Below are 144,179 nucleotides of genomic sequence, written 5' to 3'. Positions count from 1 at the left end.
TATACACCACAGATGTTGTGGTAATGGTTTGCTGTATATTTGTGGGTGCAGGAGTAGAAAGTATATGATATTAGTTGACTTAGTTTTCCTATTTGTGTGTGTGTGTGTTGCACGTTACACAACCGAAACTGCTTCACCACAAAGTTTCGTGTATTGATAAGCCATTGCACCATGATTTGGTTATGTTCCAGCCTTGGTATCTCTTTATTGCTGTTGCTCAACTTCCAATGTTGACATACTCATTCTATTCATTTCTACAGTGGATCACAAAGCTGCAACATTGCAATTGTGATGCCGCAATATGTAGATACCTAAAAAAAACCAAAAACCCTGTTTCCCCATTACCTAATTATCCCCATTAGATCAGACTTAATCCTGTCTGAGGACTCCTTTGCTTGAGGAAGTCACTTGACATCTGATTCTGTTGCTCTCTACGTGAAACTAGGATAATACCCACTTCATGTAGGTGTGGTGAGGATCAATATTTGTAAAGCATTTTGAAGAGAAGCACTGAGTGCTCAATAATAATAAGGCATGGAGAAGAGTTAAAAAAAAATAATCTTACCAATGAGTGGGTAATAGGCAGGTGGATTTCTGCCTGAGAAGCAGATAATGTTAATGCACTTGCAGGTATTTTAGTACAAGCATCTCTCCAGTATTTATAGCTGGCACACTATATTGTAATAATTCTTGTTAGATACTTAAAATGGAGCACAGCTGATATTTCTTTCTGGCTCTTTTTACTACATTTGCAAAGTGTTGGCAACAAGTGTAAAAATCATTTCCTTCATTTGCATAATCTATATAAACCAGCTGCAGTTATTTACAGACTCTTACTGAATAAAACTCCACTTCTTATGTTAGCTAATTATTTGGTAGAATGAACATGATCTGACACTCATTTTGTGAATGTCTTTAAACTACTACAGGCAGATTGGCAAAGGAAATATTTGCAAAGGGAAGCCTTCTCCCAGCCCCTGGCAATCTTAGATATTTATATACTTTCGCTCCCCCTGCCCCCACCCAATCCCCAGCCCCCCCACAGATCACTGTAGTATCTGAGCACTTCAGTCTTTATTAGCTTAGCATATTTCTCATCACAACATTCTGGAAGGTGGGAACCACTATTATCCCCATTTTACAGATGGGGAATTGAGGTAGAGTGTGATTGAATGACTTGCCACGGTTCTACATAAAGTCTCTGACCAAGCAGGGACTTGAACCCAGGTCTCAAAACACTGTTACCCTTTCCTTCCTCCTCTATTCCTTCTGAGTATTTTTTTAAGACAAGAAAAGTGGGTTTGTCTTAAATCAGTTTGTAAACTCTTGTGGCAGGGACATCTACCTCATAGACTTTAGGGCCACAAGGGATAACTAGGATAATCTACTCTGACCACCTGCATAACAGGGGTAGGCAACCTATGGCATGAGTGCCGAAGGCAGCACGCAAGCTGATTTTCAGTTGCACTCACACTGCCCGGGTCCTGGCCACCAGTCTGGAGGGCTCTGCATTTTAATTTAATTTTAAATGAAGCTTCTTAAACATTTTAGAAACCTTATTTACTTTACATACAACAATAGTTTAATTATATATTATAGACTTATAGAAAGTGACCTTCTAAAAACGTTAAAATGTATTACTGACACACAAAACCTTAAATGAGAGTGAATAAATGAAGACTCGGCACACCGCGTCTGAAAAGTTGCCGACCCCTGACATAGGCCATAGAATGTCACCCAATAGTTCCCAATAATTTATGACTGAAGTAGAGCCTATTTTCAACATACTGAATTGTGTTGGGCTGAGAACAGATTCCAGAGGGAGTGAAAAAAGTTTCTCCCACTCACTGATGCCATATTAAATTGTTTTGAGAGCTATCAGTTAACCAGCTTTCAATCCTTGCAAGATGTGACATTGATTTTGTCTAGACTATATTTTTTAAATAAGGTGTCATACAGTACTAACTCAATAATCTAACAAAAATCAAAATATTAAATCTGTTACATTTGTCAGCCAAACTTGTAATCTCATCAAAAGATGTGCAAGCTTAAGAACACTTGTTTTTCTATATGACCACATTCATTGGAATTAACTCTATTTCCATCTTTAGTTACGAATTTTTTGTAATAGCCATTGCATTATTTTAGCTATGGTTATTCTGCTTACCTTTTACAATATTGGCATAATATTAAATTTCTTCCATTTCCTCTAGAACTTCTCCAGCCTTACAAGTGTGACATACACTGACTGTCTTCCCTTCCTGCTGACCCCCAACCCTACCCCTCTAGTGGGTAGAGCCTAAAGAATAAAGTTTGAGTATGCAGGCAAGAGCTTATGTTTTTAGAGCCATAAACCCCAGGATGGCCTTGCTGATAACCCCAAAAGGAGCACAGTTACATTTTAAAAAAAAATTGGATAACAGTCCAAAGATCTCCTCAACTAATGCTTGAGCTGGAGCTGTTCATTTAAATGGATTTGAATAGCACCTAGTAAATTGGAGACCAAGTCTTGATTGGATACTATATTGGGTTCTACTCAGGGGCAGTTCCAGGCCCCAGCACGCCAAGCACGTGTTTGGGGCGGCAAGCCGCAGGGGGCGCTCTGCCGGCGCCGCGAGGGTGGCAGGCAGGCTGCCCTCGGTGGCTTGCCTGCAGAGGGTCTGCTGGTCCCGCAGCTTCGGAGGACCTCCCGCAGGCAGCGGGAGGTCCACCGAAGCCGTGGGACCAGCGGACCTTCCGCAGGCAAACCGCCGGAGGCAGCCTGCCTGCCGTGCTTGGGGCGGCAAAATCCCTAGAGCTGCCCCGGTTCTACTGCAATATAAAAACAACAATCCTGTACAGTGTAGGGAGTACTTAGGAAAACTATAACTTCTCAGAAGGCTGCCTACTTTCTGCAGCATTTGGGTATGGCATATTGGAAATTTTACTACATTTTGAGGTAACTTTTTAAAAATAAAAATTGTAATGGATTTAGATGGAAGTAATCAGTTTATTATCCCTTGTATTTGTTTGATAGTGTATATTAATATACAATATTATGTTGCCTCCAAATTTTCAGTTGAGTGGCAGAGATTTGTGTACTAAAAATATGGAATAAGTTTGCACTCTTCACTATATACTACGCAGCAAGTATAGGTAAATTAATGTCATGAACAGCATGGTGGGGGGCAAAGCCACACCAGTAATCTGAGTTTACTTTAGTTAAAGTAGATAAGGTATGAGTGGGAGCTCAGTCTTGGAGGTCCTGATGGGTCTTATGTCATGTGTTGACAGGATACACAGTGAAAAAAAGTGGGACTGAGAAAAGAAATGTATTTTAATAGAGGTCATGTCCACAAGGCCCATAGCCAGCCAAACAAGAGTTAGTGTAAGAAAACATGTATGTGACAGCTTCTTGGCATCCCCACCCTATTCTGATAAATGCCAGTGTGTATACAGAGTCTGAACTGATGTAAGATAAGCTTTATAAAGAGGATGGGCTGTGCTGGAAAGTTTTTGAAACCTGATTTTCTGCAAAATTATGATTCTGCCTTTCCTCCCATACGAGAGAGGGACCCATGAGCCTGGGATGGAAGTTGTCTTCTTTTTCCCTATTGTAAAGGAGAGGGAGATAGTGTGTGGCAGGGAGGAGGGAAACAGATCTTCTTAGAGGAGATGAGGATGGGTGATTCCCAGCTCATTCACCTGTCAGGTGTTTTTGCTGTTTCATCTTCTTGTGGAAAGAACAAGAGCCACAGAAACTTTTCAGTTAGGCATGAGTTCCTGCTACTCTCCTTTTAGAATCCTTCTCTTGGTGAATAGAGTCCGTACAGCACTAGCCAAAGGGGAGGGAGAGTTCTAGGCCTTGTCTACACTACAAGACTATTTTGAATCTACTTAAGTCGAATTTGTGGATTCGACCTTATGAAGTCGAATTTGTGTATCCACAGTAAATACACTAATACGAATTTCTGAGTCCACAGTAACGGGGCTGGCATCGACTTTGGAAGCGGTGCACTGTGGGAAGCTATCCCACAGTTCCCGAAGTCCCCGCTGCCCATTGGAATGCTGGGTAGAGCTCCCAATGCCTCCTGGGGGAAAAATGTGTCGAGGGTGCTTTTGGGTAACTGTTGTCATTGAACCGTCAATCACGCCCTCCATCCCTGAAAGCTCCGGCGGGAAATCTGTTCGCGCCCTTCTCTTGTCAGTTACAGCGCGTACGCCACAGCACTGCGAGCATGGAGCCCGCTGCGATCATCGCTGCACTTATGGCCGTTGTCAACTCCTCGCACCTTATCGTCCACCTCTTCCACAGTCAGCTGCTGAGAAATCGGGCGAGGAGGCTCCGGCAGGGCGGTGAGGACAGGAATTCACAGAGTGGCGCAGACCTCTCACAAAGCAGGGTACGCCGCGCCGTGGAGATCATGGTGGCAATGGGTCAAGTTCATGGTGTGGAACGGCGATTCTGGGCCCGGGAAACAAGCACGGACTGGTGGGACCGCATAGTGCTGCAGGTCTGGGATGAATCACAGTGGCTGCGAAACTTCAGGATGCGTAAGGGCACTTTCCTTGAACTCTGTGACTTGCTGTCCCCTGCCCTGAAGCGCCAGGACACCCAGATGCGAGCAGCCCTGAGTGTGCAGAAGCGAGTGGCCATAGCCCTCTGGAAACTTGCAACGCCAGACAGCTACCGGTCAGTAGCGAACCACTTTGGCGTGGGCAAATCTACCGTGGAGGTTGCTGTGATGCAAGTAGCCCACGCAATCGTTGAGCAACTTCTCTCAAAGGTAGTGACTCTCGGAAACGTCCAGGACATCATAGATGGCTTCGCCGCGATGGGATTCCCAAACTGCGGTGGGGCTATAGATGGGACTCACATCCCTATCCTGGCACCAGCCCACCAGGCCAGCGAGTACATTAACCGAAAGGGCTACTTTTCAATGGTGCTGCAAGCACTGGTAGACCATAGAGGACGTTTTACCAACATCTTCGTTGGGTGGGCGGGCAAGGTTCATGACGCGCGTGTGTTCAGGAACTCTGGTCTGTTTAAACACCTCCAGGCAGGTACTTTCTTCCCGGACCACAAAATAACGGTTGGGGATGTGCAGATGCCTACAGTGATCCTCGGGGACCCAGCCTACCCGCTAATGCCCTGGCTCATGAAGCCCTATACAGGCGCCTTGGACAGAGAGAAGGAACTCTTCAACTACCGGCTGAGCAAGTGCAGAATGGTGGTGGAGTGTGCTTTCGGACGTCTCAAGGGGAGATGGCGGAGCTTACTGACTCGCTCAGACATCAGCGAAAAGAATATCCCCGTAGTTATTGCTGCTTGCTGTGTGCTACACAATCTCTGTGAGAGCAAGGGTGAGACCTTTTTGTCCGGATGGGAGGTTGAGGCAAATCGCCTGGCTGCAGTTTACGCTCAGCCAGACACCCGTGCCGAGAGAATATCCCAGCGGGAAGCGCTGTGTATCCGGGAGGCTTTGAAAGCAAGTTTCCTCGGAGGGCAGGGTAACCTATGACTCTCCACTTGCTTTCAAGAGAAACTGACCCTGGGCCTGTGTCTGTATGTGTCGATTTCGATCTGCGGTTACATACCCCGTTCTCCAAGTTTCCCCCACTTCCAAAGCACGTTTTAAAGCAAATTAATTGTAACACTCATTATTAATAAATCTTTGTTTTACTTTGCATTTCTGTTCAGGTGTTGAAACATGGACGCATACTGTGCTGGGCACGGTGTGCACTGATGTACAGACCGCTTGTTCCATAGAGGAATGACATCCTCCTGCTCCTACATAGGTCTCTGGGGTGGGGGACGGTTGCAAGTGGTTGTGCATGAAGGGGAGGGTTTGCAGGAAGGGGTGGGTTTGCAGGAAGGGGCGAGTGGTGCCTTCTTTGGATAGGGGTTTGGATGACGGCAGTGGGCTGCGGGTTTGGGCGTAGGAAGGGGTGAGGGGTGTGGAGGAAGGGTGAGTATCTGTCCGTGGATGAGGGCTCTTGTTGGGGCTCAGGGCAGCGGAGAGGCTCGGTGCTACGGTGGAAGTGCATGGTAAGGGCAGCGTGCCTTAACATTAAGGGGGTGGCAGGCGCTAGGACCCTGGACAAGCATACACATCACAGAATGACCCGGGGCAGCATACACCACACAGAGTGACCCTGGTGCCTACTGACTGCAGTGTGTGTGTGCCCTGCAGTTGATCATGCCCCCAAGTCTGTGCCCTGGTAATGTAGGCTATACTGTGCAATTATAAATCCCCTCCCCCCCATACACAAAAAAATCCTCTGACACGAAAGACGTGACCGAAACAGTGAATAACAGCAAACAGCTTTTAATAATCTAATACACAGTGGGGGGATGAAACTTGGATTTGGGACTGGGTGAGCCTGTAAGGGAAGCACTTCTACAAATGTATAGCGTGAGAGGTGTGTGGTACATTAGCGCTATGCAGTGGTGCAGTGACAGTTCTCACGGCCCCTACCGCCCCTCCGTCTTGTACTTTTGGGTGAGGGGGGGGCAGGACTTCTTGGCGGGGGAGGGCGGTTGCAGATACACTGCAGGGGGGCTCTGTCCTCCTGCCTGCGGTCCTGCAGAACATCAACAAGGCGCTGGAGCGTGTCCGTTTGCTCCCTCATTAGCCCAAGCAGCATTTGAGTCGCCTGCTGGTCTTCCTGCCGCCACCTATCCTCCCGTTCGATGTGTGTGCGATGCTGTTGACATAGGGTCTCCCTCCACTGTCTCTGCTCTGCCGCCTCGGCTCTGGAGCAGGCCATCAGTTCCGCGAACATCTCGTCCCTAGTCTTTTTCTTTCGCCGCCTAATCTGCACCAGCCTCTGCGAGGGGGATGCCGGGGCAGTCCGGGAAAGAGCCGAAGCTGTGTGATGGGAAAAGTAACTGATTTCCTTGAACAGATACATGTTTGCGAACAGTGAACACAGTCTAGTCAGTTTCTCTGAACAAGACCATACAGGGCAACAAGTCTCACGAGATCTCAGGACAAGTTCAAGATTTCGGAATACGCTCTCATTGGCTGCGGCATTGCACAGGAGAGCGGACAAGTGGGGAGAGACAGCTGAATCCGTCTAGCAGACAGTCCTGGTAAGCCTTACAGTACATTCTGCTTATCAGTTAATGGATAGCTGTGCCCTCCCGCTAAAGGCAATCTGGAAATCATATACTCTGACCCTTTTCCAGCCACTTCCGCCAGTGCACGGGAAAGATCAATGTATGCTTTTCCTATGTGGCCTACAACACGTGGCTGTTAAGCGAGGGTCATTGTTATGCAAAGTAAAAGTCAACCATTCACAACAGTAACAATACACTAATTGCCCTAATTAGATGCAGCATTTCATGAACGAGATCACCCTGAGGCGGGTCCCTCGGAGTCACAAAGAGCGGATGCTAAGGGAAGCCCTGCAGAGACCAGGACCATATGCGGCCATGCTTGTGGAGGCGATGATTCCCATGTACATAAGGATGTCCTGGCGCGGAAGAGTGTGCTTCCATGGAGCACCCAACAAGGCACCTCTCCCCAGGAACCTCCTGCGGAGGCTTTTCGAGGACCTCTATGAGACCTTTGTTGAATTGTCCCTGGAGGATTATTGTTCAATCCCTATATGTGTGGACCTACTTTTCATATAGTTTTTCATTGAAAATTTTATATATAGTATTTCTATTTTTTTATACCTGTTTTATAAAAAATAAATGTTTACATGTTTATAGCACTTACCGCCTGATCCTTCCCCTGATTCAGAGTCCGGGTTAACGGCCGGGGAGGGTTGGTAGGGGATCTCTGTGAGGGTGATGAAGAGATCCTGGCTGTCAGGGAAAGCGGTATTGTGTTCGCTGTCGCCTGCGCCGTCCTCCACAGACCCTTCCTCATCTTCCCCATCGGCGAACATCGAGGAGGAACTGTCCAGGTTCACTATGCCATCCACTGAGTCCACGGTCACTGGTGGGGCAGTGGTGGCAGACCCACCTAGAATGGCATGCAGTGCCTCGTAGAAGCGGCATGTCTGGGGCTGGGCTCCGGAGGATCCGTTTGCCGCTCTCACTTTTTGGTAGCCTTGTCTCAGGTCCTTGATTTTCACGCGGCACTGCATTGCATCCCGGCTGTATCCTTTCTCTATCATTGCTTTGGAGACCTTCTCGAAGGTCTTTGCATTCCGCTTGTTGGAGCGCAGCTCCGACAGCACAGACTCCTCGCCCCACACACCGATCAGATCCAGGACTTCCCGGTCTGTCCATGCTGGGGACCTCTTTCTATTCTTGGATTGGCTGGACTCCTCTGCTGGAGAGCTCTGCATCGTTGCAGGTGCTGCGGAGCTCGCCCCGATGTCCAGCCAGGACGTCAGATTCAAAGTGCCCAGACAGGAAAATGAATTCAAATTTTCCCGGGTCATTTCCTGTGTGGCTGGTCAGAGAATCCAAGCTCGGACTGCTGTCCAGAGCGTCAACAGAGTGGTGCACTGTGGGATAGCTCCCGGAGCTACTAAGTTCGATTTGCATCCACACCTAGCCTAATTCGAGCTAGCCATGTCGAATTTAGCGTTACTCCACCTGTCGGGGTGGAGTACCGAATTCGAACTAAAGAGCCCTCTAGTTCGAATTAAATGGCTTCCTGGTGTGGACGGTTGAGCGGTTAGTTCGAATTAACGCTGCTAAATTCGAATTAAAGTCCTAGTGTAGACCAGGCCTAAGAATATTGTGAAGTAATATTATAAAGCACTGTATGTTACCTGGTCAGTGAAGTAAAGTTATCATATATTGGTTATTTCTGCAGGAATGCATTGATCTGACTTAATAGTGGCCTGTGAGGAAGAATAAACAGGGAAACACCACAATAATTGTAGATAAACAATTTCCTAGCAAACATTGGCATGGAGACAGTTACAGGACAATGGCTGTACTTCCAGGCCCAGGCCAAAGTGGCATGGCTGTTTTGTCAGTGCTGGGAATTAACAGATCAGAGGGCTAGTTAAAGAGCCTTGCTCAGGAGGGGAAGAGTGGTGGGAAGTGGTCAACTGCCGGGCACTGTCTACAGGGACAAGCTGATAAAGACAGGCTCTGCAGAAGTAGTCTAAAGGAGCTGGGCCTTTCCAGATCCAGGGAACAGTAAGCCTTAGGGAAAAGCAGGCATTCATATAGAGCAGTTCATTGTTTTAAGATCTGCTTTCTCGTAAATGCTTTCGTTCTATAAATAATACTTCGCTTTAAGTATGCAGTCTGGTCACTGGATACCACTGTCATTGTTCCCAGAGGGAACAGAACTGCAGATGTTGAAGGACAGGTCTGCAGAGGTAATTAGTTGACCACAAGGAAGTGCAGCCCAAGGGCCAATCTAAGAGTGTGGGACTGGAAATCACATGGATTCCACCACAAGAGAGAGGTGATAGTAGGGGTATCCTCTAAGGAACCAAGATAGGTCAGAGGTGCTGCTATCCCCGTAACTGACACTTGTCACTCAATATCTGAGAACTAAATATGGCAACAAGCTATTGAAATGCCCCAACCCATACTATTTACTCTGTAGATGAATTGTCAATTTCCTAAATCACTCAGATTTAAAATTTGATTTACTTCCCTACATGAGTAAATTATACACAAAAAATATTTACGAACACGTTCATTTCAACAACTATGGGTCACACAGGGACCACCACCCTTCCCATCCACCTTACTCAGGTTCTGTTTAATGAGAAATTAGAAAAAGATTAAAACTAAGGGGCATAACTTAGTTCTAGGTTTTTCAGTCCCCCTTTGCACTTAAGTGTGTAAGCTTCCCCTCCCTGCTTTCAGATTCTGTACTCACTCAAATACCTTTAAAAATAATCTTAATGCAGCAAGTGCCCCCTGTCAATTCCACTTGCAAAAAAAATGATTGTTTCTTATGAAACTTTAAAATCCTGAGCAAATAATCAGGGGTACATCTATTTGCATATGAAAAGAGATATGAGCTCAGGTCCTTGTACCTGTAAAGCTTAGAGTTAGAGTATCTGTCATGGGGATGCACTTCACTACTGTGGTGCCACCTGCTGGCTTTCTTAGCAATTAGCTCCGCATGTTAGTGCACCCTCTTTGGGTGGTGCCTCAGCACCATCACGCCTGCTCTAGGACCCACATCTCTTCAAGGACGAGTGTTCTCTTCAGCGACACAGCCCTCCAGCTGTGCCACACTTTGTGTTCCCCACTTCCAGGAGACCTGCAGTCCACTGTTCAGCCACTTCCCCTAGTGGCTACTGCAGTGAATTGTCTGGCCACTTCCTCATGGCCCCAGCATCCTCTTTGCCCTTGCCTCAGGGCCTCTGCTCCTGCAAACCCCAGCAGCCAGCCATTCCCCCAGTTCCTGCTAACAGAGTGCTGACAGTTCTCTCAGTCCTCCAGAGAAAGTTTTTTCCTCCTTGGGCTCCCAGTAGAGAACTGCCCTTCTCTGCCTTGCAGCTCCCTTTTTATATGGGCCTGCTTAGCCCTGACTGGCTGTTCCCTTCAGCCCTTCTCTGATTTGCTGCCACAAGCGCAGCCTCCCTAGGGCTGCTTTTAACCCCTTTGCTGCCAGTGAGGGGCAGACACACCATCACAGTATCTATTTACTTTTATTATTCTTAATTATAAGGATGAAGTTACCCTAGTGAGGCAGAAGTTAATTGCTGCTTAGACATTTACACAATTACTGCTTAATTGTAGCTTTTATAAAAATCAATAACTTCTGCAATTTGATCCTGCAACTCTTACACTAGCAACTGTTAATTAACACACATAGGGGTTCATCTTCTGGATGAGTGGAAGACCTATGTGCATAGCTCATTAATGATTATTGTTTAAGCCTCAGGCAGATCTAGAAGAGTACGTCTTTTTTTTAAACTTGGCACCAAGCTGGGACAAACTTTCTATTTGCAGGAACAGTAAGTTACCAACATTTGTGATTTTAATTGGGAATCTTGCCTTATTTCATGTTTCTTAAAGGTATGTGACATGCTGAGAATTTTGCCCCCTCTTCCCCCCCCCCCCACTTCTAGTCCCCTTGATTGTCGAGAAAAGCTTCAGAATGTGACTAAGGGGGACACTCACCACGGCTATCACCTAGTGGTTGGGCAGGGGGAGGCAGGTTGTTTTCCTCCTGAACATCCCCCTTTTTATTGCTCTGTCCTTCTTATGACTCTGCCCTCTGGCCAGGTCACATCTTCAAGTCTGTCCCTTTCCGGGTATAGAGTCCAACAATGGGGGAGCCTTCAGGATTAAGCAGGAGGCCTCAAGGGATATGTCTTCTCTGCAATTAAAAACCCATGGCTGGCCCGTGCCAGCTGACTCAGATTTGCAGGGCTCAGGCTAAGGAACTGTTTAATTGCACTGTAGATGTTCGGGCTTGGGATAGAGCCTGGGATCTAGGACCCTGAGAGGCGAGAGCATCGCAGAGCAAGGACTGCAGCCCGAGTGACTAGACTGCAATTAAACACCCCTTAACCTGAGCTTTGCGAGCCCAAGTCACCTGGCATAGGCCAACTGTGGGTTTTTAATTGCAGTGTAGACCCACCTCTGGTTCCCCCTGCCATGGGTTGAGATTCATAGCCCCACCCCTTTTATCTTTAGGGTCATCTCCCCCCACCCAAACTAGATTCCCTATCTCAGCGATAGGCCTCTGTAGCTGTCCCTGTATCAGAATTGGTAGGGGAGCCCGGGCCCAATGGTAGGCAGCTAAGTCCTGCACCCTGTGGTATTATGCAGCTGCCAACCTGGATCATTTCCTGCTAGTCCCCTTTCCTTCCCACAGGGTAAAGCAAAGACTAAATCAGCCTCTAACCAGAGAGAGTCACGGGTCCCTTCTTTTAGGCTTAGTCAGATTCCTGTAGCCAGACCTCAGGAAGCAAGCACTGCTTCCCACAAACTCAGAGTGTGGGTCAACTCACCTTGACTGTCTGCCTGCCACTGAGCTCCTCTGTTCCCATCCTCCAGCCTGGAGGTGCAGTGGGGCAGAGCCCCCTGGGTCCAGAGCAACTCTTTTAACTGCTTGCTTTCCATTGTTGGGTTCAAACACCATTATAGTGTCCATCTTGAAAACTCAAGAACCAGAAGCCAAATAAAAAGCAGACTATTTTAGAAACATCTGATGATTTTTAGCTAAAGAGTCTTCAGAGTTTTGTAGGGGCTCACTCATGATTTTCAATCACTTGGGGTGGCATGAATGGTGACTTTAAGCTGAATAATTGAAATACTACAACATTTCATTACATAACGTAAAACATGCTAGTGCATGTAAATACACTTCATTAGTTTCAAATGTATAACTATCTATGGAATGAATAATAGTCTAATTCCATTACAACAGACACAGATTTTTTTTTTATCATTTGGTCTGATTTCTATTGGTTGTGAAAGACTTATTTTGACCTGGGTGATGTTGTCACTTCACCATGGTATGACATCTCCCTCTGGTCAATGACTACTATAAATAAACCAAACATGATTCTAATCTCCACTTCTCTCATTCACTACTATAGTTCACAGAAGAAGATACATCCCATCTGTTCAAAAGCATGTATAAACTGATCGTCTCTCCAGGCAAGCCTTCAGGTGTGCTGTCCTATACTTCTCATGGAGCTCGCTTCCTTATATTGAAGTAATTCATTTGCAGGATGCTACTCAGCCCTACTAGTGCCACTTACTCTCTGGTTAGGAAGAACAATGGGAGGAGGGGAACTGTCACATCACTTTTACAGATGTCGATTACACATGGATGTATAAAGTACTTCATAGTTATTACTATGTCTCCAAGTAGCATATAATATCAGACGTTAAGCTACTGCCTGCTCTGCATGTGAGTAGGAACAGACGAAGGCACTGCATACTGGCAGCAGCTCCAACGGGCACAGATCTGAAGACAGGCCCATGCCTCTGGCAGCATTGGGGGTTACATGTGTACTACCAAGAGCCTCCAGCTATAGTGAGCATGATTTGGTAACTCATTTTTACATTACACTATACAGATTCTATCCTCCAACAATAGATATATCAAAATACTGACTAAAATACTTTGCCTTGTCTAACATATATACTTCAGTAGCATTTCAAGGCCACAGCCAGGTATCAGGTCCTGTGTTAAAGAACAGTGTCTCCCCAAAGAACTTGTGACCTAGAAGACTTAAAAGGTAAATGAGAAAAACAAGCAATAGGGTAACAAATAGGATATGCATAATTCTTAGCCAGACAATATTATCACTATTCTTCACCAGCCTAATCAGCCTTCATCAGGTTGTACTGTACTGTGAACATTTTCGAGCTGTTGAAAAACCGTTTATGGAAAACTGGATTTTTAACAAGATGAAATATTTATTGAAAAAGGTGCCATCATTCTGTGGAAAAAAATACATTATTTGGAGGGGTGGGGGGTTGAAAAACAGAATGCCTGAAAACCAAAATACTTTGATTTGAAAATGCTGCCAAGGTGTGTTGTATTAATTTTGATGGAATAAAAATGTGCCCAAGTGTCAAAGATGTTAACATGATCCTGTCTTTGACCAATATTAAATAGTGTTAAACAAGTTCAGAGTTTGGTATAGAGCCCTCGGCCTGCTTAATCCCATAGCAAGCACAGCATAAAAAAAATCTTATTAAAGGTACAAAAAAAGGAAAGGCAGTTAAATAGTTGTTAGATTTTCTTTTCCTCCCAAGATTAATTTATTTTAAGGATGCCAGATGGTAGTGATGGGTGGAATAGCCCATTTCCTCATTTTGGCCACCAGTTAGGCCTAATTTCTGACAAACCAAAATTGATTAATTAATTTTAGATTCTGCACTTGTCTTGTTCACCAGACATGATCTTAACAGTACTTGAGTTATATCTGTAGGCCTTTTTGTTTAGACTAATTTAGTCTGTCTCCCTTTCATACCTTTTCCTATAAACATTTGTTGACATTTTATGAACTTTTGTGTACTTTTCGTAATTGACCTCACAGTTCTGGCCTACAATTTACCCTACTATTAGAATAGGTGTCCCATGGGAATTGTACTTTTGTTGCCTCTTGTTTTTATAAGGGAAAGGTTCCCTGTCTCCCATGATGCATTATGGCCAAGGATTCCCATTTCTCACCACCTCTCCTCTCCACAAGAAGAGATGTGAAACATCATGGGACATTTAGCCCAGCCAATAGAAGGGAATGGGAACATGAAGCACTTGCATTGCAACTCCCATGAGGTACTTCAGCAGCATTTCCAGATTGAAATCTTTCTTTTTGGCCAAAATTCTTCAGTTTTTAGATTTCTATCAAAATATCAAAGTTTTTCCACAGTTAAAAAAAAAAGTCACTCTTATTTATTTAAACCATATCTGGCATGTTTTTTGCATCCTTCCTTATTGTGTCCTTAGTATTCTGCATTTTCACTTTTTATTTGTAAAAAAAAAAAGGGGAAATTTTCTGTATTATTTTCCAAACATTAAAATTGGGATGAAATTGGGTTAAAAAAATAGGGAAAAATTGGGGGGGAGACGTTTAATATACACATTTTACTACAGTATAATTGAAACTTTATGTAAAAAGGTATTTTTTCTCTCTCGTAATTATTATTTTTTCCATAATCCCAGTTTGTGCATGATCTCATAATTTTCTTCAAAGTATCCTCCCTCATGTTGAGCCTCTTGCTGTTGTGGAAAATTTTAAAAATAAGTGATTTGAATCAATAGATCCAGGGGATACACTCGAAGCTCACCATGCCACTTTGCTGAAGTTGGGAAGTGTGTGTTGACTGTTCCATAAAAGTCAGCAATCCAGTTTCACATGGTCAAAGTTAGGCTTGTTCATTTAAGTAGTAAATTCCCCTTTCAGATTTGAAATTTCATCTTCAGTGGCAAATGATTGAAATACTGTGGGGTAATGATCATAGTCTGCTGTAAAATTCACTTTGAGGAAGGAGTACAACACTTGGAAGACATTCCAAAAACAATCTTCACCATCAAATACCTCTGGGTTCAGATTATGGGCTACAGTCATCTCCCACTTCTCACTGAGCATTGTGTGGAAGGTTTTGAATGCTTTTTTGGTTTTCTCGTGTCAGAAGGATTTCCAGAAACAGCAGAATTTTCTCGCCATATGTTTCTCCTGCAGCTTTTGTGCTCAATTCAGCAGAGATTCTGGTTATCAGAATCCTGTAAATGTCTGTACTAGCAAACATTTTGGTAGTAGTCAGAGGAAATTCCAGTGTTTTCTCTGCATCACACAGTGATTCCAACTTTTTAACAATGAACATTACCATCGTGTTCAGAATCTGGTGGTCATTTTGGTTATTTGGCAGTTTCTTTGGAGTCTCTGCTTTAGAACCAACAAACTCAGGATGCTCTAGGAGATGCATTAGCACAGTCCATGTTATTTACATGTCAGGCAGCAAAGTATAAGCTCATCCACTGATGTGGCATAACAGGGGTAGGTAATTGGCAGTTGGCTCTGCACTAGTCTTGCACTATGTAAAACAAACCCTTCAACTTGTTCACAAGCTTGAAAATGGCCCTGAATCCAATGACTCAAGATTTTAAGTCTTTCATTTCTTCTGTAGCAGTAGCTGCTGACAGTGCAACATTAATCAGGACAGTTAATACATAGCAAGCTCAACATCAAGGGTGCAGGTCCTGCATTCAGTTCTGTATGGGAAGAATCTTTTGCCCTTGTGGAGCCCCACTGATTTCAGCATGGCTCCGCGTAAGCAGTCTATCTGCATAGATCACATTGCAGGATCGGGGGCCTACCTATCAGTCAGGCTGCAACAGATGTATGAAATGGACAAGGAGAGGAGGATGAGGTAACAAAATGAGCAAAACTTAGCGTGAATGCAGAAGCTTCAGCCTGCCACTTACTAAGCAATTTAGAGCCTGATCCTACAAACTTTACTCCTGTTAGCAGTTCCATTAGTTTAAATGGGACGATTTGCATGAGTAATGGCTGCATGATAGATTTATTCAATCTTATACATGATCAGAATGCCATTATTGTTTCTTTGCATCTATCTAACCCCTATAATTTTAATGATTAATAAAATCTTATTGATTTAGTTTATTCTGGTTTATTGTCTGGCTTAAAACAATATCGTCAAAACTGCTGCCTGTGGTTCACCTTTGGTCCTTCAAGAAATAACAAGTCACTCAAATCCTCACCAAAAAGTGAGTGATTATAAATTAAACACTTTTCCTGTGCTGTAAAATGCAAGAATCATTGTCCCTTGGCTACAGGGGGTGAGTGTGGGGGGTTGCTAATGTTATGATATGTTGTTGTCTTCTTACAGGCTTAGGCCATTTCACTTACAATGTCCACTTCCAGACACGATAACTTATGTGTCACATAGGACTAGTGAGCACTTCCAAGTCCTAGATTCATTATCCCATTTTTTTCAGACTGCTGTTTAAAATGAAAAGGCATGATCCATTTTCCTTTTTCAAGTTGCCTGAACAGGAATAAACTGCATCTGACAGATATTATAATCTTTTGGGGTTCTCTGCATTTGATTTCATGCTGGTTTGAAACTCAAAGCTATAGTGTTTCTTAAAATAACATGAAATATATTTGTGATTACTTTCTCATCCAAGAGTTCCTTTACAAAAATGATGCATAAATAAATAAATTACAGTATGGTGTGACCTGATAAATAATTCCACAAAAGTGTATTTTTGGAGGATTAATTTACAGCATCTGTAAATTAATTAATTTATATATATTTATTATAATCTGACTAGAATAGTATTAAATTCAGTAGCAGTGTGATTGACAACTATTCTCTAAGAGATGCCTGATGAAAATCAGTCTTTCATATTACTTTTTCCTCTGACTCTGAAGAAGTGTCAAACTGCAAAATGGGGGGGAAAAAGTCAGATTTGTATTAAAAAAACTAATAATAATTCAGTTGGTTACAATAACAGTGAGGACCTCAAAAATTAATCTATTCCTACGATTAATGTCTGACCTGAGGTGAACTCTTTCAGTCTGTCATGAATCCCTGGGAAGCTCCCTGTGTCTCAGCCATTAGAGTTTAATTACTGGGTTAGGCTTAAGTATATCAGTATAACTGTGTCTCTTACTCCTTTAAGTGAGAGGTTAACGCTTTTGCTCCTATAACTCTATTACAAATGAAACTGTGTTTTGCATATAAATAGTTGGATACAGTGTAAATAGTTGGATACAGCTCTGTCTTCATGGCACAAGAACATTGTGAGGTTTAATGAGTGCAGTTGGCCATGCATGCCCACACTGCAATTGGCTTCTGGGGTGATCTTGCATGAGACAAAGGCAAGGTAGACACCCAGGGCATATAATTTAGGGGAACTACTGTAATAACCTCTTCCCCCACCCCACTGGAATAAACTTGGTGGTTCCCTAATAGACCAGTCCTCCTGAAATGCTCTTCTCTGGCTGCAGAATTTCTTCCCACCTACTTAGCCTTTAAAAGGGGATGTCCCTGTTTTTTTCTGTCTCTTGCACAGCAAGTACTCTCAAGCAGTGGTGCCGGAATGGGAGGGGGGCACAGTGGGCCATGGCACTCCTACTTTTTAGAACATAAGAACATAAGAACAGACATACCGGGTCAGATCAAAGGTCCATCTAGCCCAGTATCCTGTCTACCGACAGTGGCCAATGCCAGGTGCCCCAGAGGGAGTGAACCTAAAAGGTAATGATCAAGTGATCTCTCTCCTGCCATCCATCTCCATCCTCTGACAAACAGAGGCTAGAGACACCATTCCTTACCCGTCCTGGCTAATAGCCATTTATGGATTTAACCACCATGAATTTATCCAGTTCTCTTTTAAATGCTGTTATAGTTCTAGCTTTCACAACCTCCTCAGGTAAGGAGTTCCACAAGTTGACTGTGCGCTGCATGAAGAAGAACTTCCTTTTATTTGTTTTAAACCTGCTGCCTATTAATTTCATTTGGTGACCCCTAGTTCTTGTATTATGGGAATAAGTAAATAACTTTTCTTTATCTACTCTCTCCACATCACTCATGATTTTATATACCTCTATCATATCCCCCCTTAGTCTCCTCTTTTCCAAGCTGAAGAGTCCTAGCCTCTTTAATCTTTCCTCATATGGGACCCTCTTCAAACCCCTAATCATTTTAGTTGCCCTTTTCTGAACCTTTTCTAGTGCCAGTATATCTTTTTTAAGATGAGGAGACCACATCTGTATGCAGTATTTGAGATGTGGGCATACCATGGATTTATATAAGGGCAATAATATATTCTGTCTTATTCTCTATCCCCTTTTTAATGATTCCTAACATCCTGTTTGCTTTTTTGACCGCCTCTGCACACTGCGTGGACGTCTTCAGAGAACTATCCACGATGACTCCAAGATCTTTTTCCTGACTCGTTGTAGCTAAATTATTCCCATCATATTGTATGTATAGTTGGGGTTATTTTTTCCAATGTGCATTCCTTTACATTTATCCACGTTAAATTTCATGAGATCTTTTTGAAGTTCTTCACAGTCTGCTTTGGTCTTAAGTATCTTGAGCAGTTTAGTATCATCTGCAAACTTTGCCACCTCACTGTTTACTGTTTACCCCTTTCCCTTTTGAAAGTGGATGGGCTTGACTCATCCACGACCCTGCCCCTTCCCCTCCTCTTCCCCCCTGCAGTCCCCGGCCAGGCCAGCCTGGAGCCCAATCGGGGACCACAGGCAGTTGTGGGAGCTGTGTGGACCTTCCACCTGCCTGTGATGTGAGGAGCCTGGGAGGAGTCCCCAGGAGGAGTCCCCATCCCGTGTCCCCACACCCCGAGCTCCCTGCCTGGCCCAGGGCAGGTGGAGGTGGAGGGTCCACAATTCCACACTAGCTCCCCACACAGCTCTGTCCCTGATCCGGCTCCAGTGGGGGAGGAGGCAAGGGGGCCTTCGGAGCTGCAGACCAGCATGGTAAGAGTCACGTGGACAGCTGTGGGGAGGCACGGCGTGGACCCTCCACCTGCCCTGGGCAAGCAGTCTGGGGGGCAGGGACATGGGCCGGGGGCTGCTCTCGGGGGCCCCTACCCAGGACAGGTGGAGGGTCTGCACTGCAGCTCCGCGTGGCTCTTATATCTTATCATGGCCAGGCTGCAACTCCAAGGCCCCACCCCCTGGCCAGAGCCAGATCGGGGACAGAGCTGTGTGTGAAGCTGTGGGGAGCCTGGGTCCCTCCACATTCCCTGGGCAGGGGACCAGGGGGGCGGGGACATGGGCAGGGTGCTGCTTTCAGCCCCACCCCACCCTGGGCAAGCAGGGCCGGATTAATCCTCCTATTTTTAGGCCCTACTGTAGGCCCTCCATTCCATATTGAAGTAACAGCTGAGCGATGGTAGCAGGTCCATCAGAAATTTTATGTTTCATTAGATATTGCTTTGTACAAATGAATCCATCAAGACTGTGAATTCAGTTTATGGTGATTGTGATTTTTGTCTTTGTGGGCTAAGTAGGTGTTTGTGTGGCAAGCAATATTGAACTTTGTACACTGTAGGCCTACACTGGACAATAGAAACCACGTAGAAAAAAAGAGGATGGCAGAAATTGAAGGAGTCCAAAGAAAGACAGAAAAGACAAGATGTAGTGCTGAAAGGTACTCCTGCTCTCCTAATGTTTTTCCTTCCTACTAAGTCTGGTGGTGAGGAAGTCCAGGTGAATACCAGCCCAAGTGAACCTCCTGTGACTTCTCTAGTTGCAGTCTCATCCCCAGGGCTTCTGAGAGCGGGTTCGGACCCCGGTGAAAAAAAAATTTTGGGCCCCTCAGCATGGGCGGACCGGCTAAACAGGGCCAACGAAGCCAGGCAAGCCAGGCCCCGGGCCCCCTTCCGGACTTCTGGGCCCCGGTAATTTGTACCGGCTTCCCCCCACCCTCATCGGCCCTGCTCACCCCACTCCTCTGAAGACTTTCCCAGTGATAGTAATACAAAAATATCTTTCTCCAATGATCCAGACGAGTAGGACATGACTTCTGAAGATCTCATTGCATATTGGACTGAATAGGGCCCACAGAAATGCCAGAATCTAGATGCTGACTTTTCATTGACAAAGCAAGAGTACACCAATCAGAATCGTTATCTGACCAATTCAATGTTTGACTAGGTGAAGCATAACAAACAGATTGGCAAGTGAGAATGGTTCATCTATTCACCTTCTAAAAAGAAAGTGTATTGTTTTTATTGCTGCCTGTTTCCTGATACCAAAATGTGGGGAATGTTCTGCAAAGGCTTCAGTGATTGGAAGAATACTGCATACATTACCTATCATGCAATGAGTGAGCAGCATACATGGTCAGTTAGCAGCTACCATTTCTGAAAGAAAGTTAGTGGCAGAATTGATACCCAAATGGAAAACCAGTTTTTGGAAGCTCATACTTATTGCAATAACGTTCTCAGATGAATAGTTGAAACCAAGTTTGGGGGAAAGTGACAAATATTGAGTTATTCAGGTAACAACTTTGATTAATGCAATGCTGCTATCCCCAGAGAATCAGTTCTGTGCATTAACCAAACTGCTGCCATCCCAACTTTGAGGGACTGGCATATTCCAAACACAAATGCAAAACTGTGATAGTTTGTGTTCCAAGACAGTCATTTGCAAGACTATGCATGTTTTTAAATGGAAGCCCAAAATGACCGTAATTATTACCATTGAACAGACATCCATATAATTGTTAAACAGGAAGTCACTTTTACTAAAAGAGACACCCTACAATACGTTTAGTTTAGTTAAGACAGACCAATGCACCTAGTCACACCTGTGTGGGGTCTATACACACCATCAGAGCTCATTTGATTGGCAAACCCTCATCCTTCTTTCTGATATCAATGAATCTAGAGCTACATCATGCTACATAATTAGTCTCTCTTACAGAGCTATGATTATTAAAAGATTTTCCTAGCACACACTTATGCACACAGATTCCCAAGGCAGAAGATGAGCTAGGCAGCCAAAGAAAGACATCACCAGAGTCCCAGTGAGGGGATAGGCAAAGCTTTCAATCCATTCCCCATCTGGTGCAGCCACACTCCTAGAAACCCTCCTACATGAAACCTGCACCTTCTCCTAAGAAAATTAAGACACCTTCTTGAAGAGACAAATCTGTCATTCTTCCTTCTCCCGTTCTGCTACTTCCCTGTTTTAAGAGCTGACATATTCTGTTCACGTATTTACACCATTCTTTTCCCATTTCCCTTTCCTTGTTTAAATGTACTAGCTTATAGCTACCTCTCTGTACCAAAAAGTCTATGTGTAGGAGATTCTAGGAAAAACAGAACCAACAATTAACTTACAGAATGATTTGATAGAGTCCCTATGACTTAGAAGTTTAAAAAGAAAAAGAATCTTATCGTAAGGAATTAGCCTTTGGGAATACGTACCTTAGAATTGACTTTCCAGAATCTCAGGACTCTCTTTCCTTTATCTCTTTGAAATGCAGCTGGGAGGTCCAGGTATCCATCTAGTAGAAGTGGGAATATAAAAGTGAGTCATAGGCTCTTTCTTAACAACAACAACCTGAGAAAATTCTTATAGCAGACAGGTTTCAAAGTAGTAGCTGTGTTAGTCTGTATCAGCAAAAAGAATGAGGAGTACTTGTGGCACCTTAGAGACTAACAAATTTATTTGAGCATAAGCTTTCGTGGGCTAAAACCCACTTCATTGGATGCATGCAGTGGAAAATACAGTAGGAAGAGATATATAAACAGAGAACATGAAAAATGGGTGTTGCCATACCCACTATAATGAGAGTGATCAGTTAAGGTGAGCTATTATCAGCAGGAGGAAAAAAAAACCCTTTTGTAGTGATAATCAGGATGGCCCATTTCCAGCAGTTAACAAGAAGGTGTGAGTAACAGTAGGGGGGAAAATAAGCATGGGGAAATAGCTCACCTTAACTGATCACTCTCGTTATAGTGGGTATTGCAACACCCATTTTTTAATGTTCTCTGTGTATACACCTCTACCCCATTATAATGCGACCCGATATAACACAAATTCGGATATAATGTGGTAAAGCAGCGCTCCGGTAGTTCAAAGCAAGTTCGATATAATGTGGTTTCACATATAACACGGTAAGATTTTTTGGCTCCTGAGGACAGCGTTATATTGGGGTAGAGGTGTATTTATCTCTTCCTACTGTATTTTCCACTGCATGCATCCGATGAAGTGGGTTTTAGCCCACAAAAGCTTATGCTCAAATAAATTTGTCAGTCTCTAAGGTGCCACAAGTATTCCTCGTTCTTTTTGCTTATAGCTGACAGTCTCTCAATACAAAGTGCTCAAGGAGGGAAAGTTCTGTATAGGAAGAGTTCTCAGAGAAGCTCAAGTACACTAAAAACTAAAGTTCAATATTGAAAATGAGCAATTGGAGAAGCTCTGCTCTGAGAAGCTATTAGAGTTGTCAGTAAGTTTTGGAGAAATAAGTATATTTATTTTCTTGTCTCCTCTCACAGTCTGTATTTAGGTTCAGCTCATTTTTAACCCTGTTTATTAAAGCTCTGTTGTGTTTTTAAGCTCTGTGCTGAGCAATTCTTATTACAGGAGCTGCTATTAGAGTTGTCCAAAAGTTTTTCAAACAAGTGTTTCTTGTTTGGAAAACAGCCTTTTTTTAATTCAGAAACTGTTGTGGAAAAGTTATCTTGAAACTTCCCCCCTTTTTTCTAACAAAACTGGAAAATGAAGTTTAGTTGTCTGATTTTTCATAGAATCATAGAAGATTAGGAATGGAAGAGACCTCAGGACGTCATCTAGTCCAACCGCCTGCTCAAAGCAGGACCAACCCCAACTAAATCATCCCATCCAGGGCTTTGTCAAGCAGGACCTTAAAAACCATTAAGGATGGAGCTTCCACCACCTCACTAGGTAAACCATTCCATTGCTTCACCACCCTCCTAGTGAAGTAGTTTTTCCTAATATCCAACCTAGACCTCCCCCACTGCAACTTGAGACCATTGCTCCTTGTTCTGTTGTCTGCCACGACTGAGAACAGTCTAGCTCCATCCTCTTTGGAACTCCCCTTCAGGTAGTTGAAGGCTGCTATCAAATCCCCCCTCACTCTTCTCTTCTGCAGATGAAATAAACCCAGTTCCCTCAGCTTCTCCTCATAAGTTTTAAGTTTCATGTTTTCAGTAGAAAACAAAAGTAGGGATAGGAAAGTAGAAGAGAATTAGAAACAACCATTTTGAATAAGTCAAAAATCATCCATTTTCACAACCTACAGAACAATAATTGCTAACTTTTTTATTCCTCTTAACCCCCCACATCTTAATGAGCTTTAGCTAGTACTAAGACAAGTCACCACAATCAGCCTTAGTTCCACATGGGGTGGTGCTATATAAGTTAGGAGGAGGCACTAGGACTACATACGTACAGCTGAAGCAGTGTCCAATTATTGTTGTTATTTATTATTTGTATTACTGTACCACTTAGAAGCCCTAGTTGCAGACCAGGACCCCATTGGGCTAGGTCAGAGATCGGCAACCTTTGGCACACAGCCCATCAGGGAAATCCGCTGGTGGGCCAGGATGGTTTGTTTACCTGTAGCGTCCAAAGGTTCAGCTGATAGCAGCTCCCACTGGCCATAGTTCGCTGCAGCCAGCACATCCCGCTTCCCGCAGCCACCATTGGCTTGGAACGGCGAACCACTGCGATCAGCCAAGCCTACAGATGCCGCAGGTAAACAAACCGTCCCGGCCTGCCAGTGTATTTCCCTGATGGGCTGCGTGCAAAAGGTTGCCGATCCCTGTGCTAGGTGCTAGTTGCCTTTCAGCCTTGTTTATGATGGGATTTTTCAGGAAATTTCCCACTGGTGTACCACCACCAGATTGTTCTTTATCTCTTTCTGCTTCAAGTGCACATTACTGGTTACCTCTCTGATTCTATTTATACTCTTTTCAGTGTGCATTTTGTTCTTTTGCTACCTTTCTTAGTTTTATTTTCATTTTGCTTCCTGTTTATGCCTAGCCTGAAGCATGTGCTGTTTTTTTTCTCTCTCTCTCTCTCTCTCCTAATCCTCCTGAAGTCATCTTCTTTTTCTCGTCCTCCTTTCCCCTCCCCCTTCTACTTCTCCTTTACTCCCATCCCTTTGACGGTCCCAGATATATTAGTGCACTAAGAGCAGCCATTAATCAGGCTGAGTTGCTCATGCCATACTGAACCTTGACTTTATGCTTCTCAGCTGTGCAAAGAACAGCAGATGTTTCTCCTCTGGCTATCACACAGGAGTAGGTTGGGGAACATGCTGCTAGCATCTGGCTTTGCTGGGTAGTATTTCTTTTTGTTCTTTCCATTCTCTGTAGCATGTGTTGTTGTATTCTTCTAGAACTATTGTTGGTGCATTGTAGGGCTAACCACACCTTTTCAGAAAACTGGTAATAAATCCACAAACATAACAATATAGGGAAACATGAGTGCCTGTGCTGAAGTGAGTAGCTGAAGTAGAAGAAAGTGCCAGGATTTTTTTTTTAATTTTCATAATTACTATTTAGGTACTGGTATAGGCCTCATTACCATAGTATCCAACTGTCCCACAATTTTTAATATGTTTATCATTGCAACACCCCTGTGAGGAAGAACTATTCCTAATCCCATTTTACTGGGGGACTGAGGTGCAGAGAGCCTAAGACCAGGTCTACACTAGAAACTTTTCATAAAATATCAGGGTTGGAAGGTACCTCAGAAGGTCATTTAGTCCAATCCCCCTGCTCAAAGCAGGACCAATCCCAAAACAGATCCCTAAATGGCCCCCTCAAGGATTGTTTAGACAAGCCAATACTCAAACCATTGAACTATTCCCTGACCTCTAGTATAGGAGTGTCGGTTAGGAGTGTGATCTTTTTTTTTAAAGAGACAATTCCATACCAACAAGTCTTCTTAATATAGACACAGTTATACTGGCAGTGGTGCTTTTGTCAGTAAAGCTTATTTCGCTTGAGGAACTAGTATAAGTTATACTAGCAATGGGACTTTGCTGCTGATATAAAACTGCATCTACACTAGGGGCTAGGTCCACAAAGGTGACATAATCTCAGCATTTCAACCTTTAACTTTAGGCTCCCTGCCACCCAATGCAATCAATAGGCCTGAATTGAGTGCTCAAGCTCTCTACACAATGCATGGGGAAAGTAAGGAATCTAAGAATGATGGACTTCACAAAAGCCAGCAAGCTGAGTAAGGAGCCACCCAAACTAGCCAATAGGAAATGCCAAGGTTTAGGTCTCACTCAGAGGAAGTTATGTGTCTTTGTTCAGACAGGAGGAGCTCCTCCCTCCACAATCATGAACCATCCCCTAGAGTTAACTGCCTAAACACTTTCTCACAAAAATTACAGTTATACCAGCATATCTTTTCTAGTATAGCCCTGGCTTAAGTGACTTGCCTACCATCATACAGGAAGTTTGTGGAAGAGCAGGAAACTGAACCTGGGTTTCTGGCACTCTCAACTCTGGACCTTCCTTCCTTCCACAGGAAAGAAAAGACATTTGTATTAATGTGGTTGTTGTTAATTTCTTGTTTTGATGCACTAAGAAGAGGTCAGCAGAGTCTGGAGACAAGTGACAATGAGAAACATAGGAATTAGGAAAGTCTCAAAACATATGTAGCACACTATTTTTAGAATACTGTTGAACTATTTCAGAATTGGTTCCCACGTGTTCAGTAATGAAATCATTGATGTAAAATTCAGACAGTGAAGAGAAGAAACATATCTGTAGAGAAGATAAAATACTAGAGATTTATCTCTAAGATAAGGGAAATTCAGAACTACATGGTTCTTTATTCTGTAAAGGGTCATATATCACTGGCATTTATGGCACCAAATTCTATGCTGAGCTTTGTATACAGAAGTTCTATGCTCCATCAATATAATACATCAAATAGCTTGAAATGATTTTCTCCGGTGTCTCCTGGTTGTGAATTGGAACCAAAAGTATTTCTCCACTAGAGGGAGCCAGAATCTGTTATTACTCATTGCCAAGCATCTAAAGCAGATTAAAATGTTATGTGCGTGTCATTCCCATTTCTCTAGTTCTTTATTAATTAGGGTGACCAGAGAGCAAGTATGAAAAATCAGGATGGGGGTGGGGGGTAATAGGAGCCTATATAAGACAAAGCCCCAAATATCAGGACTGTCCCTATAAAATCGGGATAGCTGGTCACCCTATTATTAATAGTTATTGTGACAAACAGCAATTCAAGTAGTCAGCTGGGGTTTACCCAGTTCCCTTCAATATCTGGTTGTTCCCTCTTGTCAGGGAGAAGAAAGGCAGATGGGAGGGAAAAAGGAACTCGGGCTCCTGGCCTTCTGGTCAGGTCTTACCCACAGTCCAGCCCCTTCTGTATTATAGAATCATAGACTTTAAGGTCAGAAGGGACCATTATGATAATCTAGTCTGACCTCCTGCACAACACAGGCCGCAGAATCTCACCCACCCATTCCTGTATCAAACCTGTGTCTGAGCCACTGAAATCCTCAAATCATGGTTTAAAGACTTTTCAAGATGCAGAGAATCTTCCAGCAAATGACCCATGCCCCACGCTGCAGTGAGAGGGTGAAAAACCCCCAGGGCCTCTGCCAATCTGCCCTGGAGGAAAATTCCTTCCCGACCCCAAATATGGTGATCAGCTAAACCCTGAGCATATGGGCAAGACTCACCAACCAGACACCCAGGAAAGAATTCTCTGTAGTAACTCAGATCCCACCCCATCTAACATCCCATCACAAGCCATTGGGCATATTTACTGCTAATAGTCAAAGACCAATTAATTGCCAAAATTAGGCTATCCAATTATACCATCCCCTCCATAAACTTATAAAGCTCAGTCTTGAAGCCAGATATGTCTTTTGCCCCACTACTCCCCTTGGAAGGCTGTTCCAGAACTTCACTCCTCTGATAGTTAGAAACCTTTGTCAAATTTCAAGTCTAAATTTCCTGCTGGTCAGTTTATATCCATTTGTTCTTGTGTCCACATTGGTACTGAGCTTAAATAATTCCTCTCCCTCCCTGGTATTTATTCCTCTGATATATTTATAGAGGGCAATCATATCTCCCCTCAGCCTTCTTTTGGTTAGGCTAAACAAGCCAAGCTCTTTGAGTTTCCTTTCATAAGACAGGTTTCCATTCCTTGGATCATCCTAGTAGCCCTTCTCTGTACCTGTTCCAGTTTGAATTCATCCTTCTTAAACATGGGAGACCAGAACTGCACACAGTATTCCAGATGAGGTCTCACCAGTGCCTTGTATAATGGTACTAACACCTCCTTATCTCTACTGGAAATACCTCGCCTGATGCATCCCAAGACCACATTAGCTTTTTTCATGTCCATATCACATTGGCGGCTCATAATCATCCTGTGATCAACCAATACTCCGAGGTCCTTCTCCTCCTCTGTTACTTCCAACTGATGCATCCCCAGCTTATAACAATAATTCTTGTTATTAATCCCTAAATGCATGACCTTTCATTTTTCACTATTAAATTTCATCCTATTACTATTAATCCAGTTTACAAGGTCATCCAGATCTTCCTATATGATATCCCGGTCTCGTTACCAGGATTTTACTACAGCAATCACCATTTTCTTTGATGGTTTCCTGGTAACGAGAGAAGGATATCCCAGTCCTTCTCTGTATTGGCAATATTATCTCCATGTGACAGATAATGGGTCTGATTCTCCCCTGACTTTTACTCTAATGACACTCCATTGTCTTCAGTGAAGTAATTCCTGATTTTCACCAGTGTAAGTGAAAGGAGAAAAAGGCCTTAAGTGATTTTCCCAAGGTTACACAGGAGGTCTACAGCAAACCTGGAACCTGAACCCAGATTCCATTAGAAGCTTAACCACAAGACTATGCTTCCTCTCTGATTATGAAGTCAATCACTTATATCTAGAAAGGAGAAGGGATGGTCTTTTCAATTTCTATTTTTAGATGAGAAAAAGTGTTTTTCATAAGAGAGTAGAAGTCTATCTTCAAAATTAGATAATTAAAATAATGTCCCCACTTTTAAATCAGATTTTTTTAAACTAAGTTTCTGGATGCAATATTTTCACAGGCCCGGCCTACACTTAATTTAGATTAACATAGCTATGTCATTCAGGAGTGTGAAAAATTCACATCCCTGAGTGCTGTAGCTATGCCGACTTAGTTCCTGGCATAGACACAGCCAGGTTAATGGAAGAATGCTTCCATCATCCTAGGTACCACCACTCAGGGAGGTGGATTATCTACAGTGTTGGCAACCCCCCTTCTGTCGCTGTAGGAAGCATCTACACTATGGTGCTACAGCACCGTAGCTGTGCCACTATAGTGCCCAAAGTGTAGAAAAGCCCACAGTAACTTCCCAAAAGACTAAAACTGAAAATAACTCCCTTCCACTGCTGCCCACTCAACCCCATGTACAAATTGTGACTTCGGAGAATGATGAGACATTGTTTTGTAACGTGATCAAGGAAGGGAGGAAGCTTACCACAGTGGGTTGCGTAAAGATAAAATGCCTTGTAATTTCTTGTCTCTCTTCCTCCAAACAAGAACTATTAACTCTTATTATTCATGAAAGCTATTTTTCATTCAACACTGACAACATGCTTGATATTTTTAAAAAGCATAGGGCCCACCTATGCTACAAGAATGAGTATGAGAGCACATAGTGCTTTGCCTTGGCTAGAAGAGCTTGTGTTATAAATAATACAGATGTTTATTGCCAGTGTGGATGGAAAAAACACAGTTTTATAACTTTCTTAGGGAAAGTTGAGCTCAGGTCTTTGAACCCTTTGTAAACAAGGGCAGAGGAAAGTTTCTGCAAGAGTTTTCTTACAAAGAATAACATTAATTCTGCTCCCCCTCTTAGCTTTAGAATCTCACCCTCACCAGTTTGGGGTGAGGGGGGAATTTGTTTTTATCCTTTTCAAAGGGGTCAATACTATCATTAGGAACAGGAGTCTGAGGAAGTAGTATGGAAGTACTGTGACTCCTAATAAATACCTTACTTTTCCAGAATAGCTCAAGATCTGATCTGAATGAGTTGAAACTTGCAGTGGTTTTTTGAGTCGTCTGCAGGTCTTTTTGGTGTAGGACATGATCTGATCCATAAAGCTTTGAAGATCCTGTCAGAGGACCTAACAACTCTATTATCCACTTTCTAAAGTGGCTTTGAGGACTGTATTCTTGTGGTGTGGATACCATCTGAGAGGACCAGCATGGACCTGATAGGCCCCTTAGAGAAGAGTGCAGTACATATTAGACTATGCCATACGGTACCCTGAGGCAATTCCGCTCTGCTCCGAAAGGTGGCAGCCCTTTCCCCATAGCTTGTGAAAATTTTCACCTGGGTGAGGATCCCTCACAAGATAATTATGGATCATGGTACCAACTTTATGTCCCACATTATAAGGGTGTTGTGTTGCTTGCTGAAAATAAAATTCTTAAGGATGTTAATGTACCATGCCCAATTGGATGGTTTGGTGAGGAGATTCAATAAGACTCTGAAAAACATGCTGTGAAAGTTTGTACCTCTGAAATTTCACTGGGACCAATTGCTTCCACCTCTTGTGTTTTCCATCTGCAAGTTTCTGCAATTCAAATTACTGTATGGAAGACAGCTAAGGGGAATACTAGACCTCCTTCGGGAGACCTGGGAGGAACAAAGTTCCAAAGCCACTAACTTGGTACAGTATGTGCTGTGCTTGAGGAAGAAATTAAACACCTTAGGTGAGTTCATGAGGGAGAACCTAGTGAAGGTACAATAGAGAAAAGTGTAAGCCTACAGCAAGGGAACCTGCGTCTGGGAGTTCCATTTAGGGAACTAGATATTACTTATGCTCCCCACTTCAGAATCCAAACTGTTTACCATATCACAAGGCCCCTTTTAAGTGATCAGATAGATTGGGCAGTAAACTATGAGAGTTGCCAACCAGGTAAGAGGAAGGACTCTAGGGTATAGCATGTCAACCTGCTAAATGCCTGGAAAGATTGGGGGGCTCCAGGTAACACCGTTTTCCCCAGAACTAGAACCTGGATCACAGGCTCCTGTAACCCCCCAGTTCTGACCAAGCTGCAGTGAGAGGGGACTTGTAGACAGAATAAAAACAGAAGATCTGAAAACTTGCCCAGTTCTTCACTTTGATCTTTTCTACAGTGCCTCGACAGGCTCACCTGCTTTTCACCTGCTGTTTCACCACATAAATACTGAGCCAGGGGGAAAAGTGAGAGAGTTTTAGACCATTGCTGAGACACGTGTGCAAAATAGCGTGGAAGGAGCAGCAGGCTACACTACCTCAGAGCAGTCAAGTAGCCATGCAGCAGCAAAGTCCCATAGCATTGGTACCAGCTTCTGCATAGACTTCCGAAAAGTCAAGGCAGTGTCAAAATTCAACACCTACCCAATGCAAAGTGTGGATGAGTGGTTATAGGCTGCCAGTTATATCACCAGCCTCAGCCTATCAGGGGTTATTGGCAGATCCCCTGGGCCCCAGAATCTGGAGAAAAGACATCTTTCTACATGCCATTAAGATAATGACCTTTGGCTTACATGGCACTGTAGCCACCTTCCAAAGGCTGATAAATAAGGTGCTTCAGCCTGATGACCAAAATGAGGCAGCATATATTGATGACATCACCACCTATAGCAAGTCCTGGAATGAGCATCTAAAGCATGTGGCAGTGGACCCCAGGACTTACAGATAACCCATTCATGTGGGAGGTGACATACCAGGGAAATATGGTAGTGAGGGGAATGCCTACACCCATTGGTGGGAAAGGTTCAAACCCTAGTGGAATGGCCCGAGACCACAACAAAGAGGCAGGAATAACATTTCCAGGGATAGCATTGCCACAATTGTGACCCCACTGATGGACCTACTGACGGTTGGGCCCCCCCCCCCCCCCCCCCGCGCAAGGAAGTCCAGTGGTCTAAACACCATGCCACAGTCTTCAGAAAATTTAAGGATCAGCTGACTTGGGAATCTATCCTGTTCCATCCTGATTTTTCAAAACCCTTCATCTTGCAAATGGACACCTCTGACATCAGCCTGGGGGTCATATTGTCCTAGAATATGGAAGGAGATAACAAGAGTCTCGTTACCAGGAATTTTACTACAGCAATCACCATTTTCTTTGATATTTCAGGATCAATTTTTCTTCTGTCTCAGCTGAGGACTAATATTTCAGATTTGTCGATGTTGAGTTTTATAATCCGATATTTTCACAAATTCTGTCCAAATATAAAATCATAGGGAAAGTGGACAGCAGATGTTCCATATATAAAGTTATATATGTGTATTTGAGATGTGATGGGATTTCTCATTGATTAAGATGCCTTCTATCATGCACATTTTCTGGGTCTGCAGTTCTGTAAATGTGTAACTAGTAAAGTTGAGTCAGTTTGTAATTTTTAATATTAATGTTATAAGTCAGCATTTTACAACTGTAAATATAATGACTCTGTGATGCTTTGCATGGCAGTTAAAGATAGTGGGAGTGCATTAATTGAGTATGCTAATGAATTCATTAAGAAACAGGGAAGATTTTAAAAAGAAATGAAGCTGCAATTAGGGAAGGAGGTCTTGTTATTGTGCTCACTTTCTATGCCTTCCCTACAATAAAGGTGTATGAAAATGGCTATCTTGATGTCAAAACGCACATTTTGCAGAGAAGAACATAGCCTCTGATGAAGAGTAGAATTTGCTAGGCTGCAAAACTCTATTTCTGTGGCCGAATTAGGAAATGGAAAGGCTGTGATTCAGTGTATATTATAACTCCATTTAGGATAGAGCAATATACTAATTACTTACCAAAAACTGCTTTAAAAGAACACTGAGGCTGCAAAGTCAAGCACTCAAAAGTTAGGAAATGCCATAATTAAGGTTGCTTGTTCCAGTTTAATTTGGTCTCCTTATGCGTATGGATTATCATATAGTCTCTAATTTCACGACCACACACTATTTTTGTCACAGGACCCCTGCCTCATTTAGTGGACAGAATGGATGGTGCTCAATGAATAAGCACTTATTCAGAATTCTGTTTTATCCTCGTGGTTCAGTGTGTGCTTTGTGCCTTATTTACTACACACTTTCAAACCCTGCTCTGAATACAGAATTATTAATTTCTCAAGGGGCTCATCTTTATAGCATCTGAGTGCTTCACAAATATTAATTAAGTTATCTGCACAAGATCCCTGTGAGATGCTTATTACTGTAACATCTGAGTCCTTCACAAATATTAATTAAGTTATCTGCACAAGATCCCTGTGAGGTGTGGCATATTATTATCCTTTTACACAGGGGGAACTGTGGCACAGAGAAATTAGGATCAAAAGTATCCACTAATTTTGGGTGCCCAAACTGAGATGCCTATGGTCTGTTTTTTCTTAGCATTTTTATGGTGCTTTATTTGTACAGAATACAACAGCTTTCCCTGTGACTGCAGTTGCAGTTGTGAGTGAGAATTCTGCAAATCAGACCTCAGATGTCTCAAGCTGGAAATCCGAAAGTGCTGCTGGCTTGGGAAGCTCCAGTGTAACTTTCACCAGCAGAATGCAGTGTGCTAAAGTTACAGGGCATGTGGTGACAGAATCCCTTACTGAACTGGATGATCCCCAAAATATTACAATTACAACCATCCTTTCTCTTCCTGCAATCCCCTGCCACATTCACTATTGCCTGTGGCTTTGTGGGCAGGGCTTGCCATTGCTGCTGTGGCTGCTGCTGGAGGAGGAGGCAGCTGCTAGCATTGCTACTGTGCTACCCCATATTCCATCCACTCTTGCTGCTGGTGTTGAAGACCATCTGCTGGCCTACTTCCTTGCCAGCCTCCACTCACCTACCCTGGGACTACTACTGCAACAGGGACTCTTATAACAAGCACATGTGGATGCACATCCCCTCCCTTGGATTTTCCCTCCTCCTCTCTTCCCCCAGTTTGCATTTGGCTGAGGGGCCGCCTTCTCTTCCTTCTGTCCATGCCTGCCCACCAGACCCTCCTTGTGGTTGCAACCCCTCCAATCTTGCACAACTTCCCTCCCCTTTGCAGTTCACTGCCCCCAGCTCAGGTGGTCCCCCTCCTCGAAGCTTGCTGCTTTCCCCCTCCCCCAGTTTGGTATCTGCCTCCACTGCCCTGCTCTAGGCCCCCATTGCTATATATTTGCCTGTTCCTCTTGCCCCACACAGGGCCCCCTTTGCTATTTTGTTACCTGCCCTGCCCAGAGCCCCTCCTTCACTGTTTGATTCCTGCCCCACTCAGGCCTCTTCCCTTTGCTGTCTGGTACCTGCCTTACTCATGCCCCCACCTCATGGTTTTGTACTCACCTTCCAAACCTAGCCCCCTCCCCTTTTGCTATTTTTTTACACCACCCAGGCCCCCCTTGTTGTTTGTTCCCTGCCTCCCCTGTCCCATCAAGCCCTACTTGCCCCATGCAGCTGTGATTGCCCCCCACCATTTTGTTTCATCCACTATCTCTGCACTCCCTCACACTTACAGCTGCCACTAATCCAGTGCAGTCAGTAGTAATTCCCCCCCACCAACACTGCCCATTGTGCCCCACACCCTCCTTGCTTTATTTCATTAACCCCTCCAGTTTGTTTGCACCCTTCTCCCCCACATATAGTCTCCATTTTCCTTACCCTGACCTTTCCCTTTATCATTTCTACCCTCCCTTCCAATGCCTGTACCTGCCACCTGCCCTCAATGGTGGACACTGACTCAACCACGCATGTGACTTCTGCTTTGGTGGCCTCATCCATGGGGAGTCTGAGGGAGGGGAATCCCTGGCCACCCCTTGGTGCATGGCACAGTAGGCTACCTACCTGTGGTGCACCACACTTTATAGCTACTCAAGTGCTGCTGGTGAGTATGCACAGTGCTGACACAAGTAGCCAAGTATTCATATGCCTAAGCAATACAGAAACTTTGATGGCTATATTTCAAAGTAATTTATGTTGACCAAACTTTGTACTGTAGACATGGCCACACTATCAAGATTGCTGAACTCCCTGGAACAAGTAGGACAAGTCAGGGCTGGTCTACACAGAGTTTTTCCACTCATTTAATTTAGTTAAAGTGGACACACTTCAATTAAAGTTGTTTTGTATCAGTGTAACTTGTGTTGGTAAACCAGGATAAGGCCATGTCTACACTATGGCAACTATACCGGCACAAGTATGACATTGTAGCGAGGGCGGCATATATTGTGTTTTTTATTTAGATAAAAATAGTGCCACACCATTCACTCTCTGTGCATGACTGATCATATTTCATATATTTTAATAGATCCCATAGCTATTTTTAGAAGAGGAAAAGGTTCTTCCCTGTCTTTGGCCAAAATGTAATATTCTCCACTCCTCAGTACTGAGCAACGAACAATTAGGCCCTAGATGAGAAGGGGAGTCCAGGGAGAAGAGAAGTGAGAAGAGGCTTGAATGGCAAGAAGGGAAGCAATTGAAAGGACTAGGATAACAAAGTAAATATGAACAATAAAGAGAAAGGTAAGAAAGATGAAATACTTCCATACAATGACAAACACCTAGATAAATTACCATTGTGGAACTCCAATGGCTATATAAAAGAAAAGAGAATGATGCTGGAAACATAGACTGCAAGACTGAATGTAATAGCAACAGGGGAATAGAAGACTGACGAGAAAATAGACAAGGCCTTGTTTAAGGCCATGTAGACCACTGATTTTCAACCTGCGGGTCGCGACCAAGTACTGGGTCGCAGAATGTAAGGCACTGGGTCATGGTGGCTCTGGTCAGCACTGCCAACCGGGCTGTTAAAAGTCCCATTGACAGTGCTGTCTGGCTAAGGCACGCTACTCCCTACCTGTTCTGATACCACACTGAGCCCCAGAAGCGGCCAGCAGCAGGTCCGACTCCTAGGCGGGGGGCACACGGGGCTCCGCGAGCTGCCCCCACCCCAAGCACTGGCTCTGCAGTCCCACTGGCTGGGCTGAGGGAGGCAGTTCCTGCGGGCGAGAGATGCCCGGAGCTGCTTGTGGACCTCCGTCTAGGAGCCAGACCTGCTGCTGGCTGCTTACAGAGTGCAGTGTGGTCTGTGGTGTCAGGACAGGCAGAAGCCTGCCTTAGCACTCCCGCTGCACCGCTGACCGGGAGCTGCCTGAGGTAAGCCCCCACCCCAACCCTGTGCCCCAGCTTTGAGCCCCCCCCCAAATCCAGAGCCCCTTCTTGCACCCCAAACCCCTCATCCCCAGCCTCACCCTGGAGCCTGCACCTCCAGCCCAGAGCCCTGATGCCCTCCTGCACCCCAATCCCCTGCCCCAGGCCAGAGCCCCTCACACATCTTGAACTTCTCATTCCCAGCCCCACCCTGCAGCCCTCACCCCCATACCCCAAGCCTCTGCCCCAGCCCTGAGCCCCTCCCACGCCCCAAACCCCTCATGCCCAGCTCTGTTGGGTTGCGGGCATCAACAATTTTCTTCAACTGGGTTGCCAGAAAAAAAGTTTGAAAACCACTGATGTAGACAAGACTTTTTACTTAAACTGTAAGCTGTTGGTGATAGAGGCCATCTTTTTATGATGCTTGTATTATGTGTAGCACAGATAATTAATAACAAAAGAGATGTAATAAAGAAATGGAGGCACTGCTTTTCAAAGAAAAGGGACAACACTAAACTAATGGTGTTAAAAATCTGGCCCAAGGGCAGGTATACTTATTATTTGTATTAGGTATTTATCTCATCCCATGAAAGACTGCAGCCTTTATGCCTTCATTTTTAAAATAAAAAAGTATTTATGCCTTTATGATTACGAAGAAAAGTTCCCAAATATGAACTGATTTTAAATCAATGCAAAATTATCTTCCTTCATCTGCAGATAGTCTGAAAAGTGTGAACTGGCACCTTTAATATCAAAAGGATATTACATTTAAATGATAACTTCAAGAGCCAGATTTTAAAATAATTTAAGTGTTAAGTGCAAATTTGTGCCCCTAATTTATGCAATACATTGACAATGTGTGTGCAAAACATGCAATAACATGCTAACGATCTAATAAACAAAATAGCCCCTGGTTTTAGGAGCTTTGTATCATTTTTCCTAATGAGTGACGCTGTGAGCAACAGTAACGTCATTAAAGTCCTGATCCTGGAAACACTTAGCATGCAACTGCACTAGGGAAAAGGGGATGTTCTTAGGTCCTGTTAGAACATACATGGTAACACAAGTCAAAATCCCAGCAAAGACCAGGCACTTTGTAGCTTTCACATATTAGCAAGTTAAGGTAAAGACTATGGGGGAGCATTTTTCCCAGTGAAGACAAGGCCTTAAGCATTCAGTTAGCCTACTCACTTGCATGAAGTTATACACTTGCTTAAAGTATTTCCGGGCTAATGCTTTGATCCTTCAAAGAAACCTTTTCAGGTGCAGCTCCATCAGCTATGTACAGATGGTTCTTTTTCCAGGATTGGAATTTATGTGAAGAAATTTAGATCATGTGTGACTAAATCATTATATTTTTACTTTTGTTTGAAACTGTAATTTTTTCCAATTAATGATGGTATGGATTTTTAAACTAATCATTTTATTTGGAAAGATGCCTGATTTCCATCTCCTCTGTATGACTCTGTCATCATTGTAGATATAACTGTAGATTTAAAAAAAAAATTGTTTGGCAATAGGCATTTATCCAGTGTCTTTAACACACACCAGCTTTGAATTTATTTAGTTTTAACTATCTTTTCTATTGATAGCTAATGCTTTTCTATATATACACTTCTGATTTGGAACAAACAGAAATGTGTTTTGTTTTGGATAATTAGGAGCATATAAAAGATTTTAGAACTGAGATGGGAAAGTAGAAGGATTTGTTTGACTAGCATTTGGCAGGGCCGCCCAGAGGATTCAGGGGGCCTGAGGCAATTTTGGGGGCCCTTTCCATAAAAAAAAGTTGCAATACTATAGAATACTATATCTCATGGGGGCCCCTGTGGGGCCCAGGGCCTGGGGCAAATTGCCCCACTTGCCCCCCTCTCTGGGCGGCCCTGGCATTTGGTATCCTTGGTGGCAGTTAGAGTTTGGATGCTTATTAAAAGAGCCAACTGTATCTGTAATTAAGTAATTGAAGTTGTCTTGGTTGTCCACTTTTTGTTGTTGATATTGGTAGGAATTTGTTTTCTTCTTCCTGCCTTGGGCACTTTTGATATATCTTTGGATTAGACACAGGGCCGGCTCCAGACCCCAGCGCGCCAAGCGCGCGCTTGGGGCGGAGTCCTGCGGGAGGGTGGCAGGCGGCTCCGGTGGACCTCCCGCAGGCATGCCTGCGGAGGGTCCACTGGTCCTGCGGCTCCGGTGGACCTCCCGCAGACGTGCCTGCGGGAGGTCCACCGGAGCCGCGGGACGAGCGGACCCTCCACAGGGACGCCTGTGGGAGGTCCACCGGAGCCACGGGACCCGCGACCGCCAGAGCGCCCCCCCCCCCACGGCGTGCCGCCCTGTTTGGGGTGCCGCAAATCCTAGAGCCGCCCCTGATTAGACACAATGTAAGAACTGCTTGATGCCTACAGTCCCTTTCTCTTTAGTGGATACCTTTTATTTCCTTCCTCTGCTTTTATTTAGGGGTGCATGCATTTCTGAAGGTCTGCTTACTTTCTGAAAGTGTTCATAGTTCTGTGGACCATGTTTGTTTGATAGATATGAACTCATTTAAGGCTTGTTATTGCACCATTGATGCTGGAGCAGTTTTGCAACTGACTTCAGGGGGAGCAGAATAAAATCCTTTGCAAACCCATCATCATGACACCTGAGACCTTCACAAATTTATCAACTGTACTTGTACAATTCCATATTCATAGATTTTAAGGGCAAAAGAACCATTATGATCATCTAATTTGACCTCCTGCAAAATACAGGCCATAGAATTTCCCCAGTAATTTCTGCTCTAAACCTATAACTTCTGGTTGAACTAGAGCATATATTTTAAAAAGACATCCAGTCTTGATTTAAAGACTTCAAGTAATGGAGAATCCATTACATCACTAAGTAAGTTCTTCCAATGGCTACTTTTCTTCACTTTTCTTTGATAAGAAGTTCAATCTATTTAGCTTAAGTCTCTTGTAAGGCAGATTTTCAAGGCCTTGAATCATTGTTTTTTGGGGTGGTTTTTTTTCTAAACACTTTAAAAATTTTCAAAAAATTCCTTCTCTCTTCCCTTCAGGGGCTGGGCTTTCTTAATTATGTTTTGTCTTTCAATGCTGTTAGTGTAGTATCACTGTAAGGTTGTGAGGAGTGGAATGGTGGCTGCCCCTTCCCCAGTCTCTATCTCTACTTTGAAACCTCTTTGGTTGAGGTGGCAACTTCATTATAAGCTACAGCCAATCAGACACACCCAGTTCCAAGATCAGCTCTAGAGTTCTAAAGAGGGGCTGTTGGAGATCCCAACTGTCACCTCTGTGGATGGTGGACAGTTTAGTTGTCCAGTCTCTGCAGTGGAGCTGGGCTTTCCAGCCACATCCCTTCACTTCCTGCCCAGCCACCGCCTGCTGCCTACCCTACCCTTCCTATCCAACTGGCTGTCACCCACCCTCCCATCCCCTGCTGTCGCCTGCAGCCTACCTTCCATTTCCCTTCTCTGCTGTTGCCTGCCATCTACCCTCCCCTTCCCTGCCATCACCTCATGCTACCAACCCTATTCTCCCCTGCTAAGGCCGGCCACCTACCCTACCTGTCCTGCCCAGCTGGCTGTCCCTTCACTGCCATCGCCTACCCTCCACTTCCCTGCCATCGCCCGCCACCTACCCACCCTTCTTGCCCAGACATCTGTCATCCACCCTTCCCTCGCCTACTCTCCACTTCCCTTCCTGGCTGTCACCTGCCACCTACCCTATCCCTCCTGCCCAACCAGCTGTCACCCACTCTTCCCTGCCATCTCCTGCCACCTACCCTACTCCTCCTGCCCAGGTGGCTGTCACCCATCCTTCCCTTCCCTGCTGTCGCCCACTGCCTGCCCTTCACTTCCCACCCAGCCAGCTGTCACCCACCTTCTCCTGCCCAGTCACCTGCCACCTATCCTTTTCTTCCCGGCCATTGCCCACCACCTACCCTTCCCGGCCATTGCCCACCGCCTACCCTTCCAGAGAGGTAGCAGCCATAAGGTACGTGACAAATATCTGACTCCATATATTCAGTCTGACAGGTTCTTTTGGCATTAGTTGCTGCTGTCTCAGGCTGTGCTGCGCTTGTGCTTTCCAGACCAATAGAGCCCAAAAAGCAGAGAAATATTGTATAACTTCTTCATTCCAGTTACTCTAATAATCCGGCAACTCTCTTCTAGTACCCACTTCATGATACTTCCCTTTTGCTATCTTCCTGTCGATTAGCAAACAATACATTCTTCTGACCCTGCTCAACCCTTGAAGGGAGAGGATAGAAACTCATACCTCTGGTTACTAAATATCTGGTAACACTATGAATGTTTTCTTTAAGCATTTGTGATAAAGGTTTTAATAGCTGTCACCACAATTGTCCTGTGGCGCTGACCCAGTAAGTAACCACCACCAGGTAAGTGACAACAGGAAGATGGAGTATTACAGAATATAAATCTATATAATTTTTGAGGGTACAAAATGGCAGGTGAATAGAGACAAAGGCCAAGTCTGCACTAGAGTACCGGAATACTATCCCAAGATGTGGGGACTCTATCCTGGCAAGCAGGGACTCTAAAAAAAGATTTGGGGGGCACGGTGGAGAATCTGCTAAACATGAACTTCCGATGTGATGCTGTGACTAAAAGAGCTAATACAATCCTGGGATGCTGAACAGAAGAATCTTGAGTAGGAATAGAGAGGTTAGTTAACCTCTGTATTTGGCAATGGTGCGACGGCTCTTGGAATACTGTGTCCAGTTCTGGTGCCCACAATTCAGGAAGGATATTGATAAATTTGAGATAGTTCAGAGAAGAGTCATGAGAATGATTAAAGGATTAGAAAACATGACTTATAGTGATAGACTCAAGGAACACAATCTATTTAGCTAAAAGAGAAGGTTAAGGGGTGACTTGCTTACAACCTATAAGTACCTACATGGGGAACACATATTTAATAAATGAGCTCTTCCAGCTAGCAGGGAAAGGTAGAGTGGGAAGTGAAGCTAGACAAATTCTGACTGGAAATAAGGCATTAATGGTCAGCGTAATTCACAGTTGGAACAGTTTACCAAGGGTTGTGGTGAGTTGTCCCCCACTGACAATTTTTAAATTAAAATTGGATTTTTTTTTAAAGATTTGCTCTAGGAAATATTTTGGGGGATTTCTCTGGCCTGTGTTACATAGGAAGGCAGATTATATGATCACAGTGGTCCCTGCTGGCCTTAAAATCTATAACTCTCGCCTTGCTATGTAGGAAGCAAGATTTAATGGCAGGGATTGGGGAATTAATTGGAGTTCTGATGTGTTTGGTTTGGGAAAGAAGTGGCTGCCGAATGGAAGATATATAAGATGTACAACAGAACCATTCTACATGTAGTATATTACATAGAAATATGTAGTCTTTAATTAACAATACCGAGAACGTAATAGTTCTTTACAAATATTTAGTCCTTTTGATTTCCCCCCATATTTAATAACATTAAATAAATGGTCCATTTATTCATGAAGATGAGAACAGCTGGACTGAGAGGAAAAAAATCTTCCAGTAATGTACCTAGGCTTCCATGTCCCTGGAGGAGCATGGCATGGTCCTCTATTCTAATGCATATAAATAGGGCCCTACCAAATTCACGGTCCGTTTTGGTCAATTTCATGGTCATAGGATTTAAAAATAATAAATTTCATGATTTCAGCTATTTAAATCTGAAATTTCATGTAATTGTAGGGGTCCTGACCCATAAAGGAGTTGTGGGGAGGTCACAAGGTTATTGTAGGGGGAGTTGCAGTACTGCTACCCTTACTTCTCCGTTGCTGGAGGGGCGCTGCCTTCAGAGCTGGGTGCCCAGCTAACAGCCACTGCTTTCTGGCCACCCAGCTCTAAAGGCAGCGCAGAAGTAAGGGTGGCAATATCGTGACCCCCCAAAAAATAACCTCGTGATCCTCCTGCAATGCCCTTTTGGGTCAGGACCGCCAATTTGAGAAATGCTGGTCTCCCTCATGAAATCTGTGTAGTAGGATAAAAGCACACAGAAAACCAGATTTCATGGTCTGTGACACATTTTTCACGGCTGTGAATTTGGTAGAGCCCACATATAAACCCAGAAATGGTGTGGGAACTAATCACCTTCCTGTTCTACTGAGGTTACTTGCAAACCTGGAAGAAGACAAACGGAGATGAACAATTTTAAGCTTGTTTTTAAGGTTCTTGGTAAGAAGCAAAATTGAGCCATGAATTTTTAAAATAAGCGAGGTTCACAGTCAGAGCAGATTACAATTACTTAAACCTGGTACATTGCAAGAGGCCAAGCTTTAAGGTTCCCTTTCCTGGCAGCAGCATTCGCTGTTTCCCTGGTGCTCTGGAGGTAGCAGGCCCAACAGTGAATACCCCCCTGATTTGCCCCTGTCCTGTGCCCTTCTTTCTGATCCCTGCCGCCCTGCAGAGTCCGCCACCCTCTCCCTTGGGCCCCGTCAGGCCGCCAACTTCCTCCCGTCGCTCGCCCTCCCGGCTGCTGAGTCCTGCCCCCTTGCCTAGCTCCTCCCTCCGCTCACACTGTCCCAGGGCGCCGGGCTGACATCACGCCCGGGGTTTCCATCGGGCCGAGGGAGGGGGAGACTTGACTGTACTGAGCGGCGGTAGCGTGATGGCGGCGGCCGGGAGGACCTAAGCGGTGGCGGCAGCGGCGCAGCGCGCACCCTGCTTCTCTTCCCCTCCCGGTTCGGGCTTCATTGTGCGAAGCGCCGCGGGCCAGCCCGCCGTGTAGGTCAGCGAGGGGCCCAGTGCGGCCGGCGGGGGAGAAGCGGCCCAGGCCCGGCGGCGGCGGCCGGAGTAGCCCCCGAGCCCGGGCTGCAGGCAGCACTTTCCTCTCCACTGGGATAACGCTGTGTCCCGGCAGCGCGGCCCTGGGGAGGCGCGGCCGAGACACGCGCAGGTAGGAAGCGGCCTGCCCGGGCTGGGCTCGTTAGTTTCTCGCAGGTCTGGAGCTGGACTCTCTGCGGCTGCCGGGGCTCGGCGGCCAGGCCGGGGGCTGAGTGGGAAGAAGCCGGGAGCGGGGCCTGTTTACCGCTTCCAGGCGGGGCGGGGGTGATGAGCGCTGGGGAGCGGGGCTCGCTGGCTCCCGGCGGGGGGAGCCGGTTGGGAGGTGGGAGCGCGGCCCTCGCACTGCCTTGGCGATGTGAGGAGCGTGCAGTGCGGGGGCTGAGTCGGCCGGGGAGCCGTGGCCAAGAGCAGCGCCAGTGCAGGCCGCGCCGGGAGCGGGGAAGTGTCCACGGAGGAGGAGGGAGACCGACCATTGCCGGGAGGGGGCGGAGGCCGGGGCGGTTCTGACCCGGGCTCTCCTGGAGGGCGGGTGGTTGGGAAAGGAAGAGGCCGCTGCGTTTCTGGGATTACAGCCAGAGAAGCTCTTTGGCCAGCGGGTCCCCCAGCACAGCATGGTGGGGAGAGAGAGCTGCGCCCACCGGCCTGGGCGGGTAAATTTGGAAGCTGCCGAAGGCCGAATGGCTGGGATGGGGATGCCGGTGAGTGGCTTTGGGATGGCAGGGCCGAGGAGCCCGGCCCGCAGCGGGTGCTAGCCAGGCCTCCTAGCGGGCAGCTTTGTTGAACCACTAGACCCCCCAGGTCTGTAATCGACAGGGGCGCTCCCGCCGCAACAGCGCCTCGAAGTGCTGCAGCGACGGGCCGCCCCGCGGACGCGCTGTCCCCCTTGTCTCTGATTCCCAGTCGGGTTGGGCTTGTGGCTGGGGCAGGATTATCGGGCTCCTTGGTCGCTCATACCCTCCGCCATGTCCTTTGTGTACTGGCCTGGATGAGAAACTGTGACGCCTGAGAGTAGTAGTAGTAGCCTGAGGAAACCCCAGCAGCACAGACTCAGTCGAATCACTGCGGGCAAACGAGGAGGTGGAGGGGCGGACGGGTGAGCTGTGTATTAAACCCTCTTCTCATTCACATCCATTCAGTGCCTTCGGGGCACTCTTCATTCGTTGATTTGTTACGAGGTTTATCCTTGTACTCCTGCTGTAGGACACTTACAGTGACCCCTGATGCTTCGGATACTTGAGTACACACAGCTCTGATTATCGTGGTATGTGAAATATTGCCCATCACAGCTGTGGGATCTTGAGTTAGATTTGTTATTGGATAACTCTTGACGAGCATAACTTTTTAAATGTGTGGCAGTTAGGCTGGTTGATAATTAGAGAAAATGTTATGCTTGAACCTGGAAATGCTTTTACAGTATGTTTATAGTATTTCTTTACTGATTTGATTATTGTTCCATCAGTTGAAATAAAATACTTGCCTTTTTAACCTGTACTTGTTTAAAGTTTATCATGCAGTAGCGCTTAAAAGCCAAGTAGGTCTAGATCACAATGTTCAGCGCTTGATACATACAATAAATGACAGTTCCTGTCCCAAAATGTTGACCAGTAGTATCTTCTCACTTACTATACATTAGAAAAATACTTTTATTTATTTTCAGTTTGTGTACTTTGTGTTTGTCACTGTATTTTCAGTTTAACAGTTCCTTTGTATAGACAGTCATACTCTGTTCTTTGTGTGGGCCTTTCACGGAGCAATGGGAAAGAGAAATGTTCTTTAAACAGGAAAGTGTGATTACAAAAATATCAGCAATTGCAACGGGTAGTGCTAGAAAGTACTTTTCACTTTTTTAATGAAGTAGATTTCACATTTGATCCTTTTAAATGTTAGTTTGTTAGGTCAGTTATCTTTAGCATCCTTAGAGGTTGTATGGAACCATGCAATATTTAAAATCATATTCTTAACACTTTTTTGTGTATCTAACTGTGTTTTAGGTAATTTGGGAAAGGATCTTGAATACCTTCAGTGAACAGTCGAACAAACAAGTCACCTGTAAAACACGTGGAGTACAAGGAAGACTATAAAGGGAACTTTTAATATCCATCTCAAAAACTGAGTGGACTTATATTTTAAACTTCTGAATATTTACAATGAATGGGCACAGTGATGAGGAAAGCATAAGAAACAGTAGTGGAGAATCAAGGTAAGCACTAATCATTTCAAGTCTCTGCTATATGGTCTTATTTGAAGACAGCTTGAGTTTATAACTTTATTGTGGACAGCTGAAACTCTTTGGCATAGATGCAGAACATAGTTTTTAGGTCTTATTCTGTCCTCGTCAGATTCTTATATAATGCCTGTCACCTTGGTATCTTAATGCATGTTATATTATAAGCATACTGTTAGTTTATTTGTATTTAGCCTGCGCTATCTGCATTTGAAAAAAAACCCAGCTCGTTTGGCATTATTTATTATCTGTCAGCATTGTTTTATAAAAACTATAGACCTTAGTAAAGGAAGTTATTTTAGTGTGTTAAAATTAGTATTTAGGTAATATAGTTGGTCCAAGAGAAGAGCTTTACTGTTTATAAAACTAATTTTTGTCCTTCCTAATAAATTTGAAGGTGGAAAAATGTATTCAGAATATCAAAATAAGCCTCGGATATTGGAAATGCAACCTATGCACTCAGGTACCCTGGTGATGGGTGCAGTATAAAAGTCCAACCTAACTTATAAGAGGAGGTTGATCTTTGATTTTGTTATGTAATCTGTAGTTTTCCTTAGTTGCTGAGCTACAAAAGCTTTGGGGGCTTCATCAGTGTGAAATAACCAGGTTGCAAAATTGCCTTCTCAAGTACGGCCATTGATTCATTGCCATTTTGAATTTAACAATCTGTAATCTAGAAGTTACTAGTCTCAAACTTTGTTTTGATGCTTGAGAATGTATACTGCTTTTAGTTGTTTAGAAGACTTTCCTCTTGCTATAGGGAAGTTTATTTAGTATAATACAGAACGTGTCTTTCAAACCAAGCAAAACAGTCCTCATGGAACCTCAAAGGCTATTTTTTTTGGTTTTCATAAATTAGAGTAAGAGATTAAAACTTTGTGTGTATAATTTTTATAACTTATGTAAATTTAGGGACTTTCTGGATTTCTGATAACCTCCATGGCTGTTTTCTGTAGTAGAAAATACAACTTCCATCTGAAAGCTTCTCTGCTTGGTTGCAGAGAATTTGAGACAAATTGTTCCTTTAAAAAAAAAATTTTTTTTTCCATCTTCTGACTGAAATAGTTGTGAAGGAGGTTTGAACTACCTCTTTCTTTCTTTCAGTGGGATTTTTACTAATTCTCATTCAAGCTTCAGTGTGTAAATATTAACTATTTAGCTAAACAGTTTAACAGAACCTCCCCGTTAATGTATTTAAGCACTATGGGCAGGAATTAAAATTTGTTATCCTACAAATGTGCTTGGCATGGTGTGCTTGGGGATTGGTCCTGTTGTGAGCAGGGGGTTGGACTAGATGACCTCCTGAGGTCCCTTCCAACCCTGATATTCTATGATTCACAGCTTTGTATGACTGTAAGAAGTTCAAAGATTTCTATTTAAATTAAAGTAATATAATGCATGCTGCACATGGGAGGGGACAAGACATACAAAAATGTATTTACACAGTAAATGTTATCATGCCTCTGTGTAATGAGAACTTCATTTATACCTAGAATTAATAATGTATATGCATTTTAAAATGACAAGTTTGAAATTTTTGTTTTAGTGCTTGATAATGATAATGATTCCCTCTAATGTTTCTGAAGGCTTACTTGATTGAGTAGACAATTATCTTGCTTTTATTGGAAGCAGCAAGGTTGTGGAATTTCAGCAGCAGCTTAATACCATAATGTTGCACAAGTTCAGAGCTAGGCTTATTTTCACTTTCTCAGAAAAAAGTAGTGTCAACAAAGCTTGTCCTCCTGAATTTCAAAATGTTGTAAATCAAAATTCAAAAACTGTGGCTAACTTGTCTGGAACATCTCAAATGTTTTTGCAAATGTATGGGATTGCATTGCCTACTTAAAAAGAAACACAAGCCAACCTAATTAAAGATAATGTAGGAAGAGAGATGCCTCATATCAAACTGAAACACTGCACCTGCTGCGTAATGTATATAGAATAGCAATGTATGTGTGTTACCTTTTTTTAAAAAAGAAAACACAACATACATTAAAAATATTACTATTAAATAAGCTGTTAAAAGTGAATATCAAGCAGAGATTCTAATATACTTAATCAGCTTGATTATTAACTGTGGAGTCAAATTTCATTCTGCATTTAAACACAGCTTGTTTAAATGTATTATTTATTAACCATATAGCCTAATAATGCATGAACAGAGCTTAAACAATCCACCTGCCTACTTGCAAGTTGCAAGCAGGAAGCTTTCCTTTGTGAATGGTAGATATACATTTTCATTGTAAAAAAGTTTTGAGCCCTAGTTGTGAAGGTAATCTGAACTGAATGTAAATTCCAGCAGTACTGTCTAGCTTAAAATCTAACAAAGGGTTCTTAAATGTATGGTCCACCCATGTAGTTTTGTTATACTGTAATGCTTTTCAGAGTCTCCAGAATCTAAGCTTTTTTAAAAGGGCATCTAATCCTCTTCGTTGCACAGATAAGCTTCCAAATGTAACCAGCGCAGTGATAGCTGCATTCAGCCCATAACCCAGAGATATGAACTCCCATGTTCCCTTTTAATCTGACTAGAAGATCAGCGTTAAAGCTCAGTGATGACACTTGACTGTCAACATTAACTATTTAATCACAGATCATTTTAGTGGATGGAATGGAGTTGGGAATAGGATTGAAGCACACTGGGTAGGTAATTGGGAGTTGCTTCAGGGAAGGAAATGCAGAGAAAAGGACAGAGGAAGCACTCAAAGACGGGGAATGGGGGCGAGAAACCGATAAAAAGAGGTTGGGGAAGGAAGAGAAACAAAGAACAGATATAGTGGTGAATCTAAAAGGGTCTTTTATCTTCTTGGTGACAATGCAACAAATAAGGCATATTCTTCCCTTGAGCCCTGTACAAACTTTGTGATATTGTTGTGTGTTGCAGGGAATATGTAGACCTCAGTGTATATCCTGGTCCATGGATCATAATTAAACATAAAAATGAGTCCTCTCCAAGTGAGTTTGTCACTCTTGATCTAGAGTGCTGTTACTGGTTGAATGCCACAAGACTCTTTGCTGCTGTTACTGGTTGAGAAAGTTGAGCAGTGACTGAGTACACCTGGACCTAAAATGGAGCTTGTAAAGTAGCAGCCAGGAGGCTGGGTAAAACTAGATCATCAGATAACCTCTTTTGCTGTCTATCACAATAATTAGAAAGCTCTGGAGTGGGAGGAGCAGAGAGAGAATTCAGCTTCTTCCAAGAAGAGAAGAGGACTGGGGGAAACATTAGTTACGGACTTCAAATTTCACACACTAGCAAGAAGTTGTTGCATAGGTGACACTCTCAAAGATTGTTCCATCAGCAGCCTGGTAATGGAATTCCAGCTGTCTTCCATTTCCCTCTGTTGGTGATGGGGAAGGAAGGAAACAGAGATCTTGCTTATGAAGAGTACAGATCTCCCTTACTTTTGTGTCCAGTCTCCACCCCATCCAGAGGCTGATTAAATTTATCATCTGGCTTTTCTATCCCTGTCCACTCATAGCAGCTGCCAGTTAGGAAAACTTTATTTTACCACTTGTGAAAAAAAATGTAACTTTTATGTTCAAGTCCAAGCATTTGCCAAGTATTGCATATGAACCTTGTCTATGGTAGCAGCCTTTGTGCTTATAATTTACTGCTGGTGCTGGCAATGGTGGAAGCTGTAGGTTGGACAAGACTAAACATCCTATCATCTATCCCTGCTTTCTGTCATCCCAATGTTCTGTTACATAATTATTATGGAGAGTTCTTTTCTTTCTGCTTATTCCAGTATGTAAAGACAAAACAAAGGATTATGGAATGTGTCCAAAGCAGTTAACTGTAACATCACAAATTGTTGTTCCTCTGAGTAGGAAGGAAGCATGAGCAGATAAATTCAGTAACAATAATACTGTCTTTGTGCAAATGGCCTTTGCTATAAAGGAGGAAAGAAACTTTTTCAAGAACACCTGATTCAAACAAAGTTTTCCTTTGGGGAGTGGTAGCTCTTTATGGGGGCTCAGCTACAATTGCCTGCTAGTTAGTGTCAAGAAAACCTTAGCGAGCAAGTTAGCGCAGCCCCTCTTGGGAAATTCAGTACTGCATTACCTACTCCTGAATTGCATATGGATAGTATCAACACTAATGGTTTGAACAGAGGGTTGCTGTGATCTGGATTCCATTTTTTCTGATCTTACTGTGTGCTTCAGATAGAACAGGGCAGTGAAGCATTGAAGAGTGCCTGGGGAAGGGGGAAAGGAGAAGTGTCATTCTCCCCGCTAGTAGTCAAGAAAGTACCCTGGGTAGTGTTGTCCGTGAACCCCCTCTGTGTGAACATCGCATACGCTTATTAGCCAGAGAACTAATTCTGCTAAATGAGATGCCATGCTTAAATTCTACTTTAAAGCTAACCCATTCCCCTGGCCCAAACTGGAAACACATTTTTGGGGGAAATGAGGAAACAAAACACCTGTTACTACAGACAAGACATTCTGTGGAATTCCAGCACAAATCAGAAAGTAAAAGCAGTTTGTGGCACCTTTTCATCAAAAGATTTAATATTTAAAAAAACCTCTGGAAGAAGATGCTATAAATCTAAGGGCAACCTATGGTATTCATGGACCCTGCTGAGTTTCACCACAGTCCTCCACATAGGGGAGAGACTCTTTCTCTGTTGCTTAGTTACCAAGAGGTAACTATAACAGGACCGCTTGGAAATAGTGACCATAATATAATAACATTTAACATCCTTGTGGTGGGAAGAACACCTCAACAGCCCAACACTATGGCATTTAATTTCAGAAAGGGGAACTATGCAAAAATGAGGGGGTTAGTTAAACAAATTAAAAGGTACAGTGACTAGAGTGAAATCCCTGCAAGCTGCATGGACACTTTCCAAGGACACCATAATAGAGGCCCAACTTAAATGTATGCGCCAAATTAAAAAACACAGTAAAAGAGCCACCGTGGCTTAACAACCATGTAAAAGAAACAGTGAGAGATAAAAAGGCATCTTTTAAAAAGTGGAAGTCAAATCGTGGTGAGGTAAATAGAAAGGAACATAAACACTGCTTAATTAAGTGTAAAAATGTAATAAGAAAAGCCAAAGAGGAATTAGAAGAACAGTTGGCCAAAAACTCAAAAGGTAATAATTTTTTTTTTACGTACATCAGAAGCAGAAACAACTGCTAAACAACTAGTGGGGGCCCTGGACGATCAAGATACAAAAGGAGTGCTTAAAGACGATAAAGTCATTGTGGAGAAACTAAACAAATTCTTTGCTTCAGTCTTCACGGCTGAGGATGTTAGGGAGATTCCCAAACCTGACCCGGCTTTTGTAGGTGACAAATCGGAGGAATTGTCAGAGATTGAGATTCACTAGAGGAGATTTTGGAATTCATTGATGAATTTAACAGTAACAAGCCACCGGGACCAGATGACATTTACCCAGGAGTTTTGAAAGAACTCAAATGTGAAGTTGTGGAACTATTAACTGTGGTTTGTAACCTGTCGTTTAAACTGGCTTCTTTACCCAATGACTGGAAGATAGCTAATGGAACGCCAATATTAAAAAAGGCTCTAGAGGCAATCCTAGCAATTACAGACTGGTAAGTCTTACGTCAGTTCCGGGCAAATTAGTTGAAACAATAAAGAATAAAATTCAGACACCTAGAAGAACATAAATTGTTGGGCAAAAGTCAACATGGTTTCTGTAAAGGGAAATCGTGTCTTACTAATCTATTAGAGTTCTTTGAAGGGGTCAACAAACATGTGGACAAGGGGGATCCAGTGGACATAGTGTACTTAGATTTCCAGAAAGCCTTTGACAAAGTCCCTCACCAAAGGCTCTTACGTAAATTAAGTTGTCATGGGATAAGAGGTCCTTTCATGGATTGAGAACTGTTTAAAAGACAGGGAACAAAGGGTAGGAATAAATGGTAAATTCTCAGAATGGAGAGGGATAACAGGTGGTGTCCCCCAAGGATCAGTCCTAGGACCAATCCTATTCAACTTATTCATAAATGATCAGGAGAAAGGGGTAAAAAGTGAGGTGGCAAAGTTTGCAGATGATACTAAACTGCTCAAGATAGTTAAGACCGAAGCAGACTGTGAAGAACTTCAAAAAGATCTCACAAAACTAAGTGATTGGGCAACAAAATGGCAAATGAAATTTAATGTGGATAAATGTAAAGTAATGCACATTGGAAGAAATAACCCCAACTCTACATACAATATGATGGGGGCTAATTTAGCTACAACGAGTCAGGAAAAAGATCTTGGAGTCATCGTGGATAGTTCTCTGAAGACATCCACACAGTGTGCAGCGGCAGTCAAAAAAGCAAACAGGATGTTAGGAATCATTAAAAAGGGGATAGAAAATAAGATGGAGAGTATCTTATTGCCCTTGTATAAATCCATGGTACGCCCACATCTCAAATACTGTGTACAGATGTGGTCTACTCATCTCAAAAAAGATATACTGGCATTAGAAAAGGTTCAGAGAAGGGCAACTAAAATGATTAGGGGTTTGGAATGGGTCCCATATGAGGAGAGATTAAAGAGGCTAGGACTTTTCAGCTTGGAAAAGAGGAGACTAAGGGGGGATATGATAGAGGTATATAAAATCATGAGTGGTGTGGAGAAAGTGAATAAGGAAAAGTTATTTACTTTTTCCCATAATATAAAGAACTGGGGGCCACCAAATGAAATGAATGGGCAGCATGTTTAAAACAAATAAAAGGAAGTTCTTCACACAGCGCACAATCAATTTGTGGAACTCCTTACCTGAGGAGGTTGTGAAGGCTAGGACTATAACGCGTTTAAAAGAGAACTGGATAAATTCATGGAGGTTGAGTCTGTTAATAGATATTAGGCAGGATAGGTAAGGAATGGTGTCCTAGCCTCTGTTTGTCAGAGAGTGGAGATGGATGGCAGGAGAGAGATCACTTGATCATTGCCTGCTGGGTTCACTCCCTCTGTGGCACCTGGCAATGGCCACTGTTGGCAGACAGGATACTGGGCTTGATGGACTTTTGGTCTGACCTAGTACGGCCATTCTTATGTTCTTATATAACATTAGTGTTAGCGAATGAAGTTTAAAGTGTGTTGGTGAGAATTAGTACCTCTGTTCAAAGAGCCTCTAAGTTTCAAGTGTACTATCACAAGTTGTTTTATTTTTGTTTTTACACTCCACTACAATAAAGCTAAATCAGTGAGAAATTCCCCATATGTCATCTGATGCCAGAGTTCTTTTTTATTTTTTTTAGGTTGGAAAAACTCAGACTGGGTATTTGAGATACAAAAGTTTAAAACAAAGTGTGTTTTTCACTTCCGAGGTATTAGTAATGCGTGGTAATGCTTATCTCAAACAATCAGAACTGGCCCTTCCAATTATATTTAATTGTGCTGGATTCAATATGGACTGGAACCACTGGCTAGTTTAGGAGTTTAATTTAGCTATTGCACAATGTATTCAGCTGCATTTGCTCTGATACAGGTATTCTAATCCTGTGTAGGCATGATCTAACACAGAGGTGGGCAAACTATGGCCCGCGGGCCACATCCGGCCTGCAGGTGCCTCCTGCCCAGTCCCTGAGCTCCTGTCCTGAGAGGCTAGCCCCTGGCCTCTCTCGTGCTGTGGCCCCTCCCCAGCAGCCTGAGCTCACTGTGCCGCCGGCGCAGTGCTCTGAATGGTGGGGCTGCGAACTCTTGCCCGGCAGCACAGCTGCAGAGCCGGCCTGATCTGGTGCGTTGGGCAGCGCGGTAAGGGGGCAGGGAGCAGGTGCGGGATTGGATAGAGGGAAGGGGAGTTCAAGGTGGTGGTCAGGGGGCGGGGGTGTGGATAGGGGTTGGGGCGGTCAGAGGGTGGGGAACCAGGGGAGTTGAATGGGGGCAGGGGTGCTGGGGGGGGGAGTCAGGAAGAAAAGGAGGGGTTGGATGGGGAGGCTAGGGGCGATCAGGGGACAGGGAGGGGTGGATGGGGCAGGAGTCCCGGGGGGGCTGTCAGGGCACAAGAAGCAGGGCGGGTTGGATAGGGGCGGGGATGGGACACGCCTAGCTGTATGGGGAGGCACAGCTTCCCATAACCGGCCTTCCATACAATTTGAGAAACCTGCTGTGGCTCTCAGGCCAAAAAGTTTGCACGCCCCTGATCTAATGGGTGTAGATTGTGGGCCATGGACTTCTCATGGCCGTCTTGTGAGCCGATGCTCTTCTCCATATACGGAAGGCCAGTGAATTTGATCAGGGTGTCAAATGGATGGCAGGGAGCCACATGGAGATAAAGGAGTTTAGTGGGGTGGAGTGGGAGGGAACTGGGAAGCACAAGAAGAGAGCCATATGGGGGTTTTATTGGTTTACATAGAAATGCTGTGGATTTTTTGAAGTATGTGGTTAAGAGGGGTAACTGAATTGGGAGGATATCTGTAGGGAGGAGCAACAGAGTTAGTGTTTCTGCATAGGAGCAAAGCAACAGATGCTCAGTACAGAAATTATTCATGCTGTCATATTTATTTTGGAAAGAAGTTTAAGCTTGAACATTCTTATTGGTAACTTCAGGGGAATATGGCTTAAGGATACTGCTTTTTTTTAAGTTCGGAAAATCAAACTTAAATTTACACTTGAATTTTTTTAAAATCATTGGAAGTATGGAAGTGGACACTACTGTCTTGTTCTCTTTGTGCCAGGATGCTAAATCTTACATAATGTACTTTCACACAGATAAGTTAATTTAAAAACTCGTATGAAAAAGTTTCTAGATGAGTTTTCAGTTTTTAAGCTGCATATGTCTGCAAAATTTTGTCTATGAAATTATGTCAAAGTGGTGGCTCCATCATACTCACATTTCAGATTTCAGTTTAACAAGAATGTAGTAGTGGCTTACTTAGTCTGGCTATGGGTGTCTCACTCCCTCTGTTTACCCTTCCTGAGGTCTCTAATAATAGCATGGTCCTTGTCATTCAAGTACATTCTCCTTGGGGTTCTAGTTTATTAAAATAACAGTTCAGTGTGAATGAAAGTCAAAACCTGTTTTTTCCCAGATCCTACATTCTTCAGCCAATTGTTTCTTCTTTTGGTTCTCACTCCTATCTGAATTCAGGCTGCCCTTGTATCCCCCAGCAGACCTGGCTTCTAGTCTCATGCTCCTGTCAGGTGACCATGGTGCAGCGTGGTAAACTAAGTCTCGAGTGAGGCAGAGCCCAGGATTCTCAAAGGGCGAGCTCAAGCTGTGACAAGGGGTTGAATCTCATTGAAATGGCAATTTAAAGAAATGGAATGTAAACTGAGTACCGTACTATTTATTTTTCATTATAGTTCGATGAAAAATGGATTGACACAGAAAGAATAAATTAAATCTGCCAACTTTTCACTGGATTGTCATGCTTTTCTTTTTACCTCTTTTTTGCAAGAAATCTCAACCACTCTGGGAAATGTTCTTTTTTCCACACTGTTGCTCCTCGTGCTGATTCTGAAAATATCAGTTATACATGTGTAATGTTGTGAAAGGTTCTTTTCAAACATTGAACATGAAATGAAACTTTTTAACTATACATTGTGAACTTGTGCACCAAGCCCCACTTGATGACATATAATAGCCATTGATTGACCTATCCTCCATGAACTTATCTAGTTCTTTTTTGAACTCTGTTATAGTCTTGGCTTTCACAACATCCTATGGCAAGGAATTCCACAGGTTGACTGTGCGCTGTGTGAAAAAAATACTTCTTTTTGTTTGTTTTAAATTTGCTGCCTATTAATTTCATTTGGTGACCCCTAGTTCTTGTGTTATGAGAGAGACTAAATAACACTTCCTTATTTACTTTCTCCACACCAGTCATGTTTTTATAGACCTCTATCATATCCCCCTTTAGTCATCTCTTTTTCCAAGCTGAAAAGTCCCAGTTTTATTAGTATCTGCTCATATGGTAGCTGTTCCATATCTGTAATCATTTTTGTTGCCCTTTTCTGAACCTTTTCCAGTTCCAATATATCTTTTTTGAGATGGGGCAACCACATCTGCACGCAGTATTCAAGATGTGAGTGTACCATGAATTTATATTGAGACAATGTGATGTTTTCTGTCTTATTATCTCCCTTTCTTAATGATTCCCAACATTTTGTTTGCTTTTTTTTGGTTGCTGCTGCATATTGAGTGGATGTTTTCAGAGAACTAGCCACAATGACTCCAAGATCTTTCTTGAGTGGTAACAGCTAATTTAGACCCCATCATTTATATGTATAGTTGGCATTATGTTTTCCAACATGCATTACTTTTCATTTATCAACATTGAATTTCAAATGCCATTTTGTTGCCCAGTTACCCAGTTTTGAGAGATCCTTTTGTAGCTCTTTGCAGTCTGCCGGGGACGTAACTATCTTGAGTAATTTTGTATCATCTGCAAATTTTGCCACCTCACTTTTTCCAGATCATTTGTGAATCTATTGAACAGGACTGGTCCCAGTACAGACCCCTGCGGGACACAACTATTTACGGTCTCCATTCTAAAAACTGATCATTTATTCCTACCCTTTGTTTCCTATCTTTTAATCCATGAGAGGACCTTCCCTGTTATCCCATGACAGCTAACTTTGCTTAAGAGCCTTTGGTGAGGGACCTGGTCAAAGGCTTTCTGAAAAGTTAAGTACACTATATCCATTGGATCCCCCTTGTCCATGTGCTTGTTGACCCCCTCATGGAATTCTAGTAGGTTGGTGAGGCATGATATCCTTCTACAAAAAACATGTTGACTCTTCCCCAACACATTATGTTCATCTATATGTCTAAAAGCAGCAGAGAGTCCTGTGGCACCTTATAGACTAACAGACATTTTGGAGCATGAGCATTCGTGGGTGAATACCCACTTCATCATGCATCCGACAAAGTGGGTATTCACCCACGAAAGCTCGTGCTCCAAAACGTCTGTTAGTCTATAAGGTGCCACAGGACTCTTTGCTGCTTTTACAGATCCAGACTAACACAGCTACCCCTGTGATACTTGACCTCTATATGTCTGACATTTTTGTTCTTTACTATAGTTTCAACCAGTTTTCCCGGTACTGGAGTCAGGCTTACTGGCCTGTAATTGCCAGGATCACCTCTGGAGCCCTTTTTAAAAATTGGTGTCACATTAGCTATCTTCCAGTCATTTGGTACAGAAACTGATTTAAATGATAGGTTACAGACTACAGTTAGTAGTTCTGTAATTTCACATTTGAGTTCTCTCAGAACTCTTGGGTGAATACCATCTGGTCTTGGTGACTTATTCCTGTTAAGTTTATCAGTTTGTTCCAAAACCTCTTCTAATGACCAGTCAGTCTGGTTCCTCAGATTTTTCACCTAAAAAGAATGGCTCAAGCTTGGGAATCTCCCTCATGTCCTTAGCTGTGAAGACCGATACATAGAATTCATTTGGTTTCTCCTCATTGGCCTTATTGTTCTTGAGTGCTCCTTTAGCATCTCGATTGTCCAGTGGCCCCACTGATTGTTTAGCAGGCTTCCTGCTTCTGATGTACTTAAAACATTTTTTGCTATTACTTTTTGAGTCTTTGGCTAGCTGTTCTTCAATTTCTTTTTTGAGCATCCTAATTATATTTTTACACTTCATTTGCCAGAGTTTATGCTCCTTTCTGTTTTCCTCACTAGGATTTAACTTCCACTTTTTAAAGGATGCCTTTTTGCTTCTCGCTGCTTCTTTTACTTTGTTGTTTAGCCACGGTGGCACTTTTTTGGTTCTCTTACTATGTTTTTTAATTTGGGGTATACATTTAAGTTGAGCCTCTATTATGGTGTCTTTAAAAAGTGTCCATGCAGCTTGCAGGGATTTCAATTTCTGCGCTGTACCTTTTAATTTCTGTTTAACTAATTTCCTTATTTATGTGTTATCCCCCTTTCTGAAATTAAATGCTATAGTGTTGGGCTTCTGTAGTGTTTTTCCTGCCACAAGGATGTTAAATTTAATTATATGATGGTCACTATTACCAAGCGGTCCAATTATATTCACCTTTTGGACCAGAACCTGTGCTCCACTTAGGACTAAATTAAGAACTGCCCTCTTGTGGGTTTCACTCCAAGAAGCAGTCATTTAAGGTGTCAAGAAACTTTATCTCTGCATCCCATCCTGAGGTGACATGTACCCAGTCAATATGGGGATAGTTGAAATCCCTCATTATTATTGAGGTTTTTTTTAATTTTAATAGCCTCTCTAATCTCCCTGAGCATTTCACAGTCACTGTCGCCATTCTGGTCAGGTGGTTGGTAACACATCCTACTGCTATATTATTACTAGAGCATGGAATTACTATCCATAGAGATTTTTTGGTCTCAGTAGATGAGACTGACATGTACCTAGTTTCACTCTATTGCTATTGTGTTTAAGAACAGCTGAAGCAAAGATACAATCCTCTCCATTGCTGCTAGGAGTTCTCTGAAGTGAGGGGGAGGCAAATGAACAAACTGACCATCACACCTTTTCTTTCCACTCTCTTTCCTCACATAAGAACACCTCCAGCAGCGGCAGAGGATCACAATCCCAGCAAGAATAACAGAATGAAAACTTCAGGTTCAAGTTAATTTCCTTATTTTGAACAGCATGAAACAGATATGATCCTGAGGCAGTAGGAGAAGAGTTGAACCCAAATAGAAGTTAAGGGAAGAGGCAAACATGGAGAAACTTGCATTGGTGAACTAAGGCATATTCATTTGCAGTAGTTCTATTCAAGAATATTTATCCGCATGTCAGACTGGGTGACAGCATTTTGAGCTCCTGGGTGAAGGAATGTTTCAGTGGTCTTTTGAACTATGAGAATGAGGGGTACAGTTTTGGAACCTTAACTCATAATGAGCAGTACCTGTTCAGGTGAGTATTCCCATACAGCTCAATAGGACTGCTTGCATGAACAGGTAGTATTCATTGTGAGAAAGGGTTGCAGAATTGGGCCTAACTAAAGAGGCAGAGTTGATAACAGTGAGCAATATCCATCACTCTTCAGCTGGGAAAGGGAGTTGCTGGCATAAAATGCCTTTGGAGAAAGTGGGGAAGGGTAGAAAAAAGAAAAGGAAATAATATATTGAGGAAGGAACCCTGCTTCTAAAGCAGGGCAAACCTCAAGCAAAGGAGGCATTAAGATATAGTTTGGATTCACACCTTAACATCGTTGTCACAAAGGGAGCCCATATACAGTTTTATTGTAATGTTAACTTAACTGTCATGTTGTTGTTCTCCAGTAAAACAATTATTTTAAAGGTCAGGTTTGATATAGTGTGAAACACTACCAGTAGTAGTTCAATTAAAAATGAAAGCTTGTAATGATTCTTTCTTGAAACATATTGATCACTTCCCTTCTAACATCACATCTCTTCTTTCCCACTTCAAGAAAGATTAAACCACTTCTGGCACTGTCACACAACTTAGAGAGAGAGCAAGAGAGAGAGAGAGAGAGGGGTCTTTTAATTCCATAAATCCAGCTTGTCCATATTTAAACTTTTTTTCAAACTGATTTAGCTTTGGGAATAGTTTCCTCTTTCTCTTCTGTAACTAAAACTGTTGGAACAGGAAGTAGTTTGGAGGATGAAGTAAATCTCATTTGTGGCACTAGAAATCTGGGTGATGGATTTCTGATATCCATTTTTTCTGGTAGATCTCATTTTTTGTTTTAAGAAAGCTTAAATGCTAAGTTTCTTCAACCACTCAGCAAAAAATTCGAAAATCCATTCAAAAATTAAATGGATGCACTGCTTTCCTAAGGCCAGTCGACAGTGGGAATGTTGGAGATGGAAAAAAACACTGTTCTAGAACCATATTATGTCAAGGCAGTTGATCAAGATACGTCTTGTATGCTGCACTAGGAAAACTTCAATTTTAATCATTCTGTGGATCACTTAGCACATATATACACCTGGGTGTATATACAGAAAAAACACTTTTTGGATGGGAGTTAGTGCTATCCTAGAATATCTTTACTCATTCTTCACTGACAGTTTTGATGGCTCAGACTACTGCCTCTATCATCTATCTGTCAAGCTGACTGCAGATTGGCATGCAAATGGCTCAAACCCAGTCTTCCTGTCCCAGTTCAGTGTTTGCCTGAGACCAGCCAAGATGGAACTCTGCTGAAGTTGGCTTCTGTTGGCTTCCAATGGATACATCCCCAATTCCATCTTACAGAGAAACAATGAAGGTCACAAAAATAGCTTCAAGTACAATGTAATTTAAACCTGTAACTTCTGGTATGTATATTTTGTTCATGGAATTCCACCTGGAAACATCTCTCCTCGTGAAATGAGTATTTCACACACGGACTCCTCATCTCCCTATACGAGTGGGGCTGCTACAACTTCCAAGCCTTTCTCTTAGGACCATCTCCCATAGCCCTACGCTCTGAAAAACAGAACAGAGGCTTTAATGTATATGCCCCAGACTGTCTTTTCACCCTTCATCTCTGACTGCAATCTCAGCCTCTCAGCCATTTCCTTTTTTTCTTCTTCTTCTTCTTCTTCCTTCTCTGCCTTCCCACCTAAGGCAATGGAGGAACTGGGTGGGATGCATGGAACGTGGTCAGCAGAGGTTTAGGCTTTTTGTCATGGTATCTGCAGTGAGTAGGAGGGCATAGCTTCTACCCCTCAGCATCAGATGAGCAATTCCTCATGCAGAACAGCACCATTCAAAAGTGACAGCTAAAACAAAAGTATGTGAATAAGTGCACATACATACACTATATACTGTAGAGATTATACACCTGCTGCAAAGTGCTGTGCTGGGAAATGTGGAATAGGTACTCAGAGGGGGAGAGATGTGTCAGTGGCCAGAACACTAGTATGTGTGGGACAAAAATGCAAAGAACCTACCGTTGAAATAGCATGACAGATGTGAACTCACTGCATTGTTGGTACTTACGCTGGTGCTGGTTCACTTGCCACTGTTTCACTTACCAATGCCTCAATTCCTTTTTTTGTACATGTTGCCTAAGAGAGCAGGTACTGGTTAAAAAGAAGACTGGAAGGCCAGGGCTGGTGGGAATGGAGTAGGGTCTTTCCTCCAAGTCCTCATAGACTTGGGGGAGGAATGCCAAAACCCTGATGTTCTACTCCAGTCTTACCATCCCAACTCTCCAAAACCTTCCCAGTGCACACAGAAAAACCCTCCAGTCAACCCTCTACTTTTTTTTCCTCCAGACTACCCCTGCATCTTATGATGACTTTCTGGGTCTTGGAAAACTTGTCAACTCTGCTTTGCTACAAGGGTTATTTCAGAATTAAATGAGGTACCCCATGAACACCAATGTTTGTTGACACAAATTACACACTGTTCTCAGACCCTACAAGCCTATGAAGTGGGAGTCTGGGCTAGAACTATTTCTTTGGAGTGAGATGTGTCGAAGTTTATTTTTAACCTTATTAATAATTTGAATGGTTGGCTCTTCATTACTGATACTAAACTACAGGAGTAGATGAAGTAGACTTTCAAAGTAAATAAATAAATCCCTCTGACTTTTGCGAACTTTCCAACTTAATTCTGTTCCTCTCATTTCTTCTGGTGATACCAATGGATTCTTCTCTCCTCCGCCCACCTTTTTCTTTCCTCTTTCTTTTCTCCATCAGCTTGGTTAGGAAGAACAAATCTCCCAGCAAGTGTGTGAGCTTGAGAAAAATAATTACTGTCATATTTTAGGCAGAAGCTGTGAATTGAAATATGGATGGAGTGTTATGCTTCCTAAGATAAATCCCTTCCTCCTCTCTCACCTACACACATACAAAGTAAATTTTATAACTTAAACTTTCATAGTACATTCATATCTCAAAGCAGTTTACAAATGTAACCATACTTTGGGTTGGATTGTTCTTGGGGGAAAAAAGCTAACTGTCCCTTTCCAGACGTGAAGGGTATTCTACCACCAGAAGAGAACTTGTCAGGCTTCAGTGATCCGGTAGAATTCAGGGACAAAAACAAAAGCTCAGTTGGGACTGTAGTATCAATCCAAAGGGATGCTACAGTGGTCCATGTTGGCATAAACAATTTATCAGTTCTTCAGTGTACTAGAGCAGAATGATCCCCCTGTTAAAGGTAAACTGAAAAGGGGAAAAAAGGGTTTGTCTGTTTAATTTTTTTTTACATTAGAAACTTAGATCCACCGGAGGACTGTCTCTGTTGTGTGTTTTGTCTCATGTTTCCAATCTAGGAAATGACAAGCCCTTGATCAGGGAATGGGGAAGTTTAGGAGCAATCTCAATGCCTTGTTTTCTTTCCTTGGCAAGGATGCAGAAGCTCAATAGCATGTTTCTCCACACACCCACTTCAGGGCACTCAGGCCTGGTCTGCACCTAAAACTTAGGTCAACCTAGCTACGTCGCTCAGGGGTATGAAAAGACCCATGGCCATGAGCCCAGAGCCTGGGTCAACTGACTTAGCTTGCAGGGCTTATGCTGCGGCGCTAAAAATAGCAGTGTAAATGTTGGGCTCGGGCTGGAGCTTGGAATCTAAGACCCTCCCCAGGTTCTTGAGCCCCCAATATCTGCCCTGCTATTTTTAACCCTGCAGTGTGAATCTAAGTTGACTTGGGCTCTGAGACTCACCACCTCCTTTTTTTCTCCTGTGGAGACATGCCCAATGAGCACTTTATAGAAATAGTTAATTGTTCCTCTAGGTAACAGAAACATTGTTTCTCTCCCACTGGGCTAGGCAAACGTAGGAACAGAGGTAGCTTTTAACGTTGTCCTTTAGACTTGCTCTAGGATTAGAGACCAGGAGAGAGAAGCACTGTTGGGCTTCACAACTCTTAATGGGGCAGTTGTAGATAGTAGAGCACTTCCCTTCATATCCACAACAGCTACAGCCAGCTACATTAAGAATACTTTACACTGCATATGCAGTGTTGTTGTAGCCATGTTGGTCCCAGGATATTAGAGCGACTAGGTGGGTGAGAAAATATCTTTTATTGGACCAACGTCTGTTGGCGAGAGACACAAGCCACACAGAGCTCTTCTTCAGGTCTGGGAAAGGTATTCTGAGCATCACAGCTAAATGCAAGATGGAATAGATTGTTTAGCATAAATAGTTAGCTCATATTCTAAGGGACCATTCAAGGTAGAGTGACCTGTTAACACCTCTGTATAGGACAAAAAGGGGGGATTTAGTGGGTTACAGATTGTTGTTATAATAAGCCATAAATCCAGTGTCTCTGTCGTACGCTGCATATGGCTCTTTAAACTGAGGATATCAATGTTTTTTTCCCTAAAGATGGGTATTGTCCCCTTTTAGACATGGAAAAAGTAAGGTACAGCGGTTGCCTCAATTTTAGGATGCCTAATTTTTAAAGGCTGAGGTGCTTTAAGTTCAGAGATGCTGAGCATGCACAGCTCCCATTAACTAATAGCTAGTTGTTTAGTGCTAATATTGGAGGGATTTACTCTCAGTTCATATTTGGAATGCTTTCTTGGCATCCATAAGGGCAAGATTTAAAAAAAAAAAAAAAGGCACTGCTCCAACCACATTTTATTGTAGAAAACATGCTCTTAATAAATATCCAGTTAGATTACATAGGCTTTGGTGTTTTGTTTGTTTTTTAAAATAAAGCTACTGGTAGTCTTTAAAATAGTTACTGCATGCTTTGTAGTCTTATGTATTCATCAGTCATTGATAGAGAGGCACGCAACTTGCATACATGGGTTCAAATAGTTTTAGCACAAGGGAAAGTTTGTTTAAAGTTATATGATAACAGTTTTTTTTAAACGTAATGCAACTGAAAGTCTGTTAAGAGGATGGATTGATTTTTATAATTGTTTTTTTAATATTATCTGTTCTATCAAGATGCTTATTTACAGTCCTGGTATACATTCTTTTTAAATTATTCAGCTACTTTAAAGGCAAAATTGTCCCTATAATGCTTTCCATCAAGATGTCTGTCTAAAAATATTGGGGCTTCTATGTTAAATTAATACAGCTCTACCCCAATATAACGCTGTCCTTGGGAAGCAAAAATCTTACCGCGTTATAGGTGAAACCGCGTTATATTGAACTTGCTTTGATCCGCCGGAGTGCGCAGCCCCGTCCCCCCCAGAGCACTGCTTTACAGCGTTATATCCGAATTCATGTTATATCGGGTTGCGTTATGTCGGGGTAGAGGTGTATTATGGTTTTTGTTTTGTTTTTTTTAATTGTTTTGAGAAACCAGATTTGTTTGTATCTTGAACATAGTTCACCATATGTGCATATAAAAATATTGTTGCAAAATCTTATGTACACTAATTCATTCTTTTAAATTAAATAAATTATTTGAAGTGTGATGTAACTAAAGGAGGAAGAGAGAGAGAAGGGGGCAGTCAGTCATCTCAAGCATAACTATGTACGTAAGGCAGGTGACTTGCTGGTGGTTATGCAGTAGTTTAGTGGGAGACTCTGAGCTTTTTTAAATGGGGAATTTTACTGGCATAAGTATGTCAACATGGGGAGTTACATTTGGATAACTATACCAGTAAAATCATGCTAGTATAATTACCTATGTAGGTGAGCCCTCAGGAATGGAATCCAAGGGTCCTGATAACTCTTCCTGATAACCCTGTCTTTGTATAAATCACCAGGTCCAGATTTGCAACACAAGGCCTGAAATGTGACCTACAAAGGATTTTGTTTAAATTTGATGGTTTGTCCTATTTTGGTTTCTTTATGAAATATAAAGAAGGGCTGAAATATGTGTGGTTTTTAAAAGTTTTGAAGTTTTTTCTTTTTACTTCAGAAATATTAGGAAAGACAATCTGATCTATCCTGCTTTTGCTGGAAGACCTCTTTGCCTGACAGTGATGGGTGATACTGAAATTATATAGATATTATTTAAAACAAATAATTGAGATGGGTGTGAAATGCAGTGCCATTACCATTCTGCCTGCTTGGACTGTATGCCCTGATCATGGATGACCTGTCCTATCAGGGTGCTGTCCCTGGTCCTTGCTTGAAGCATTTTATCTTTTCTACAAGGTTTGGCTAATAGCTCTGAGTTTATCAGACCCCTTTCTCCTTTCCTGTTGTCTGGTTGTCTGGAAGGAGGAGGGATATCTCTGATCCTTTCTTTCCATCTCAGTTCTGCTTTGTGCATTAGCTGTTAATTAACTGCACGTGAAAATCATAGTACATGTCTCTATCAGAAACCCATCGTATAACCTACACTGGACATGAAAGCTAGAACTACCTATCCCAAAGTTGAACTTTATAGAAGTTGGGTGTAGGGCTTTCACAATAGCAAGATGATCATTCTACAGTTTCCTCTTACAGGGAATAGATGGATACCTCTCACTTTGAAGTTGGCCCTATTTATAAAGATAAGCAAGGCATGTTTGTTTTGCCCATTCCTTTGAATGAAAGTAAAACTGTGGAATTTAATCAACTGGCAAAGTCTTTTTTCTCTCTGAAGCTGTGGGCTGCAGGGGAGCATACGGATATATTATTAATTGACCCAACTTGTGAAGTGCTCCCAGTTATAACAGCATGGAGGTCCTATAAATGGATGTAGTGTGTTATTTAAGAGTAGGCTATTATATGCATGCTTGGCTAATTTCACAATTAATTTTACAGGTGAAGCTAAATTATTTCTTCTAACTTCACTTTGATTTTATTCTACTACTCAAAATGCTGTATAATAATCTTTTATGTCTAATTACAGCCAGTCGGATGACGATTCTGGTTCAGCATCAGGTTCTGGATCTGGTTCAAGTTCTGGAAGCAGTAGCGATGGAAGTAGCAGCCAGTCAGGTAGCAGCGACTCTGACTCTGGTTCAGAGTCAGGCAGTCAGTCAGAATCAGAGTCTGACACATCTAGAGAGAAGAAACAAGTTCAAGCAAAACCACCAAAAGTTGGTGGAGCTGAGGTAAAATGCACAAACAAACATTCCAGTGAAAGATATTAGACTTTGTGTGGTTATTTCCTATAATTATTTTCACTATAGATAAACTATAGATAAGAACTGGAATGAAAGACTTCTTAGGCTGTTAGGATTTGAGCTTGGATTGATTAGTAAAATATCTGCATACCATGACTGGAATATCATGGAAAATATTAAGGCCAAGATTTTCAGAAATAGGTACATGAAATTATGCTCTTAAATTCTTACCAGGGTACCTAAATAAATAGCCTGATTATCAAAAGCACTGAGCACCCAGCTGCTCCTATTGATTGTAGTAGATTGATAGTCCACTTTTCAAGATCAGGCCGCTTATTTAGGCCCTTACGCTACTAAATCCTTTCTTAACTCTATTCATTTTTGAAAATCATATCTGTATACTTTAGCTTGCTGTTATCTGATAAACTGTTGAACTGCAACACTTTAAATTTGCATGTAGTTAGTCTTCTACAAGGAAGAAGTTTGCAAAATTTCAGAAGAAAATCTAAATTGTTTAGAAAATTTCTTCTGAGCATATCCTGTGGGATAAAATAACCTCAAATTTGCTCCAGTTGCTTCTGTGTGTAAAATATAAAATTTGTAAAGTATTATGACTCCCCTTGAATGAAAGTATAATAAATGTAACAGAATATTAAATAACATAATTCTGCTTAAAACTCAGTTTTTCCTCTTCATTCATTTTTTTTATTTGATAATTGTACTAACTACATTCCGCATTGGAATTATGTGAGTTATAACAACTTAAAATTGAAATGTGTTAGCAATGGCTATAGTGTATGTATTCTTTTGTGTTAATATAATGGTTCTTAAATTTACTGTAAAGCATGCTACATTTTGCATTAAAATGCTGTAACAAATTGAAACATTCTCTTCATTCTTTAAACCGAAAATAGATAATTTTATTAGCAAAACTTCAGTTAGGGAATTTGACTGAATTAAATCATTGTAAAGTTCCACTGTATTTGTCTGCATGACTCTTCTATTTGACTTCTGTTTCAGTTTTGGAAATCAAATCCAAGTATTTTGGCTGTACAGAGATCAGCAATGCTCAGGAAGCAGCAGCAGCAGAAAGCAGCTTCATCAAACAGTGGGTCGGAAGAGGTGAATAGTTTATTTTGAATCTATGCTTTAAATGTAAACAGAGAGGTTTCATAGCTCGCTCTGTATGTATGTGTGAAAGTCTGTTTGATGACAATAAGCATTGTGTACACACATCTCAGGAGAGAATTTTGCTTTTCTAGAGAAATGTTGAATCATTTTTAATTTCATATATTTGGGTAAGTGTTGCAGAAATTACCTTAGAAAGCACTTTAACCAGATGTTGTCAAATTGTGATCCGTGTACCAAGCTGGCAAGTCACGTATTACTGGCTCTCATCTGTGTTTCCAGCTTCTAAATTACTTAAAAGCATAAAAGTACTTTCCAAATATTACTTTTCCATGTAAGCAATTGCTGTCATTTCTGAAAGTATGTTATGCAGGAGGAGATGTAGCTCCATGCCAATCCCTGTGAGAATATGGTCCACACTATTTTTTTAAAAAAAAGGTTGAGAAACCTTGGCCTAAACTTGTAATCTCTTCCAAGGAATCACATTTTCTTCTTGTAGTGATTTTAGAATTATTCAAATAGAAGGTTTTAATGTCTGAACAGTTGATTTTATTTGAATCTAGGATGCGAGCATATGTTTAAAGGGGATACTAATGAGGTTAAGAGGGTGAAAGTTATCTGTTAAGCAAAAAAGTTTGTGGCCATCTCTCCTCAACTTCTAAAGAATAATTAAACAGTATGGTCAGAAGTATCTTCTCTCATAATTTCTCCCATTTTCTTCTTCTGTTGCCCTGGACTTCTGTTTTTGGATGATACAGTTGTTTTCATTTTTAACTGTTTGTTTAGTTTTATGGTAAATGTAAGTTAAGATTTTCTATGTAAACACTTACAAAATCTTAACTTACAGCTATTGCTAAATGGTTCTTTCTAAAAGTTTCTTTTCAAAGATGAATTTTTTCCAGAACTGTTCTCTGCCTGAGTGAGAATTATTTTAGGGAAGTCTGAGTTGATATGGTCCATCCAATTTTTTGGAGAGTAAAGGTAGTGAGGAGTCAGATATATTTTTGCCTTTCTTAAAAAACAGTTTAAACAGTTCTAGGGCCTGAGTGGGTAAAAGGATGATATTTTGTACAGGGCTTATCTTTAAACTACAGAGATTTTCAGTCTCTTGATGGAAGTTCATTTTGACTAACTTATGACAGTTTTTAAAAAGATATTCCAGTAGAATGCATAAACAATTGTGATGGATTTTGAATCATACTAAAATGTGGAAACCCTAGTTATATTCAGTGCATCATTGTGTACTGAAGGAGACAAGTAATCAAACATGAAAAATAAATGTATACCAACTCAAGAATGGAAGCCAGATTGCTAACAGTTGTACTGCTCTTTTAATATTTGATAATAAAGTCTATATATTTGCTTTCTCTGCAGGATTCCTCTAGTAGTGAAGACACTTTGGATGACTCATCCAGTGAGACCAAGAGGAAAAAACATAAAGAGTAGGCTATTTTACATATAAGAATACTACATAAAAATGTCCTTTCTACTTGCATATTTTAGTATTTATATATACTTCATCTAATATATAAAAGTATTTTAGTTCTACTCTGACTTCAAGTTGGTTTTTGGACTTGATTTTGTCACTTCTCACTTTTGATTAGAATGTTGGGATATTTTCTAATACATAGATATTTAGATGCAACATATATTTCAAGTTGAGTCCTATATGTAAAACAGGACTTTAAATTCCCCAGTTAGTAAAATACCCTGTACCCAGGTACACTTGTATTGATAGTGTCTGTTCAAAAGCACCTCCAGCAATGCTTTGTAGAATCTTACAGTGCAGCGTATTAGTTGTAACATACTTTTTCTGCTCAATATCCTATCCTGAAAATTATCTATATATGGCCATGGTAATTGGGAATAGGTTATATAGGTCATTTTATCTCCAGGTCACTAGTTGGAATTAAGCAGTTAGTGACAAAGTTGTTACAATTTGACATCTTTTTGAAATATCAAGGGCAAAAATGACCATCATGTTTGATACTAATTGGCAACCTTATTGATCTCAGTTCAGCAACCAAGGATTGAATGACCTATAGAAATTAAAACTATCCTATCACCCCACTTGGTCAGAGTTGAGGAATGTTAGAAGTGCAGTGTAGGGAAGCTTGTATTGTCATTGCCTGTCTGATATAGGTTCTGTGGAAAATAAACCCCTTCAATTTCTAGGACTGTCAATCTAGTACTTTTCAGGAACTCTTTTTTTTGTTTGTTTTTTTTTAACTCTTTTCAAGTTAGTGTGTAATTTTGTATGTTTAGTTCTTTTTGGTTGTGATTGACAAAAGTTATTTATTTTCCCCTATCCTTTGTAGTTTTAAAAATTCACAGAAATCTATTAGAGTATGGAAAACCAAAAACTGCTGTTGAATTTTATAGATCTAATTATTTTGTTCTAAGAATATTTTAACTAGCGCATTTGTTTGTAATTATCTTACCAAATACCCAGAAACCTCTGTCCATGTTTCTTGAAAAACAAATTTTCATAGCTGTTTCCTATTTGTCCAAATAGTCACTTGCCAACCTACATATCAGTTTGTCAGGATGCCCAAAATTAATATCCATGCAAGAAACCCTGATTATAGTAGGTTCACGTAACACTATAGCATTAAACTCCTCAACAATTATCCATTTACTGGAACACTGAACATTGGAAAATATAATCTATCTTGTTTCTGTAAGAGGTGAAGGAAAGTGTTTCTAGCATCATTCTATTACTTCCTGATTTACAACTTAATGAAAAGGCATCTGACATGGGGTTTTTTTTTCCAGAAATTGGATGGTGTTCCTTGCTTCCAGATGCAGTATCCATGTTCATGGCAGTAGAGAGATCAATGAGTTTCATAACATTTCTATCTGTTCTTAGTAATTTTCTATCCTTTTAATGACCCTGAATTATTAACTGCCTTAATGCTTATTTCTGTCAACAAGATTATTCCAGTTTTCGGCGTTCATATATACGGACTTCACTGTAATGCTGAATATTGTAATTCTTGACTTTTCTGCCTTTTAATATATGCAGTGAAGACTGGCAAATGTCTGGGTCAGGATCTGTCTCTGGGACTGGTTCAGATTCTGAATCAGAGGAGGATAGAGAGAAAAGCAGTTGTGAAGAGAGTGAATCTGACTATGAGCCAAAAAATAAAGTGAAAAGCAGGAAACCTCCAAGCAGGTAAGAATTCTGGAAATTAAGATACGTTATGATAAGATTTCTGATGAGAATATGAATGTCTTTTTTCTTTCTCGGTCTCTCTCTGTCTCTCTCTCAGCTCAAATCCAAATGTAGCTACTTATTAGTAGAGTTCTGTATCCTAAGAGTGGAAGTTGTTTTTTGAAGTTACAAAAGATGTTATCACAGCAGTGAGTCATAGTGAATGTTTTCCCCTACATTATCTAATTGAGTGTGGTACAGTTGAACAATTGCTGTGAAATATTAATATTCTGTAAGAAATGGCAGAACATTTGTGGGTATTTCTGTATTGAAAACATCTTTGTTTTGTCAACTTTTGTTCTTTTTAAGAATTAAGCCAAAAAGTGGGAAAAAGAGTGCAGGACAGAAAAAGAGGCAACTCGATTCATCCGATGAGGATGACGATGATGATTATGATAAAAGAGGGTCTCGTCGCCAGGCAACAGTCAACATTAGTTACAAAGAAGCTGAAGAAACAAAGACAGATTCAGATGACTTGCTGGAAGTCTGTGGAGAGGATGTCCCACAACCTGAAGAAGATGAATTTGAAACGATAGAAAAGTTTATGGATAGTCGTGTTGGACGAAAAGGAGGTATTTTTGACCTAGATTCTCAAAATGCTACTACAGTGACTCCAAGAGCAGTTTTTACAACTTTTATGTATTTGTTACAGTTTCTGCAGCATCAAAACTTTCATTTAAAAACCAGTTTCTAGCTTAATAAATACAAAGATAACTTCCTAATTTTAAATTCAGAGTAAACAAATGGAGTATTTTTGCTCACGCGTGCATGCTTGCATACATGTTGGATGTTAGCGCCAAAGTGTAATGGCTTATGTATCTGCATTAACTGTTGAATTGCTTAGTAGTTTGGGGGGTAAAGTGGAGAGGGGTGTGGGAATGAAACCATTGGAGGTGGGAATTGGGAGTTGCTTCAGGGAAAGAAATACAGGTGTTGTCTTCACTAAGAAAAAAATGTCCTTTTTAACGTGTGTTAACTGGTCAAAGAAAACCCTAGTCTCAGCCCTAGGGTTGACCTCAACTAGCTAACATTTTAAAACCACAATTTACCCTGTCTATATTAGGATTTTAACATGTGTTAGTTAACACGTGCTAAAATACACCATTCTTCCTAGTGTTGATATGGCCATGGGGGGGTGGGGGGAGAGAGAGAATGAGAAGAGAAGGTTAGAAAGAATGATGGTCGTAGAGGTGAGCATACTTCCCCACTGAGTGATGCTGAATGTGGCAATAAGATAATGGATAAATAATAACTAAAACTTTAGTTAAGACGTAAAATACATATTTTAAATTTTTGTGTGTGAAAACTTTCCTTTGATATTAGTGGGAATTTCATGTGGATTATGAGGGTAGTATATGGAGTTAAGTATTTTTGTCCTGTCCCACAGCCATAATTAAAACTGCAATTTGGCTCTGTCCAGAATGAGTTTTTGATAGTCCTGTTTTAAATTCTTTTTAAAACTTTTGTTGTAACTTACAATTAAACAAAAAAACATTTTTACATTTCAAAAATATATAGCGTGCATAACTTTTTTATGTTTGTCATCTTCCTCCAAAGTAATGTTAAACATACATTAGATTTAAAATACATAGTGAATTATTTCTCCTTGCTAGTGAAGTATTAAGAATTTTGGGAAAATACAGTTTCATATTTTCAATTTCATAGAATCTTTTCTTCTTTAGACTTGATTGGCCAGTTGGAAAGGGAATTCACAAGCGCATGTCTGTAATGCGGGAGTTCTCAAACTTCATTCAACCACAACCCCCATCTGACAACAAAAATTATTACACGACCCCAGGAGCGGGGGACCGAAGCCTGAGCCCTGCTGCCCAGGATGCAGTGGGCGGCAAAGCCTGAGTTCCAACACCCTGGGCAAGGGGGCCAAAGTCGAAGCCCAAGGGCTTCAGCCCCAGGTAGGGGGCCTGTAATCTGAGCCCTGCCACCCAAAGCTGAAGCCTGTGGGCTTTGGCTTCAGCCCTGGGTCCCAGCAAGACTAAGCCAGCTCTGGTGACCCCATTAAAATGGGGTCATGACCCACAGTTTGAGAACTGCTGACGTAGTGAATAACCTTGATCCACACCAGAAATTCACCACTGCTGCTGTCCCCTTACATTTTAATGTGTGCTGTTTTATAAATTATTTAAATTATAAATATACAATCGCATTTCTAATTGGATGAGCCTAAACATATAAAGAAACAATAAACTTCATAATCAAAGATATGCCAAATTTAAGTTCAAATATGGGTTCTGTATCTTTCTTTTCAAAGGTCTGTGGCTGATATCTGAATGGATACCTAATATGGTCTATTGAATTATTTATTAATTTCATTTTTGGTCAACGCTTTGCATTATTAGTGCTCTTCCAAACCATATTCAAAACCAGTTCAATCTGTTTTACATTTTCTATGCAACTCCAAAACAAAATAAAATTTCATCACAAAAATGTGAATTCATCCACTCTTTCTAAAAGGCAGAAGGTTACATGTAGTGGCAAAGCCTTGAACATATTAAGGGCTGTCCACCCCGTCCTTTCATCCACTCTCCTTTCACCTTCAGTTAATTTAGATGCTCAGTTTTATTGGTTAAATTGTCTTATTATTAAATCAGGTCTTTGAGACTATTTATTGACTGACATATACTTCTACAGCAGAATTATGCAAGTAACACTAGGTGGAAGAGAACTACAGAAGGAATTGATCATGTGTTGATAAATCTCATATTATAAAAAATTACCAATTGAATTATATTAATATCAAATTCATTGTTAGGTGATTTACCGGTACTTATGCTCTATTAAAACTTAGGTTGTGATTTCCTTTTCAGCCACTGGTGCTACAACCACCATCTATGCAGTTGAGGCAGACGGTGATCCAAATGCAGGGTTTGATAAATCGAAGGAGCCAGGAGAAATACAGTATCTGATTAAATGGAAAGGCTGGTCCCATATCCATAATACATGGGAGACTGAAGAAACCTTGAAGCAGCAGAATGTTAAAGGAATGAAGAAACTGGACAACTACAAGAAAAAGGATCAGGAAACGAAACGATGGTGAATGTTATCAATAGCCATCTTTCATAATACAGATTTTTTTACCAGCATTTGTGCTTATGTAGTATTGCAAGGGGATTGATCTCCATATGAGAATATTTTTCCATACTGTATGTTCAGCAAGAAGATAATACATGATCTTTTTATTGTTAAAACCACCTCCACGTTTTAAGTTCCTGCAAGGTGTACAGCATCCTCAACTTCATTCCATTGAGTGAATGATGATATGCAGCATCTTGCAGGATCATGCCTTTAATAAATAGCTAAGCCTGCTTGGAAGTTATTTTTCTTAAATGTTTATAATTCGCATAGTATAAATAAAATATTTACGCAATAAGCAGTATGCATTGTTTACTGTTTACTCAAATGGCCTACCATTTGCTTTTCTTGACCATGGTACTTTAAGCAGAACTGTTCATTACATTCTCCACAGTGATACTTAAATCTTTTTTCTTAGAAATTTACCTAAATTCTATTGCTATGGCTTTCCAGTTCTGCTGTCTCATTTTTCTGCCCATTGTCTGGATCAACAAGCGCTCTCCATCAGTATTGTTAGAAGTCCTGAACTAAATGTTTGGAGAAAATCTTTACCTTCCGCTGCCCTCTTTTGATACTGGTTTCTAGTGGGTTATTCAGTGTCCTATATGAAAAGTGATGGTTCTTGTCCATTATTTTTAGGAATGGTTGAGATGGATTTCTCCAGATTTAACCCTCTTCAAGTGTTGTTCTCATTAAGTGAAAAAAGTGTCCTACAGAGTAAAATACCTTAACTGTTGGGAGCTGACGTTCTGTATTATACATACATTAGTTATTTTTTTTTATCAGGGGTAGCTGCCACTAGTAGCCTCTCAGTAATTTTCCTCAGCTTCCAGGCAGGAGGGAACCTAATTCAGATAAGGAATTTTTGTAGCCGGTGTTTTTTCTCCACTGAGATATCCCTTAATTCTTTTCTCAAAGAAGCTTTCCCTACAACTTTCCTCTGGTGCTCATACTGAAACCTTTAGGATGGTCAGATTGTTTTAGTTTTAGAATGAAACAGTGTGATGACTATTTTCACAATTTCAATTCCAGGTTGAAAAATGCTTCTCCAGAAGATGTGGAATATTATAACTGCCAGCAAGAACTTACAGATGATCTGCATAAACAATATCAAATAGTGGAGAGAATAATTGGTAAGTGACAAATTGGAGACTGGAAATAACAATAAGGATAATATACTGTCATTGATACTATTTTTATAGATTCTTAAAAATGTAGGGCTTGAAGCAACCCAAGAAGTCATCAAGTCCATCCCCCGGTGCTATGGCAGGACCAAGTAAACCTAGACCATCCCAGGTGTTTGTCCAACCTCTATGGTGGAGATTCCACAGCCCCCCTTGGAAGCCTATTCCAGAGCTTAATTACCCTTGTAGTTGGTGCGTTTTTCCTAATATCTAACCTAAATCTCCCTTGCTTTAGATTAAGCCCATTACTACTTATCCGACCTTCAATGAACATGGAGAACAACTGATCACTGTTCTTTTTATAACAGCCTGTAACGTATTTGAAGGCTTACCAGGTCTCGGTTCAGTCTTTTTTTTTTTTTTTTTCCCCTCAAGACTGAATATGCCCAGTTATTTCGACCTTTCCTCATGAGTCAGGTTTTCTAAACCTTTTATCATTTTTGTTGCTCTCCTCATTACTCTTTCCAGTTTGTTCCCATCTTTCCTAAAATGTAGAACCCAGAATTGGAACAGTACTCACGCCGAGGCCACACCGGTGCTGAGTAGACTGGGGCAGTTACCTCCCATGTCTTACATATGACACTCCTGTTAATACACCCCAGAATAGTAGCCTTTTTTTTCTGCTCCATTGCATTGTTGACTCATATTCAATTTGTGATCCACTAAACTCCCAGACTCTTGTCAGTAGTAGTACTGTCTAGCCAGTTATTCCCCATTTTGCAGTTGTGCATTTGATTTTTAATTTCTAAGTGAAGTACTTTGCACTTGTCTTTATTAAATGTCATCTTGTTGAATTAAGATCCAATTGTCCAAATTTTATATTTGTGGATAATACATTTATTAGAATTCTTAATTATTTTACTTTCAAACTAAAATAATATGCATGTAAATTAGGATGAAGGTTAATCATGGGTTCTTTAATTCTGAGCACTTTGTCCCTTGATTGTCACAAAAATGAATTAAATGTCTCATCAAAATTATTAATGAAGTATCTCAAATGTATTCTACAGCTCATTCAAACCAGAAGTCAGCAGCAGGTTATCCAGATTATTATTGCAAGTGGCAGGGTCTCCCTTACTCAGAGTGCAGCTGGGAAGATGGTGCTCTCATTGCCAAAAAATTTCAGTCATGCATTGATGAGTATTTTAGCAGAAATCAATCCAAGACAACTCCTTTTAAGGACTGCAAGGTGAGTGAGATTTAAGATAATTTTCATAGACATCTGAGAATTGAAACAATAAAAATGTTTGTAGCTGGCTGTATTGTTCCTGAATTAGGGATGGTATACATTATAAACTTTATAAAGTTTTTCAGATCACAGAATGAAATATTAAAATTGCTTAGGTTAGTAATGACTGTTAAGGTATATAACTTGTCAGTGGTCTTATTAGTTCTAAGTAGACAAATGTCCCCATTGTAATTATTTTCACTCAAAAGTGGAATTATGTTAGCTTTTAGAAGTTAAAATAGTAATGTATATAAACACAATTTAAATTATTTTTGATTTTCTCCTGTAACTTCAGTAAAATTATATCTTATCTTAAAACATTCAGTAGTAGGGTTAATGTTCAATTTCACTTTGATAGGTTTTAAAACAGAGGCCGAGGTTTGTTGCACTGAAGAAGCAACCATCATATATTGGTGGGCATGAGGGTTTAGAGTTAAGAGACTATCAGTTAAATGGACTAAACTGGCTCGCTCACTCCTGGTGCAAGTAAGTACGTTCTGAAAGTCTGATGCTTTTATATAGCTTGTAAATGGTAGAAATTCATAAAACCTTTGCAGAATGGATTATTTTGTCATTGGAGTAGTAAATTTTAAAGTAAAGATTTGAGAGGGATTGCTTACACCTGCAAATACATAAATTTAGCACATAGTTGATTTGTACAGGCAAGACTTCCATGGTTTTCCTTTTTCCCTCTGGTGCTTGTAGGTGAAATAGAAAATAAACTACGTTTATCCTCAAATATCACACATTGAAGTTTATTTTTAAAATTCATGCACAAGAACTATTTAGTAGCTTTAGGTAGAACAAAATTTATCTTGGGTCCCTTTTTACCATTTGATTAATGAAGGATTTTCAAACTGCAGCAATGACAGTAATTAAGATTCTTCTTTGAATGATTGCACATGTCCATTCCACTGTAGGTGTCTATGTGCTTCAGTGCACATTGTCAGAGAGTTTTGCCCTCTTAGGCCTGGTCTACACTGGGAGGGGGGTCAAACTAAGGTACGCAACTTCAGCTACGCGAATAGCGTAGCTGAAGTCGAACTACCTTAGTTCGAACTACTTACCCGTCCTCACGGCGCGGGATCGACGTCCGCGGCTCCCCCGTTGACTCCGCCACCGCCGTTCGCGGTGGTGGAGTTCCGGAGTCGACGGGAGCGCGTTCGGAGTTCGATATATCGTGTCTAGATGAGACGCGATATATCGAACTCCGAGAAGTCGATTGCTACCCGCCGATCCGGGCGGGTAGTATGGACGTACCCTGAGATCTCGTGCACCATGTGCAGACATAAAGGGCTGAGCTGCCCCTGACCCCTCTCAGTTCCTTCCTGCTGCCCATGTTGGTTGTTAGAGATCCTTTTCCTTCTGAGTCTGTAGTCAAGCACGTAACTAGTACCTGTTGTTGTCCTGTATTGTTAATATAGTTTAATAGTCAGAGTAGTAAGTAAATATATAATTTTTCTAATTGTGAGGTTGTGTGGATTTGGCACCCCATCTGGATACTGTGGTACCGGAGATATGTCTTGCTCTCTGGGTTTCAAGCTTTGCCACTCTTATGGTAAGGCAGTACCTAACAGTGACCCTCACCTAAGCTGCCTTAAGCACTTGGGGAAGGCTCATTTGAATGACAGATGTGCTGATTGTAAGGGCTTTAAGCTCTGCTCCAAAAAGGACAGGGCAACTAGACTGAAATCTGCTGCTGGAATCGACGCTATGTCCTCTATCTCAACCGTCTATCTCAATCCAGATACTGTCATTGCTCAGCACCAGTAGCACATCTCTGGCATTACCAGCAGAGAGAGGTAGATCGGCATGGCTGTTACCAAGGAAGAGGCACTGTAAATTGGACTTGGTACCAGAATCTTCGAAGGATGGAAGGAGGTTGAGGTCATCTAAGGACTCGGGAGGGTGCTAAGGACTCTAAGCAGGGGAGTTCATTGACTGCAGAGCCCAATATGGGCCTGTTGAGACTGGCTCTCGAAGCACCATCATTGGGATCACCTTACTCCCCAGTACTGGAGAGTACTTCCCCAGAACCATCTACTCCTGAGGCATTTGAGGCTGCGAGAGCATTGTTGAACCTCTTGGTGCTGCTGTCACCGGCAATTCAGGAGTCTTGCCTGCTACCAGTGCCCAAGACACTGTTCAGATAGACTCTGAAATCACCTCCAGTTGAGCCTGCTTATGAGTCACCCATAGTGGAATGGACATGTGCAGTCACTTGAAGAAAAATGGTTACTAACTTTTCCATAACTGCTGTTCTTCAAGGTGTGTTGCATATGTCCATTCCATGATCTGCCCTCCTTCCCATCTCTATCTGAGTCTTTCAGTAAGAGAGAGCTGAGGGCAGTTTTGTGTGGCTTGGCTCTCTATGCCTCTGCGTGAGGCAGCAGAGGGCACTTGTGCTGCCCTGATGGGTGCCACTAAGGGAAAAATTCTGACAACTGTGCACTGGAGCACTCCAGTGGAATGGACATGTGCAATCCATCTCAAAGAACCACCATTACAAAAAAGTTCGTAACCATTTTTTTCTGAATTGGTAGTATGAAAACATTCTTTGCTTTATTGCTGAATATACTGTTATTAGCAATAGTCCTCATAATCTGTGAGCTAATTAAATTTCCTCAGAGGATATACATTTGAAAAATCTTGCAAAACATCTTTGAACTTCTGTTTACAAATTCTTAAAGGAATGTAATTTTTATCCTGGTGATTAGCAGTATGGTACTATATAAACATTTTTACATTTCTTTCATTTTGCAGAGGGAACAGTTGTATTCTTGCAGATGAAATGGGTTTGGGTAAAACAATACAAACTATTTCTTTTCTGAACTACCTGTTTCATGAACATCAGTTGTATGGGCCTTTCTTGCTGGTTGTGCCACTTTCTACTTTGACATCTTGGCAAAGAGAAATTCAGACATGGGCTCCTCAGATGAATGCTGTGGTTTATTTAGGAGACATCAATAGCAGAAACATGGTGAGTACATTTGAACAGTAATGAAAAGCACAGTACTATAAAAAAGGGTTCTTTCAAACATTTGCCTAGTATTCAATCTTTGATGTGTTTGGTTACACGTTTTCTAATTTTTATTTGCCTGAAATACAATATTTAATATGCGAATTTGAAAGTTTAGATTTTATGTAAAATAATTACTTATATATGTTCTTTTATTTTCTTAGTCTCTGCTTATTACAATCAGGGAGCTTGTTTAAAAAAAATCTAAGCTTCCATTTAAAAATAAATTTTCTCTCACCCTTGTGGTTGAGAAGATAAAATTTAAAATTGTGAACAGAGAGTAAAGTAATACAATGACATCTGTCCAGGTGTGCAGACAATATAAAACAGTAAGTTTAAAAAGTGCAAACTGACCCTATTCACATCAAGGGATTGTTAACTCAATGTCATAGTTGACTGTTTCATTGCTGATCACAGCAGTTACATAAGATCTGATGTGAGTGAAGTCACAGAGTTGAGTTTTGTTTGTGGCCAGAGTTTGGAAGAGAACCATTTTTTTTCTCTTCCAGTTCAACCTCTGGGTGTAATGTTCTGAGTTGTGAATTTCTTTCAGAATGGAAGTTTAAAAAACAAGAACCTTTAATTTTTTCATGTTAGCCTTTTCATCTCCCCAAAAATTCGTGGAATGTTCTATAAGTAAGCACTCTCCACATATCACCTATTACTTTTTCTCCTTTGCAGTTAAGGAGGCTTTAGCCAGTTCTTATTTTACTAAAGTAACAACGAAGTAGCCAAGCCGTCGTCTTCGAGTGATTGCTTCTGTGTATTCCACAGTAGGTGTGCATGCTCGCCACGTGCACTGGTGCCGGACATTTTTCCCTTAGCAGTACCCGTAGGGGGGAGCACCGCTGCAACCCCTGGAGTGGTACCTCTATATCGCGCTATAAGGGAGCTGCGCACTCCCGCCAACCCTCAGTTCCTTCTTGCCAGACAACTCCGGCAGAGGGGAAGGAGGGCGGTATATGGAATAGACAGGAGCAACACATCTCGAAGAACGCCAGTTACGGAACAGGTAACTGTCCTTTCTTCTTTGAGTGATTGCTCCTGTGTATTCCACTCTTGGCTCCAAGCTATATCTGATGGAGGTGGGTAGGAATTTAAAGGTTAGCGGGACAGAGTACCGCCCTACCAAACGCGGCATCATCCCTTGTTTGGGAGCCGATCACATAGTGCGAGGAAAAGATGTGGACAGAGGACCACGTGGCAGCCCTACATATGTCTTGGATAGGGATGTGGGCTACATAGGCAGCCAACGAGGCTTGCGTCCTCATAGAATGCGCCTTTACGATAGGTGGTGGGGGAACCCCTGCCAAGTCATAACACATGCTCATGCACGAGGTGATCCAGCGGGAAAGGCGCTGGGTAGAAACTGGTTGTCCCCTCGGCCAACGCAACAAATAGTTGCGAGGATTTCCTGAATGGCCTGGTTCGGTCCAGGTAAAAGGCTAGCGTCCGACGTACGTCTAGCGTATGTAGGCGGTGTTCCTCGTTGGAGAAATGGGGCTTAGGACAGAGTATCGGTAGGAAAATGTCCTGATCCATGTGGAAGGCGGAGATTACCTTCGGGAGAAACGCAGGGTGTGGGCGAAGCTGGACTTTTTCCCTGTGGAAGACCGTTCCGAGGTCAAGGCTGTAAGCTCCGAGACACAACGGGCTGAGGTGATAGCCACCAGGAATGCCACTTTCCATGACAGGTGGGACCAGGAACACGTGGCCAAGGGCTCAAAGGGAGGACCTGTGAGGCGGGATAGCACTAGGTTCAGATCCCATTGCAGGACCGGGGCCCTGGCCCTAGCGCGATATAGAGATGCCACTCCAGGGGTCGCAGCAGTGCTCGCTCCCCCCCTGCAGGTACTGCTAAGGGAAAAACTTCCGGAACCGGTGCACACACACCTACTGTGGAATAGACAGGAGCAACACATCTCGAAGAACGCCAGTTACGGAACAGGTAACTGTCCTTTTAGCTACAAACGTGCTTTAGGACACAGATGAGCGATGCACGATGAACACACAATAACTTTTTAAATAATTTTTATAATACTAGAATAGATTTGTATCATTTCAGGGAACAGATTTTGAGTTGATTACTGAATGTTTACATGAGAAATAAAATCATTTGATGGCCAGAAATAACATTAAAGCTTGTCTAGATTATTATTTTGGAATAAATTGCTAATGTCTCTAAAATGTTTTTGTAGACCGAAGGTGGCATATACTTCAAAATGGAAAATAGTTGACCAATTCTTTCTTCACCTTCCTCCTTCAAATGCTACTTCTAATTTTAGAGGAGCAAATTACCTTCCTGGTTTTCTTTGATCACTTTGACATTGCCCCTATATCTAACAAGTTACTTTTGAGTGTTTATCATAGATATTATCCTACTTCTAAGTCTAATTCTTTCCTATTAGTGATTTTTTCTATTTTGTGCTTTTTTTAAATAATCAGGTTATTGTATATTATTTAACATTCATACTTCTGTAGCATTTAAAGTTAATCAGGTTGAAAATGACCATCCTAACTTTCTATCTTAAATTTCTCACAAATTTATAATCTTTCTTTGTAGATAAGAACTCATGAATGGATGCATCCACAGACCAAGCGGTTAAAATTTAATATTCTTTTGACAACTTATGAAATTTTGCTAAAGGATAAGGTAAGTCATAATTTTAAATTATTTTATTTTCCATTAATAGAGATCACCATTTATCCTGTACCACAACATATAGATTTGTACTTGCCGTTACATTTATTTTGGTTCCTGGAAATGTGCATACTTTATTTTATAAACATGATAGATTTTCTATAGCAGTTTAGATTTGTTTTTCTTCAAATTTCTGAGAGGCATTGATTTGTTTCTCCAAGCTATTAATGCTACTACTACCCTCTGCCATTCTTTCAATTTTGATATTGAACCTTGAGGAGTGACATCAGAATGCCACAGATACGGCACAATATCCTGTAATTCAATTGCAGTGTTTGGTCAATGTGTGTTGATGATGACCAGCAGTGTTTTCATATATCAGTTTGAAGGCACTCCAATTAACCATGTGGACTTCAGAGCACTTAGAATTTCATAGTTGAATTTTAAACAAAAAACATTATCAATACAAACATCACAACAGCATGTCAGAGCATCATGCCACAGTTATTTTGTGGTTAATGACAGGTTTTTTTTTTCTCTTCTTATGCTCCCTATTCCTAGCAGCAAGAGGTGTGTTCTCCCCCCTTTTTCTGTTTTATATATTCTGGGAAGAAGGACCATGGTTATTTCTTTTTGTAGTGTACTTTGTACTGCCTCATGTGTAATAGATAGCATTCCTGTGAATTCTTGCAGAACCAGAGGAAGCTAATTGAAAGTCTGAGTTAATGGAACAAGAGGAAAGCTAATGGAGGCTAATGACGTATTGAGGCCTGAGTTTTTGTTGGTATAGCTCACACTTCAGCTAACTATAATATTTTAACAATTAAGAACTCTTTTTCTGCTGTTGATCCCAGCCAACTTAAAAGACATAGTTCAATATTAAAACACACCGGTGTCCATATACCATTAATTTAAAGGTTTAATAACAAACATTATATCCAGTTATTGGTTACTCTGCTTCCTATTTGGCGTGTGAAAGGGACTGGCAGAACTAGCAGTCAGTTTTTTAAGATTTGAATTTTATTTATTTATTTGAGAAAAATAATATAATATTGCCATGATTCTAACTATGAAATGCTTCTTTAACATAATTTTCTTTTCTTTTTTAAGTCTTTCCTTGGTGGTCTAAATTGGGCATTTATAGGAGTGGATGAAGCTCATCGTTTAAAAAATGATGATTCCCTTCTATACAAGACACTAATAGACTTTAAGTCGAACCATCGTCTTCTTATCACTGGAACTCCTCTGCAAAACTCCCTCAAAGAGCTCTGGTCTTTGCTGCACTTCATCATGCCAGAAAAGTAAATGCAATTTTTCAGACTCTTGTTAATATAGTTATAGTATTCTTAAACAGAAAATTTCACAGTGAAAAATATTTTAAAATATCATATAATATTTAAACATGTAGCAGATGCACTTATTTTTCATGCCACATCTGACAAATAACTTTGATAATACTTTTAAAACTTTTCTATTTTAGAAAACCATTAAAATAAATGGATTGATACTGGAAACCAAATTCCTTAATATGGGTTACAACCCTGACAGTATGCCTCACCTTGTTTTGGAGGATAGTCTCTACACAGTTAATTCTCAACATCCTTTCAATCAGTCTTTGAGACAGCTAATAAGGTTATCAGTTGATGTCAATTATGTTTGCATAGCAAAAGCCTGTCTGTCACACAGTCTTCTAATAAAGCTTATTTTTGTCCATAAAATACAATGGGAAATACAGTGTCATTGGTTCCTATGCAGAAGTCCGTATTGATTCAGAACTAGTGATGCTGTGTGGCCCATTGCACTAACCTAAACACTATTGAAAATCATTGCCTAAACCTCTTCCTCCCCGCCAAAACTACATTTATATAAAAATGCAAGCAATCTGAACAGTAATTTGGTTTTCACTGTGCTGTTAATATATTTGCGTTTCTCTCAGAGCTGTTTGGGAGTTTTCCATTGAAATGGTTTTCTTCTAGAAAATGCAGTTTCTGCAAACTCAAATTTTTCTACTGTGAAAAATTCAGTTTTGCTGAAATACTTTGATTTTCTGTTGGGAAAATCTAAATGAAATATTTCAATTTTGGTCAGCTTTTTGTTGAACTGATCTGAAACCAAACGAAACTGCATTTCCCTTTCAGTGCATTGCTTAATGGGTGTTGTAGTTCTGACCCCCATTCTTAACGATAGGCTGGGCTCCTCAGAGGATTTATGTCTCCCATAATGCAGTGTGGATTTGCCTCTGAGCTGCATGATGCATTATGGGAGAAATGTGACTGGATGAAGCACAGGAAATGTAGTCTGGGCCAGGGAACCTGACCCATCGAGGAAGACTAGGAGCACCAGGCTCTCATACTATAGTTCCCATGAGGCAATGTGCCACTATGAGCAAAGGCAGTTTATTTATTGAACTAACTCAAAATGAAGCATTTTCAGTCAGTTCAATAAACCAAAATGAAACATTTTAGTTTCCATAATATCAAAATGTTGCATTTCTTGATCAAATATGTCAAAAAGAAACATTTGTGTTTCCTGATCAGAATTTCCTTTCCACAAAATTTTGAAATTTCAGTTTTTCATCCTAATTCGGGATTAAAACAAATGTTGAAAAATTGGCATCTTCTACAGGAGGATATCGTAGGTGCCTGTTATAATAGGCCCAGGGAGGCTAAGCCTCCTCTGCAGCACAGCCACTGACCCCTGCCTTTCAGTGCACGGATGCCTTGGGCATCTGCACTCCGCCTCTTCCCATCTCTGCTCCCACCACTCACCCCTGGCTGCACTCCTCCTCTCCTTCACCTCCCTCCCCCATAAGGCCCCCGCCGCTCGGCATGACCCTCCTCCTGCTAAGTAGCAAGTGGCAGTTAGGTGTACCTGGGGGGCAGCGAATGCCCCCCCTCAAGTTTTTGTACTTGTTCAAGTCAGGTGTGAGAGGTGGAGAGTGCGAGCCTTGTGTGGGATGGGAGTGGAGGAGAGGAGGGACTTGCCAGCAGCAGGCAGGGAGACCTAAGGGAGGGGGCGGAGCAGGGATGGAGAGTGGGTGGGGTCTTGATGGAGGAGGCTGGCTGGGCCTGGAGTCTGAGGGCGGAGCCCCGGTCTGGGCACCGGGGGAGCTTCCAGCGCTTGGGCTAGCCTCCCCAAATGCGAGAGGCATGCGCCACCCATGGAGGATATTCTGAATTTTGCTCCAATCTGCTCTTAGTTTGCTTAAATGGCTAGTCATTTTCTTTTCTCCATATATTCACTTTCTAGTCCATGTCCCACTCAGGTCATCCACGGTGCATCCGTGCTTAATTTTTCAAACATTACAGAGGAATAGAAAAACTTGATACCACTAAAATCTTTTATGTTACCTTAAGGTTTTCTTCCTGGGAAGATTTTGAAGAGGAGCATGGCAAAGGGAGAGAATTTGGCTATGCAAGTCTTCACAGAGAACTTGAGCCATTTCTGTTACGGAGGGTTAAGAAAGATGTAGAAAAATCTCTACCTGCCAAGGTTGAACAGATTTTGAGAATGGAGATGAGTGCATTGCAGAAGCAATATTACAAGTAAGTGGGCTACCATGAAATAGCCAAAAAAATCCAACAAAAACAAACACATAAGTGTTTGCCATATTTTATTGAGTCTTTGCGTGATGCTAACTGCTAAACAGATATTTTTCAGCATGTAATAAAGACTTGTAAAACCCACTTAGGTAAAATCCTGGTCTTATTGAAGCCTATGTGATTTTTGTCATTGAATTGAATGGATTCTGGATTTCACCGTTAGTATATGCACTCTGCTTTTCAGATTTGTTTTAGTGGAATTCATATTAATTTAATTCCTTTCAATCAGTTTGTCTTATATGGGATACTTGTGAGTTTTATGTTTGGAGCTCCATTCTTTTCATGCAGTTACTGCATATTTTAATAGCCGCCTGCCACCTTTTGCCTCCTCTTTGCTCCTTCCCTCCACCCTCCAAAAAAATTTGGTTAGGAATTACACTACATATTCTCTATCATAGGTGGATTTTAACCAGGAATTACAAAGCCCTAAGTAAAGGTTCAAAGGGCAGTACCTCAGGCTTTTTGAACATCATGATGGAACTCAAGAAGTGTTGTAACCATTGCTACCTCATTAAACCACCAGATGACAATGAATTCTATAATAAACAAGAGGCCTTACAGGTAAAAACACTTTTTTAATAAAATGGTTCTCTTCGTTTTCTTCTATTTCTGAAACTTGCATGCAAGTGGTTTATACATTATTTAGCTATTTATCAGCTGTCTTATTGAAGTATACTATGTAAAGTGAATACTTGAACTTGTGATGTGCATTTTGTATTATAGATATGTAATTGAATAGATTTTGTGTTGTAGTTAGTATTGTGATGTTTCCTTTATTTCTAAATAAAAATAGAGCTGATTTGATTAAATTCAAAGGAAAGTAGTCTATTGGGTTGAGAATTTGGGACTGTGTTTTGAACCAAAGCAAAACTTGACAGATTTTAAATTAATCTGAAATAGAAAAAATGAAAAGACCAAGATGCCTCTGTAATAACTACTTTCTAATGCTGTATAAGTATAAACCTATGTGAATTTGTAGCCAAGTAGACCATAGAATAACTGATGACAAATATAGCATTCTAAACAATCAATACAGTACACCCTTGTTACAACAAACCCCTGGAGATCCAAACCATTTGGTTGTTCTATCCAGGGGTTCATTAAAGGGAAAGAGTCCTGCTGTGGGGATGAGGGTTTTGGCTGACATCTCAAGCCCCGCAGCGGCTCCTCCAGCCCTGTGGCTAAGGCAGACAGCTCCTTCAACCCCTGGACTATGTCTGAGGCAGACAGCTCCTCTGGCCTCAGGGTCTCAGGAGCACTGTACCACATGGCGGGAGGAGTTTTTGCCATAGTCCCAGGGCTGGAGGAGCTGTTCATCCCCCCGGCTTGCAGCCCTGGAGCCAGAGGAATTCTCATTCCTTCACAGCAGTCCTGGGGTTTGAGGTGGGATCCATGGCCCAGGTTCGCTATTGTGAAGGGTGTTATAGCAAGGGCGTACTGTAGTGACTGAAGTGTGGGCCTTTTTGTATGTTTTTGAAGATCAGAGAGGAAAAATTATTCATTGGCTCTTTTCTCATTTTAAATATTTTTCACAGAAGTACTGAATTCTGCAGTGACAGCCTATGATTTCAACCCAGTCTGCATTTTAAATTAGTTCCTAAGAAGGCTGAAAGATAGTTATCTTAAAATTTGGCATATTGAGTGTAAATCATACATAAATCACAGGCCATATTTGTCAGAAATACTTCTTCATTCATCATTTTAATAAATGCAGATTCAAAGTGCTTCCCTATTCCAGTTTAATAAGATAATGAGTTAGCATTAGTGAAAAACTGTAAATGATGTGCAATTTCCATCTTAATTTTACCTTAGGATACTTCTTATACCCTGATGATACAAACACTTATACTTGTGCTTAAATGTATGCAGCTGAGTAGTCCCATTGATTTCAGTGAAGCTGCTATCATGCTTATAGTTAAGCATGTGTGTACATTTATACGGGATTAAGACCTTTGCTGATCATATCCTTGTGTAAGGTGCCATGCACGTATTGCACTGTATAAATATTAATTTCTAATGAATGCATCTTTACTATGTACAGAAGATAATGGTGGGCAACTCAATGTGCTGCTGTACCTAGGGGACAACACACTTTTTCCAGGAACTCAGGAATATACCCCACATTCCCTCAGGCTAGTAAACTAAAAATTAAACAAATCCAACTAGTTATAGCATAATTTTAAAAAAAATTGTAAAGGAAATGAAAGGATTGGATGTGAAGAGATAGGGGAAAGAGAGAGTGTGAGAGGAAAAAATACTATACTGTTTTACTTTTAAGGCACTTACTTTTATATTGTTTCAAGTTTCACCATGATATTGTTTCACTTTTAAGGCATTACATTGTTTTACTTTTGTTTTACCTTAAAGGCACTCGGATACCATAGTGATGTTCTAAAATACCCAGATAACCTCCCCGTTACCTGAACATCCCCTAGGGTAGTAACATATTCCTACAACACCTTTGTAGCTAAATACAGTTAACTCTGTATAGTCAAGATCTTTTGGTTTTGGTTTATATTTTGTTTAAAAATTCCCAGAAAAATATCAGTATTTATTAAAAACTGGCGAAAATTGGTGCCAAATGTCGATTTCCCAATTTTCTGGTTAAATAGTGGGCTTAATATTGGGGGACAGGAAGGCAGAAAAAATGCAACAAATAGAGTAAAAATAAGAGTATTGAAAGGAAAAAAAGTTTAATGCAGTGATTGTTTATTTAATGAAGTATATTTAGCTGCATAATACCATATTACTGTACATACTTCTTCCGGAAAAGAGAGGCATCTTGGTACCGCTGGGGTCAGATCAGATCAGATTACCAATGCTGCATCTCTCCTTCCGTATCAGGGAGACAAGTCCAGAGAATTCCAGCACTACTTTTCTTTAGAACTCAATCACTGACATATACACACACACACACACACACATCCCATTTGTGTGTATATGTGTGTCCTTATGCTGCCTTACTTTAACAGATAGCCTCACATTTGCACTTAAGTTAATATTAACATACACACATCCACCTAATGTAATATATTGGATTTTCTTAACATAATCAATATTTTCATGTACTTAAGTGGTCCAAAATTCAGGTGAAAATTGTTTAAAAAAGAATAGCCTTTGTAACACCTGGGGATTTTTTAAAAATAATAATTAAAGGGCCTTATGTATAGTATACCAAGGTGAATGAGTTCCTTAGTTGGAAGTTCCAGGGAAGTTTTATATTAAGATAGCATGAACATTCCTCTGACTGCTGCTACTGACTAGGACAGCCCAGCAAATTATATTTTGGGGAGTGAGGAGTCATTTTAGATTAAATGTTTAAAGTATCAAGAAGTTGCAAGTATATGTATGATGTGAAAGGTCTCATCAGCTGGCTAGCAACCATGGCTCTCACTGCACACCTTTGCCTTCTTTAGGCAGGCTAAATTCATACTGTCCTGTTATACTGGGGTGGAACTGAATATAATATCCTGATTATTTTGTTCATTATTCAACTTTTGATTCATGCATACGGTACACTGTCTACAATATAATAAAAAAGTACTCTTCTTATCACAGAATACTTATTTATGTGGATTCATTTTGTAATAAAGAATTTTAATATTCTTGCAGCATTTAATCCGTAGTAGCGGGAAACTAATCCTTCTTGACAAGCTACTGATTCGCCTAAGGGAGCGTGGCAACAGAGTTCTTATTTTCTCTCAGATGGTGAGGATGCTGGACATCCTAGCAGAATATTTGAAGTATCGTCAGTTCCCCTTTCAGGTAAGAGTTTAATCTTGTTCTTGTACTGGCCTAAGTAGTCTACATTCTCTTTTAGCATTTAATGTCTTAATGTCACCTTTATTTAGCAGACAATGCCTTGCCAAATGATCTTTACAATTTTGCTTAAGAAAAATTAACCAGTGTTTTATATCCTTCTGGAAGACTGAACTTATGAACAGAAGACTAAGACTAGTAATATAGCCTAAAACTTATTTTGAAACTGCATTGCTGGATTTAGGGGGAACATGAGGTGGAGTATGAGATTTCAAGTTACAGTATTTTTTTATGGCTGTACTTTTGTCAGTTCAGAATTCAAATTTACTATAATTAGTGGTACATTGTAAGGACTAACCTTTATATAGACTTGTATTTTAACTGGAGCATTCAACCTTTCTAGAGACTAGATGGATCAATAAAAGGGGAATTGAGGAAGCAAGCACTGGATCATTTTAATGCAGAAGGATCAGAGGTAGGCTACTGTGTGTTTTCATTTATGGAATTTACTATGTCTTTTTCTATTACTTATACTTTTTGTTTCTTGCTATTAATAATTATGATAAAAACTATTACAGTAAAAGTCAAGATTTTTAGGGCTTAAAACCAAGGAAATTTAGCATTAAGATTGAAATGTCATCCTTATCTATCTGAAACATAATGTTTACAACTGTTAATAAATCTTCTGAGTAGAACTTCTTATTGGAAACATTTACAAAACAATTTATTATAATGTATTGGCCATATCATAATACTTCACACTTCTTCAGCACCTTCCATCCAAATAATTCAAAACACTTAACAAACATAAAGCATTAAACCTCACGTGTGTGGGATATGACTTCTAGTTCTGTGCTTTTGCAACAAGACTATGCATCTTCTTTTATCATAAAATATGATCCTGATTACTTGTGTAAAATAACACTTTCTTCACCCTTAAGAAAAGTATATACTTTTACACTAGATCTGAATATTAGTTGGATTATCCTTTTGTTATCTAACAAAACACTATAAACTGATTTTTAGGGTACGTCTACACTACGGGATTAATCCAATTTTACATAAACCGGTTTAGTAAAACAGATTGTATAAAATCGAGTGCACGCGGCCACACTAAGCACATTAATTCGGCGGTGTGCGTCCACGGTCCGAGGCTAGCATCGATTTCTGGAGCGTTGCACTGTGGGTAGCTATTCCGTAGCTATCCCATAGTTCCCGCAGTCTCCCCCGCCCCTTGGAATTCTGGGTTGAGATCCTAGTGCTTGATGGGGCAAAAATCATTGTCGTGGGTGGTTCTGGGTAAATGTCGTCAGTCACTCCTTCCTCTGGGAAAGCAACGGCAGAGAATCATTTCGCGCCCTTTTTCCCTGGATTGCCCTGGCAGACGCCATTAGCATGGCAACCACGGAGCCTGTTTTGCCTTTTGTCACTGTCACCGTATGTGTACTAGATGCCGCTGACAGAGGCGATTCAGCAGCGCTACACAGCAGCATTCATTTGCTTTTGTATGACAGCAGAGATGGTTATCAGCCGTTCTGTACCATCTTCCATGCCATTGTAAATTGGCAATGAGATGACGGTTACCAGTCCTTCTGAGCTGTACCATCTGCTGCTGTCATAGGTGTCCCTGGCTGAGATCGGCCGGGGGCGCAAAAGACAAAAATGGGAATGACTCCCTGAGTCAATCCCTCCTTTATGGTATCTAAAAATAGAATCAGTCCTGCCTAGAATATGGGGCAAGTGTACTAGTGAACCAGTGTATCAGAGAACCAGAGAGCGCAACCGCTGTGTGTCAGATCCCGCAGAAATGATGAGCTGTATGCCATTCACAGGGGGTGCCCCTGCAACAACCCCACATGTTGATTCCCTCCTCCCCCAGCCTTCCTGGGCTACCGTTGCAGTGTCCCCCCATTTGTGTGATGAAGTAATAAAGAATGCAGGAATAAGAAACAGTGACTTGTTAGTGAGATAAAATGAGGGGAAGGCAGCCTCCAGCTGCTATGATAGTCCAGGCAGAACAGAATCTTTTCTTTACACATGAAGGGCGGGGGCTGATGGAGCTCAGCCCCCTGTTGCTATGATGAAGACGGTTACCAGCCGTTCTGTACCATCTACTGGGAAGTAGTAGCACTCATGGGCTGATGATGAGGACAGATACCAGTCCTTCTGCACTATACCATCTGCCACAAGGCTGATGATGACGACAGATATCAGCCATATTGTACCATCAGCCACCAAGGAGGTGGGGCGAGGATGCTACAGTTCAGTGCCGCAGCATCGCGTCTACCAGCAGCATTCAGTAGACATAGGGTGACATTTAAAAGAGTCAAGAGACTATTTTTTTCCCTTTTCCTTCTGGGGGCGGGTGGGGGGTGTAAATTGACGAGCTATGCTCTGAACCACGGCAGACAACGTGTTTGACCCTACAGGCATTGGGAGCTCAGCCAAGAATGCAAATGCTTTTCAGAGACTGCAGGAACTGTGGGATCGCTTGAGTCCTCAGTCCCCCCTCCCTCCCTCCATGAGCATCCATTTGATTCTTTGGCTTTCCGTTACGCTTATCACACAGCAGCGTGCTGAGTCCCTGCTGTGCCCTCTGTCTGGAGATTTTTTTAAAATGCTTTGGAATTTCGTCATCTGTAACGGAGTCTGATAGAACAGATTTGTCTGCCCATACAGCGATCACATCCGTACGGTCCATGCTGGAGCTCTTTTTGGATTTGGGACTGCATCGCCACCCGTGCAGAACAGAGCTCCACGCTGGGCAAGCAGGAAATGATATTCAAAAGTTCGCGGGGCTTTTCCTGTCTACCTGGCCACTGCATCCGAGTTCTGATCGCTGTCCAGAGCGGTCAGTGGTGCACTGTGGGATACCGCCCAGAGGCCAATACCGTCGATTTGCAGCCACACTAACCCTAATCCGATATGGTAATACCGATATTAGCGCTACTCCTCTCGTTGGGGAGGAGTACAGAAACCGGTTTAAAGAGCCCTTTATATCGATATAAAGAGCCTCTTAGTGTGGACGGGTGTGGTGTTAAATTGGTTCAATGCTCCTAAAACCGGTTTAAACGCGTAGTGTAGACCAGGCCTTATAAAAATAGGATTTTTCTTAGGTTGAATAGAGTTTATTTTCTTTATTGGATTTTGCTGTGTACATAACAATTCAATGTGTGGAGTAAAGTTCTGTACTTGGGAAGCTGTTTCCCCTCACCTCACAAAGGAACCAACAATTTGTCCAGAAAAGTCTATTGCAATATTGTTCTAATTAGATTTCTAGGCATGTAGCTAAAAATTAATTTGTTAAAAACAATTTGGATCATGAATCTTCTACTGTTTCACATCCGTTTGTGTGTACATTAAGTGCCCATGATCATATTATTTAGGTTTAAATGAGACCTACAACTAATTTTATCCAAATGGTCACAAATATTCTGCTTCATAGTTTAACTATTTCACTTATTCTTTCTGTTGGTGTCTACCTTCTAGAATTCTGGCTCCTTTTGTCATCCAGCATTAGGAGATAACCTGCACCAAGAGATGAGTCATCTAAATTTAGCAAGACAGGTTCATCCTTACCTTTTGCGTTAGGGAGCCCCACATCCTTGGGACTTCGATCAGCATGAAAATCTACCTTAATTTTTTACTAAAAAAATACACACACACACACGATCAATACTTATTGGTTATTAATTATATTGTGGTAGCAGCAGGAACAAGCTACAGTTACGGACCCAGGATCCTATAGTAGGCATTGTACAAATACACAATCTAAAAGATGGTTCTGCCCCAAAGAGCTTGCACAATCTAAATTCATTTAAGTTCAGACTGATTTTTGGCTGGATTTTGATACTGTATTTATGATGCATTTCTTTTTTTTTCTACTTTCAGGATTTCTGCTTTTTACTGTCTACAAGAGCTGGAGGGCTAGGTATAAACTTGGCATCTGCTGACACCGTAGTTATATTTGATTCTGACTGGAACCCACAGAACGATCTGCAGGCACAGGCTAGAGCTCATAGGATTGGCCAAAAGAAACAGGTATGTATATCAGCTTTAAGCCCCAAACCTGCAATTAGGTTCTGTCAGTTGCAGGATTGGAGGCCAAAGTCTGCGTACATTTTTAGAGCAATAAATATTGGGTTCATAGTTAACGCTCAAAACAATGTGTTTGTATATCTTTGTGTATAATACATATAAAATCTGTGAAAGTAGGATGCTGACTTTAATAACAATAACCATGTTAGTTGCTAAAGAATTTTCATTTTGCAAAATACACATTGGAACAACTAGAGAGACAAGGTGGGTGAGGTAATATCTTTTTTTTTTTTTTGGACCAACTTCTGTTGGAGAGATGAGCTTTCTTTGTCTTTCTAATATCTTGGGACTGACTGGGCTACAACAGCACAACATTAGAATACAACATCATACATTAGAACAATAACAGATCTAATGAGAAAATAATTGTGTAAACAATTTTTTTAGTTAATGCTCATTGTCACACTAGTAAGTTTGTAATAGTACATTCATACTGCTGTGCTCCCTAAATCAAATATTATGTGACATTTCTGCCTTGCAAGAGCTTAACAGCCTTATATTGACTAAAATAGAACTTTTTCATTGAGCAGCTGGAACTTGCTCCTTTATGGCAATGAATACCAGGTGACAGCTGCAAAGTAGTATAGGGGAAGCTGTGGGTCTGCCACCAGTGCAGTATGATTTAAGCGTGAATTGTGCCTGGATGTCGTTCTAGAAGATAGCTGAATCTATGTGCATCATCACTGGAGTTTGATTAAAAGTTCTGGAATTACACTATTTAGGAAACTGCTTATGGAGAGACTTGAGTGAAAGAGCTGACTCAGTCTCTAAACTGAATTTAAATCTGGAAACACAGATCAACAACGATCAGGACATTGAAAACAAAGTTTTGCTATCTTTATTTTTTCTTCCCCTTTTTGCATAATTTTTTTGTTAGTCTTAGATTAGTTTAAATGTAGTTTTAATGTGTAACTTCAAAATGTTTGTCACGTTTTTATGTTTTTGTACATAGGTTAATATTTATCGGCTAGTCACAAAGGGATCAGTAGAGGAAGAAATTCTTGAAAGAGCCAAGAAGAAGATGGTGTTAGATCACTTAGTAATTCAGAGAATGGACACTACAGGGAAGACTGTACTCCACACAGGTTCCACTCCTTCAAGGTATATTGATACACAATCCAGAAAGGGTGATAACTTTTTAATATATTGGAATCTAATTTAAAATAATTTTACTTTTTTAGCTGTTGAGTGAGGAAGCATATCTAGTGAACTTGTATATGTAAAATTTAAAGAATTCTTAATTCTGATTCAAAATTACTTTTGCTACCTTCAAAAACCTTTTTTCATATTGCATGTTAGATGCAACTTTTTCTAACAGTGCACTGAGAAGAAAACTGGCTTGAATCACGATGAAGAAATTTGTCTCACTAATATAAAGTTAAGGTGTTTTCTGTAAATAGTAGACAATGAAATTTAATTTCCTGTATTTTCAGCTCTGCTCCTTTTAATAAGGAAGAGTTGTCGGCAATTTTAAAGTTTGGTGCTGAGGAACTTTTTAAGGAACCAGAAGGAGAAGAGCAGGAGCCGCAGGTAAGCGGGGCTAACTTTCTACGTATGCTGGACATATCAATCTAATCTTGTTTTCAGTCTTTTAATGGTAACAAGAAATGTTATTTTTTCAGGAAATGGATATAGATGAAATCTTGAAGAGGGCTGAAACACGGGAAAATGAGCCAGGTCCATTAACTGTAGGAGATGAGTTGCTTTCCCAGTTTAAGGTACTGATCTCTATTTATTTCTGTTAGTGACAGTTTCCTTTACAATACAGGTATTTGTTAATTTACAGAAATACCTGAAATATCCATCTTATCTTTATTCATATGTAACAACCATATCAAATTAAGGAAATTCATTAAACTTTTTTTCACAAATCACTTTTCACATGCACAAGGTGGTTGTCTTCAACATGAGGTTTTAAAAAAAACCCTAAACTTGACTTATTTTGCCTGATCAGTAAGATATCAAGTAATTCACCTGCTGTCAGTTCAGTTGCAGCTTTACTGTGATATCTATAAACTATTCATGTCAAGACTGGCATATACATCTAACATTGTTTAAAAAGGGTGTCGGGGTAGTGGGAGCTAGTCGCATCCTCTAAATTTAGGTTGCTTAATACATTTTAAAAGCTCTGTGGTGGTTTGTTTGGAGAAGCTTGTCAAGTGAAATTCCACTTGTATTTAGCTGAATTATAAACAGTTAAAATAACCATTTGCCAGTCTTGGTTGAATTCCTGAGGAAAATTTTGACAGTGTCAAAATAATTCCTGAGGAAAAAGCTCCATCAAAACGGAGTTAGGTTTGAGAGAATGTATCTGTAGTTTAAGGGTACAAAACATTACAGGGACCTTGTAATTGTCCCCAAATCAAGCATTAAAAGGCTAAAAAATAAAGAGACAAAGTTACACTTAAACAAAGTTCAAATATATTAAGATAAGAAATGTACAATTAGGGCACCAAAACAACCTTAACTCTGCCTTGTAGTGATACCATGAAATGACCAAATGACTATGATTAAGGCTAAAATTTTGTCATGCATATTTTTAGTAAAAGTCACAGAAAGATCACAGCAATAAAGAAAAATTCACGGAAGCCCGTGACCTATCCGTGACTTTTACTAAAAATATGCATGACAAAATAGGGAGCTGCAAGTTCCCCACACAACCCAGGGGTGCCTGGCTCGGAGCTGCAAGGGCACCCCCACCACCTGCAGTGGCTCTGGCTTGGAGCTCTCAGGCACCCCCACCGCCCACAGCGGCTTTATGCTCCAGGGCACCCGTGCTGTCCGTGGTGGTCAGGAGCTGCGAGAGGGCCCACGGTGGCGGGGAGCTGCGGAGCAACCCTACTGCTCGCAGTGGCTGGGAGCTGCGGGGCATCTCTGCTGCCTTCTGTGGCTGGGAGCTCAGGCCCCACAGTTCCCAGCCGCCAGGAGTGGTGGGGATCCTACAGCTCCTAGGCGGTGGGGGCTCAATTCACAGAGGTCTCTGGAAGTCATGGATTCTGTGACCTGCATGACAAAGTCGTAGCCCTAACTATGATTAAGGCATTTTAATGTTTGTACTCCATATTTTTTTCATACCCACCCCACCACCACCATGCAGTGTCACTACAAGGCAAGGTGTTGTGTGTCATGCGTGCATATGTGAAAAAAGAGTGCATAATGTATACATTATACCTAGGCATAATTGGAGTGAGTTGTAAATATAAAAGTATGCGTATGCTGTCATGAATATATGAACCATATTTTCCTAATATTATAGTTTGTGATGGTGTAGAAGTAGATTCCTATACTCTTATTGGCTCTTAAATGTGTTCTGCTTTACAAGGTGGCCAATTTTTCAAATATGGATGAAGATGACATTGGGTTGGAGCCCGAACGAAATTCAAGGAACTGGGAAGAAATCATTCCAGAGCTCCAAAGGCGAAGATTAGAAGAGGAGGAAAGACAGAAGGAGCTTGAAGAAATTTATATGCTTCCAAGAATGCGAAACTGTGCAAAACAGGTATCTTTGAGTTGTGAAGAAAAGTTTGTCATTTCTTTCCTTATTTTTTTTTTAATTACAGTGTATTTTAGATAAACTGAGAAACATTTTATTATTAATTTTGGCTATGTAACTTTATGTGACTTATTCCTTTTCAAAATTCCAGATCAGCTTCAATGGAAGTGAAGGGAGGCGTAGTAGGAACAGAAGATACTCTGGTTCTGATAGTGATTCTATCTCTGAAAGAAAACGACCCAAAAAACGAGGAAGACCACGCACTATTCCACGAGAGAATATTAAAGGATTTAGTGATGCAGAGATTAGGCGGTAAGATGGCGGGGGAGGGGAGGGACTGCTTGTTTATAGATGTGAAATGAAATTTCAACTGATTATAGTTTAAAACTATGTAACAAAGTCAATTTTTACTGAATTTGGATTAAGAATTTTTATTCTAGGCATTTGGGTGTTCTCCTTTAAGTACTTATATAGTGCTGACATTATGGACTATTAATACGTACACAGTGAGATCCCATTTTAATATGGTATACTATTAAGTTGAGTATGATGCCTAATTGACTTGTTTCATAGTATGTACAGCTCCTAATCCCTGCATTCTCCTGACACTGCACTTTCAAAAAACAGTTGTTACAATGGTGAGAAATTTTTATAAAATATGTATGTGTAGGCTAAATATTTTCATTTTCATAGTTATTTATATAAAACCATAGGTGGAGAAAGAGCCTGCACATCTTTGTGGGAAGACCTACAAGAATCTGAGTGGGTTTTGTTTTGAATTTCTCACCATTTGTAATTGAATTCCTGTGACATGATGCTTTAAGTTTTTAATGCCGTAAGAAATCACGTCAAAAGACCCCTTAGCTTAAGTGATCCCTTCAAATAGTTGGGTCGGGAAACAATGTTTGGCATGAGGGAGAAAAATAATTACACCTCCACCCCAATATAACGCTGTCCTCAGGAGCCAAAAAATCTTACCACGCTATAGGTGAAACCGCGTTATATCGAACTTGCTTTGAGCTGACGGAGTGCGCAGGTTCCCCCCCCCCCCCCCCCCCGGAGTGCTGGTTTATTGCGTTATATCCAAATTCGTGTTATATCGGGGTAGAGGTATCTCTATTCAAACGATTGTAACACTTGAAGAATATTTTGGGTTATAAACATAATTTTTAACTTTAAGATCCTCATTCTCTTTCCATTTCATCTAGCAACATTAATGGATTGCTGCTTTTTTTCCAAGGGTGCTTTTGTGACTACAGTAGTAACTCGGATTCTGATCATGTGCGAAAAGGAAATTGAGCTGCTTTGCTTCCCCTCTTTATCCCAGATGTTTCATATTTCTTAATAACCTACCATCCACATGTGATTCTTTTAATTGTAATAATATTTCTTCTCCTTTCTGCCATGTATCTTAAATCCTAATTGAAATAATCTGTCTTGAATCATTACTCCTTCTTAACTACACAAGAAATAATATCTCTGAATTCACTATTTACTGTAAATCCACATTTGATCTTATGACTAAACTCATCTAGTTGCTTTGAATATCTGTCTTGTGAAACTAATAAAGTAATTTCTGAAATAAATTGTAGCTTCTATTGTTTTATTTATATTATCTAGTAAAGTTAATGAAGCATTTGTTTTTAAATGTGGATTATCTTGATTCATAAAACTGCCCTAGTGATTTTTCTTTTTAGCATTATCCATATAACTTGGGTTTTATATTGCAGTAAGCATATTATTCACTGTCGTTTTTAAACCGTGATTAGTTAAGCTTACACTTAAATGGTGCAATTATTTTCTGTTGTTAGGTTTATCAAGAGTTACAAGAAATTTGGTGGCCCTCTGGAAAGGTAAACCTATTTGATTATAGTTACATAGCAGTTTGAAATTTTATAAGATTAAACATCAAAACAGTATACCAAGAATCCATATCTTGAAAAGAGAACACTGTGCTAGTCTGTTACCTTAATTTAATAATAATTATTATTATCTTCATATTCGTTATTTTTCTTTTTTTATATGTACAGAATGCCAAAAGGATACCTCAGGTCATTTAATCTGATCCATTTTGCAGGACTGTTCACTATGTCCTTCTGAGTACTATCTTACTCAGTGTTAAATCATCTTCAGTGATGGCTATTTGGCCACCTCATTTTGTAAGCTATCATAAAGCCTGTTCAATGCCTATTCAAGTTTATGAAAAGACTCACAATGGTCAGGCCCCAGTTGCCCAGTTAGTGTTACTGTTAAGTATGTTTTTCTAAGGTCAGTCCTCATTTTTCTTCTTAAACTGTATTACTCCGCATTATGTGAGCAATTCATTTCTTTCTTTCTGTCCTTCTTTCTATAGACTCTGAGGTCATGTTACCAATCATTCTCAATGTGGGTGTCTGTCTCAAACACACACTATGTACACGCTCCAATACTGTATAAGTAAAATTAGCTCCCTTATTGTTCCTGTTTGTCTTGTTTTCTCATCTCTAGATCACTTTTACTGACGTTTTTACAATTTCTGTAGTTTTTCTATAGCATTTCTAAACTGTATTGATCAGAACTGCAAACAACATACCAGATGTGCATGCAGTAGGATGAATGCAGATTGACATTACCTCTCTAGTTTCATATTTTGAAGGGGTCATTAACAAAGTGTCAAAGCTTCAGAGGTGTAAGAAGAACTTGTGTTTTATTACAGGCTAGATGCTATAGCTAGAGATGCTGAATTAGTTGATAAATCTGAGACAGACCTTAGGCGATTGGGGGAACTGGTACACAATGGATGCATTAAGGCTTTAAAGGACAATTCCTCTGGACAAGAAAGAGCAGGTACAGTATGTTTGAGCAAAACAAAATGAAATAAAAAGGACTTATCAAGAATAAGTTATATAAAGCAGTTAAGTATGATATCAGAGTTATTAATCTGAGTCTAACTATTGCAGATACACTAGAAACATCAAATAGGTGGATTGGGCAATGAATACCAGTGTGTGTAAGGTTTTTTTCTGGGTGAATTATAAGGGTAGACAGTACATTTTCACTTTATTCAAAAGTTTAAATTAAATCTGGCAATACTTGAGATCCTGGGGGTTGACTGGAGTTTGTTTAACCAAAATTAATTTGAGTAGATGAATAAAATGTTACGGTGCACCGCTGCATGACGGACATTTAAGATCAAAATCTTGCTTATTTTTTCTTTAAACTTGCCAGTAGATAAAATACACTTAACATTTATCCATTTTATGTACAAGATATGTTACATTGTTATGGTTCTTAATTCAAGGGGGCAGACTTGGAAAAGTTAAAGGCCCAACATTCCGAATATCAGGAGTACAAGTGAATGCAAAGCTAGTCATCTCTCATGAGGAAGAGTTGGCACCATTGCACAAGTCTATTCCTTCAGATCCAGAAGAAAGGAAACGGTGAGTAGTAGTAATTGTTTTTAATATGAAAAATAACAGAAAATAGCTTAACTTATTATATTAAATGCCTTTATATACTGAGTTATGCAAACATTTTTAGCACCCGGGCCTGATTAAAGCAATCTGGATTTTAGGCAGATTTAGACCCCCCTGAGGGGGGGCTCCCCTGTGGTTCCTTGTCCTATATTTAGAATGGTGGTGGGGAGTTCCCTTCTTTTCCCTTCCAGGAGTGACAACAGGGGGGCCCCTCTCTTTCCCTCCTCCCTCTCCCATCACTGAAGAAGCATGGGCTATGGCAGTACTTACCCTGGCTACTGGAGTGTATTTACTTGGATGGCTGAGATGGGCATTTATCTCTAGCCACATGCTGAAGCGTCTTCTTGGGTGGTAATGGCCAGGCCTCCCAAAGCATGTGGCTTTTGAGTTAACTCATTGAGATTCACACCTCTTATTGTTTTAGTCTGTCCTCAGACACTGAATTGGTTAGACTTAGGTCACATTTTCAAGCTTATATTCACAGCTATCTGAAGTTAGAAACTTTAAAATGAGTGCTGAGAATGCAATGAGTCACATGACTCCAGGAACAGTGATCCCAGAAACAAGCCTTATAGTGCCTCTATAGTAATCTTGGCCTGTTTAGCACACAGATCACAGCACTAATTTAATTAAATAAACTTGTAAAATGTTTTTGAAAACCTTAGAAAATACATCTGAGTTACTTTCTCATCAAGTCAAACTATTCTTATTTTTTGAAAACTAAAAAGGTGGGAAAAGGTTAGGTTTTATTTGGCTTTCTGATTTCTTCCCTCTAGATATGCCATTCCATGCCACACTAAGGCAGCTCATTTCGATATAGATTGGGGCAAAGAGGATGACTCCAATCTTTTAATAGGCATCTATGAATATGGATATGGTAGTTGGGAAATGATAAAAATGGATCCTGACCTCAGCCTGACACACAAGGTATGTCCTGTCATCCAGCTGGTGAGCATATTTTAAATTCATTTTGCTTAGTTGATAAGGAGGAGCCATTGAAACTGTTTATTTTATGGTAATTTGAAATCTCACAAAAAGTATACGTCAACTCTGCTTTATTGGAACCCCTCTTGTGGTTGACTCCATTGTGCCATGTCCTGGTACAATGTTTATCTTCCTTTTTCAAACCATTAGCACTCTCCACTTCTATTGTCTCTTATCCCCTTTCTTTTTTGGCTGTTTGCATTCACTTTTACTCTTGTTTTTTGCTCCCCATCCTTGTTTGCTCACCTGACTCATTTCCCCCACTCACTAGAAGCAAGTATGCTATTTGAGGTGGAAGTTCCATCCATTGATGGCCATGTGATGCAGGAGCCCAGCTTCTCCTAGCTGAATTATGTGTTATGAGAGCAGAAACACAAAACCAGGGCTGGTAACTTTTGTGTTGGTGAATTGCTTTTGAGGCTCCTATATTAGTGTATGTAGTGGGAAGGAGCAAAAAGCTGAAGGTGGGTTTCAAGTTTTCCACTCCTTCAGGCACACCAGCACACTTACAGTGTAGTGTCAGAGTCCAGAATCATGCAGCTTTTTCCCACCTCCAGTGCTCTCCTGCTCTGTATTTCTGCACTCCAGCCTGCTGCTGCTGCTTCTCCATTCTGGCATCTTCCAAATTGGAAATACTGGTGGTCATACTTGATGATGTTTTTTATTCTCCTCTCAGATTCTACCAGATGATCCAGATAAGAAACCCCAGGCCAAGCAGTTGCAGACCCGGGCAGACTACCTCATTAAATTACTCAATAAAGATCTTGCAAGGAAGGAAGCACAAAGACTTTCTGGTGCAGTAAGTGAAATTTCAGATCTTTAACAATGATAAAGTAGTAATCTGCTTGTTAGCAGATCATCACCCCCACCCCCTCCAGTTGTTCTACACACTCTATTTAATCAGAGCATGTCTGGCTAGCTCAAATAATGATTTATAAAATCAGATTATGTAGGGTTTTTGTCTTTAGTTTGTATATGCTCTTTATTATCAGGCTGGCTCCCTTTCCCATTTCTGGTCTAACAAGGTAACTTGTATATCTGAATACCATTTAATAAAATCAACTTGTGTTTAATATAGAAATAAATCTTTCTGAATGGCTCGTGGCAATGAGGCATTTCAGTTGACAGAATTAAGATGATGTTTTTGTATTCAGGGAAACTCAAAGAGGAGGAAGACAAGAGCTAAGAAGAATAAAGTGGTAAAACTTGCAAAAGTTAAAGAGGAGATAAAAAGTGATTCTTCTCCACTGCTTTCAGAAAAATCTGATGAAGAGGAAGAGGAGGATAACAGGGTGGGTATTTTTGAAATGTGTTCTTAAAGGAATCATTTCTGTAGTTCATTTTGTTCCATCTCACTTAAATATTGCTTTTATGCAAAATAGTTAGAATGGCATTTTCCTAGCAAAGCATGTTTAACGTTTGAGTTCTTCATATTTTCTGTTATTGCTCTTGTTAATCTTGTGTTAGTTAAACATTATGGAGGCGGTTTAATCCCTTTTAATTTAATTATAAATAGGGTCCTACCAAATTCACGGCCATGAAAAATGCATTATGGACCATGAAATCTGGTCTTTTGTGTGCTTTTACCCTAAAGTATACAGATTTCAAGGGAAGACCTACGTTTCTCAAATTGGAGGTCCTGACCCAAAAGCAAGTTGCAGGGGGGTAGCAGTATTGCCACCCTTACTTCTGCACTACCTTCTGAGCTGGGTGGCCAGAGAGCAGCAGCTGATGGCCAGGCATCCAGTTCTGAAGGCGGCACCTTGCCAGCAGCAGTGCAGAAGTAAGGCTGGCAATACCATACCAAGCCATTCTTACTTCTGCACTGCTACCTTCAGAGCTGGGTGGCTAGAGAGTGGCAGCTGCTGACTGAGAGCTCAGTTCTGCAGGCAGCAGTGGAGAAGTAAGGGTGGCAATACCATATCATGCCATCCTTACTTCTGCGCTGCTGCTAGTAGCAGCTCTGCCTTCAGAGCTGGGCTTCCAGCCAGCAGCTGCCGCTCTCCAGCTGCCCAGCTCAGAAGGCAGCACTGACGCCAGCAGCATCAGAAGTAAGGGTATGTCTACATTACCCGCCGATTTGGCGGGTAGTGATCGATCTATTGGGGATCGATGTATCGCGTCTCATCTAGACGTGATACGTCGATCCCTGAATGGGATCCCCGTGAACTCCAGAACTCCACCAGGGCAAGAGGCGGGAGCGGCGGTCGTCGATCCTGAGCCGTGAGGACGCGAAGTAAGTCGATCTAAGATATGTCGACTTCAGCTATGCTATTCTCGTAGCTGAAGTTGCGTATCTTAGATCGATTTCTTCCCCCCCAGTGTAGACCAGGCCTAAGAGTAGCAATACCGCAACCCTCCCTGCAATATCTATTTTACCACCACCACCACACACAATTCCTTTTGGGTCAGGACCCCTACAATTACAAAACTGTGAAATATCAGTTTTAAATAGCTGAAATCATGAAATTTACAATTTTTAAAACCCTATGACCATGAAACTGACAAAAATTTACCATGAATTTGGTAGGACCCTAATTATAAAGAAAACTGCAGCTGTGGCAGTATTAATGGAATTCTGAATTCTTACATAATAAACTAATTATAGTCTGAAAAATGACATTGTGTGATTTCAAAGGTTCCCCACCCATGACTTAAAATTTGCTAGAAATACTAATCCAGCATTGGAGCTATAGATAAAGCTGTACTGCTTTGTGCCTAGGGCATCATTACTAGCTGTACTGATTCTTCAGGTGGAACTTTTTTTTAACAGTTATGTTGGTGCCTGAACCAAACCCTCAAAGACAGCCAGTTTTAGCACTTGAAGCATTTTCAGTCAAATGCTCAAATGACAGTGAGTAATGCTTCCTTTCTCCATTTATCAGCTGGAAAAAGTGAGGCACAGCAAGGTTAAATAACTTTTCTCACACTTACCTTCCCAACCTCCAGGCTTCCTTGCTACCATTTGTTTGTTTTTAATATATCATGTAAACCAATAAAAAAAGATAAAATGTATTTAAAGTCTAAGGCCTTGTTGCACATGTTTAAAGATGTGATTTTTAAACCAATATTGAGATAAACTGGTGCATTTATGGGATAAACTGGTGCAATTCATTTTGGTTTGAGTCAGGCTTATTTTACAAATACAACAACAAAAACAGATGTAAAGAAAACCAAGATTATTTACTATAAGGATCAATACTTAATTTTAGTTAATAATTCCTGTATGTATTCCCTTTTGATTATAAACAGCCACTAAGACCATGTGTAAAGCTTGTTTTTCTCCTCCTCCAATCAGCCTTGATATTTTAGAGTACAGTCACGCTATTGCGTAGCCTCAGCAGCTTAACCTGCTAAATTACTTTCTGGGAGGATCAATGTTAAAATTAAATAATGACTTTTCAGTCCACGCCCCAGATGAGCCAAGCAAAGGATCCTCGAGACTGCCCAACTGACTTTTCTATTTCCTTCTCAGGAAAACTTCTAGAATGTGATTCCCTTGTGTTCCCGTAAAGCTGGTATTGACCAATTCAACGTTCTCTGGCACATGCCTATTAAACTTCAGAAGTGTAATTGTTTTTTTACTGTATCACTGTGTGATTTAGCTGCACTTTGTAGGTATTAAAGTTTTAAAAAATCACACTTTGAGGAAGAATGGTATATTTTTAATCTGACTACTGTAAAATTTGTAAAGCTGGGAATTGAGTTTGCAATGTGATGCCTATACTTAAATATTGCAGGATGAGATCGCTTCAGTGAAACATTCAAATAAAAAAATTAAAGCAGAAAAAGAAAATGATGAAAAATCTGAGCCAGATATTGGTATAAAGAAGGAGGTTGAAGAAAAGAGAGAAACAAAAGAAAAGGAAAACAAGAGGGAGCTGAAAAGGGAGAAAAAAGAAAAAGAGGATAAGAAAGAATTAAAGGAAAAAGATATGAAAGAAAAGAGAGAAAGCAAAGTAAAGGAGTCCACACAGAAAGAAAAAGAAGCAAAGGAAGAGAAGGTAATTAGATTTCAGTACATTATGTAATACAATTTAATTTAAAAAAATAAAGGTTGGTTTTGAGGTAGACAGGCATTTCAGATCACTTAATGCTCTGTTATTGTTATTGCCACATAGTTTAGCTGGCTGAAAGTGCAAGTGGGATAAGAAACGTTCACACTCCTTTCCGCATCCCTAGGCAAAAAAAGAAAGAAAAAATTAATTATATGTAAATGGTCAGTATGTGTAGTAAGTATCAGAGGGGTAGCCGTATTAGTCTGGATCTGTAAAAGCAGCAAAGAATCCTGTGGCACCTTATAGACTAACAGACGTTTTGCAGCATGAGCTTTCGTGGGTGAATACTCACTTCGTCGGATGCAAGACGAAGTGGGTATTCACCCACGAAAGCTCATGCTGCAAAACGTCTGTTAGTCTATAAGGTGCCACAGGATTCTTTGCTATGTGTAGTAAGATAGTGTAACTGTAGAACTAAACTGCAATTCCCTTTTCAGATCTATTTTAATATTTTATTTATAGATAAATGAAGTAAAATCTGACAACAGAGACAAAATCAAGAAAGCTACATCAGCAGATACTCCAGTTCATATTACTGCAATTAGTGAGCCAGTTCCTATATCTGAAGAATCTGAAGAACTGGATCAGAAGACATTCAGTGTAGTAAGTTCCTTATTGCCATCTTAATGCTGATATTTAACACAAAAAGAATGACGTTCTGAATTAAAACTGCTTCTATATGCTCGGTTAACGCCAATGTGCTTAGGCATTGTTGCACTTGATCCCTTGCCAGTGAGGCCTCAGAATAGCACACCAAATGTGTGGGTAAGATATATATTAAAGGTTCAGTTCTGTCTTCATGCAGACAAACATTACAAAATTTCTTCACAAGCCCAGTACCAGCTTTTTCAGATGTGTTTGCACTTCTGAGTTATATATTGAATATGCACTCTCCTTTTTAGTGAGGTCCTATGAAAACATGACAGTGATCTTCCAATGATATTGTGGTGCCTAAATATGCTCTGATCTCTTCACAGATCATTTGATATGCATATGTCCAGCAACATATAACATTTAAAAATGTAAAATCCTGAGATTTGTGTGCTTCACAGACAAGATAGGTTAGAACCAGTTTGGATTGTTGTAGGCATATGTGAGGATCTTTGTTGTAGGTCTATGTGAGGAATGGATGAATGTAATATTTCATTTTTGTTTAGTCTTGTCTTGATCATTGAGGTTCTGCCTTTGCTGAGGAAGCTGTGGCCTGCAATCTATAAAATGGGCCTGTGTGTGTTCAGGAGGGATGGATGTACTGGGCCCATTGTTTGGCCATAATACGTGCATACTGAAACACAATATGCCATGTTCATTCAAACCAGCAGTCAGGTTCATGCTCAAGAAGCATTTCTTAACACTGACTATCATGCTGACTGTCACTTGGTTTCTCATCTTACCTTAATAGAAATTGTTAATGGGGAAGGTTGTGTCAGACTACCTTAGGTGCAACATGGAGTTCTCAGACTGCCTAGACTCCCTGAATTGAATTTTCAGACTGGGTGTAGCACATGTCAGATTCAGAGATGATTTACATCTTTTTTACTCTCTCTGTGTATATTGTACCAGTGCAGACTTTGACTAACATCCATACCCAATTTATCAACGTGTAGTTTACACACCCTTTTACATTCCTCCTGAATTGGGCCTGCTATATCCAAAGGAACCCAGATTGGTTTAACTCATAGTTGGGGCCATAAGAGAGAGATAGGTAACAAGAAATTTAACTCACCCCTGGGGTCTTTTTTTCCTGAAGACTGAACATGCCCAGTTTTTTTAACCTTTCCTCACAGGTATGTTTTTCTAAACCTTTTGTCATTTTTGTTTTTCTCTGGAATCTCTCTAATTTGGTCACATCTTTCTTAGTGTGGTGTCCAGAACACCTGTGCTAAGTGGCGTGGGATAATTACCTCGTCTTAAATATGATCCTTCTGTTAATACACACCAGAATGATATTAGCTTTTTTCACATTGTTGGCTCATACTCAATTGGTGATCCATTATAATCCCCCCAGATCCTTTTCAACAGTGCTACCACCTAGAAGTTATTTCCCACTGAGTATTTGTGCATTTGGTTTTTTCCTTGTAAATGTAATACGGAGATTCCACTTAATAGTAACCTGGATATTAACAACTTCCAGTTAATAGCAACATGTTGCTGAGAAACCAATCCCATCCCATTGCCTTTTATGTTAAGGGGCTTCAGATGTTGGCATCAGCACGCAGCTTATTAACAAATTAACAACACTTTTTGGAAGAGACACTCCAGCTGCAGCTAGGGAAGAAAGTGCTGTGAGAACGTGCCTTCCCTGCCTGTCGCCCACAAAGCTGCCTGTGACCAGTGCTCAGCATGTCCCAGTGCTTCTTTCTGGGACTACAGCCCCACAAACCTGCTTGTGCATGGGGACGTACATGAGGTCAGGGCTGTGGGCTGGGAGGGGAGGCTGTGGGCAGGGCAGTAATATGAAGTGGGGCTGCAGCTTGGATGTCAGACCACTCCCTGACTCTCCTGGCTTTGCCTTGTCGGTGACTGCATGCAGGGAAGAAAGCACTCGGAAATGCTGAGCCCCAATCCCTGGAGAGCATAGGGGAAGTTATCATACAGCTCTGTGGTCCCTCAGCACCCCTGTTTCATATAGAAAGCCCCAGAATCTCGGCTTCAGTCCCCCCCTCCCCACTGGCTGTCCTAACTGCAAGAAGATCTGTGGCCAGGGGAGGGACATCCTAGCACTTCCTTCTCCAGCTGCAGCCTTGTAAACCTGCCTTTTTCTTATTGGCAACTGCCAGATAATGGCAACTTTGCTGGCAACGGAGGGGTTGCTGATAAGCGAAATCTATTGTACTTCTCACTTCTCTTTATTGAAAATCAATAAAGGCATTTGCAATCCTTCCCAGCCTGATGTCATCCACAAATATTATAAGCATACCCTCAACTCTATTATCTAAATTATTAATGAAAATATTAATACCACCAGCCCAGGACTGATCTTTGTGGGGCCCCACTAGATACATCCTCCCAGATGGACAGTGAACCATTGATAACTACTCTTTGAGTACAGTCTTTCAGTCAGATTTGCACCCATTTAATAGCAATGTCATGTAGACCACATTGCCCTAGTTTTCTTATGCGAATATCATATGGGACTATGTCAAACGCCTTATAAAAACAAGATTTATCATGTCCGCAGCTTCCCCTCCATTCACTAGGCCAGTAACCCTGTCAAAGAAAGGACTTATTTTGGTTTAGCACAATTTGTTCTTGACAAATCTATGCTGGCTATTGCTTATTATTCTATTACCCTCTCGGTGCTTACAAATTGATTGTTGAATAAAGAGTATCTGTTGAATGCTCAGGCCATGTGAGGGGGGGGTTGGTTTGTTTGGGTTTTTTTGTTTTTTTTTAAATACACTCTTCCCCATATTCGTCATAATAAGAAAAAGATAAAAGAGTAGTCCAGGTGCTTTTAGAGCTCAAGACACTGAACAGGTTGATGAAGGAGACAAAGTTGTATTGGAGATCATAGCACTTTTGCTGCAGTCTCTCCAAAAGTCCTCCTAATATTAGTGAACCAGGCAGGAGCTTATCTACATAGTCCAGTCAGGCCTTGCTTTTGACAGTTTTTCCTATTCACCTACTGAAAGCATCACTTCCACTATAAGATGTTACAGTTCAGTCTGTCCTCTTCCCCTTCCCTCTTCTCCCCCCTTCTCTCTTTTCACTTAGAGAATCAAGAAATGTACAAGGAGAGCCAGATATCCCTGTCTTTCCACTTTTTCTCATTGGTTCATGAAGAAATGAATGTTTGGGAGGGCTGGATATGGGACAAGGAGAGCCAGCCTCTTCCACTCTTCCTCATGCAAGGAAAGCTTGAACTGAGTTTCATCTGTCTGTCCATACCAGCATCTCTTTGGTAGTCTTAGCTTCATTCATAGGGATCAATCCACTGGCAAGAGAGAGCTGCAGAGATTTTTCTGAAGAGTAGGGAACCACGCCCAACAAGAGAGGAAGAGGAATGCAGATCCTTTCCTGAGTGGAATGTCACTTTGCCTCTGGGCTCCAATTGTTTCAGGATTCATCTATTCTGGATTTATTGAATACTGTCATTTATGATCTTGACACTGAATTTGTATACAAGTTTCTTGAAAGTAACACAGGTCTAGTATTGTGTATTTGTGCTGAACGGTCAACAACAAAAAAGACAACAGATTAGAATTATAATACCTAGAGTCATCGTATCTGTTTGTAATATCTTATTTCTAAGAAAAATATTTTCTTAAATCTTAAATACAATCTAATGCTTTCATAAAGGAGCTAATATCGCATTGGTTTAAATTATTACTTTTCCAAAGGAAACCTGTAGTAAAAAAGAATTTTAAGAGCTGTGAGCCAGAGGCTTGATATTTCATTTGGCTTAGAGTAGCACTGTCTTTTCCTGTGTAAATAGCACAGTAGTAAGGTGAGTCATGTTGTAGAATTTGCTTTTTTCCCTTCCCTCCTGACTTGTATATTCCTTTTTCCACTTTACAGTGCAAAGAAAGAATGAGGCCTGTCAAAGCAGCGCTGAAACAGCTGGATAGACCAGAAAAAGGTCTTTCAGAAAGGGAACAGCTGGAGCATACTAGACAGTGTCTGATCAAAATTGGGGATCACATCACTGAATGTCTAAAAGAGTACACAAATCCTGAACTTATTAAGCAGTGGAGGAAGTAAGTAATTCTACATTTTTCATGAATGAAAGGGAAAAATCATCACTGTTTCTATTAACTAGAGTGATTTCTGTCCATTTTTGTTGGTTTCCAGCTCTTACATTTTTGAATTTACTTACAGATGTTTTAAAATACCATATGAGGACCTATAAGGAAAAAATGTGAATTGTGTAGTGGATTTTGAAGCCAGATTCATGTTCCATATGCTGAATTGTGTATCATTGTGTAAGCTTAGGATAGTCAATAGGAGAACTGTGGGCCAAATCCGGACCGCCAGATGCTTTTTAACGGACCCCGAAATCTTTATTTACTACTTCTTATCATTATTATTGTTGTTTTTGTATTATTTTCTCTGGAGTCTGGACATTGACTATATCTTGACCAAGAAATTTGGACCTGGACAAAAAACAATTGACTACCCCTGCAAGCTGTATTTTGTCCACTAGGTGGAGCCTCCTCCTGGTTTTAAAAAGGACTGGAAGTGAGCAAATCATAAGTTCCTGAGTAATTTATACGTAACTTTAGTGGCAAAGAACTTTTATCTGTAAAGACAGAAGATGGCATCTAATTTTTAATTTTGATTATTATTCATTATGCTTTCATAGTGAACACTTCTGAAGTTTTGTCTATGTAAATTTGCTTACAGCCTCCATTCTAGAAAAATACTAAAATATATTGTGAAACTAGATTGCTTGTCAGGTATGGCTTTACAATGAAATATTAACTTTGGCACCATATAATAAGATGTTTTACTTTTTTTTAAAAATTACTTAGTTATTAATATTAGCATTAAAATTTCTAACATAACGGCAAGAAAGGATCAGAAAGAATCTCTGAATGTGTTTTTGTGCTTAATTTATAAACCAAAGACTTCAGTGTACCTAGATTATACTTTCAAATAAAAAGTTAAGGTGATATTTTTCAGCATTTCACACAATTCTAAATAGATTAAAAAAGTCCTAAGTCCTCAGTCATTAATTCTAATTGGGGAAAAAAAAATCCTTAACTTCCAAAATGCTGCTGCTCTTACTCAATTATTGTGTTCCAACATTGTGTTAAACTCTTTAGACAAGTATGAAAGCAAGATCCGTGTCCCAAAACCTATACAATCTAAATAGACAAGTTTATTCTATTTCTAAGGGAAAAAATTGATAAACATTCACACTTAAGATCATCCATGCTACCTTATCTCTACCCATGTATCACTGCCATAAAAACTACCAGCAAATATTAAGAAATTTTATCTATCCATAACATGCATGGTGTTTGTGGTAGATTATCTTATATTTAATCATACAGTGGCTATGCAAACTCTGGCTTCTTCTTGGCCATACATAGGGCACTGAAAGACAAAGTACACCAATATCTGATTGGACACACAGCATGCTAAAGACAATCATTCCCTCCAGCTCTCAGAGATTCCATGTGTGACCAGTTATACAAGTGTCATTAAACACAGCTATTGTACGTACTTAAGTAAAGCTCTTAAGCCAAGGTAGTAATAATTAATCACTTGCCGAAAAAGCAAAGTTTAGTGTACTGAAGTAGTAGTAAACTAAGCACTGAAGATGTATTTTGGAACCCTGTGAGAGCATCAATGAATGCTCTGTGGTTTGTGTTTTCAGCAGTACATCAGCAAACTTCACAAGTACAGTGTCTTCTCCAGAACTGATATGTATGACCATATGTATGACCTTTTTTTTAAAAGGATTCTGGCCTCTCCACAAGAACTTGGACTGCACCTCATTACTTTCTTCCAAATAGTGTTAGGTAGTTCAGAATAGTTCCAGGCTTACCCTTGCCACTTCCCCCCTCTATTTCAAATTTCTCTTTCAGCCATGAAAATTAAAGAGGCAGTTTAACATTCTACATTCTATATTGCAATCCTGGCTTTTAAAGTTGAATTGGGGACAGCAGCAAGGAAATTTCTCTTGCCCGCTCTCTTTTAAATCAATAGGGGCCTGAAATTTCAAGGACTTTGTTCCCCACATGGGACCTCCCACCAAACTCTTTATCACCAATTGTTCCCTCTTCGAGGCTGGACAAGCGTCCAGAAAATGAATTAGGATTCATTTCCACTAGTATCTTTGTGATTACTCAGTTGTGAAAATTCATCTGGTTTCAAGGCAGTAGATGCATGACCAACCCTTGGAATCATATGGACGCATCTTATCTGCCTCTGCTATTTTCAGGAAATTAGGCATGTGGCACAAAAGTCTTGCACTGCGGGAAAAATCAATCTTGGAAGTTACATCATTGAGTAACACAGCTTCCATTTTAGAGGGAATTTTCAAAAAAGGGGGCTTTTTGACCTTGAAGAGATCAGAGCTCAAAAGTTTGTCCAACACTAACAATTGGTCTAACAAAAGATATTACATCACCCATTGTTTCTCTTAAGAGAATTGAGCACTCAACTCCTATTGTAAAGTCAGGTCTATCCCACCCTTAACTAGCAGAGTTTTCACTGATGTCCATTACTTCTTCATGGTCCATATCTGCATTCTAAACTAATATAAACATCATACAGCAGTAAAGAAAAAGAGAGGAATTAATAATACGTGTGTAGCATTTAGTGCTTTATATCTTCAGAGAATTATGCAAAATTCTTTGTTGTATTGCTAGATATGCTACCTTCGCATGCGATGGGACCTGATTCACCACTGCAGTACAACTCCATTGACTTCAATGTAATTACACCAGTGTGGCACTGAAATATCACAATGGTGTATCAGGCCCATTGTATACAAAATGGTATAAAGGAAAACTAGTGTATGCAGGAAGGCTAATCTGTCTTTTTTTTATTTTCCTTTCTCTAGAAATTTGTGGATTTTTGTTTCAAAGTTTACAGAATTCGATGCCAGAAAGCTCCACAAATTATATAAACACGCAATCAAAAAACGCCAGGAATCTCAGGTAATATATTATGTTTATATTTCGAGACATTCTGAATGGAGATAGATATAGATAGATAGATAGATATAATTATTTTCTTTTGAACATATTAAAACTTGTTTTATGGGGGTAAAGTGTTAATGGATTCTGAATTTACCTTTTACAAATGTCTGATTTAAAGGATATATTTTTGTGAGTTAATATCACCTTTTTGATCAGATGGAATGTTTTAGCACTTAGTATTTGTAATTTTGAGATTTAGCAATGCCAATTGTTGTATTTATTTCTCTTAGCAACACAATGACCAGAACATCAGCAGCAATGTGAACACACATGTGATTAGAAATCCAGGTAAGAATTTCTGCATGGTGGTGTTGTGTTGAAATGTTTTCTAGTAGGGTGTTTGAAACTCTGAAACCTTCTAAAACTCCTCCTAGCATTAAGTGAACTTGTCCCTACAGCTAGATTTACTTAGTGAGACCCAGCATACATACTTTTGCTGGTGAAACTAAGTCAAGCGCAAATCCAACTGCAGCTGGTGTTTTTAACAGTTATTCGCTATTTGGCAATCCTTTTTATTAGACCACATTTGAAAATACACTTTTGTGTTTAATTATGTTAAGAAAGAGAAATGCTTGATGCCTCTAGACTAGTTCCAGGCTTCAACGTGGGTTTTTTCTTTGTTTTTTATTTTGTTTTGTTACAAGCTTTTTTGTTTAGTTTTTTGTTTTCTTGCAGTTGTTGTAATCACTATCATGAATTCTAAGGTCTTCACTTAAAGCAGGGACCAGCAATCTATGGTGTAGGATGCAATATCCCTTTTGTCATTGACAGTGACATTGTCCTCCCAATCTCATGAGCTTGCAGCCACAATGCAATATTTGACTTTTTTGTTCCCTCTTTCACTATATATATATATATCCAATCACTCATGAAGCCATTGTACTACTTCCTCTGAATTACAATAAAATACCATTGTTTCATTAGTTGCACTACTAAAACTTTTGTCCATGCCTTGGTGATTTCTCACCTTGAATACTATAACTTTCTCTGCTCCCTCTACTACTGTTCAAAATTCTGCTGGTAAAGGCAACATCACCCACATTGACCTCTCATTGAAACTTCGTTGGGTTCCTGTCCTTTAATTAATCAAATTGAACTTTTCATCCATTCATTCTAGATCCTACATAATCTCTATCTGTCCACCTCTAAATTCCACTCTGCATTTCTATTCTTGTTTCTGCCTATTCAACCCCAACTTCTCTCAGTTCACACATTTTTGCTCCCATTGTCAGGTTCTGTTGCAAATCATTGTATTTCTCTCACACAGTTAAATCTAAGAGGTTGAAGTGTTGTCCTGTACAATAATCCTTTCATACTTTTCAACTAGAAATTTTGTAGTTTATGAAATTCCCTTACGAAGAAACACACATTCAGCATAGCTATCTATTTTATTAAGCAGATGTGGAAAGATTGAAAGAGAATACAAACCATGATGACAGTAGCAGGGACAGTTATTCCTCTGACAGACATTTGTCACAATACCACGATCATCACAAAGACAGACATCAGGGAGATGCTTACAAAAAAAGTGACTCTAGAAAAAGGCCCTATTCTGCCTTCAGTAATGGAAAAGATCACAGGGATTGGGATCACTACAAACAGGACAGCAGGTGAGTTTTGCTAATAATCCATAGAAATCTGGGGGAGAGATGTTTGTTTTTTGTTTTGTTGTTGTTGGTATTGTTTCTCGGAATTTTTTAATTGCATTTCAGTTAAGTATGTGGTTCATACCAAAAACAAGTTGCCAGTTTGCTAGGTCATTGTAGATATTTCTCCGACGTGTTCTCACATAAAAATATTTCAGAAACTTAGTGAAACTCAGTTGATTAGAATACTGTGCTATAATTAAAACGTGCCTTCTTCTACACTTAGCCAATAATGTAATGCCTTCCCTGAGTTCATCCACAAGACCACCTACCCTCTGTGCATTTAAATCCCGCTTGAAGATTGTGTGTGTGTGTGTGTGTGTCAGACAGACACCTTATTTTGCCAAGATGCAGCTAAGCACCATTTTGAAACTCTAATAATTTCAGGATCAAACCAATAAACTGGACACCTCCATTCCCTTATGCATCTACATATACAAATCCTCTGCTTCTGTACTACTTCCCCTAATCTCTGTCTCTTAGATTGTGAGCTCCTTTTGTCAAGGACTTTGTCTTCTTTTCTTTTGGAAAAACACCTAGCACATTATGTGTTCTGCTATAAACTTTTATCATAAATAGTAATATAGGTAAGATTTGAAGTCAGTCCAAGGGATAGAAAGTTCTGCTAGAGTGAATACTGTGACCCTAAAAAAAAAAAAAAAAAAAAAAAAGGCAGAAGACGACAACATAAGACAGGATGGCTGACAATGGAAGTGATAGGCAATCAAAATGAAGGAAATTGTGTTGGATGGGAGGAAAAATTGATATTCTGATATCATAAGAGGTAGACCTATTTCAGTAACAGTGGACAAGTAAGACATCAGTGATGATGGGGCATGAGAGCATGGAATGAAATATGGTTACCAGGCTCGTTGGAATCTCCATTTTATAACACTTTCATCTTTTCTAATTGAATTTGACAAACTATATATCTCATCTGTTTTTTATATATATGCTCCCTCTGACAAACACAAGAATATCCAAGTTTCTGAGCACCAAAGCTTAATTTTTGTGTATAGTGCAGAATTTCAAAGAATGAGCTCTTAAAGTAATTCTGCTAGATTGCTACCATTTTAACTCTTGTTTTTATTACTATTACCAAAATAACAATTTATCCTATCTTTCAGATACTACAGTGATAGTAAACATAGAAAGCTGGATGACCACAGGAGTAGAGATCACAGGTCAAGCCTGGAAGGAAATTTAAAAGACAGTCGGTCTCATTCAGACCACCGTTCTCATTCAGACCACCGGATACACTCAGATCACCGATCCAGTTCAGAGTACAGCCATCATAAATCTTCCAGGGACTATAGATACCACTCAGACTGGCAAATGGACCATAGAGCTTCCAGTAGTGGCCCAAGGTCACCACTAGATCAGAGGTCTCCTTATGGCTCAAGGTCTCCCTTAGGACACAGATCTCCATTTGAACACTCAGCAGATCACAAAAGTACACCTGAACATACATGGAGTAGCCGGAAAACATAACAAAGACTAACATTTTCTGGACCTTCTTTTAGCCATATACAGTAAACTAACACAGTAATTGCCTTACATGACTTGAAAGACATGGACTGGATATTCTATCAGTAGCAGTATTGTTACTTCTTTCCAGGATGCAAGGTCTATTATCCCAACAGAAGAAAAAAATATTTTTGTACTTAAAATTTATGCTGCACTGTGCTGCAAATGTTGTGGCACTTTTTTTAAGAAATGGAAGATGTTTACTTTTACAGGGACCTCAACACTGCCCCATTCAGACTGGATCTTATTATAAAACTCTTCATGTCAAAGTGCTTTTAGGCTGAATACAGTTTAAATTATGTTTGTAAATGAACTTTTACACACTGACCTGTGATCGTGTATCAGGAAGGAATGAGGCGTTTGGGTTTTATTTTGTTTTATGTTTTTTTAGTAAAGAACTCTCAAGGACCTTGTTCACTTTCCAAAGCTACTTGTTTACATTGTACACTGCGACCACCTTGCCGCTTTTCATCACAAGCTTGAATATTTAAATTCTGTACCTAGAACTGTAAAATAGCCAGGATTTCTCCTGTTTGTGATCAATTGTAATGCCTTTTTACAAAAAAGAGCTGTAAATTATTGTAAATTAATTAAATGAGCTTTTTCCCCTCTCAGGCTTTTTTTGACTGTTCCTTTCCCCACCAACTCAGGCCTTCTTGTCACAAGTATGAAACAAAATCAGTGTATTACATTTTTGAATAAAATATCTTGATGGAATCACTGTTCAGAATGTAAAATTGGGGGAAGGGAACACTTTATTCCATTTAGTGCTCTTTTTGTTTTTGTTTTGTTTGAGATACTGTGTGCGATACATGTTTTGTTTTGTTTTTCTATTAAACTGTCCATGTTGTGATTGTTGTAATGAAATGGTGAGAAATATACAACTAAATTAGGCTCTGAAAAAAATTTTTTTTAGGTGTATTTGTTTTAAAAGGAGGAGGAGAGTTCAACACATGAACCCTTCAGAATCCATATCAGCCAAATTTTATTGTAAATCCATTTGTTTTCCCTCTTCAGTATAGGCAATAATGTCAAATGTGCTATGCAGCCAGTTAATATTTTAGAAGATTTGAGTGACTTTATTAATAGAAATTGTTACAATACACACTGATTGTAAACAGATAACTTCTATCTGACAAATTAAATTTAACTAAAGGATATATGGGCTCTTGTAGTTTTCTGATGCTGTTTTCGTATGGTGTTACGTTTCTTATAAGTTAAACATTTTAATAATGTTTTACCCTTAAATGTATACTAATTTTAGTGATTATATCAAATTTCAGAATATTGTAGCAAAATAGTACTTTAAAATGTATGGCGGGAGGAATAATTTAATAAGGTTAAAAACCCACTAACTTGATGGAATACTTCAAATTATATCTTTAGGGTACTTAGATTATATTTTTGTCTTTATTTTCCATGGTTTTTTAGGCCATATGTCTAAAACCAGGATCTCTGTTGTTTAGTTAATTTACTTCATGTTCTGTGATCCCTGCCTACAATTTGTCTTTGTGGATTTTTTTTGTTTTGTTTTTTACATTATGATCATCATCTGAACTGCAATTATTTGTGAGGTCACAAATAGAGGTTGAGAGTTCAGAAGGATAATAAGCAGATGCAATCTAAGAAAAGTCAAAGATCCCGGATGTTTATAACAATGTTCCTAATAAAATGCGGAAGACAAATTACAGAAAAAGGTATGCCGGCAGAATTTTTTTCCAAACTTTTTCCTGAAGATGACAGTTACTCATTTTTGTCTGTTAAAATTTTATCTTCAAAAATCCAATATACTTAGACACAAAATGAATAAGTTAAGGTTGAGATCTTGGCTGTGTGTGTGTGTATGTATATGTATATGTGTGTGTGTAATATATATATATATATATATATATATATATATATATATAATGTGTGTATATGTCTGTGTGTGTATATATATATATATATATATATATATATATATATATATATATATAAAAAACATCACATTTGAAACAAATAAAAAATAATTGATAGCTGCCCTATTTTTAACCACAATCTATCTGTCAGCTGGCTTTGTTAGAACAGAATAAATCTTGAAAAATAAGCTTTTCCCTAAATAATGTGATTGTTTTATAGAGCGAAAATAAAATTGTAATATAAAATACCTCAGAACAGTTAGGTCTGGTTTGGTAATTGTGCATGACATGGAATTTATCATCCCTACCTTTCAGACTAATGTCAGATTATATATTACTCAGATTTCTCATTCTGATCTCTAATTGTATAAAATAAAACTTTCCAGTTTCTGAAAATATTAAAGTTGAAATGAAGGTTCTTCAAGAATTGGCCCACATGGATCTCCCTGTAGGTTTGTGTACTTCGTGCATGCAAACCTGGAATCTTGTTGCCGGCAGCCTTTTGGGGCCACATATATCTCCTATACATCTTCATGCCCTTTGCAGTAAAAGTACAAAAAGCAGAGCAGCTCCAACCACCACTCAGTTCTTTCTCACCATCTGTGGTAGATGTTTGATTTTTAAAGCCCATCTGGAAAAGTGAAAGCAAGGACTAGTCTTGTCTGAAAACTCCTGGGTTCAATATGGGGTGTTGATGTCCACATTCTTCAAACACTGACTGGAGCACTGGTATACTTGACTGCTGAACATTGCGCACCAGTATGAATATTGCGCACCATTAAACTGTTTTAGAACATTGCATGGCAGATACTGTCATCTCTTATACCTTCGGAAGAGAAGAGAAAATGCACAATGAGACTGTGGTTACCAGTCATGAATTATGTACCAAACTGTAAATCAGTGCCCGATTTGATCATGTGTCAGTGGCCTCTCAGACTTACAAAGCCATTCCTGAAGCTGCCCGCTGACTTGCTAATCTGGACTTCATTATCTGAATGTTGCTAATCACCTGTCTTGCCATACATTTGAAGGAAAAGAAAAAAAAAAGAGGAGCTTCTGTGTCCTGCTTACTTTGTATCTTAGATGGTGGTATTAGCAGGTAGTTTAGGTTTTGATAATTTATTTATTTATTTTATTTAAGTACTTTGGCTATTGAATTTTTTTACGTTTAGTCTCACCATGGTACTGAGAACAAAGTCCAAAGGTGGAGACCAAATTTTCAGGTTTTAAAATCTGCTCTGCCTGTGAGATTGCTATGCCTGCTTAATGATGCACATTCTAATTGCTTATTTTGTTCAGGGGAGTCTCATATCCCCTATAAGTATACTGTGCCACCTGTAATTCTTTTTCAAAGTGCACACAGAGGGCTTATGCTCATTTAAATTTGTTCCTAATGGAAAAATCTACATGGAGTGTGCCTAACTCAGAGGTACCCCCTGAGCAGCAGTCTGTTCCTGCTTCAAAGCAAGTTTCATTGACTGCTTTAGCTACCAGTGATGCCGAACTAAGTGGTAAGAAATATACTAGCTCTAAGAGTCCTCATGCTGCTAGCAAACACATAGCCCTTCTTAGGTCAGTCAGTGGCTCCTGCTGCCCAGAGCAGGGAAGACATACCTCCATCTCTTGGGTAGGAATTGAAAGACTGGGTCTTAGTTCAGGTCTTTCTTAAAAGGGTAGTCCTTTTGACAGATCTATTTGCTATGAACATGAAGCATTCAGTGTTCTGTTTCTGGGCAGGATTAAGCATGGGGTCTATGGGTGCATTTCTAATTTAATGGGGAAATAATCTGTTCCTCTCCCCTTTTTACCCCATTCTGTTAATCCCAAGAGTCCTAAAGAAGATTAATTAAGACAAAACTCAGGTAATATAAATAATTCCAGCATGGGTGCATAAATTTTGGTACTCTGTTTTGATGCAGCTATCAATCAGTCCACTTCCTCCATTTCTGAACCCATAAGATAATTTTGCAGAGCCAGGGCCTGGTACTTTACCTAGCCCAAGAATCCCCCCATTTGACAGAATGGAGACTTTCTTCTGTGGGCAGAAGCTCTTCAGTATACAGTATGTTTTGGTACAGAGCAGGAAGGTGTCTACCAGAAAAATATATCTAGCCATGTGGAAGTATTTCTCTTTGTGGTCTACCCAGAATCATATTCAGCCTTTGGAGTCTCTTGTTTAAAATATATTTTATTATTTGTTGTCATTGAAACATGGTTGCTATATCAGTATATAATCCATCTGTTGACTGTTTCTTGATGTTTTTTCCCCATCCTAAGGTTTCTAGGTTTTTAAAATGTCTAATAGAATAGAGTATCAGGGTTGGAAGAGACCTCAGGAGGTCATCTAGTCCAACCCCTTGCTCAAAGCAGGACCAATCCCCAGACAGATTTTTGCCCCAAATGGCCTCCTCAAGGATTGAACTCTCAACCCTGAGTTTAGCAGGCCAATGCTCAAAACACACCAATTAAAGAACCATTCAGTACCTGGGACTTGACTGTGGTACTCACATCTTTGATGGACCTTTCTTTTGCATCTATGGTATATTCTGTGCAACATCTTTCTATTAAAATGATGTTTTTAGTGACATCTCAATTTGTAGGATGGGTGAATTTAAGCTCTTATGGGTCAATTGCCTTTAAGTGGTATTTCATAAGGACAGCATAACACTCAGACCACACACAATTTCTTCTGAAAATAGTTTGACTTTCATACAAACCTATTTATTCTATCAATACTTTTTCCTAAGCCTGGTGATTCCCTGATGAAGGCTGAACTCCACATGCTAGTTACTCTTAGAGCTATGTCCTTTTATTTTTCCAAAACACAGTCTTTCTGTAAATCATCTCAGCCTTTTTTAAGAAGTCTAAAGGGCAGGCTGTTACATCACAAAGGCTATCTAAATTAAAATTTCCTACTTATTGAAAAAATTGATAGTTCTCAAGTGAAGGCAAATTCCACTAAGGCCCAATTATCCTCTGTGGCTTGTTTAAGAGGGTTCCCTATCTCCAAAATCTGTAGCACTGCTTCCAATGTTTGGTTGACACATACACCAATCATTACTCCATTGTCACAGCTTCTAGATATGATGCCCCATTTGGCAAGGCTGTTCTACAGTCAATATTTAGATAGGGACTCCAATTACTCATCTCCTTGGAGGGAAACTGCTAGCCAGTCACCTACACTGTGGTGTGTGTGGACAAACGCTTGAAAAAGAAAGGTTACTTACCTTACAGTACCTGGTGTTCTTCATGATGCTTTTGTTCCCATGGACCCCTTCCCTTCTTCCTCAGTGATCTGGAGTCCTTGCCTGTATTTCTATGTTAGGAAAGGAACTGAGTGGCTGTTCGGACTGCTCAAATTTTTATACCCTCACTGTGGGGGACACAAAGATGCACAAGGCACATGTATAGCCCCAACAGACATTGCTAGCTAAACGATTCTGAGCTTGCATGCACACCTTCAGTGGGATCCATGTGGGCAAAAGCATCCAGAAGAACTCAACTTACTCTCTTCATTTTCCTGAACAGTAGTTAAGCATTGTAAGTAGGTAACTTTCAGTAATTTTTTTAATTGCAAAATCTATAGGTATCTCTTTTTGAGAGAGAAATCCTGATTAAATGAATTAAATTCTAGAAGTTTCATGTAGACAAATGATTATTATAAATGTTAATTTGCACAGAAATATTAAATAAGAAAGGACTAGAGAGCCATTAACTTGTTCAAATAAAAACAGTAGCCCACAAGATCATTAGTAATTGAGGGTGATAAGTAGGGCTGTCAACTGCAGTTAACTCATGCGATTAACTCAAATTAATTGCGATTAATTGCACTTATAACAATAGAATACCCATTGAAATTTATTAAATATTTTGGATGTTTTTTTGACATTTTCAATATTGATTTCAATTGCAAAACAGAATACAAAGTGCCCAGTGCTCACTTTGTATTTTTTATTACAAATGCATGCACTGTAAAAATGATAAAAGAAATAGTATTTTTCAGTTCACCTCATACAAGTATTGAAGTGCAATCTCTTTGTTGTGAAAGTGTAACTTACCAATGCAGATTTTTGGGTTACATAACTGCATCAAAAACAAAACAGTTTAGAACTTTAGAGCCTACAAGTCCACTCAGTCCTACTTCTTATTCTGCCAATCGCTAAGACAAACAAGTTTGTTTACATTGATGGGAGATACTGCTGCTTGCTTCTTATTTACAATGTCACCTGAAAGTGAAAACAGGTGTTTGCATGGTGCTTTTGTAGCTGGTGTTGCGAGGTATTTACATGCCAGATATGCTAAACATTCATATGGTTCTTCATGCTTCGGCCACCATTCCAGAGGACAAATTGTGGAGGCTGGTTAAGAGGCTATGCTGACTGGTTAAATCCCAGATTTCAGTCCATTCCAAAGGTTTGTCATTGTATACAGGCATATGTGAACCGAGTAAAATAGAAGCATAGAATTCTTCATGGAGAATTACCATGTTAATATGCAGCAGTCAGTAAATATTTCTATTAGTAAATATATAAAGTAATAGTAGTCTGTAAGCATAGTTAAGATTTTTTTCTTTGTACTTCACTTAAACTTACTTTGTAGATGTGTGCATTATTGAGGAGACAGGTCTCAGAGTGGTAGCCATGTTAGTCTGTATCAGCAAAAAGAATGAGGAGTACTTGTGGCACCTTAGAGACTAACAAATTTATTTAAGCATAAGCTTTTGTGGGCTAAAACCCACTTCATCGGATGCATGTAGTGGAAAATACAGTAGGAAGATATGTGTATATATACATACGCACAGAGAACATGAAAAAATGGGTGTTGCCATACCAGTTATAACAAGAGTAATCAGTTAAGGTGGGCTATTGTCAGCAGGAGAAAAAAAAAACTTTTGTAGTGATAATCAGGATGGCCCATTTCCAACAATTGACAAGAAGGTGTGAGTAACAGTAGGGGGAATAGTTCTACTTTGTGTAATGACCCATCCACTCCCAGTCTCTATATAATCTTCCTACTGTATTTTCCACTGCATGCATCCAATGAAGTGGGTTTTAGCCCATGAAAGCTTATGCTTAAATAAATGTGTTAGTCTCTAAGGTGCCACAAGTACTCTTTGTTCTTATTATTGAGGAGTTATTTGACTTGTTTTCTTCCATTGATGTATACAAGGAGCTCAAGGCCCTTAATAGACATGAAGTCTTGCAACCAAGGTAGGTAATTTTTATCTCCATCTTATATATTGAGATTCTTAACCAAAGAGAAGGTAAGTGATTTAACCATAATCATGTATTGAGTCAGTGGCAGAGATGGAATCAGAACCCAGAATGCTTACATCCCAGTCTGATTGTCTAATTACTAGACTACACTTCCTCTCTTATTTTGTTTAAGTACAGGGGAAAACATTGTAACTGAATATTTTACAGTAATAACATAAAGGTATGTCTGATGTAGCCACTTTGAAACCTGGTTAGCTCCTGTTTTGTCACCTTAAGAAAATGAATCCAGTTGTATCAGGTCTGTTAAAACTGAACTGCAAATTTCTGATACAGCTTAGTTTCTTTTTGTGGAGTTTTCACATTAAAACCAGTGAAAATATACATACACTAATGACTAAAATCTATATGAAATGTTGTTCTGTTTAGAATTTCTACCAAAAATATTAATCCCCAAACTTGAGTGAATTAGTATAGTTGACATCTCCCGGTTTGGTATCCTCAGGCCATAATTAAATGAAATCTTGACGACTACTAATGTTTCTTAATATCAGTTATGGCCACACCTCTTTGCACAATTCTTGAGGTTGTTTACATAGCTACAATGTAGATTACAAAAATGTAAAACTCAGTAATTTTAAAGGTATTTAGTGTGAAAGTGGGCCTCTTATTAAAAGCTTTATCACAATGAGTTGTAGGATATAAAAACATATTTAAAGGCTTGTGTTAAAGTCTCTTTTAATGTCTTGCTTTCGAAGCTTTAATACAAGCTTTGGGTCAGATAGAAAAGCTTTTTAGATTTAGATCTAGGGTGAGCCCACATGCTGAAAACTGTAGAGCAAAGGATATGTGTATTTTGTTTTGCCAGGATTTATCTTATTCTTTAATGTTAAATACTCAACAGACTCAGGTTATGAATCAGTGTGCTCTAGAGAGAAACATCCTGAGATGGTGTAAGTTACTGTAGCAGAAAGCCACATACCATTGATCAGATATAATAAATGAAGCAGGTCTGTTTCTGTTTTTCATTTGCTTGTACCTCAACTGGTTCTAAACTGAAGCAAATTGTATACACTGAAGGAATCTAGAGCATATCTCTTTGAAAGCAGAGGCACTGAGGCTTGAAAAACATTTTTGTCCCCCTTTAGTAAAATAAGCTAGTGCTTTTGGATGGCCTTGATTTTGACACTATCTTTGGTAGACAATGCAATTGGCATTAATAAATGTTTCTTTAGAATTGGTTATAAACCGAGGGATGCACTGAGGTCTTTGAACATTTGATGTTAAATACCTTATTGTTTTAGGATTCGAGCAGCAGATTCTTAGGTGGGGAAAAAACAACCTTCATGAATCCACCTGTGCAGCTGATGATCACATAGTCACATGCTATGGCTTGTGAATCCTTGAACCATTAAGCACATTAATCCTGGAGCCGTATATGTATCTACCATGGCACTGACCAAGATTGAGTGGTCCAGTCTCAAAATGCCCTTCAGTTCCTCTTCTTCCACTTGGTCTTGGAGCCCTTTTCAGTTTTGGTATCATTATAGTCAGGAAGTTATTTAACTACTAAAAATTTCTCGCTCAGATAATCTCCCCTCCCCCACCCCTCGTAAAATTTAGATTTAGCGGCTTTGTGGCCTATCTCTCTTCTCAGGATGGAGAAGCCGGAGAAGGGATCAGGCATTAAAATATATGCAATATAAAGGGAGTGATTCTACCCAACTGAAGTTAATCAAAATTCCTCTTGAATTTGGTGATGCAGGGTCTGACCTAAATGTCCATTTTGGAACAGCATATTTAAGATGCCTCAGAGGAGGAGAGCATTCTTCTTGGGGCTCCTGGGTCTGTGTCACTTTTATCCTTAGGGCTCAAAGTAAATAAGATGGGAGATTTACCTGTATCCTCACGAGGTATTAAGGGTTCACTCAGCCCAGGCAATTTTCAAGTTATTAAATCTGAAGAGTAAGGATCCAATGAATCATAAACTTTTATTAGAGAGGGAAATTGATTGTGCATAGACTGTTCCACTAACAATTGCAATGAAGCAAAAAAGACCCTGAAACTTTCCTCTAAAACCATATTATTTCTCTTGAGCACATTATATTGAGACAATCTCTAGTTAATATGGAAGAAAGATCTCTGATCAGGTGTACACCAGCATCTATGGGCGAAAATAATTTGAATAAATACTCTGTAGCCCCTCCTCTAGTCCATGTTCAGATCAAATTATTAATGTGTGAAATCCCAGTCTATCCAATCAACTCCTGTCATCTTCAATTCCAAGTATCTCACCCTTTTTGTTCAAAGAGGAAACTCTTTATATGTTTCTCTCTTGGAAAGCATTTAGACATGTTCTGGATTCAGGGCCAAGAAGATGAAAGCAGATGGATAGGAAATCATCTTCATTTCTCTTTTCTCTGAAATGGACCAATTAGAAAACTATTATAGTTTGAGACTGTTTTCGTCTCCATCTGCGATGGTCTAGGCATTTAGTCTTAAGATCACAGAGATGTTTACCCAACTCCTACATCAGAGGTGCTATAGGCTACACTTTATATTCCTCATTGTAATGGAAAAATCATAAACTGAAAGCATTTTGCTACTTCACAAGTTAAGAAACAATTGAAAATGTTACCCAATCATTTCCTTTCTGTGTCCTGACTGCTAGCTCATACCACCCAGAAAAAGTGATGTAGTAATTGACTAATAGCAATTTTGTTGTGGATGATCATTAGAAGTTTATCAGTAAAAGTAAAGTTGAAGTTGAATTTTCACTGATGACCACATTTGATAAGTTTATTTATACAGCTTTACAAACATTTGAGGTGGCCATTGGAAGAAGTATAATGAAGCAAAAGGTTGTTAGACAAAGAGTTTAGCCTCCTTTGGATCCTATTCATAGGAAAACAACCTAGGTTGGTGGTCATAGATATTAAATCATCAAGTAACAAATTTTCTGATCTATCTATCCACTGATCAAAGACATCACTGCTGAAAATTCAGAAAGAGACGTACATAAGATACCACTGGAGCTGGATGTATTTAGTAAAAGTCATGGACAGGTCAGGGACAGTAAACAAAAACTCACATCCTGTGTTCTGTCTTGTACTATCTACCCCTGACTAAATCTTGGGGTGGGAAGTGAGGCCTGGGACATGCCATGGGTTCTGGGGAGATGGTGGTACAAGGCCTGGGACCCCCACCGCTGAGGGGGGTGGGCAAGGCTGGCAGGCTTCCTACCTGACTCCACACCTCCCTGGAAGCAGTGACATCCCCCTCACTCTGCTCCTAGGGAGAAGCGTGGCCAGGCAGCTCTGTGCACTGCCTCTGCCCCAAGTGCTGGCTCCATTGGTCTGGAACTGCAGTCAATGGGAGCTGCAGGGGTGGTGCCTGCAGATGGAGGCAGCACACAGAGTCCCCTGGCCGCACCTCTGCCTAGGAGCTGAGGGATGTCACCACTTCAGATAACTTTTTCCCTCAGCAGTACCCATCAGGGTGGCTCGAGCACTCCAGGTACGTCTACACTATGGGATTATTCCGATTTTACATAAACCGGTTTAGTAAAACAGATTGTATAAAATCGAGTGCACGCGGCCACACTAAGCACATTAATTTGGTGGTGTGCGTCCACGGTCCGAGGCTAGCATCGATTTCTGGAGTGTTGCACTGTGGGTAGCTATTCCGTAGCTATCCCGCAGTCTCCCCTGCCCCTTGGAATTCTGGGTTGAGATCCCAGTGCCTGATAGGGCAAAAATCATTGTCGCGGGTGGTTCTGGGTAAATGTCGTCACTCATTCCTTCCTCCGGGAAAGCAACGGCAGAGAATCATTTCGCGCCCTTTTTCCCTGGATTGCCCTGGCAGACACCATAGCATGGCAACCATGGAGCCTGTTTTGCCTCTTGTCACTGTCACCATATGTGCACTAGATGCCGCTGACAGAGGCGATTCAGCAGCGCTACACAGCAGCATTCATTTGCTTTTGCATGATAGCAGAGATGGTTATCAGCCGTTCTGTACCATCTACCATACCCTTGTAAATTGGCTATGAGATGACGGTTATCAGTCCTTTTGTGCTGTATCCTCTGCTGCTGTCATAGGTGCCCCTGGCTGAGATCGGCCAGGGGTGCAAAAGACAAGCAGAGACGATTACCAGTCATATTGCACCGTCTGCTGCTATCATGGGTGCCCCTGGCTGAGATCGGCCGGGGGCGCAAAAGACAAAAATGGGAATGACTTCCTAAGTCAATCCCTCCTTTATGGTATCTAAAAATAGAATCAGTCCTGCCTAGAATATGGGGCAAGTACTAGAGAAGCAGTACTAGAGAAGCAGTGTATCAGAGAACCAGAGAGCACAGCCCCTCCATGTCAGATCCCGCCGAAATGATGAGCTGCATGCCATTCACAGGGGGTGCCCCTGTAACAACCCCACCTGTTGACTCCCTCCTCCCCCAGCCTTCCTGGGCTACCATTGCAGTGTCCCCCCATTTGTGTGATGAAGTAATAAAGAATGCAGGAATAAGAAACAGTGACTTGTTAGTGAGATAAAATGAGGGGAAGGCAGCCTCCAGCTGCTATGATAGTCCAGACAGGACATTAAGCAGTGTGGGGGAGAGGAGCCCAGCATCCCGCTGCTATGATAGTCCAGGCAGTACAGAATCTTTTCTTTACACATGAAGGGCGGGGGCTGATGGAGCTCAGCCCCCTATTGCTACGATGAAGATGGTTACCAGCCATTCTGTACCATCAACTGGGAATGACCAGGAGTTTTTTACCCAGGTGCCCCCGGCCAACCTCACCTGAGGCCAGCCAGGAGCACTCACGGGCTGATGATGAGGACAGGTACCAGTCCTATTGTACAGCACCATCTGCCACAAGGCTGATGATGAGGACGATTACCAGTCATATTGCACCATCTACCACTAGTGAGGGGGAAAGAGGATACTGCAATTGAGTGCCGCAGCATCGCGTGTACCAGCAGCATTCAGTAGACATAGGGTGACATTTAGAAGAGTCAAGAGACAATTTTTTCCCTTTTACTTCTGGGGGTGGGTGGGGGCTGTAAATTGATGAGCTATGCCCTGAACCACCGTGGACACTGGGTTTGACCCTAGAAGCATTTGGAGCTCAGCCAGGAATGCAAATGCTTTTAGGAGACTGCAGGAACTGTGGGATTGCTTGAGTCCTCCAGTCCCCACTCCCTCCCTCCATGAGCGTCCATTTGATTCTTTGGCTTTCCGTTACGCTTGTCACGCAGCAGTGCGCTGAGTCCCTGCTATGGCGTCTGTCTGGAGATTTTTTAAAAATGATTTTGAATTTCGTCTTCTGTAACGGAGCGCTGATAGAACACATTTGCCTGCCCTTACAGCGATCACATCCGCATGGTCCATGCTGGAGCTCTTTTTTTATTTTGATTTTTAACTGCACGCCACACGTGCTGATCGGAGCTCCACGCTGGGCAAACAGGAAATATTCAAAAGTTTGCGGGGCTTTTCCTGTCTACCTGGCCACTGCATCCGAGTTCAGATTGCTGTCCAGAGCGGTCAGTGGTGCACTGTGGGATACCGCCCGGAGGCCAATACCATCGATTTGCGGCCACACTAACCCTAAATCGATATGGTAATACCGATATTAGTGCTACTCCTCTCGTTAGGGAGGAGTACAGAATCCGGTTTAAAGAGCCCTTTATATCGATATAAAGGGTGTCTTAGTGTGGACGGGTGTGGCGTTAAATCGGTTTAACGCTCCTAAAACTGGTTTAAATGCGTAGTGTAGACCAGGCCTCTGTCACAAGAGGGCCAAGCTGCTCCCAGGTCCCCTCATTTCCTTCTTACTGCCAATGACAGTTATTGGAGCAATTTAAGACTTGTCATAAGCTTCTCTCAATCCTTTGTCTCTATACCTTGTTATTGTTAGGAAGTAGTTAACTTTGTTAGTTTTAGCGATAGATTTTATTTTTAGGTCTTTTTGGACTAGTTTTCATCTTTTGATACTGGGATCGGTACTGGAACCATACCACACTCACCAGGTTTTAAATCCTGCCGCACTTGCACTAAAACTATGCTAGTCAGTGACCCACATCCAGCCCATTTGAAATGTTTGGGAGAATCCCAAATAAATGACAAATTTGTGAGGGATTGAGTGGCTAGACTCAAACGTTTGCTCATGGAGACAGCACTTCGCCCCCCATGGTACAGAGCACACCAGAGATGTCTGCAGTTCCTTGGTCCCATTTGCCCGTATGAAAGAAAAGGCTTAGACCCTCCTCAGACTCAGTACCATGTTCAGGGGTGTCAGTGCCAAAACTTAGTAGAAGCAGAGATCCCCACGACTCATGTCTCCGTTGTTTGGGGGAAGCACACCGGACTGAGCGCTGCAAGATCTGTAAGGCCTTTAAGCCAAGAACTAAGAAAGAGAGAGACTTTCGCCTCAAGCAGTTGCTCATGGAGGCCATGCTACAATTTGCAGCCTCGGACCAGCTGGCTTCGGTGCCAGCATCCTCGGTGCGGAGTGCCCTGGCATCAATCCGTGATCCAGTACCGGTGGGGCACTGCAAGCATGTGGCACCGAAACAACAGGACAAGCCCAGGCACTGCTGGACCTCTCCAGTACGGTCGAAGGAGCAGCCAAAAGGCGATAGAGGGCGCTCCTCACATAAGAAGGTGGCGCCTCCCCAGGGACTGAGCACTCAAAAGGGCAGTGCGGCCGCAGGACATGCACCAGCACCGGTGGCTCCAGTGCCGCAGGGCCCATCGAGCCCCAGGCTAATTGGGTTGAGTGCAGAAGAAGGGCTGGAGGACATCCCAGAACAGCCCTCCACGCCAGCCACCTTTTGAGGTGGCAAAAGACCTCATTGAGCTGTCGGCGGCAAGGCCCCGCCCTGGCAAGGAGCAGCCTCCGGCACCATCACCAAGGGTGCCATTCAGAGGCAAGCAGGAAATGGTGCACCCCTCAAGGTCACCTCCCCACCGCTCCCAGTCGAGCTCAGCCTCTGTGGACTCCCAGCTACCTTTGACTCAGCGGGATTCGATGGCACCAGAACCGAGCCTGCGCAGGGCACCGGCTCCCCTGGCGCACCGCTCCCCGGCACCGCCACTAAGCCAACACCAAGGGGACATAAGGCTGCAATCCCCGGCCCTGGGTAGAAGGCAGCGATCCGGGTCCCAAGAGCATTGGTACCGATCCCAGTCCTGGTCGGGGAGAAGCTGCTTTCCAGCCCCCCGATAGCACCGTGCCACAGCACCACCTTGGCCTTCAAGATCGGCCTCCTCGGAATCCGAGGTCGACTCAGGCCGCTCCAGCTACGCCCACAGAGCACCAGCTAGTAGGGAGCCCCAGACCACGTGGCATCCCCAATGGGGACCACCAGGACAATGGCCCTTTTGGACACTCTGGGCCTATCAGCAGCAGCAAGGAACCACCTCCAGAGCTTCGAGGTCTGGCTATTTGGTGCACCAGTCCCGGTCTCCACGCAGACACCCCTCCGCGCCCAAGGAGGCTACGGTATCCAGGCTGCCAGACGCTTCTCCGGAACACTGGCGAGCAGAAGTGGCACCGAGCCCGGGGACAATCTCCCAGGCAGGGCTCGGATGTGCTCCCGACATATGATGAAGGGCAGGAAGAACAAACGGAGGAGCTCAGCGGGCCCTCACCTCCTCATCATCCCCAGACAAGGCTGTGGTGGGCACGGCAGTGTCAAGGCCTCCCCCGATCGACCACAGGGCACATCAGGAGCTGATCCGCAGGGTCACCCAAAATTTGGGCCTACAGGCAGAGGAAACAGTGGAGCAGGAGGATCCTATGGTGGACATACTAAGCCCTGCAGGTCCCTCCAGAATTGCGCTTCCGCTCATAAAGACCATCCAGTCTAATTACAAGACGGTCTGGCAAACCCCAGCCTCCAGAGCACCGATGGCAAGGGGGGTGGAAAGGAAGTACTTCACTCCTTCCAAGGGATACAACTTTCTTTTTTCTCATCCGACCCCCTGTTTGCTGGTTGTCTCAGCCGTGAATGAATGGGAGTGTCATGGTCAGCAAGCCTCGGCCCCCAAGGCCAAGGAGGCTAAACGTTTGGACCTCTTTGGCAGGAAGGTCTACTCCTCTGGGGACCTCCAATTATGGATTGCTAACCAGCAGGCGATCCTAAACAGGCACAATTTTAATTCCTGGGCAGCAGTTTACAAATTTAAAGACTCATTGCCCCAGGGCTCTCAGTCCGAGTTCACAGCCCTCGTAGAAGAGGGAAAAGCAGTCGCCAAGACCTCTTTACAAGCATTTCTGGACTCAGCAGATGCAGCAGCCAGAACAATCTCCTCAGGAGTGGTGATGAGGCATTCAGTGTGGCTTCAGCCTTTGGGCCTTCCGTCAGAGGTCCAGAACACCATCCAGGACCTCCCCTTTGAAGGGTCTGGCCTCTTTCCCAACCAGACGGATGCCAAGCTGCATAGCCTTAAAGACTCTTGGGCAACCCTCAAGTCGTTAGGCATGCATACCCCGGTGACTTAGAAGAAGCCATTCAAGCCCCAACCATTGCAACAATGGCAGTACCAGCCCTGCCCTAGGCAGGACCCTTACCGTAGGAGGGGCAGAGACAACAGGCGCAGGCGGAATAATATGCCTAGTCAAGGCCAGGGCCAGGGCAAGCCCCAGCCTGGCAACAAGCAGGGGTTTTGAAGGTGCACTCGAGGACAGCGTACCAACCCAGCTCCAGGATCCTTCCCCACATTTCTCAGACTGCTTCTCCCACTTCTACCAGGCGTGGTCCCATAGACTGTTGGGTCTCACACACGGTACAAGCGGGTTACAAGCTATAGTTCTCCTCCTTGCCTCCTACCCACCCCCCTTCCCAGTCCCTCTTCACGGACCCTTCTCATGAGCACCACCTGTATGCAGGAGGTACAGAGGCCGGGGCAGTGGAGGAAGTCCCTTGGGAACTAAGGGTAAAGGGGTTTTACTCCTGCTACTTTCTCATCCCAAAGGAAAAGGGGGGCCTTTGGCCCATTTTAGACCTTTGCAGGCTCAACAAGTTCTTAGTTAAGGTTCTCTTCCGTATGGTCTCCCAAGGAACTATTATCCTGTCCCTGGATCTGGGGGATTGGTACGCTGCCCTCAGTATCAAAGATGCCTACTTTCACATCGCTATTCACCCTGCTCACTGGCGGTTCCTATGATTCGCCATAAACCAGCACCATTACCAGTTTACAGTCCTCCCGTTTGGCCTGGCGACAGCCCCCCGCATCTTCACAAAGTGCATGTCAGTAGTGGCAGCCTTCCTGCGAAAGAGGAGAATATGGGTATACCCATACCTAGACGATTAGCGCCTCGCGGGTCAGTCCGAAGAGGAGGTCTGCTACCATGTGACGGTGGCCCTAGATGCATTCTGCAAGCTGGACCTTCTAGTCAACTTGCCCAAGTCTTCCCTGATATCAACCCAAAGGCTGGAGTTCGGGGCAGTGCTGGACTCGGTGCATGCGTGAGCGAGCCTTCCGAAATCCAGGTTCCTGGACATCCAGCAGGTCATAGACTTGATGCTAAGGTTCCCCACTACCACGGCCAGATGCTGCCTCCAGCTCCTAGAGCACATGGCAGCGTGCACCCACGTAGTCAAATACGCTCAAGTGCAGCTCAGGACTTTACAGGCGTGGCTTACCTGATCATATTGCCCAGGCAGAGATCCCGTAGACCTTGTTGTGATGGTTCCAGCCCAGGTGTTGGACTCCCTGCGCTGGTGGCTCAGTCCTCCGGTAGTATGTGAGGATATCCCCTTCGCCTGCTCTGACACTGATGACAGACACGTCAGACCTTGGCTGGGAAGCTCACTTAAGGGACCTAAGGACGCAGGCGCTTGTGTCTTCAGCCGAGATGTTGCTCCACATCAATGTGAAGGAGCTCAGGGTAGTTTGTCTAGCCTGCCAAACCTTTCACACTACTCTGGAAGGTCACAGCATGACAGTTCTGACAGACAATACCACACTGTTTTATATAAACAAGCAGGGTGGAGCTCACTCCTCTCCCTTCTGCCAAGAGGCCCTTCTTCTGTGGGACTTTTGTATAGTCCACTCCATCCATCTCATAGCATCATATCTCCCGGGAGAACGAAACAAGCTAGCGGACAGCCTCAGCAGGTTGCACCGCATGCACAAGTGGTCGATAAGATCGGACATCTTGCAGTCGGTCTTCAAGAAGTGGGGGTTTCCCCAAGTGGACCTCTTTGCCACAAAGGACAACAGCCAATGTCTGCGGTTTTGCTTGTTCCAGAACCACAGTCCAGGCTCGGTCACAGACGCTTTTGCGATCCCTTGGAGCGGGAGTCTGAAGTAGGCCTTACCTCCGCTCCCACTCAAAGTTTGCAGGGACCAGGCGATGATAATTTTGATCACCCCAGCCTGGCCTCGGCAGCACTGGTTTACAACCCTGCTAGAGTTCTCAGTGGCCATTCTGATTCCCTGCCCCTACACCGGGACCTCATCACACAGGACAGAGGGTGCCTGCTCCACCTGGATCTGCAGTCTCTGCACCTTATGGCATGGAAGCTCTCTGGCTAAATGCTATGGAGAGCCAGTGCTCTCTTCCGGTATGACAAATTCTCCTTAGCAGTAGGAAACCTTCCATTAGGGCGGCCTACCTAGCTAAGTGGAAAAGATTTTCCTGCTGGTGTGACCCTATGCAGATACAGCCACTCCAGGCCACTATTCCAGTCATCCTAGAATACCTCCTGCACCTCAGGCATCAGGGTCTCGCTCCTTCCTCAATCAGGGTGCATCTAGCTGCCATTTCAGCGTTCCAGCCAGGGGAATCTGAATGCTCTATGTTCTCTAACCCCATGGTGGTGCAGTTCCTCAAGGGACTGGAGAGAGTGTACCCCTACTTGTGCCCACCAGTCCCTCCCTGGAACCTTAATCTGGTCCTTTCCAAGCTTATGGGGCCCCCGTTCGAGCCCCTGGCCTCTTGCTCTCTCCTGCACCTCTCTTGGAAAGTGGCATTCCTGGTGGCCATTACATCGTTGAGGAGGGTGTCCAAGTTACGAGCCCTAACCGTGGATCCTCCTTATTCAGTTTTCTATAGGTTGACAAAGTGCAACTCAGGCCACACCCAAAATTCCTCCCTAAAATAGTCTCTCAATTCCATATGGTCCAGGACATTTGTTTACCAGTGTTCTTTCCTAAACAACACACGGACCTGAGTCACCATAGCCTGCACACTCTGGATGTCCGAAGGGCCCTGGCGTTCTATTTGGAGCGAACTAAACCTTTCTGCAAGTTGACACAGTTGTTTGTCGCCATAGCTGATGGAATGAAAGGGCTTCCGATCTCGGCACAACACATTTCATCGTGGATTGCGGACTGCATCCGCGCTTGCTACGAGCTTGCCAAGGTTCCAGCCCCGGTGATCACTGCTCATTCGATGAGGAAACAGGCATCCTCAACAGCTTTCCTGGCACACGTCAGGATCCAGGATACCTGTAAATCAGCCACCTGGTCATCGGTGCACACTTTCACAGCTCACTGCGCAGTCAAGCAGCAAGCCAGAGATGATGCAGTGGTTGGCAGGGCTGTTCTTCAATCAATTGCTCCATGACTCCTACCCTCCTCCTACGGTAAGCTTGTGAGTCACCTAATGTGGAATGGACGTGAACAAGCACTCGAAGAAGAAAAAACGGTTACCTACCTTTCGTAACTGTTTTTCGAGATGTGTTGTTCACGTTCATTACCCTCTGTCGGAGTCTCCAGCAAGAAGGAACTGAAGGGGGGACAGGTCGGCAGGGGTATATATGCACTGGCATGGAGGCGCCGCTCTGGCAGGCTTCCCTGCCGACCCGAAAGGAGCCGCTAAGGGGAAAAGTTTCTGACGTCTGTGCATGTGGCGCGCGCACACTAATGTGGAATGGACGTGAACAACACATCTCGAAGAACAATAGTTATGAAAGGTAGGTAACCGTGTTTTCTCCAACTTGTCTATTAAGGCTCACTTGACCAGAGCCCAAGCAACATCCTCAGCCAGTTTCTGACATGTTCCAATATCTGAAATTTACGAGGCTTCTAGGTCAAGCAATACACTTATACAGTATTTGTAAAGCACTATGCGCTGGACCTAGCTGCTAGATCAGATGTCCAATTTGGGAGAGTTGTACTTCAATCTTTGATGCAGCTGATACTCCTCACAGCCACAGTCCTGAGAGGATATTGCTTGCCTGTCACTTCCCTGGGTTCACATCCCATCTCCCCGCTAGAGGGGTTACATACATGTTCACAACAACGCATAACCTTTGCATTTAATATGGTTGGCTCCAAAGATACTTAAACCTAATTCAACAAGGTTTTTTTCAAGGATATTGCAGGAAATTGCCATATCTGTCACAAGATGATACCAAAATTCTGACAGAGTAAATCATATTTTAAAGGAGAGCATGTCTCGTGAATCATCCCACACCAGGAGTGCTCGACCAACTTGTCTAGTGGGGGTGCCGAGAGCCATTAAACCAAACTGTGAACCTTGTGAGCCACTAGGGGGTAGTATGCCTTCAGTTACTATGCTGAACAATAGCCTGGCTTAAGCACATCTCATAGACAATTCAGATGTGTCCCTTTTTTTTTTAAAGACTATTCTTTAAAATGCCTAAATAAATTCCAAAGGCAAGGTGCTAACTTTTGCTTATATAGTAAAATACTGATTATTATTTAAAAAAAAATTACTTGTAATGAGCAATAATTTCCAAAAATGTGCTACCTGGAATTTAATATGTATGATTTCTCCTGAAGAGTTGAGGATATGCATTGATTTGTCAGATAGTGAAATATTGAAGATTAACCATAAGCTTCCTTTTTTATTACAAGCCTAGTGAATGTTCCAGTTCCAACAAGGAAGATTTTTATGCTCAGTGTGGTCTGTGCTAGTGTCTATTTGCTCTTGATCCTAATTTATATGTAAAGGAAATTTAATTAACACTTTGAATTCCAGAGCAGAAAGATCATCTTGGTTACATTCCAGAATTCAGAATTTTGAAGATGGTGGAGCCAATATGTTAATCTAAAATCATAAACCGAAATAGCTACATGATTTTCATATTGAAAAACAGTCTAAATGATCTCAGTAGTAGAAATAGAGGGGATCAGTTATATCTGTGGCTGAACTAATTTACAAGTTTATAATTCTAGGGAAACTATCACTGCATAGTTTCAAATATTAGATTGTAAAAATTTCAAATATTAGATTGTAAAAATTGCAAAAATTAGAGATGGAAAAGACCTACTGGATCATTTAGTGCAGTGCTTCTTAGCTGGTGGGTGTGATCATAAGGTAGACTGCAAGCAGGTACCCACTGGTAGAGGATGACCCAGAGGGGGAAGGGATCACACCACACCAGCTGAGTGGGAAAAACTGGCAGAATCCTATTCAAATGCTAAGGCCCCATGGAAGCCAAGGAAAGGAACAATTTGTTCCCTCCCACTTCCTGCCTCTGTTGCAGTTTCTACCCTGCTCCTATTGCCTCCAAAGCCACTCACAGTTAGGGTGACCAGACAGCAAGTGTGAAAAATCGGGACAAGGGATGGGGGGTAATAGGACCCTATATAAGAAAAAGGCCCAAAAATCGGGACTGTCCCTATAAAATCAGGACATCTGGTCACCCTACTCACAGTGGAGTTCTCATCTCTCAGCTCCTGGACAGGGATTCGCAAGCTTCTTCATACTGTAGAGTCTCTTGGAATTATTGCACTGCCCTGGAGCTGAACACTGTAAGTGCAAAGGAATGAATGGGAGAGAGAAACAGCACCTCCAGAAGTGATCTAGTGGTCTAGGATTTTCATCTATCCCATTGCAAATGCTGATTTGTTGCTAGCACTTCAGCCACTCAAATTTTCCAATACTTGCATGGCAGAGCTCCCTTCCATTCTTTTGGAAGGTTACCATTCTAACGTCATTTTCATTTTTATTTACTACTTTTTTTTAATGCTTTAGCGCCTTATGGAAAATATAGATAGACTCATTCCCTGCTCCTAAGATCTTGCAGTCTAATGGAGGGCATGACACAGCAAAAGAAAGCTATACTTTTCCTAAAGTGAACTGGCCCTTCTTTAGTCCCACCTATGCCCTACCCATCTAGTCTATTCTCCTTCAAGCCCCTTTACAACCACAAAGCCACCGGCCCACCTACTTCCCAACATGGTTTTCCTGAAGTCCATAAGATTCAAACCAGCTCTCCAAAGCACCTCAGGAGCCAGGCCCCATGCTCTGCATTAAGATGAACCTAAGTGTAGTGGGGCTGTTCCCTGTGTTTGCAGCACTCCCTCAGAAAGTCTGTGGCAGATTGAAGTCGGTTAAAAAAATTGAGGTTGCTAAATGAATTAAGAAAATAAATAATCCAAACAGCGCAGTGTTCCTTGTTTCTTTTACTATACATTTTAATTCAGGCTTTCAGTGTGCTGCTGTTTTTTGTATCTAAACGGAGAACTGATGTTTAGAAAGTGCCAGGGGAAAAGTGGGTAGTGGGGAGCTGGGGCTTTCGGCACTCAAACTGTGGGATGTAAGTTTGCTACAGAGGCCATTGAGGCTTCTCTTATCAGATGGGATGCATCTCCTCTTTCCTGCTCCCTTTTGAGCAGGGGCTGAAGTGACTTTAAAATCACAAGTTAAGGGGAGCTTTGAATTCTTCATTCCCCTGCAACCCTTTGACAGAACCTAGCTGCCAAACTGAGGGTACGTCTACACTACGGGATTATTCCGATTTTACATAAACCGGTTTAGCAAAACAGATTGTATAAAATCGAGTGCACGCGGCCACACTAAACACATTAATTCGGTGGTGTGCGTCCACGGTCCGAGGCTAGCATTGATTACTGGAGCATTGCACTGTGGGTAGCTATTCCATAGCTATCCCATAGTTCCCGCAGCCTCCCCCGCCCCTTGGAATTTCCGGGTTGAGATCCCAGTGCCTGATGGGGCAAAAATCTTTGTCTCGGGTGGTTCTGGGTACAGCCTCACCGCTTCCTCCCTGAAAGCAGCAGACAACCGTTTCGCGCCTTTTTTGCTTGGTGAACTGTGCAGACGCCATAGCACAGCAAGCATGGACCCTGCTCAGCTCAATACCGCAATCGTGGATGTTTTAAACACCTCGCGCACTCTCGTGCAGTATATGGTGAACCAGGACCTTCAAACCGAGGCGAGGACGAGGCGGATACGGCAGCGCGGCGATGACAGTGATGAGGACGTGGACACAGAATTATCTCAAACCGCGGGCCCCTGCGCTTTGGAGATCCTGATGGTAATGGGGCAGATTCTATCCATTGAACGCCGATTTTGGGCCCGGGAAACAAGCACTGACTGGTGGGACCGCACTGTGTTGCAGGTGTGGGACGATTCCCAGTGGCTGCGAAACTTTCGCATGCATAAGGGCACTTTCATGGAACTTTGTGACTTGCTTGCCCCTGCCCTGAAACGCCATAATACCAAGATGAGAGCAGCCCTCACAGTAGAGAAGCGAGTGGCGATAGCCCTGTGGAAGCTTGCAATGCCAGACAGCTACCGGTCAGTCGGGAATCAATTTGGAGTTGGAAAATCTACTGTGGGGGCTGCTGTGATGCAAGTAGCCAAAGCAATCACTAAGCTGCTGCTACGAAAGGTTGTGACTCTGGGAAACGTGCAGGCCATAGTGGATGGCTTTGCTGCACTGGGATTCCCTAACTGTGGGGGGGCGATAGATGGAACCCATATCCCTATCTTGGCACCGGAGCGCCAGGGCACCCAGTACGTAAACCGGAAGGGGTACTTTTCAATGGTGCTGCAAGCACTGGTGGATCACAAGGGACGTTTCACAAACATCCACGTGGGATGGCCAGGGAGGGTTCATGACGCTCGCGTTTTCAGAAGCACTACTCTGTTTAAATGGCTGCAGCAAGGGAATTACTTCCCAGACCAGAAATTAACAGTTGGGGATGTTGAAATGCCTGTCGTTATCCTGGGGGACCCAGCCTACCCCTTAATGCCATGGCTCATGAAGCCATACACAGGCAGCCTGGACAGTGGTCAGGATCTGTTCAATTACAGGCTGAGCAAGTGCAGAATGGTGGTGGAATGTGCATTTGGCCGTTTAAAGGCGCGCTGGCAGACATTACTGACTCGCTCAGACCTCAGCCAAACCAATGTCCCCTATGTTATTGCTGCTTGCTGTATTCTCCACAATCTCTGTGAGAGTAAGGGGGAGACCTTTATGGCGGGGTGGGAGGCTGAGGCAAATCATCTGGCCGCTGATTACGCGCAGCCAGACACCAGGGAGATTAGAAGAGCACACCAGGAAGCGGTGTGCATCAGAGAAGCTTTGAAAACAAGCTTCATCAATGGCCAGGGTACAGTGTGACTGCTGTGTTTGTTGATGAACACCCAACCCTTTTGATTGACTCATTCCCTGTAATCAACTCACTCTCCCCCTTCGAGTACAGCTTACTTATGCAAATAAAGTCACTCTCGTTTAAAAATCATGAATTCTTTATTAATTCATTATAAAAACAGGGAGAGAAGTAAGGGTGTGGTTTGGGAAGAGGATAGGAAGGATGGAGAAGGCCATTAAAAAAATTTCACAGTAACGACAGCCTTCTGGTTGGGCTGTCCACGGGGGTGGAGTTGGCGGGTGCACGGAGCCTCCCCCCACGCGTTCTTACACGTCTGGGTGAGGGGGATATGGAACATGGTGAGGGTAGAGGGTGGTTATACAGGGGCTGCAGCGGCACTCTGTGATCCTGCTGCCGTTCCTGAAGCTCCACCAGACGCCGGAGCATGTCAGTTTGATCACGCAGCAGCCCCAGAGTTGCATCCCGCCACCGCTGATCTTCCTGACGCCACCTCTGATTTTCCTGCCGGTCTTCCTGCCGCCACCTCTCATCTCGGGTGTCTCTCCTGTCCTCACGTTCACTGGCATCTTTCCTGTAATTTGATACCACGTCCTTCCACTCATTCAGATGAGCTCTTTCATTGCGTGTAACTTCCATAATATCCGAGAACATTTCATCTCTCGTCTTCTTTTTCCTCCGCCTTATCTGTGCTAGCCTTTGGGATGGAGGAGGCACGCTTGAAAAATTTGCAGCTGCATGAGGGAGAGAAATATTTAAAAAGATACATTTTACAGAACAATGGTTATACTCTTTCACAGTGAACAGCACTATTCACCTTACATAGCACATGTGATTTCCCTACAAGGTCGCATTTTTCATCTTAATAGTGAGTGCCTGCAGCTCTGGATTTACAGATCTCACAGACACAGGTCCAGGCATCAGAATTCAGCTTGCATGCGGCCATGGTAAGCCACTGTCTTTCGGCTTCTGCAGTGATTTACCCCTCCCCCCAATGCATGGCTAATACCACGCTAGCTCTCTGCTAATCAATACCCTTCCCCCCCACCCACCCACTGCGTGGCTGGTAGCTTGGGGAAGATCGCCGGTGACCAAACACAAAAAAGATCATCGGCATTTCACTCCTCCCCTCCCCCCACTTGGCTACGTGCAGGAAATGTTTTTTTTTAAGCTGCTGCAGTCCACGAACCCAGTAGGAAAATGGCCATCCCCCTTACTTAAATTCCTGATTTTTAACCAGGTTATCCTGAACGATATCACTTTGCTGAGGATCACACAGCGAGATAAAGAACGGATGCTTCTTGAATGCCAGCAATCACCGGGACCATACGCTGCTATGCTTTGCCATGCAATGATACCTGATTACTTGCTACATGCATGGCGTGGTAAAGTGTCCTACCATGGTGGGCAGAACAAGGCTGCCTTGCCCAGAAACCTTCTGCAAAGGCTTCTGGAGTACCTACAGGAGCGCTTCATCGAGATGTCCCTGGAGGATTTCCTCTCAATCCCCGGACATGTTAACAAACTTTTCTAAGTAACTATATTGTCTGCGAATGCATCCCAAGTCCTCAGGGCAAATCAATCATTAAAAAAACGCTTGCTTAAAAAACAATGTTTGCTATTTACAAAGGTACACTCACCAGAGGTCCCTTCCATGGCATCATTGTCTGGGATAGTTGCTTGGGAGGGCTGGGAGGAGGGTAATTCCATCAGGGTGAGAAAAAGCTCCTGGCTGCTGGGGCTCACGGAGTGCTGTGTGCTCTCTGCTAGGTCTTCCTCCTCTTCTTCATCTTCATCTTCCCCGTCCGCATAATCCTCAGACATGGCAGAGATTACAACCCCCACCTCGGAATCCACGGTCGGGGTGGGGTAGTTGTGGCGCAGCCCCCTAAAATTGCATGCAGCTCAGCATAGAAGCAACATGTTTTTCGACCTGCCCCGGACCTTCCGTTTGCTTCTTTGGTTTTCTGGTAGGCTTGTAACCAAAGCTCCTTAACTTTCACTCTGCACTGCACTGAGTCCCTGCTGTGGCCTTTATCCATCATAGCCTTAGAAATTCTTTCAAATACTTTTTCATTTAGTCTTTTGGAACGCAGTTCTGTTAGCACTGAATCCTCTCTCCATATAGCGATCAGATCCAGTACCTCCCGTGCAGTCCATGCTGGGGCTCTTTTTCGATTCTCAGGAGACTGCATTGTTACCTGTGCAGATGAGCTGTGCGTGGTCACCTGTGCTGATGAGCTCTCCACGCTGGGGAAGCAGGAAATGAATTTCAAAAGTTCGCGGGGCTTTTCCTGTCCACCTGGCCAGTGCATCCGAGTTCAGAATGCTGTCCAGAGCGGTCAGTGGTGCACTGTGGGATACCGCCCGGAGGCCAATACCGTCGATTTGCGGCCACACTAACCCTATTCCGATATGTTAATCCCGATATTAGCGCTACTCCTCTCGTCGGGGAGGAGTACAGAAACCGATTTAAAGAGCCATTAAAATCGATATAAGGTGCCTCCTAGTGTGGACGGGTGTGGCGTTAAATCGGTTTTACGCTCCTAAAACCGGTTTAAACGCCTAGTGTAGACCAGGCCTGCGTTCTGCCCCGATATCAGCTACTACAGCTGGTAGAGAGCTCCATCTCTATTTTTCTAGGGATGCTCCTGATTTCATACTCTTCTTTTGTTCCTTTTCAGGTTTGCATTGCCCCTATCCAAGGCCATTATTTGAATACAATGGAAATAGATGCAAGGCTTTCAAGTAAGAGTATCCTTTTCCAGTGCTTAATTTGTAATGAAAGGAGGTGTTGGGGCTCAAACAATTTTTTTACTTTCATAACTGACGCAGTAAGCCTAGAGGTGCCAGGCTCAGCCCTGGCACAAATTAAGCACTGCCCTTTTCCAGCCATACTGGTGTATTATTTTCTGGTCTTTAATTGATTTTTAGCTGCTATTTTGAATGTAGTGTTTACAGTCTGTTTTCTGAATAGATCATTAAGACATTAATATTTAAACTGATGGTAAAATCATTGTAATTTGAGAAGCATGGGTTTTTTAAACTGTCTACCATAACTAGAAATGGAACAAAATAATTAGGACAATATATAAACACCTGTCCTCTTGTCATTGGCCAGTAGACAAACATCGCTGGCCTCAAGGGCATGAGACCATGAATGGGGTGATACTGGACTCCTCCCTATTGCTGGACAGATTACAACTGTGGCAAGAAATGCCTTCTTCAATCTTCCATTGACCAGAAGACTGAATCCTTTGCTCTCAGACAAGGGCCAATCCCTTGGTATCAATGCTTTCATCACTTTCAGGTTACATTATTACAGTTTCCTGTGACATAATTGCCATACGGAGGCTACATCTCAAGCAACACTGAGTAGCCTATTTCCTAAGCAACGCATTTGAATATGAGCACATCGTACTATTGCTTTGTGATCTCCCCTGATCCCCATTTGTTTCAGGAGCAAATTCCATAGGTGCCATTAGACTTGAGGATCAATCGCTGTTTACATTTCAAACCCAAATTTTTCATGGAATTACATAATATGATCTGCCATTTTGGTTTGAGTCTGATTAAAATGTGTTATGTGTTTTAATTTGGATTGCATAACTTGTATCCTTCCCAAAATAGCTTGAATCAGGTAAGTATAGAATGGTGTTTTAAAATTATTAGTTCTAAATATTTTCTGTGATCCATTCTTTATGTGAATTTTAAAAATTGCAATGTCATAGGCACCTAGCACTTCAATGGAATTTGGTGACCCTTTTGCATTAGAAAGCAACATTAAAATGTTAACACCAAAGTATTGCCCTCAAATTCAACTTGGGTGGTCAAATGCCTAATTTCCCCTGGTTCATGAGTGGCTAGCAGAGCTAAGCACCTCCCTGAAGCCGAGACTTACATCTCTGTGAGAGGGGAAGAGCTTAGAACACAGCCCTCTGGTTGGCATCTCCCATTGGCTAGTGTAGGCAGCTTCCCACCTAGCTTGCCGGCTTTGTGTATCACAGTCTAAGGTACCTCCCCAGGCATTGTATAGGGAGCCTAGGTGCCTAACTCTGCTTTGTGGATCACAGTGTTGGTCCTGTGATGTTCTAGGTGCCTAAACATTGGGTGCTGTGATGCTCAGCACTGCAGCACCTAAGAACCTTCATGGATCTAGGTCTCAGTCCCCCTATTCAGCAGTTCCTTTTCAAACCATTTTTAATGCTGCAAATGGGACTAGATTTTGCTGTTTGATATTCAAGTGCACATCAGCTAACTTGTAAAATCAGTTACTGCACCTTTCCACATGTGAATTTTACAAGATCTGCATATTGGTAAAAAGAATTTGAGTTTGAAATTGTTAGGTTGTTAATCTTAATTAAATCAGATTGCAACCTTTTGGGTTCACAAGCTCGTCTCTGAGCAGTGAGAAGCTGCCATTGGAACCTTTACATTATTGTCAATGGAAGGATCATAATGGCTCTTGTAATATTCTATCTGACCAAGTCCACCCTATATGAAGTCAAATGAGTATCATATAGTGGGTAAATCATAATTACTTCATCAGCTTTACTCTGGATCTGAATGAACCACAGACTAAACAGGCTGTTCATAGAAGTGTTTGTTTCTTCAAATGCCCATTCCAGTGTTAGGAGCTTATGAGCCAGATCCTTAGTCGGTTTAAACCAGTCTTGCTTTATTTCTGCATCTGTGTTTATACTTTTCTATTCAATTCACATTTTCTAATATTCAGTTTATTTGTTTTGTTACCTTATTTCCCCCAGTGCCCCAGTCCCCCCTCCCCACCCCCGCACACAGAGAGAAAAGCAAAGCATTGTGGTAAGGAACACTATATGGGCACACAGAAAAGCCAAGAAATTCAGGGCTAAGGCTCTGAATCTAAGTGATGGTGGTATACTTACTAGCTATTGTATTGCAGCATGCATTGAGACACTTACAATACCAAGGCACCACAGAGTGAGTTATAGACAAATTAGCAGCCATCTGCCTGAATTTCCTTGCCTTTGGTATCTATTATACCTGTACAATGTGTGTTTGGCAGTATTCTACAGGCAAGCCCTGGACTAATAGCAATGTCAATAAATCTGTAACTTTTAAAGGTGGCTTTTGGGACACAAAGCAAAACTGTAGATGAAAATTCAGAGAAAGAAATAGCTGAGACTGCTCCCCGCATTACTCCGCAGCATTAATGAATAAGGCTTCAATCCTGCAAACACTAACATACATGCTAAACGTCACTATTGTGAGGAGGGCCATTTCAATCAACGGTGCCACTCACGTAGCAAATTTAAGCATACGGTTTACAGGCGTGGGGCCCAGTACTGTACTTAGCAGGAACTTTTGAAAGAAAGTGGAAAGACACCTTCTGAAGAATACTTGTGCCAAGTATAACCATTATTATATTATCTTCTCTTTCTTTATGCTGAGCATTGTAGTCAGCAGATTAAACTAGAGTATTTCTACTCTGTGTGTGTGTGTGCGGGGGGGTTAATCCTTTGAAAATAACCAATCTGTTTTCTACTTTAGTCACTGAAGATACCTTTGTTCCTGATGAGCTCCCACATGCTATTCCAGGGGATGGTGGCAAACAAGCTCTAATAAATGTATCCTTCCTGTGGCATAAATCTAACTTGATTAGGTTATTACCATGGCAGGCCTGATCATTTAATTTCTTTTAGGGTTGTGCAGAACTCACAACCATAAATACAAATGTTTAAATTGGGGTCATGAGTATCCAAAGGTTGTGACCTCATCAATGGAACCACCTGAGCCCAGCATTTCCCCCTTCCTTCAACCCCTACAGGCAATCGATTCAAAATGCTCCTCAGCAAACCGCCCTACTGTAATTTTATCAGCATCACTGTCATCCAGAGAGATACTGACAATTGGCCTCAGTGGCACCAATCCATCCTCTTCCTCTAGAGATGGCAACTTGGCATGAAATCCTGGTGGCAGGTGGGCTTAAAGCCCAGATTGCAGGGTTCCTCTGTGCCAACCAAATTAGCCTCAGCTGGGGCAGAAAAGAAGTTATGCTATCATACTTCCCTAGAGAGGCTTGCTGCCTGGCTAATTTAAACTGCTTTTATTAGGACAAGCCTAAAGATAAAGCTGAGTTTCTAAACATTTGGTTCAATAATAGTGTATATTAATGAAAAGACCACTGTATGAATGGAACAAGCCATATGTTGAGAATGTCCAAGGCAAAAATTTGTCCAACTGCCAATCTTTTGCTTTATAATCCCATCACTAGCAGGCTTGGTGCTTCCATCTTCCTCCCTTTGTTTGGCAAGATGATTATTTACATAACATGAATAATGTGGTAGGCATTTTAGCTGTGTAGAAAGACATTGTCTGTGTTCTGATTTGCTTACTATCTATCTATGTAGCCAATATGCAGATACGAGGAAGTGACAAAAAGCTGCCTCAATGAACAGTGAAGTGTGGCACATTTCTTGTGGGTTTCATATTTGTTGTTGTTGGCTTAAATTATGTTTTAAATTGTGGGAAGGGGCGGGGAGTAGGGGATTGTGACTGCTTTCCTGAGTTGAGGAGTAGATAGCCACATCAGCTTCCAGAAGTTCCCTGAAATGATTGCTCAGGGTAAGGAACGAACTAAATTAGCATTTTGAATCTCTCTAAATGAAAATCCCATTCTTGATGTTTTGACAAGAAGTACCTGTGAATGAGATGGAGGAGGACAGGGAAAATATCCTATTTAGAGTTAATAACTCAGGGCCAAGAATTGATTTTTGCGTGAACCTTCTCCTGGGGATACTTCAGCCAGTACACCTGCTTAGGTACCGCCATGCCATGGCTGCTGAAACTGTTTCTCTTTCACTCACACAACCTGTGTTTCCATGTGTTCTGGCTCTCTTTTGTGTGGGTGCTAAGCTGACGTCCTCTTCAGTGGCCTGCATCTAGCCCTCCTGAAGACCCTCAGCAGCCATGGCATGGCGGTACCTAAGCAGGTGTACTGGCTGAAGTATCCCCAGGAGAAGGTTCATGCAAAAATCAATCCTTGGCCCTGAGTTATTAACTCTAAATAGGATAT

General features: G+C 41.6%; 1 protein-coding gene across 1 annotated transcript; it reads left to right on the top strand.

Annotated features, from left to right (window-relative positions):
- Positions 1-41,631: 41,631 nt before the first annotated feature.
- CHD1 (chromodomain helicase DNA binding protein 1) lies at positions 41,632-114,286 on the top strand. The gene is made up of 37 exons (XM_045021194.1): positions 41,632-41,958; positions 43,838-44,046; positions 63,677-63,881; positions 64,914-65,015; positions 66,396-66,463; positions 68,047-68,196; positions 68,545-68,807; positions 71,061-71,286; positions 72,358-72,458; positions 73,520-73,698; positions 74,096-74,223; positions 76,501-76,717; positions 79,320-79,409; positions 80,508-80,698; positions 82,754-82,942; positions 83,398-83,560; positions 86,612-86,764; positions 87,162-87,233; positions 90,650-90,799; positions 91,809-91,957; positions 92,290-92,386; positions 92,479-92,574; positions 94,179-94,355; positions 94,501-94,661; positions 96,161-96,202; positions 97,045-97,175; positions 97,630-97,768; positions 98,581-98,731; positions 99,465-99,587; positions 99,943-100,080; positions 102,529-102,792; positions 103,309-103,449; positions 107,368-107,546; positions 110,363-110,459; positions 110,732-110,789; positions 111,901-112,111; positions 113,275-114,286. The coding sequence occupies exons 2-37, from the start codon at positions 43,994-43,996 to the stop codon at positions 113,636-113,638; spliced, it is 5,418 nt and encodes a 1,805-aa protein (XP_044877129.1). The 5' UTR covers positions 41,632-41,958; positions 43,838-43,993; the 3' UTR covers positions 113,639-114,286.
- The last annotated feature ends 29,893 nt before the right edge of the window (positions 114,287-144,179 follow it).

Source organism: Mauremys mutica, chromosome 6 (genome assembly GCF_020497125.1).
Source record: "Mauremys mutica isolate MM-2020 ecotype Southern chromosome 6, ASM2049712v1, whole genome shotgun sequence".
Lineage (NCBI taxonomy): Eukaryota > Metazoa > Chordata > Testudines > Geoemydidae > Mauremys > Mauremys mutica.
Note: the sequence above shows the minus strand (reverse complement) of the source record. Positions and strands in the feature narration are given on the sequence as shown.

Bases quoted from the DNA above. Each gene is read 5' to 3' on its own strand.
- CHD1 (XM_045021194.1), top strand. From the start codon at position 43,994: ATGAATGGGCACAGTGATGAGGAAAGCATAAGAAACAGTAGTGGAGAA. The intron at 82,943-83,397 runs GTAAGTGGGCTA...TCTCTATCATAG, and splicing joins TTGCAGAAGCAATATTACAA to GTGGATTTTAACCAGGAATT. The intron at 86,765-87,161 runs GTAAGAGTTTAA...CAACCTTTCTAG, and splicing joins ATCGTCAGTTCCCCTTTCAG to AGACTAGATGGATCAATAAA.